Source organism: Pelodiscus sinensis, chromosome 3, assembly GCF_049634645.1.
Source record: "Pelodiscus sinensis isolate JC-2024 chromosome 3, ASM4963464v1, whole genome shotgun sequence".
NCBI lineage: Eukaryota > Metazoa > Chordata > Testudines > Trionychidae > Pelodiscus > Pelodiscus sinensis.
This window is the reverse complement of record NC_134713.1, coordinates 70,684,012-70,828,190: the sequence shown is the minus strand read 5'-3', so window position 1 is coordinate 70,828,190 and position 144,179 is coordinate 70,684,012. Positions and strand designations below refer to the sequence as shown.

Genomic DNA, 144,179 nt, shown 5'->3' with positions numbered 1-144,179 from the left:
AGCACGGGGGATTTTAATCCCCGCTTTATTAGGAATTGCGATATGTCTAATTTACATCCCTTTTCCGAAAAAGGGATGTAGTCTAGACGTAGCCAGGGAGAAATATTTGTTCTGTACAGGTAATAAATACTTTGAGTTTTAATCATCCTGCTGTTTCTTTGGTTGACTCATTCCTTTTTTTGAGTATTTGAGACATCTGCTTGTCATTTCTGCTTAAGGATTTTAAGATTTATAATGGTGCATAAAATGTACATTTAGAATGATGGCATTCACTGTGTGAGATTGCCATTGATTCAGGAGATTTTTTTAAGAGGCAGAACAGATTGCACTAATGAGAGGCAAATTATTTGTGTGATAGCATTAAAGAAAATGTAGGCATATCATCTCATTCAGACTTTAAAACAGGTAAGGATCAGGGTATTTACAGAAATCCTTATGATTTTCATTTAAACAGCATAACCACTTTAAATACTGGGTACAGTGCAGATTCTCTACCTCTTCAAATCAAGACCAAATGCCAATGCCTTCCTGGAAGACATCCTTTACTAATAATTGGGATTAATACAGGGTATCTGGATTAATTGTAATGGCCTATGTGTTGTGAAGGAGGTTAGAATTAGGGTGTGTCTACACTTCAAGCTTATTTAGGAAAAAGCTATTCTGGAAGATATCTTCTGGAATAGCTATTTTGAAATAGAGCATCCACACTACAGGAAAGCCTCAAAATTAGTCCAAGGCAGGCTCCCCTAATGTGGACACATTATCTCGATTTAGAGCCCTAGGAGGCACTGAAGAGGAATAACTTAGAATGGCCCTGGTGAGGAGCTATTTTGACATAGCAGCAGTGGAGCATCCTCACTTTTTCAGAAGAGGTATTATTCCTCATGGAATGAGGAACATCGGAAAAAGCTCTCCATTATTTTGATTTTCTTTTGAAATAATGCAATTGCTGTGTGGATATTAGTATTGTTTTTCCGGAATAACGGTGCAGTGTAGATGCATCCTTAGTGATATAATGGTCCCTTCTGGAAAATCTATGACTAAAACTGATAAATAAATTATATTGAATTAAATACAGCAAGACTTCTAAAGGAACCAGCCACCTCCAAATGAAAGGTTTTGGTTTGTTCCCGAGTTTGAGCTTTTGCTCGTCTCGGGTTGTTTCCAAAAGACTGGAAGGTCCTCAATCCAGTGTTTCTAATGATCCAATTAGTATAAGTTCACAATCCACTTAGTTTGGTTCTAGTACAAATGCCACCAACCAAGTGAAATGTAATATTTGCTTGGCAATGCACAACACCACCACACAGCAATTTAGAACAGGAAAATGAAGGAGCATACTATAAACAACTAAAACTTAAGGGGAAATTTAGGCAGAAAAAAAACAGCAGTTAATGACAAAACAAGAAAGACTACAGATTTCATTTAATTAATCAATTAATTAATTAATTAAAAAGTTTCCCCTCGCTCCCTTACATCACTGTTTGCTGGGAAATATGATGCAATAAATACATTTTAGTTGTGTTTCAGCTCTATTTTCCTGTAGTTGTATCTTTTTCTTCTGGCAATTGTTCCTCTCCTCTCTCTTTTCTGCTGCTTCTCTTCTTTTTCCCAACTCTCCAATTTTTCTTGTGTTTCTTCTACTCTTTGTTCTTGTCGCGCCATACTCTTGCATGCCATATTCATTTACGCAGTCTCCCATGTGATTTCCATGAACACAGGGTGAAAGGGTGCTGTGAGGCTGACAAAGTACCAGCTCATGTCAAAGCTCTAAGACTTTCATGAGCACTCACAAATGATAAGCTAGAAACCAGTCTGGCTCAGTTGTATAGAAATGTGTTTGCACTTTATGAAATGTTTAGGCGATGCTACATGCATTAATCTCACTTTATGTCTCCCATGTTATGGGATTTAAGAGTTTAAGAGTTTGTTCTGTAATTATAAGCATTTACAGTTTTAGAATAACCTGCCCACCATTCAGGGGAGAACCATTACCTGTGAAATATCCATTTACCACAAGAACATCAGTGGATAGAAAAGTTTGTTCATTGCTCCCATGGAGAGAAAACACTTGTCCCACCAGCTTGAACTTTGGGAAGGGAATAAAAAACTTGTCATGAAGAAAATTGTATCTATGCTGCTTGAACAAAGAAATCTACGCATAAGCAAAGGATTTCTCAGATGTTTGACCTGGATTAGTCTTCAAAAATTTATAAAGCTTGCATATGCCAGCAGCTTCTATTGCCTTTTGGAATATAAGCCAGGGGTGAGGAACCTTTTTTGGGCCAGGGGCCACTGATCCACAGAAAAATCAGTTGTGTGTTTTTTGTAACAAACAATCTGTTACTAAAGCAAGCATACCTAATTGGCAAGATAGATGGGAGTGCCCAAGGGTATAGAACTCAGTAGGTTGTGGTACTGATCTAAGGTTGATACTCACATGCATGAGCCACTCCAGACAGCCTGATAGTTACAATTAGAGGGAACACTGCTTTTTCTCTCTCTCTCTCTGTTACACAGGTAATATTTAACAAGGCCTTTAGACATCCTGGCTGTGTCTAGACTGGCAAGTTTTTCCGCAAAAGCAGCTGCTTTTGTGGAAAAACTTGCCAGCTGTCTACACTGGCCATTTGAATTTCCGCAAGAACACTGACGATCTCATGTAAGAAATCAGTGCTTCTTGCGGAAATACTATGCTGCTCCCATTCGGGCAAAAGTCCTTTTGCACAAAAGGGCCAGTGTAGACAGCTCAGATTTGTTTTGCGCAAAAAAGCCCTGATCGTGAAAATGGCGATCGGGGCTTTTTTGCGCAAAAGCGCATCTAGATTGGCCATGGATGCTTTTGCGCAAAAGTGCTTTTGTGGAAAAGCATCTGTGCCAATCTAGACACTCTTTTCCGCAAATGCTTTTAACGGAAAACTTTTCCGTTAAAAGCATTTCCGGAAAATCATGCCAGTCTAGACGTAGCCCCATTGTCTGTAGGTTGTAATTTATCCAGCTCTGTGGTAGGCGAAAGGATCTTTATCCTGAGTATACACCCATTTCATGGTGATGTTATACAATGTCTATAAATATCTTTCCAACACTTTCCTCCTTTTGTCTAGCATAAAGGGACTGGAAAGCAGGTGATGATCTCCCTCAAGCTACTTGTACACTGAAGGGCTTTTGTGCAAGAAGTCTTTTGTGGAAGAGTTCTTGCACAAAAACTTCTTGTGCAAAAGCGTGTCTATACTTCAAAGCGCATCGCTTTTGCGCAAGAGTGTCCTCGTTGCATGGACACTCTTGCCCAAGTAGAAGAATGGCCATCAGAGCATCTGTGCTTTTTCAGATAGGCTCTTTTTTCGCAAGAAACCCCTGTGGAACATCCACACATGCCTTTTTGCACAAGAGCTGTAGCACAAAAAGGAGTTATGCCTCGTAGAAGGAGGTATACCTACACCACAAAAAGCCCTCTGTTCTGTCAATTGACTGTAGATTTTCTTGCACAAAAACACACTCGAGGTGTGGATGCTTTGCGGGATTTTGCACAAAAACAGCTGTTTTTGCACAAAAACCTTGTGATTTAGATATAGCCTCAGTGTTTTCACTCAGAGACTTTGACTACACTGAAGGGATTTTGCACAAGAAGCTTTTTGCAGAAGAGATCTTGCGCAAATACTTCTTGTGCAAAAGTGCATCCACACCTCAAAAGCGCATTGCAAAAGCAATGTGCTTTTGCGCAAGAGCGTATCCATACTCCATGGACACTTTTGCGCAAGAAAATTCTGATTGCCATTTACAGAATGACCATCACAGAACCTGTGCTTTTTCTGATAAGATCTTTTTGCGCAAGAAACCCCAGTTGAGCATCCACATACACCTTTTTGTGCAAGAGCTCTTGCGCAAAAAGGAGTTATTCCTCATAGAAAGAGGTATACCTACACTGCAAAAAGCCCTCTCTTCTGCCATTTTACTGTAAATTTTCTTGCGTGAAAATGCGCTAGAGGTGTAGACACTCCGCGGGTTTTTGCACAAAAACAAATGTTTTTGCACAAAAACCCTATACTGTAGACATAGCCTTACAGTGCTATAAGGTAGGAGTAGCACCACTGAGGTCCATAGAATGAATCCTCTAATATGACCAAGCAGTGTTTGACACACAACCAGAAGAGAAGAGAAGATTGCTTTATGTCAGCTCTACACATCCTGGCTAATTGACTGGTTAAGCCAAACCATTCCCTAATTAAGCTAGATCTAGGGCTAAATTGTGTAGCATAAAGAATCTCAGCCATAAACATTTTCTGTTATTTTAAAATAATCATCTTAGAAAATATTGTGGGTTCCACCAAATTTAAGATGGGTGAACTTTTATTGTTCTATTGCTTGCTACATAGTTTAATAAAAAATCCATGTAGACAGAAAGACAATTTAACTTGAGAAGTTCTCCAATAAAGGAGATTTAGACTTCTCTCTCAGTTTATAAAATTGGAAATCCTAGTGGCTTTTTCTCATTCCTAGATGGATTCAATTGATTAAATTTAAAATTCACCAAGATAAAAAGAAATATTATATTGATCCTCAGGTGGCAAGGGAGTCACTTAAGAAAACATTCTTATTTTTTCATAATTCATTTATCTTCTATAAGAAATTGCTCCCATACCTGTTGGTAGATACAATTCAGAATATATTTGGAAACTTCTGCTTTTAAATAAATTTAAGATTTGTGTTAGGTCTGGTAAAATTAGACACTAAAATCAATGATAAATATATATGACTAAATTAAATTCTACAAATTACCTATCAGACAACATATATAAATGATATAACAGTTAATATTTGAGATTAAAGTGGAATACTGGTCCAAGTAAGGCAAAAAGAGTTTTGTCATTGATTTCTATAAAGGTAAGGATTCCACTGCAAATATTTCTGCAATTTGTGATTTTTTTAAAAAACAATTTACAATTTAGGGCTTTCAAGTGATCATAGTTAACTCATGCAATTAATTAGAAAAAATTAATCATGATTAATAATTAATTGTTTTTAGCTCACCTCATTCAAATACTTTAGTGCAATCTATTTATCATGAACGTGTAACCTACAAATGATGATTTTTTTGTTACATAATAGCAATACAAAATGCTTACAAGGTCACTCAGACCTATTTCTTGTTCAGCCAATTGTTAAGACAAACAAGTTTGTTTACATTTATGGGAGATAATGCTGACTGCTTCTTATCTACAGTGCTACCGGAATGTGAAAACAGACATTCATACGGCACATTTGTAGCTGTCATTGCAAGATATTTATGTGCCACAAACGCTAAACATTCATATGCCTCTTCATACTTCAGTCACAGTTCCAGAGGACATGCTTCCATGCCAGGCCTGGGCAAAATATGGCCCATGGTCTGGATCTGGCCCACCAAATCACCAGATACAATCCGCAAAGGCATTGGGGAGCCCCAGGCAGGCATCCCTGCTTGCCCCGCAGCCCCACATGCCACTCAGAAATGTGGCTGCTGGGCCCCATTTCTGTTTCAAAACAGGAGGGAAGGAGGAAAGCTGTCCCCACCCCCAGCACAATCCCATTAGCTGGTTTCTATCCAGAAACTGGCCAATGGAAGTTGCCCATTTGAATAATAGGCATCCAAGAAGAACCACGCTTCCTCTCCTCCACTCAGTTATTCACTCAGGCTGGCTGGCTGGCTGGGAAATGTTTTAAGCTCTGTAAGCCTTAGCTCTGCAGGCAGGCAGATGGATGTGGCTGCTGGCTGGTAAGTCCCAGCCAGAGCCTGCCTCTGGCACCCCCGTCCCTCCCTTCCCCAAACCTCTCCCCCCGCAATCAACATTCCCAAACCATCTGCCCCACTCTTGCACCCATACCTCCTCCCAGATCTGGCACCCCAATCTCCTGCCCCAGATCACAATCCCCTCCTCCCCTAAGTCACATCCCAAGCCCCTGCACTCCAGTCCCTGCCTCAGGTCACAAACACCTCCTTCATCCAAACTCCATCCCAGACTCCATTCTCCCTCTTGCACCCCAATCTCTCACCCCAAGTACCCTTCTGCACCCAACCCCCACCCCAGACCCTGCATCTCCTCCATTAATATCATGGTAGAGTGTGGCTCTCGACCATTTTCTAAAATCTTGGAATGGCCCCTCCCATCAAAAATTATTGCCCACCCTGTTCCATGCTGATGATGTGTTAATAAAATTTCTGACTGAGCTCCTTGGTGGAGATAGATAATGTGGTCTCCTCTTCTGTTTTACCCACATTCCACCATGCATTTCATGTTATAGTCTCAGATGATGTCCCAACACATTTGTTTCTGCACTTTCACAGAAGATTTGACAAAATGCAAAGAAAATACCAACGTGAGATTTCTAAGGATAGCTGTAGCATTCAACCCAAAATTTAAGCATCTGAAGTGCCATCCAATCTGACAATGACAAGGTATTCAGCATGCTTTTGAAAGTCTTAAAAGAGCAACTCTCCAATGCCAAAGCTGCAGAACCCACACATCAAAAAAGAAAATTAACCTTTTGCTGGTACCATCTGATTCAGGTGGTGAAAATTAGTATGTGTAAGTCTGCTCTGCTTTCAATTGTTATCCAACAGAATCTGTCCTTAGCATGAATGCATGTCCTCTGGAATGGTGGTTGAAGCATAAAGAGACATATAAATCTTTAGTGGTATGAAAATATCTTGCAACACTGGCTACAACAGTGCCAATCAAATGTCTGTTCTCACCTCCAGATGACATTGTAAAAAAAGAAGTGGGCAGCATTATCTCCTGCAAATTGTAATCAAACTTGTTTGTCTGAGTGATGGGCTGAACAAGAAGTGGAAACTAAATGGACCTGTAGGTGCTTACGTTTGCATAATTTTATTTTAATGTGGGCTTTTTTGTACATAATTCTACATTTGTAAGTTTGACATTCATGATAAAGATATTGCACTAGAGAACTGTATTAGGAGAATTGAAAAATGCTATTTTTATAGTGCAAATATTTTTAATAAAAAATAAAGTGAGCACTCTACACTTTGTATTTTGTGTTGTAATTTTGTAATTGAAATCAATATATTTGAAAATGTAAAAAACATCCAAAATATTTAAATAAATAGTATTCTATTATTATATAGCAGTGTGATTGATCACACAATCACGATTAATTGTTGATCAGTTGGCAGCCCTAGTACATTTTATATGGTTATATTCTGTCCCCAAATATGCACGTTCAATTCCTAGTGATGTACCAATAGGAACTGGGTGCAGGTACCAGAGGGACACGGTGATTGTTGCTTACACTCAGACTCAGATAGTTGATCAGTTGGCATGATGGCATATCTGTGTCCTAATCCTAAAATCTTTTGGACTATAAAACTAAACATTGCCTTAACTTGCTTAGCTTTAGGGATTCAAATGAGTCATGTTCACTCAGTCTAACACACCTTAATTGATTCTATTGCCTCTTTAGTCTCTTACCCCAGTTCTATACATTTATTGTACTATATTCAATTTTATTAAAAGGAAATAGAGAAAATTGATAATTTCTCATAGAAAGTACCAACAAAATCAGTATATTCCCAACAAAAATGATTTTGTCAAATCAGTATTTTTCCAGCAGGGAAAACATTACATCAGAAAAATTTCAACCAACTCTAGTCTGATCTTGACTCTCTGGCATTGATCACTATATACTATATGCTGAAAAGAGTTATCTGTCACAGTACTAGTGGAACACATTTGTTCCCACTTCATCAACTAAACAATGATTAAAGTAAAACCAGAGAACTAAAAGAGAAGACTGTCCCTGTCTAATGGTGGGAGCATGCCCAGAGGAAGAATTATCCATAAGTGAATAACTCAAGAAAACATAGGCAAGTTTTGCTGCCCACAAAAGACATACAGCACTTTTTTTATGGAAACTGAGTCAAGCCTCTGTAGCAGCTAAGTAATTCTACAGTATTTATAATGGGCCAAGCTTTATTTACCCTGTTCCATTTCAGGACTTTTTACAGTCTTTGTTCCTACTATGCTAAAGATTCACAGTATAAAAACTGTCACCTAAATTACCATTAGCATAGTGCATCAATGCTGAGCAATAATGCATCCTGTTTCCTCTGAAACAGATATTTCTATATGAGCAATCTATTCTTTTGGATTCTTTTGTGTTAGAGATATCTTAGACTTCAAATAACAAACTACTGTTACTCATCTGAATTCTGTATTCCAATGATGTATTACATAAATCTGAACCAATGTGAACTATGCAGGCTTGGAAACTATCCTTCCAGAAAACAAAATTCCATTAACCCTAGGACTAAAGCCCTTAAATTTGAACTTTGCAAGTATGTGAAATACTTTACTACCTTTGTTATCTGGCATTCATGGAGAATGGGGGTTGCTGGTTAATCAAATATACTGGTTACTCAGATTTTACCCCAATGATTCATGAATTTTTCACCATACATGCGCCAGAGTTGCAGTATGGGTTAGAGATCCAATAATAGTATTATATGCAGAAGCACAGCTCAAACAAACTTTACTGCCACAAGTTTACAAATGTAACTTCTGCAAGTCCCAGAAAATGTCAAAAAATTATGCCAGGTGGCTATCAGAATTTTTCCTGTTAATTGAAGGAAAAATTGTATTGGAATCTATAGCAGGTACTGATTAACCGAGTTTTCCAGATATTAAGTGTCAGATAATTCATATAACATATGTTGTGTACGATAGATAGATAGATAGATAGATAGATAGATAGATAGATAGATAGATAGATAGATAGATAGATAGATAGATAGATAGATAGATAGATAGATAGATGATTGTACTCTATCCACAGCTATTATTTTGGCTCCTAGGCTAGATCTACACTATCTAGCTCCTAGGCTAGATCTACATCAGCTAGATCTACATCGGGTTTTATCAGAAAAAGCTACACAAATTGTGCTCCACAATTTGCATAGCTTTTTCCGATTGTTTTTCTGGAAGAGGCTTTTCCACCATTTGGCATGAAATGATGAATACGGGGCTCCCCAAAATAGCACATTTGCTCTTCCATGAAAAAAAGTGGAAGAACAAACACGTTCCCTAGTATTCCGGAAAAACCCTGCAGTGTAGACATAGCCTTAGTCTCTAAGGCTATATCTAGACTGCAAACCTCTTTCGAAAGAGAGCGTCTAGACTGCACGTTGAACTTTCGAAAAAGCGGCTTGCTTTTTCGAAAGAAAGCATCCAGTGAGCATCTTGTCATTTCATTGATTGACTGATTTATAGCATTGACATCTGGGGAGAAAAGTGTCCTCTATGTGCAACCCTTTTTGCTGGGATGTCTGCCAAAATATAGGTTGTAAAAACAGCCATGGTAAGTCTTATTAGAAATATTTCTGACAGTTTTTGTTTGCTTGTTTGTTTGTCCCAAAAGATCTCTGAAACAGTAAGAGCTAGGAACACCAAATTTGCACATATACTACTGATTTCCTAACTTAAATAACTAGATTGGTTATATCTCGAAACTGATTCCACTAGTTCCTCCAGAGCCCCAATTGGGCCCACTGATAATTCTGAAAGATCTCCAAAATAGTAAGAGCTAGAAACACCAAATTTTGCATGGATACTACTGATTTCCTAACTTAAGTAACTAGATTGGTAATATCTCAAAATTGGTTTCCCCAGTTCTCCCAGAGCCCCAATTGGGCCCACTGATAATTCCGAAAGATCTCCGAAACGGAAGATCTCCGAAACGGTAAGAGCTAGAAACACCAAATTTTGTACAGATACTACTGATTTCCTAACTTAAATAACTGGATTGGTTATATCTCAAAATCAGTTCCCCGGGTTCCCCCAGAGCCCCAACTGGGTCCACTGGTAATTCAGAAAGATCGCCGAAATGGTAAGAGCTAGAAACACCAAAATTTGAACGGATGCTACTGATTTCCTAACTTCAATAACTGAATTGGTTATATCTCAAAATCAGTGCCCCTGGTTCCTCCAGAGCTCCAATTGGGCCCACTGATAATTAGCTTTTAGTAGCACCTGATCATAGAAACACAGCATTTTCCATGGATACTCCTGATTTCCTAACTTAAATCACTGGATTGGTTATATCTCAAAATCGGTTCCCCCAGAGCCCCAATTGGGCCCACTGTTAATTAGCTTTTAATAGCACCTGATCATAGGCATTTGCTGGACTCTTTTGTTAAGCGTGTCACATAAACTGCAACTACAAGATCCTAGAGGATATGGGCACCTGCAGCACCATCAAGGAAAAGCCCATGAGGGAGTGGCTGCAGTGGGGCAGAGAATCAGCAACCTCCCCTATACTAGGGCACCAGCAGGTCTCCAGGACAGACCCAAATGTGGCTGATGATGTCTGTGGTCTAGTCTTGCTAATTGTTGCTGGGAGAAGCCTCCAGCTATCATAGCCTCTCAACATCTTCATGTAGCTGGGCTCTGACTGAACCCCTTCTGGAAATTAAAGTAGCTTCCCTCCCCCCACATCCAAATGAGCCATCCCACCACTTGCCCTCCTTTGACTGAGTGCATTCTTCTGGCAGTGCTGTGTGTGTTATCAGCAAGTGCCACGGGCATTATGCACTTTGCAGAATTCAGCTCACAGTACAGAGTGGAGACGGGTAAGAGGACAAGGTTTTGAGCACTGTGGAGCCTGAGGAGGACATGGTACACTCAGAACAGCCTATTCTCATTAGAACAGGTACGTTCAGGTGCTGTACCTGGTCTAAAGGTCTTTCGCTTTGTCTCATCAATGCAACCAAGCCAGCTGCCGCTAGGAAGTCCATTCAGGGTGCCCCATGAAGTGTGCATTGAAGGGACTCAGAGAGTGACTATGTGGGGAGCAGTGATTTGCTGCTGCTGCAGAACCCAGGAGACATCACCTCCATTTCTCAAGGCTTCTGGCAAGGAGGCTGCAGGCATTGGTTTGCATAGAGTCTTTAGGGGAAGATGGGCCTTCCTGATTTGTGGGGATCGAGAAAAGAGACCCTATGGGATTTGTCATTTTGTAAGCACATCACTAACTATGTTAATTTCTTAAAGTAATATATCAGGGGAAAGTATTTCCAATAAAATATGCTATGTTAATGTAATTGACGTAGTTCATTCATCACAACTTTTATTATATTTTCCCTGGGCAACGCTAGGTATTTCTGCTAGTAAAGAATAATCCAAGAGAAATCTTTCCCCCATTCAGAGAAAAAAATGCAAACTGATAAGTACCACAAACTAACAAAAAACTGAAATTCCCTCTCTAACTCATGCAGTGGGTGTAAAAACAACAGATGATGCAAGTTCAAGTAGATAAAGCTATTATGTCTTTTCAAACTAAGAAAAGAAATAATACATTTTCTTCCATCCATTTTCTTAGCCTCTGCAGCAACAGGCATGCTACAAGGCCTATTCATCCATAAATGCTTAAGCAATCGCTGCACATAACTCAATATAACATCGTTTGACTTTGCATAAATCAAGTGATAAGGCTCAAGGTCAGAAAGTGAGTCCATGCGTATAGTAGTCATGAGCTAGCATTCTTGACGGATCCCAGGAACAATACCAGGAAAGTGAGATGACAGAGGGAGTGATTCAGCACAATGGACATTACACACACTGAATGGTCATAAAAGGAACCCCTTTTAGAGCAAAGAAGTCATGTGATTTTGATTTTTGCTTTCAAACATCTATGCTTTTTTACGTCCCTAAATCAGTATTAATGTTACTTTCAGGATTTTATTTTTATCTCTGCATGTTCTGTGAATTTATTTCTGCCATATCCACTATTTTGTGTCCTTTACTTGCCCTCCTCTAATTTACACTCCTTTCCCCAGAGATATCACAGGGAATGGCCAGTTATGATGCAGGCACACAGAATTTCTTCTTTAAAAGGCTGTCTTAATGTTGCTTTAAAAGCCCATGTGTCTTCCACAAAAGAACTGACTCACTCCAGCAAAATGTCAAAGTGACTCAGAGTTGTCAGGTCTGACATATAGCTGAAAGATCCACTTTCAAAGACTGAGTTATGGTTTCATTTCACAACATTTGCAGTGCTATGAATGCACAATAAAATTTCACTCTGTGAAAATAAAAAGATCTTTATTGATGGTATTCTGAGACTGAGTTAAATAATGTATTTCTGGAAATTGCAAAAGCAACAAGTGGCTCCATGGTATATGTACATCCAACAAGCTCATTAAAATATCATTGCCAAGACATTGCAGGCATGCAGTGCCTTGGGCAAAAAACATAATCTTACAGACTGTACTACTGAGTATGGTTTGAATCTTCAGTCTTTGAATCTGAGTTAAATCATTTTTCATATGTGTTACAGCACATTATGTAAGTAAAGTGCTCCATCTGCTGGATAAATCAGCTACTATTCCAGATGGCTCAGGTTAAGATGTTGATCTGAGGAAGTGGGTCTGGCCCATGAAAGCTCATCATCTAATAAACCATCTTGTTAGTCTTTAAAGTGCTACATTGTCCTGCATTTTGCTTCAGCTACCCCAGACTAACACGGCTACATTTCTATCACCAATGGTAGAGTATTTGTTATCTGGACTTGTAATGATCAGTGTTTGGAAGAGCCTGGGACATCTGGTTTGCAGAGCCAGTCAAAAAGAATAGAGGTTCATTTTTATAGGGGTGAAGGTGATGGAGCCATGAAGGAATTAGCAAACAGGAAATGTAGGAAGCTTCAGCCATCCCCACCAGAGATACTTTCTCTTAGGTTTCATACTTACTTTAAAACATGGTATTATGTGCAATGATTGCGATAAAGTGCTTATTTGCCGTGTGTTATTCAGCCATTAGATGTGGTCGCTAGTAACCACAAAATAAAGTGCACCTCAAGCTGTATGTAAGCTGTTTGTGGCAGTTAGCTGTAAAACTTTTCTAAAATAACAGCCTCTTTTTTATGGTCTCTGATTCCACACATCATGCATTGAGGATATATGCTAGACCCATCAGGAAAAGGAATGTGTGTGCTGAGTCCTTCATGTGCATTGCAAGGTACCTGAAATGGTATGACTTCATTTTTGTTTGCCTTCTGACTTTTAAGTTCTTGAGCTTAGCAATACTTCCATTTTTCACACGGGGACTAAAGCTTCAGACTGTGCTATTCTGCATCTCTTGTACTTTCCATGGCCTACCCCTCAAAGAGATTGATTTAGTCACACAAATATCCCTGATTAGCAAATTGAGCTTATTTCATGTAGGTATGCATAGTGCTTTCATGGTTATTTTTAAAAAACACTTTTGTGCTCCTTTACAAGAAGCAGTGGGCATTTTACATTTACTAAAGAAAAATATTTTTGCCCTAAACATTTTTTTATAAACTAGTATCATTACATCATCAGGCCAAAGATGCAGCACTTTTCTGAGATTCTGTTAAGGCTTTGGCAAATGTAGCTTACTTTTTGGGTTGTTTTATTAAAATCGAAACAGGCAAATGTCATTCTTCTGGTTATCCTGTTTTCCTCCAATTTCTAACATTTAGCACAATCTGATTGTTATGCAAGTGGTTAAAATCCTTGCTGGCCACGTGGAGAGCTAGGGTTGCTGTCATGCACCGCAATCCCAATCCTAGCCTTCCCGGGTGGCCAGGAAAGCTGGGCTGCCATGCCACAGCCCCAGCCTTTCCCTGCCATTGAGGAGCCAGGCTGCTGTGCCATGGTCCCTGCCTTCCTGTGCGCCTGGAGCATGTAGGCAATTTTGGAAAGGCTGTACCCTCCCTTACCTATATTACTGGCCTCCCATGAGTGATCCCCCAACAAAATTATTGTCTACCCCTGAAATACTCAGTCCATGTGCTGGAGGGAAAGCAGAAGCTGCTTCCTTTCTTTCCCAACGGTGACACAAATATCTGAAAGGGGCAGAAAGGAGAAATCTCACTATTCAGCAACAGTCTGAAGAGGTGGCTCATATTTACAGGTGGCCCATATACACTCCTTCTGCATACTAAGGAAATGGAGAGTGATTGTGCTCTCTAAACATCCATCCCAACTTGAGCAAGGAGGCTCTGCACCCCCTGCAGGCCTGTATCTATTTGGCAATGTCTAGGTAATGTCGGAAAGTTTCCCTCATACTGATAGCAATGGACTTTGTACCTGTTCCCTTTTGAAACTCTCCTTCTCATTCCCTTCTTCATGCTGTCTCCAAATTCCTAGGCATCCAAGCACACATATTTGCAACTAACAGCAAACGTGAGGACATGTTATTGTGTAAACCGGAGCTTTTCAGAAATGCAGGGTATCCTGATATATAATATACAGCTCTCATCCCAACTTCTACAGCCATCTGGAGAAGAGTTTTGAAGCTTTCTGACATACTGAAGAAGTGGACCTGATTGAGGAATGATGGTCAACAGCTGCCAAAAGGGAGGGAGGATGGGACATTAAAGTCTTCACTGATGGCTCTCACATTCCCCAATAGTGCTACTAGCAAGTGAAAAAATATGTCAAAACCTACTGCTCATGCCCAAATTGCATTTTTTAGATTAAAACATATCAGCTGTTTCTTAATGTTTTATTTCCACTCTCCTTTGGGTCATAATTTGGCCTAAGGACTACATCTGTGATGAATTCCTTATAACAGAACCTTGCCATTTGGACTGCAGTTGTCAGTGAAATATTCTAGCATGCTAGCACAAGCTCATAGGTTTTAAAAGACATTTTATCACTCAACAACTAGTGTAACAAAATCACTATAATTTAAAATTCCAGTCTATTCTGAAATCCAGTTTCTGCATCTCTCCCACTAGAATCACTTTCTGCATAATAATATATACAGTGCAGGTACAATGTTCTGAATAAAATCATTGACTATTCTTTAGATATTTCATAAATATTGGATAGATTTTAATTCAGTTGTAAGGATGACCCTCAAATTATGCTTTTAAAACATATTTTCTTGACTATGAGTTGTTTAACATTGCCAACATTAGGCATTAATATTATTTTTAAGCATCGGTATGCTAGGTGCCTCCCAAGACACAAATATGCTTTTAAAAATTGGGGAGGAGAGAGGATTTCAAAGGCACAAATGGAAGTTAAGCACCCAACGGCATAGTGTATAAAGTTAGAACAGGGACTACCTATGAGCTGATGTTTACCTAAGAAAGCTCTTGCAGCTCTTCCATTTTGCAACTTGCTGGTTAAGTGTGAATAAATGGGAGGAAAACATTGACCTCTCTCAAGATCTTATATATCTACTGAACATCAAATCAACCCAGGACAGGGCATTTCTTTACAGTGAAATATAACTAACCATCTAGTGCAGTAATATGTGCACACATATCTGCTTCCTTTTTGCAGAAGAAGCAATGCAAATGAAGCGCTCATTAGCAACTTCTCACACTTCATTTGCATATTCTCTTCCAATGCTTTTTGTGCAAGAGGTTTTTGCGCAAAAATGAACAGCGTAGAAGGATCTGTTTTGTGCAATAACCCCCTTCTGCACAAGATCCTTATGCCTCAAAAAAGGAGGTATATAGATCTTGTGCAAAAGGAGCTTTTTGCGCAAATTGGATCCGTCTACACTGCTTGTTTTTGCGCAAAAACCTCTTGCGCAAAAACCTCGGGCAGAGAATATGCAAATGAAGCATGAGACGTTGCTAATGAGCACTTCATAAGCATACTCTCTGCTGGCAAAAGAGGCAGTTTAGACATAGCTGGACTGAATGTCATATTAGAGAGACAAGGTGAGTGAGTTATATTTTATTGGACCAACTTCTGTTGGTGAAAGAGAATGTCTCTCCAGCTATACAGAGCTCTTCTTCAGGTTGGAATGTCCTAAGCTCTTCTTCGGGTTGGAATGTCCTACGGTATATTAAACTACAGCACATATCTCCAACAACTGGACACAAGATTGTGAGGGCTCTGACTTACTCTAGAAAATCTTTCCCAGATGTGTGGCTGAGGGTCTTGCCCACATGCTCAGGATCTAACTAATCACCATATTTTGAGTCAGGAAGGAATTTTCCCCAGGTCAGATTGCAGAGATATGGGGAGCGGGAGATCCTGCCTTCCTCTGGAGCAACAGGACTGGGTCATTTGCAGATTTAAACTAGCATAAATGGCAGATTGCCTGTAACTTGAAGTCTTTAACCCATGATTTGAAGCATTCAGTAGCTCGGACATAGGTTAGGCATCTATTGCAGGAGTGGGTGGGCCAGGCTCTGCGGCCTGCAATATGAAGGAAGTCAGACTAGATCAGTGGTGCCCAAACTTTTCCTGTTGCACATACCCCCTTTACTAGTAATACCAGTTCACCTTCTCCATTCAGAGTTGGCTCAGCAGCAGAACTTGGGCTGAGGGCAGAACTGGGGGTTGGGAAGGAGATGAGGCTAGAGGCTGAGCTGGCCTGGGAAGAGTGAGGGAATGATAGCAGAGCTGGGCTGGATGTGGAAAGGAAGTGTGGCTGGGCTTGGTAGTGCCTCCCCAAATGTTCTTCAAGAGGAGTTGAGCCCCACAGTTTGCGAACCACTGGACAAGATGATCATGATGGTTCTTTCTGGCCTTAACAGCTATGAGTGTTCATGAGTGCTGATAGAGATGTAGCCGTATTAGTCTGGGGTAGCTGAAGCAAAATGCAGGACAATGTAGCACTTTAAAGACTAACAAGATGGTTTATTAGATGATGAGCTTTCGTGGGCCAGACCCACTTCCTCAGATCAAATAGTGGAAGAAAGTAGTCACAACCATATATACCAAAGGATACAATTTAAAAAAATGAACAAATATGAAAAGGACAAATCACATTGCAGAACAGGAGGGCGATGCGGGGGGGGGGGAGGAAGGAAGGTAAGTGTCTGTGAATTGATGATATTAGAGGTAGGGAGAGTGGGATGTTTGTGAGTTAATGGTATTAGAGGTGATAATTGGGGAAACTATCTTGGTAATGGGTGAGATAGTTCAAATGTTTGTTGAGTCCTTTTTGGAAAGTGTCGAATTTTAACATGAATGACAGTTCAGAGGATTCCCTTTCAAGTGCAGATGTAAAAGGTCTTTGTAGCAGAATGCAGGTGGTTAAGTCATTGAGAGAGTGTCCTCTCTGGTTAAAATGGCAAGAAAATGTTTTCTCTTTGTGATCTTGTCTGATATCTGTTTTGTGGGCATTAATCCTTTGGCGAAGTGTCTGAGATGTTTGTCCAATGTACATAGCAGACGGACACTTTCGGCACATGATAGCATAGATTATATTTCTGGATGCGCAGGAATATGTGTTCTTGATCTTATAACTCACTTGGTTAGGTCCAATAATGGTATCAGCAGAATGAATATGTGGACAAAGCTGGCAACGGGGTTTGTTGCAAGGGAAGGTACCAGGGTTGGTATTAGTGTGGTATGTCCTGTGGTGGTTGGTAAGAATCATCTTGAGGTTAGGTGGTTGTCTATAGGAGACTATGGGTCTGTCTCCCAGAGCCTCTTTGAGTATGGTATCCTGTTCCAATATAGGCTGTAGTTTATTGATAATGTGTTGGACAGGTTTAAGTTGGGGGTTGTAGGTGATGACAAGTGGTGTTCTATTGTTGGTTTTCTTGGGTCTGTCTTGAAGTAGATGGTTTCTAGGTATTCGTCTGGCTCTTTCAATTTGCTTTTTTATTTCTCTGGGTGGGTAGTTGAGGTTTATAAATGCTTGGTAGAGATCCTGAAGCTTCTGGTCTCTGTCAGTGGGATTAGAGCAGATGCGGTTGTATCGAAGGGCTTGGCTATAGACAATGGATCGTGTGGTGTGTTCTGGATGGGAGCTGGAAGCATGTAGGTAACTGTATGAGTCGGTGGGTTTTCTGTAGAGAGTGGTGTCTAATTTTCCATTGTTGATTTGTACGGTGATGTCCAGGAAGTGGATCTCTCGTGTAGAATGGTCCAGGCTGAGGTTGATGGTGGGGTGTAGGTTGTTGAAATCTCTGTGGAATATCTCCAGTGTTTCTTGGCCATGCGTCCAGATCATAAAGATGTCATCGATGTACCGTAGGTAGAGGAGGGGTGAAAGGGGACGGGAGTTGAGGAAACATTGTTCTAGGTCAGCCATAAAGATGTTAGCATACTGTGGGGCCATGCGTGTACCCATGGCTGTGCCGCTGATCTGGAGGTATAAGTTGTTCTCAAACTGGAAATAATTGTGGGTGAGAACAAAGTTACATAGGTCTGCTATCAGGTTGGCAGTAGTGTCCTCTGGGATAGTGTTTCTAATTGCTTGTAATTCGTCTTCATGTAGGATGTTGGTATATATGAGTGCTGAGTAACTGAAGTCTCAAGCTTCAGTTTTCAAACTTGTGTCTCTCTAGCACACACTTTTAATGTGAAGCACGGCACTTTCAAAGTACTTGATTTTCGTTCATGTTGTATACATCACCTCACCATTGAAAGGTGCCCCTTAAGAATCTCCTCTTTTTTGACAGATCAGTGCCAACACAGCTGAGTACATTTTTGTGAGACAGTGACATCCAGTGGCCAGTCAAGCTAATCCCAGGTGTATGTTTACAATATAAATCCCAAAGAGTGTACAGTATTGTGCACCTGTTTCTTCTGCCGAAAAGTGGCAGCCAGAATAAATGATCTGCCTGTGTATGGCATGTATCTAATTTAGAACAAAGCTGAATGTTAAGCAAATGAAATGAATTATTAACCAGATAAATACATTAAGAAATCTGTTGTGCAGTTAGTTCCTTGTCATGGTATTTAATGGCATCATATTAGACTTAAGGTTCTTATTAGTGCCCCAGAGCATAGGAAATAGTTTATTTTTTTGTTTATAAATATGACAAGTATTCCCTTCTGTCACTGTGTTCTTGTGCATCTGTTAGGTTGGGAACTATTTCAGAAAACTACACTACAGGGTGAAACTGACGGTTACTAGACTATATAAACCATCTGGAGTAGCAAGCTGCTTCTCATGCCCTATGATCTGTAGGTTCCAATGTGTATAATGCATACAAAATTCACATGTTCATATAAAAAGATGGGAAGTTTCAGAACTGCAAAAGGCTCTGAGCTTATTAAAAATGTGATGATTTCTTGACAGCAACAGAAAAACATAAATATCTGACCTTTGGCTATGTTTTTTTTCCTTTTTTATGATCAGCTAGATGGATGCCTTGATGAGGCATCTACTGAACTGACTAAAACCAAAATTTGCCTTAAAAAGAAATGTATTGACAATGTAGTCCTGAATATGAACAGAAACATGGCTCCCAAGTAGGAGTTTCTCCATAAAGCACAAGAAATGGGGAATGTAGGTGGTGCTATGTGTTAAACTTGAAAGATCTTATTTGATGTGAGAAGGGATGATAATAAAGGGAATATCCCTCATGTGAAAATGAGAAATATCTGCAGCTTACCTTTTCCACTTCAGACAGTTACCTTGGGTACATATGTGTCGGGTCAGACCCAAGAGTGAATTTGCCAATGAAAATTCTGAAACTGGGGGATTTGCCAGACTATGTACAGCATCTTGGAGTAGGGCAAAACAGAAAAAAAGAATTCATTTTGCAAAACATTTGAGGGATGCAGGTGTCTTTTGGTACCAGGGCAGAAGTAGGACCTTTCAAAACTAAAGAGACATCCATCCCAGAAGAGCCAGCAGTGGGTCAAGATATGCGGGAGACTCAAGTTAAAATCTCTGTTCTGAATTAGACAGAAAATAGATTTGAACTTGGGTCTTCACAAGAACTTTTTATTTTGATGACTTATGTTCTCACCAAAAAAAGCTTTTAGTTGAAAAATTATTCATCAGCTCTAACTGGGAGCAGCATTTTAGAAATAGGAATAGTGGGACAGATCCCCTTCCTTGAAGAAGCCCAGGAAAGGAGGGAGTCAGATGTGGAAGAAAATTCCATAAGGTTTGCCATGCAGCTTCTTGTATACCATGCCCCTATATGGTGAGGATTCTGGTATAGTGTAGATTTCCCAATCCTATGGATCCTGGAATCCCCAAGGAAGGACACATACATCTCTTGCAGGTGCTATTCTGGTACTGGCTGGTTCATCTTGCAAATGCACATCTACCATCCTGTGACGGGTCGGTGGTGGCCCGCACTAGAACGGGGCGGGCAGTGGCCCCGGCCCCGGCAGAGCGCCCAAGAGGGCCTGCCTCACCGGCGCGCCGCCGGGAAGACCCGCCCGCCAAATGCCACAGGGAGCAGAGCTCTGCAGCCGCGGGGAGTCAGGACGGCCAGCGGGTCGGGCTGGGCGTGCGTGGCACCCGAAAAACGTCGGGGCGCAACTCCGCCCCCTGCGTCCCGACGCACGGACGCCAGTGGTGGCGGGGGCAGAGGGTGCCAACGTAACCTACAGCAGGAGGTTTAAAAGGACACCGCAAGCCAAGGCAGGGGAGGGACTCCCAAGAGACGATCCCTACTCCCCCGGTGGAACCAGACGGGCGGAACTCTGAAGGGACGCAGGACCAGAGACCCCAGTATGGTGGACAAGGAGGTGAGGACTGGCGGCTCGGACGCAGGGGTCGTGGCCACAGGGCCAGCTAGGAAACAGCCCGGGACAGGGCCCTTTTGGCGCCCATGGGCTGACGTGATGCGGGTTGGAACCCCGACAGCCAGGTGAGGGATCAGTACCCAAACACTTAGGGTCCCAGGCTGGGACCCGGTGGAGAGGGTGGGCCTGGGTCCCCCTAGCCCACGGCTCACTCCGTATTTCAGCCCCAACAGGCGTGGAAGGCACGTGAGGGAGATGGGGGACAGCCCCACCCCACGGCTCGGGAGGTCGGACTGAGGCCCCCGAGAGGGGGACCGGGAACACCAGGCTCTCAGGGCCGTGACCCCGAGGAAGGGGGCACGTGCTCGCACCTAGAACTCAAACCATCACACATCCTAACAGGTACCTGGGATAATTTCATACAGGCTTGAATCACTTCTTGAACTTCAGTTCAGATATTTATTTGGATATCCATGTGGTTCAGCAAAAGAGAGTGCCATAGAGAGTAACCAGTCCTCAACTTCATGACTTCCTGCACCCAACCCAACCACTAGTAAAAATGCAAAGACAAATAGGGAATAACCTGTAGATCAAAAAAATTTCTTCTGAATTTCATCAGTTAGAGTATGTCTAGACTACAGGGCTCCATCAACGGAGCCATGTAGATGAGGTTTCTAGACATAAATAACATTTCATTAAAAGTGACATTCTGCAAAATGTTTAGAATTTCCCATAGAAATCAGATTTTCCAGTGGAAAAATTTTGTCAGAAAATTTTTGATCATCTCTATTACTGTGCAGCAAAGATTAAATAAAGAAAAATAATTATCTTCTATAGAGTGAACTCAGAGCTTTCTGTTGTGGTATCTTCACAATGAATGAGCTACTTCGATTAATTTTGTTGCTTTTTATCATTTCAAGAGATATTTTCATACTTTTACGTACTTAACATTTGTTATTTACTACAAATGGCAACAGAATGCACTGGAGAGAATATGAGGCTGGAATCCAATGTCACTTATAAACAGCTTACATTATGCTTTCATGGATTATAACATTGACAGAGTCCCTCTAGTGAATTATAGTATTGTTTTCTCTCTGAAACCATCTATTATCCTCTGTGTAATAGTCTTCAGCCAACATATGGGACCTTTAAGATAAAACAACATTTAAAACCTGACAAAAGGACATTAACCAGTCAAAGCAGGCAATTAGCTGCTAAGCAGCAAATCAGCATTGTAATTTGCTGTTGTGAATGTAGAAAGAGACCAGATGAAATGAATATTTTTAGAACAAAAGGAATAATTTTATAATTTATAATTTATAATTAATAATTTTTATTTATGGCTCTGTCCCTTAAGTGATGGAAAACTAAAATGTCTTTTTACTCCCTTTATATTATCCAAAGTCCATTGTCTCTGCCTCAAGAGCCAGGCAGGCATTTTGGTGTTCAGATTCTGTTTCCCATCATGCATACTAAGTTGTCTCCTCCACTCGTTAGCTTTGTTTACCTTATATGTAAATATACTTTAATTGTCCTCTGCCTATAATCAAGCTGGTCAGACAGGTAAATCTACATTCCTTTGTCTAGGATTGGGGTATGCACTGATTCCCAAATCCATTTTAAGAACATACTTCCAGCTCACCTTTATAATGTTGTGTATAACCTGTTTATGCACCGCACAATTCATCAGTTTACCTAAGATACTTTCCATGACACTTTTCAAATACACATTATGATTACACTGTGTTGGGACAGTGAGCATGTCAGACCTGATAGGAGTTACACTATGGAACACCTCATGCTAGTGGGCATTGAGAGATGCTTAGAGTTGCAGTCCAAGAAACGCCTATTGTGTCAAAAGTGATTTATATGTATAGCTATATAATGTGTGTGTGAACCATGGAGAGGTCCTTGCTGTTGCAGGCAAAGTTCTGGCATGGGTCCTTGCAACCCGTCTTCTGCTCCTGTCAGAAGAAATTTTATGGGAAGCACAAAGTGGCTTCCGACCATATTGTGGAACTGTGGATATGATCTTCATTGCACAGCAGGTCCAAGAAAAGTATTGGGAGTAAAACCAACAACTGTACATTGCTTTTATTGATCTAACTAAAGCCTTTGACTCAATGAATTACTGTTCCCTTACTCTCCATCTATGAGCAGAGTAAGTTTTGTCTTGTGCACAAGTATTGAGGTCACGTGCATTTGTTTGGATGTGTGCCATTTTAGTACCACAGTCCCAGCCCAGCAGCTGCCACGTAGCTATGGCCCCAGCTGCTCTCAGAGAGTAGGCCACGCAATGGGCGGCTGCCCCATGTGCCGGGACTGGAGCCCGGACAAAGTGCTATTTTCAATACCGTCCCCAGGCTCCAGCTCTGGCAGTCACCATGCAGGGTGCATGGTGGCTGCCCAGCTGCTCCTCGAGTGGGCAGCCACCTGCCATGCAGTCCCAATCCCACCCCCCAGGAGCATCTGAGGCCGCAGTTGCGCATCTCTGCTGAACAGGTGGAAGGGAATGAAATTCTTGGTGCGTGCCCATGCTGGCACACACCTTACAGGGAACCTTACTTTGGACTGTACTTTTGAAGATTGGATGTCCTCATAAACACATTGGTGTCCTAAAGTTGCTTCATGACAACATGAAAGTGACTATTCTGAGCAGCACTGGTTCTCAGAGAGAACCTTTCAAAGTACAAATAGGAGTTTTACAAGTCTGTATCATCATTCCAATGATGTTTGGAGTCTTCCTAATTGTTGGGTAGCTCCCAGCTGGCAATGAAATGATCTCCAGAATGGACTAAAAGCTAAAAGTAAGAATTACACCACATCTATCATGAAACTTCAGTATGCTGATGACCAGGGCTCGACAAATCAGCCCTGGTGAGTAGATTACAAGCCAGCACAGCCGGCGCCGTGCAATCTGCACATGCGCAGCGCGATATGCGCATGAGCAGCTCGCAGAACTGTGCGGCTGGCAAACAGGGCTCGCTGCACTTGGCGAGCCCTGCTGATGACAATGCAGTTTTTGCCCATTCTGAGAAAGATCTTCAAACTATCTTGAATGTGTATGCTGATGCTTATGCATGTCTGGGTCATTCCATCAACATGAAGATCAAAGTGCTTCATCAGCCTTCTCCAAATGAGGTACCATATGCCATATCTATTAAAATCAATGGAAAGGCACTGGAGAATGTAGACCATTTTCTCTACCTTGAAAGTTATCTTTCATCCAAGGCAGACATTGATGCAGAAATTCAACATTGTCTGAGCAGTGCCAGTGCAGCCTTTGCTTGTTTACGGCACAGGGTTTTTGAAGATCACGATATTCTAACAGACACCAAGCTTCTTATCTATCAAGATGTCATTCTCCCGACACTATTGTATGGGTCTGAAACCTGGACAAGCTACAGACATCATTTGAAAGTCCAATGCTGCCTCTGCAAGATCTTGAAGATCAAATGGGAAGACAGGCACACTAAAATCAGTGTTCTAGAAGAGGTAAAGACCACCAGTATTGAGGCAATGATCATCCATCAGCAGCTTGGCTGGACTGGTCATGTCTGGGTACCAGACCATCGCTTCCCAAAACAGGTCCTGTTTTCTCAGCTAAAAGAAGGATATTGTAACACAGGATGATAACGGAAGCGTTATAAGGATTTGCTAAAAGATCATTTTAAAAAGTACAAAATTGATGCTTGGGAGACACTCACCTAGGATCACTCAAAATGGAGAGAAGTCCTTTGCAATGACCTCCTGCATTTTGCCTGCCAACAAGCTAAGGAGGATAAGAGGCAGAAGGGGAGTCTGCCTTCTAGTCATAGTCAACATGTACCTGGAAACATCTGTCCTCACTGTAATAGTCCTTGTGGTTCAAGGATTGGCTTTATCAGCCACCTGTGGATACACAATTTCCATCAAAGATGATCATACTCACTCAACAATGAGTGATCACCCCCAATCCATACTTTTTTATGTGATTTAGTGTCCACAAAGAAGGCATTCTTCTACATTGAAGAACATATGCACCATTTCTCTTTAATATCAAACTTTTTTTTGGAGAACTGTAACAAGAATTCAATTTGGTCTATGAAAATTTAATGGAAACTCCTTTGGTTTTTTACATGGTCAGTCAAGTTGAAATCAATTATATGAAAATCAATATTTTGCGTGGTCTAAGCACATTAAAAATACTCTTAATCGTAAATGGAAATTCCATCTAACTGAAGAGTTACCTACCTGACAAAAGATTCCCCTTTTCTCTTTGTCTCCTGAAGATCAAACTAAAGACATATAGCAGAGTATTATGTAAACATTTGCTCTGTTGTCCCTATTCCATGGAGAAAGTATTCCGATCTCCACTTTTATCAGGCTGATACTTCTCAAAAAACATCATGTTCACTTTTTAAACCTATATATTAAAGTAGTAAAGGCTTATCTGTTTGATGCAAGTTATATATATTATCAAATCTGAAAAGGGGCAAGCTGGTTGATCAGTAAGTGTACGTCTAAACTATGTGTGCCGACACCACCCTCTCACTAAGTCACCATTTCTGAATGTTGTTTGTGAGAGCGCACCTGCTGACAAAGCAGCGTTCACATGTGCACTTGCCACAGCAAAACTTTGTCATTCACAGTGTGTTTGAGGGGGGGAGGCTTAAGCAGCCATGAACTACAAAAGTTTTGTGGAGCAAGTGCAAGCATAGACACAGCCTCAGAGGTGAATCATATCTCTTTTGAACTCCTCTGTTCCATTCCACTATTAAAATCCAGGATACACAGATTTATTTATAAGATGCATTTACATTGATTCAAAAGTTTCAAATCTCATATGTATTTTTATTATTCTCAGCTCTTTCCTTCTAGTAAACAGTACGTATTGCCTCAATTGGTGTCATGCTAAACTGAATGAGCTCTTCCAAATAATATGTGGATGCATGAACTAGCCACCAAGCAATGAATAGTAAGAATTTATACTCTAAAGGAGGGAAATAAAAGCAAATTAAAATGATTTTAAGATGAATTTAAAAAAAAAATCTTTAAACTACTTTTTTCCATTTTTGTCTATCAGAAGATAAAAATCATATTAATGAGGTGACTACTGATAGTGTATTTTCTTTATATTTAATCTGAGTTCTTTTTTGTCTTTCTAGCTGGCTTCCACTCACAAATAATATCTACAGTTCCAGATAACATATGAATGAAAGAAAAAATATATAATCAGTGTTCCTTCAAGGCATTACTGAAAGATATAAATTATTTTGATCTTCTTGTAAAAGTTACACCAGAAATGTTGAGATAAAAAGGTCAAACCTTTTAGAGAAAAAGCAAAGAATGAGTGTTAGAAACTAGTCAATAAGACGAGAAATAGGCACCATTTCGTCTTCTTTATATTGAGTAAAGGGGCTGAAGTGGTGTAAAGGAAACCTGAAACAAATTTATTCCAATTGCCTGCATTAGAACAGCCTGTAATGTAAATAGGGCCTGCTTGCAGACATTAAACTGCCATAGTCAACGACAATTTGAAACAACCTACTTCTTGATGACTAATATAGAAATTTACTGGCGGTGAGGTTGTCAGCTCAAAGAAGCAAACACAAATATTTAAAATATCTTTTTAAAATAAACATCTGATTCATGAACTGACAACCGTCAGCTGGAATATTCATTATCATAATGCTAGTGGGTTTCTGGTCCCATAACAATGTCTTTTCCTGTAAATCTTAACAGTCAGAGTAATAAAACACAATAATGTGATGGAACTCCACATGATGTTATGCTACCTCTAAAATATAATGAACATTCTATTTGATTATATTCACTTTAATTTGTGTACTAGTCTTCAGCCAGATCTATTCTATTACAAAGCATTAAAATACTTGTCCTGTTTGCAAACTTGTGCCATACATGTATTCTAAATCTAAATCAAAATAACTCAGCAAATTTTAATCCTGTCTTTGTCATCAAAGATCATATAATACATAATAATAAGAGACCTTTCATTAAAAAGCAATGGTTCTGGAAAGTAAACTTTATAGTTGCAAAGTGCACTGAGTAGCTGACCAATTAAACTTACCACTGAGCAATTTTTCATGTGCACACAGAAAACTTTGAGTGATTTGATATCTTGAAAGAATACTTACCTGGACTTCATCTATCCAGGAGGACACAGTTTAAAGTATACACTACAATTAAAAGCTCACAGAAACTAAACCATTTGTTTAGGAGGAATGTAGAAACCAAACCTGCTGGTTATTAGGAATGGTACACTTTCTAATGAAATTCTTTCCTAATGGAAAACTGAGTTTTCAGCTGAATTACGTTTTTCATCAAAAGTGCGTTTTCTATTAAATATTTTGACTTTGTAAAAAAAAACTTTTCAATTTTTGGGTGTTCAGTTTTCTGGTTTTGACTGAAAACTAAAACAATAAAAGTCAATTCAGAAACGCCACCATAGTGCCTCATGAGAGCTGTAATTCCAGTGCTTCACACTCCTATTCTCCTCTATGTGTTGACCCAGCTAGACTATATCTCCCATGATGCACTGTGTCATACCAATGCTTTGCATTGCTGGAAAGCACTCAGATTCCATGGTGATGGCTGTAATATATGAAACAAAGTGTAAGGATTATAACTGACCCTACCACAATCTCACACATCCACTCAAGGGTTAGTGACAGTTAGGCCTTGATTTGTGCTATGATGTTTCTGAATAGGATAGATACGATGCAGAGTATTCTTCTTTATTTGGATCTTCTTTCTCATCCTCAGTTCCGTTACTCTCACAATATATTCTATTATACCAGAAGAAAAAATTGTCACTGAGCTTAACAATGTTTATATAATGTGATAAAGAATTATTGCTGACTATTGTAAATCCATCACCAATGATGGCTCTTGGCAGAAAGCTTTGTGGGTTTTTTTCTAGAGGGTGTGTCTCTTTGGTTTTGAGTTACTCATATACAATGTAAGTTGACAAGAACAATAGTGGTGAGGGGGAATGAGGAGTCTAGATTTATGAGTGGTATTTTTCTGGAAGGAAATGAGTTGGTTAGAAGTGTTCTGGGGGAAATGTCTGCATGAGGAGCTAAGATAGTGGGTAAAGGTTGGTGAAAGAGGAAGGCTGAATCCTACCTAAAGTTTACAGAGATGGAAGAATATCTCTGCCTAAAAAGACCTTCTTTTTAGTCCATCAGTACATCCCTGTGGAAGAATTTGTGTTACCGCTATGATTAATTTTGTAGATCACAAGACTATGCTAAGTGCTTCACAAAAGCCAAGAAAGTTCCTGCCTTTTGTCCCAAAGAGCTTACAATCTATGGGTCTGATCCATAGCTATGTTTTATTCAAACACAAGTTTTGAGATATTAAGCTCACAGGTCTGGCCTGTGTTATACAGGATGTCAGACAAGATGTTCTGATGGTCTTCTCTGGTCTTAAAATCTATTTATCAAAGTCCACTTAAGTCAATAGGAGAAGGACTCTCTTTGACTTCAACAAACTTTGGCTCAAGATCTAAAGCCCCCAGTCTTGCAGGTTACACCTCACAGATGAACCCTGTTGCACTTCAGAGCAGCTAGTAGGTTCAGAGACTAAATGTAAAATATAATACAAATAGAGGGGAGACAAGCATCAGCTGGGAAATAAGGAACATGAATGAGGGTTACAGAAACAATCACATGGTTCTCTGTTATGTAATTATGTCCTCATACAGCCACTATACAGGCTATCAACACTCCTGAGGGCATTGTGAAAGGTACCGTACTAATTCTAATAATACTGTGAAATTCTAAGGGCAGTAATTTGGGATTACTCATTATATTTTTGTTCACCTGTTCACTTTTTGATTTCTTTATATCTTCCAATTTATTATTTCCTCCTACAAGATAAAGACATCACAATTCCTTTTAAAAGTAAAAGCAGAAAATACTCACTTTGGAACTGAAAGCCTCATTATGAAAGAGCTGTAATTATTGCTCTTGGTTACTAATGGGGATTTGCTGAAGAGCCAAACACTATTTCTGATTATGCAACAATAACTTAGAGACCACCTAAGGGTGTGTTTACTTTTAGTTGTCTGAGCTAAGCTCTTTCTTTACTCTCCCTTGTTAGTGTTCTGTGGCACAAAAAGATTCAGGGATAGTATTGTGGAAGAGTAATAATCCCTGCTAATTTGATAACCTTGCTGGTGAGGAGGTCCAGCTGAAATGTATTACAGTGGGATAAAGCAAACTTGACACCTGTAAGAAGGGAGGGATTTGTGATCTATATTTACAACCATTGCTCCCTTCTTGTGGGAGTATCTTGGGGGAAAGAATTTAAGTAATGTTAAAAAATGTAGAGAAATGGCTTGCTAAGAAACAATAGCCCTAAGCTTAGCTAGCCAAATACTGGGCAATTTTACTTGTTAGAATCTGGGAAGGATGTGCTTTTTCTCTGTGGGTTTTAGAGGGTAAATATTGTTAAAAACCACACCAAATCTAGGATTCTGTTACAGATTTATGGCCCAGTGTAATAAACTAAGATGCTTTAGTCCTGCAAAGTCATAAGTGGGTTCTCTTAAAATGGTTTGCTAGGGATAATTAACCCTCTGTGAGGGTGATTAGGATGCTTATTCATAATTCAGATATTTTAGTTTATTTTGTGTATGGGTGCAGCAGATAAAGATAAAAGAGCTCTCTAAAAATCTGAGCTAAGATGTTCTATTTTTATCCTCTCTGGTTTTAATTCTTTTTTAAAAAAAATCTATTACTGTCTACTCGCCCAAAAAACAACCCCTCCTGGTTTAACATCCCTTATGAAAGCCTTCACATGTGAATATTCTAATCTAGCTACCCAGAGGTGCTAAAATACTACACAGAACATGTATATTCATCTTCAGTACCATGCCCTGAAATTAATGCTTCCAACATTTGTTTAATATAATATACATTCAGGATCCCAAATTGTAGAGGCTTGCACTTTATTCATGTACTTGCTCAATCTATTAAAGAGGTATAATTAAAAAATTGCAATATTTACAGATATTCAGAAAAATCTTAGTGCCATAAAGAACTACATATAGAGATAGGAAAAAAATTACCCAAGTACAGCTAAGAGTTGTTCCTGTCAGAAACATGCAGTATTTGAGGAGGAAAAGATAGATAAGAACTTAGCAAAGATTCCTCTATGCCAGTATCTAGTCTTCCAACAGAACCAATGATACCATTATTTGGGGAGGGGGGAATTATGCAAACAGTTTCTGAAAGAGGCCTATCTTGGGTGCCATGCCAGACTGTAGCCCTGGAATTTTGTAACTAATAAGTCAGTTATAATGAATGTATGTTATAGCAAACAGTTTGGATTAAACTTAATCATAAGATGTAGGTCTCAGACAGGCCAGGCAGCTTTGTTAACTTAGCTCCAGCTCTGTTTGATGTTAGCATGTTCTGATGGTAAAGCGAAGGGATGGAATATTGTAATACATAGTGATGTTAATATTAAGCAAGGCCTTGTAATAGATAGAAGTTTATTGTTGAAAGACTTCGTAACCTTGTTAAAGTGACTAGAAGTACCCTTTTGTTCCACACTGCAACTGTGTAAATGTATTGTTTCTGTGAATGAGAGAGAGAGAATGTTTTGAGAGAGAAGTGTGAAGGTCACTGCATGCTCAAATGGTCAGAGGTGGGGCCAGAGACTCAGAAGCACCAAATAATTATCAACTAAGTGAAAACACACTGAAGACACAGTCTACCAGGCAGATTGAAGAACCCTGAAGTTAGTGGCAAGCACCCCTTGATAGGGAACCAATAACAACTTTCACCAGAAGACAACATCCAGGAGGGGTTGTCAGCATACTGATATCAGATGACTGCGAGAACAACATCCAGATAACATATGTTGCAGAAAAACTGATTGTGATGCTGAATGACCGATTAAGGCCTGACAAGGCAAAATGCATAGACTTACATGTAAGGAAAATCCTATAAAGGATTTTTATAGTCTTGTATAGTTCTTTGGGTTCCTGTTCTGCTAAGATTATGGAGCATCCAACAGGACTGACAAGAACCCGGCTCCCCCCTCATATTCAACCTATCTCACCAATAGGTTCGGTCAAGCAACAGACTGATAACCAGGGCTCGACAAATAATACAATCTACTCACCCGTGGCGAGTAGATAGCAACCTGGAAGAGCCAGGTTTGGGCAATCTGCACATGCACAGAACTTTCTGCGCGTGCACAGATCACCGGACAGCGCGGCTGGCGAGCAGGGCTCGCCGCGGTTTGTCGAGCGCTGCTGATAACTATTCCATCAGCAGGCCGTATGTATAAGGCTATGTCTATACTGTAGCCTTCTTGCAGAAAAGCATATGCAAATGAAGCGTGGCATGGAATATCGCCCCACACTTCATTTGCATAAGTAATGAGCAGCTGTTTTTGCTCAAGAGGCTTTGGTGTAAAAATGAGCAGTGTAGATGGCTCCTTTTTTGTGCAAAAACCCTCTCTTGCTCAAGAACCGTTCTTCCACACAAACAGCTCTTGTGCAAGAGGGGGTTTTTGCACAAAAAGGAGCCATCCCCACAGCTCGTTTTTGTGCCAAAGCCTCTTGCGCAAAAACAGCTGCTCATTACTTATGCAAATGAAGCGTGGCGATATTCCATGCTGAGCTTCATTTGCATATGCTTTTTCGCAAGAAAGCCAAAGTATAGACATAGTCTCTGTGTGTGTGTGTGTGTGTGTAAATGCATATGCTACTTTGTTATATTATCAATAAATGTGGCATGTTGCCTTATCCCCCTGAAAAAGATCCCATGAAATTCTTTTAAGCATAACAAGACCACTAAAAATTGCAGAGCAGTTTCACCACTTGAAATGAGGAGAAAGCAAGATGAGACAAAAGATAACTGAGAATGGTTGTAGCCAGACACGAACCCCCCCCCCCCCCCCCCCCAGAGTGCAAGAGAAAGGCAGTCAGGCTTTGATGCCCTGGGAATGCAGGTGTGGTGCCTGTCCCTGACTCTACCATAAACAGAAACCAGACAGTAAATGGGCTAGCTGACGACTGGGAGGCCTCCCGTAGCCCTGATAGCTAGTATCAGTAATTGACATGCCTGCACTGTCTCAGGAGAGGAATCTTCGCCCAGAGGTGCCCAACTGCATTTTCCCAGTTGTGAATTATGCTTTGCACCCTTCGTGGGAAACTTGGCATTCAAAGCCATTTTTCCTAATTGGCCACTTGAGACCAGGAAGAAGCCCATGTGACCCAAGGGGTATAAAGAGGGGTTGAGTTGTCCACCCCATTTGAGCTCCAATCACCTACACCTGCTGGCAGGTATTGATTGTCTCCCGAGGTCCATGGGACGCCCAACCTCGCCCTACTTCTTCCCAAGGGATTGAGAGAAAGACGCTGGCCACGCCAAGTCTGGAACGCAGGGGTGAGAATTGTTACTGCACTGTGTTTCTTTATGTGTACACTTTAATTGTCACTCTGTTGTAAGTTTAGTTACTTTATTATAGTTTTCTTAAGTCAAGCTGCTTCATTTCTATTGTAAACTGCCTTTGGTAAGGTGATTTAGCTATAAACTTTGGGAATAAGTGGGGTGTTCACTTATAAATATATATATACTGAACCAAGTTTCTTTATTTCTTTTCTCTTCCTTTCTCCTATAAATAAGCCACTGAGTGTCAAGCTTCTGACTTGAACCCGTGCTGCTGTACCCGAACCGAACACAAACAAAAGAACTTCAGCTAGTCAATAGGGACAGATATAGGGAGAGCTTGGGCGTTTTGGATCGTGTCGCTTCCAGGGGACAGATCCATTGGGGCACCTCTCAGCCTCCCCAGGCTGCCCACTGCAAAGGGATTTCTGTATCCTTGCAGCTAAAATCTGAGGTGTAATAAGCTCTTCCTATAAACTCGGGGCATCTGAGAGCCTGTTGGCTGCCCTCTGCGACGGGACCCCGGTCCTAGCAGTAAAGTCACAGACGTTAAACTATTTTTTTCGGGGCGCCCTCCAGCCTCCTAGGCTGCCCACTGCAACGAGACTTTGCGTCTCAGCAGTTGAAGACTTGGGTGTAACACACACGCACACAAGGCCCTGACCATTTCGGCTGACAGTGGTAAGAAAGCTGAATAATGTTGAATGACACTAGAACAAGAAACCTTCTGAATTCTGTTAATTTTATAGAATTAAAAATAAAGGCCACATCATGCATACGCATTTGATTGGAGTCACACTGTTGACACATCTTTAGCTTGTGTTTTTTTCATGACAATCGTTTCCCATTTTGTATGTGTGAAACTTATTGGTTTTTCCCAAGTGCAGTACTTTGTATTTGTCCTTATTGAACTTCATTCTATTTACTGCAGACCATTTCTCCAGTTTGTCCAAGTTATTCTGAATTATAATCCTTTTCTCCAAGCATTTGCAACCCTTCCCAGCTTTGTATCATCTGAAAACTTTATAATCATACTCTCTATCGAAATCATTGATGAAGATATTGAACAGAACTGGTCACAAAACAGATCTCTGGAATCCCACTTGTTATGCCCTTCCAGCACCATTATGACTGTGCACCATTGATAACTACTCTCTGGGAACAGTTATTCAACTTGTTATGCAACCACCAGCAGGGATGTCCTTAGGATTTATGGGGCCCTCTTTAGTACTATTAAACTGATTCCCTCATGTCCAATGACAGTGCGGTGAGGAGATTTGGGGACAATTTTTTAGAGATGTGATTTTATAATCTTTAGACACACACACTAATGAAATATTTTAAGCAATTTTTAATGAAGGTCCTGTAGTCTAATTTTAAAAACCGACATTATATACCTTCCTGTTAAATGGCTTCATTACTATTTGAACGGTTCTTTCACAGGTTCGATATTCTAATAAAACTGTCAGGCTTTTTCTCTTTTAAGTTAACTTGATTATTTCCCTATCCACAGAACATGGATAGAAAGAGGAAGATGGGTGGACATTAAGACCAATGACGTTGCCCCAGATTTTTGGGTTCTCTATGTAGCTACACATTCTGCTTGTGGGTAAGGATAGTCTTGCCAACCTGTAGAACTCTTTGCCAGAGAAGATTGTGACCAGGACTTTAACAGGGTTCAAAAAAGAACTGGATAAATTCATGTAAGTTAAGTACATCAGTACTTATTAGTCAAAGTGGGTAGGAGTTGTGTCCCTAGCCTCTGTTTGTCAGGGGCTGGAAATGAATGACAGGAGAGGGATCACTTGATGATCACCTGTTTCTGTTCACTCCTTCTGGGGCATCTGGCATTGGACATTGTTGAAAGACCGGATACTAGGCTAGATGGACCTTTTTGGTCTGACCCACTTCGGCCGTTCTTATATTCTTATGTTAATTAGCACCTTATTATTTTCCAGATATTTGCAAATGGATTCCTTAATTATTTGCTCCACTATCTTTCCTGGCACAGAAGTTAAGCTGGCTGGTCTGTAGTTTCCTGGGTTGTCCTTTTTTTCCTTTTATATAGATGGACATTGTATTTGCCCTTTTCCAGTCTTCTGGAATCACTCCTGTCAGGGCTGCTTCACACTCTGGCACTCTGAGTGCAGAAGATGGGGGTCTGCAAAAGACCACAAATACTTTGCGTCTCTAGGCTCTGCTTACAAAAAACTTCCCAGAGTCACAGATGCACTGACTCTGGAAGATAGGCTACCATCATCAAGTGATTTTTTTTTAAAGAACCCTGAAAAAAATTCAGGAAAGAACACTTGAATTCTTTCCCCAGGAGTAATCCAAGCTTTTCTGGTACAAGTTAGCTTGAAAAAGAGAAACAAAAGAAAACACTAAAAACAAACTGTGTCTTTGGGAATGTCTACACTACAGAGGGTTTTTTTTGGAAAAATAGCAATTTTCCACACAAAAAAAGTTCACTTACATCCACACTGCAATTGCATTCTTTCAAAAAAAAATCAAAAGAACAGAGGGGGTTTTCTAACATTTGTATACCTCTTTCTATGAGGAAGAAGCCTTTCTCCAAAAGGCGCGAGTGGACGGGGAAGGGGAAAGAGGAAAAAGCACCGGTGCCCTGGTGGTCACTCCATCCATAGTAATCACAGCTTAAATGTGAGATAACATCCATTCTGTATAGACGCTATCTTTCGAAAAAGCAGATCGCTTTTTTGATGCACTTTGGAAGTGTGGACGCGCTTTTTCAGAAGAAGTTTTTTTGGAAGATCTCCTCCGACAAAGCTTCTTCCAAAAGAAGCCTGCAGTCTAGATGTAGCTTTTGATAGCTGACCTCCCAGGCTAGGCAGACACACACACGGACCTCCTGTTACCTGCCAGAACACAAGAATCAAATCATCACCTTAAAAAAGGGAATTGTATTAACAAAACAAAAGATATACTTGATAAAGCATACTTGGTTGCTATGTGTCACAGAGCAACTGAGAAAAGAGATCAAAACACACAAAACAATCTCTTTAGGCTGTAGCTTAAATATGGTGAGTGGGGAAGGAAAGGCATATGGAATTTCTATAGAGAAGTTTAGCCAAACAACCAAAACAAAGAAAAAATACCCTGATCATGACTAAAAATACATTTCCCTCTTATTTACTCATAATCCCTTCATGTTTCAGTCCATGAATTCCTTGCAGGCATAATATCAGTAGTCCTGCTTTGATTTAAATTATTCTCTTTCTCCCAGCTCCTGGCGTAAACTCACACACCAAGGCTACGTCTACACTGGCCCCTTTTCCGGAAGGGGCATGTAAATTTCACCAGTCGTCGTAGGGAAATCCGCGGGGGATTTAAATATCCCCCGCGGCATTTAAATAAAAATGTCCGCCGCTTTTTTCCGGCTTTTAAAAAAGCCGGAAAAGAGCGTCTACACTGGCCCCGATCCTCCGGAAAAAGCGCCCTTTTCCGGAGGCTCTTATTCCTACTTCAAAGTAGGCTCTTATTCCTACTTTGAAGTAGGAATAAGAGCCTCCGGAAAAGGGAGCTTTTTCCGGAGGATCGGGGCCAGTGTAGATGCTCTTTTCCGGCTTTTTTTAAAAGCCGGAAAAAAGCGGCGGACATTTTTATTTAAATGCCGCGGGGGATATTTAAATCCCCCACGGATTTCCCTACGACGACTGGTGAAATTTACATGCCCCTTCCGGAAAAGGGGCCAGTGTAGACGTAGCCCAAGGGTACATCTACACTGCATCCCTAGTTCAGACTAGGGATGCAAATGGAGATGACCAAAGTAGTTAATGAAGCAGGGATTTCAACGCATCCGGGCACGCACTTCCTGGTTCGAATCAGCTGTGATTCGAACTAGCGTGCCGGCGAGATCATGTTAATGAAGCGCGGGATATTTAAATCCCCGCTTCATTAACTACTTCGGTCGTCTCCATTTGCATCCCTAGTCCGAACTAGGGATGTAGTGTAGGTGTACCCAAAGAGATCTGGCAGGGTATCTATATACAATTCAAATTTGAGCACTGTATCCCATTGGTTCTTCTGGCCCCCTGCCAACACCCTTAGCTATCTGAGTTTAACATTTTAGTCACAGTGCTGGCCAGCACTCTTCCTTGATTCTTCACAGCTTCTCTCTTGCATGACTTTTCAAGGATGAATGGCTAATGGCTCACATATCTCCTCTATTAGCTCCTTGAGTATTCTAAGATGCATTTCAACAGGCCCCAGAAACTTGAAGACCTCTAAATTTTCTAAGTAATTTTTAACTTGTTCTTTCCCTATTTAACTTCTGAACCTACCTCATTTTCTCCAGCACTTACTATGTTAGGCATTCAATCACCACCAACCTTGTTGGTGAAGTCATTAAGCACCTCAGCCATATCCACTTTTTCTGTTATTGCTATTTCTTCTTAATTGAGTAATGGGCCTATCCTGTTCTTGGCCTTCCTCTTGCTTCTAAAATATTTGTAGAATATTTTCTTGTTATCTTTTATATATCTGGCTAACTTAAGCTTGTTTTGTGCCTTCACCTTTCTTAATTTTGCCCTACATACTTGAGTTGTTGGTTTAGAATTATCCTTTGTAGTTTCTACCTTTTGTTGGATTTTTTTATTTTTAGATCAAAAGGAGAGAACCTGAGGTATAGGAAGATAACTTCTTTACCACTTACATTTAATAATGAATAAAAGAGTAAATAATAGTATGTAAGGGTATGTCTACATGGTGTATCTATTTCGGGATACTGGAGATACCCTAAAATAGCTACCCCACATCTACTCAAGCTGCCTGTTATTTTGAAATATATTTTGAAATAACGGAAACACTATTTCAACATCCTGGTAAACCTCATTGCATGAGGGATAAGGGATGGCTCAAAATAATCTGTTATTTTGAAATTTGGCACTGTGCAGATGCACCAAATTTCAAAATAAGCTATAGAATCTTAGAACACTAGAACTGGAAGGGACCGTGAGAGGTCATCGAGTCCAACCCCCTGCCCTCATGGCAGGACCCAGTATCGTTTAGACCATCCCTGATAGATGACTGTACACATGGCCTCTATTATACAAAACAATTACAATTAATGGCACTCAGTCCTAAGGAAATATGCCAAGTAGAAGGCAAAAATAAAAAAGAAAGTTAAAATAAAAGCAACGGGAGAAAGGAGGTGAAATATTTCCATATAAATATTCATATTCCTAAATAATCAGGAGAGACATTTATGCTCAAAGACACCTGATTTCTTCAGGGTGTACTGAAATATTTCCAGTGCAAGCCTTTTCTGGTAAAACATTTTGTGTCATTCTAGGTAACCAGCAGATGGAGCCATTTGCTAGTTTTTAAACAACCTTCTCAGATTGTAGCTTGGCAGATTTGTTGAATGTCATTTTGCATTCCTTACAAGGCTGCATACTATGCATTAATAACAGTATTTTACATTTTAAGCTAAGAAGTAGAGGGGGGAAATATCTTCTCGGTACTAAAAGTTTATTACTCCCTTTATGCATTCGTGTCTTACATGGGTCCATAATAAAGTCCATAAAGGCTTGATCCAACTCTCATTGAAGCCAATGGGAGTCCTTCTCTTGACTTTCACAAGAACTGGCTCAGACCCTAATTATGACTTAAACCCTTTGCTTGAGAGCTGAGTGGATTAATAGAAATACATTTACCAAAGTTAACCGGTGTTTTAAATCATGTGACAAAGTATATTTTATCCACAATAGTGATAAATTTACACTGAAGGTAAATATGAAAGATCAAATTTCATCTGATGTGTCACTTCTATGATTTTGCATTTTAAAACAATTGCTCAAAGCATCTATATACTAATCATCTCTTGCAGATTCTATTCTAAAGTAAACTTCTTACATTACATAAGTTGATAAAGAAAGCCCTGTATCAACTTTGATTTTAGCCAATCAAATATTTTTAAAGTCTGCTGTGAATGAGAACCAAAGGAATAGTTTTCAGATTTCATGAAGTGAAAAGGAAGAGAAGAGTGCATCCTGGTTTAATTGATTGTGGCTCTTTAATATCTAATTAGGAACATCATTGATTCCATGCTCAGTTGCATAAAAGCAGCTGACTAAAGAACTATGATTGGTCATTTTACAATTAAGATAAGTTTGCACTTTGGTAAAACAGAAGATGTAAGTAGCTAGCTACTGGCACAAGTAAAGATGTGTTAATTTGTTGGAAAGCATATGGCAATATTTGTTATTATCATTACTATTATTTTGAGAATGGTAACTAGAACAATGTTCTCCTGGTATGAGTATTGTGTTCAGTGACACAGCTATTTTATTTCTACTAGTACTTATAAACAGCGATTCTAGTTTTGGTCTCTGCTTAATTTACAGATATGAATTTTAAAGATTGTTCTTCTGTACTTGACTTTAACTTCAATATTTCATGTGGACTCCCAGAACTTCCTGATGAGCCAAGAATGAAATTCCACTGAACTTAGTAAGTTTCTCTGTGATTTTTGGTAAAGGATAAATGTTCATTTAACAGAGAAGTTGTACTTGTTGCTGGTGGGTTAAGGGAGATGACTCACTATTAAATGACTTTATAAACCATCTTTCTTTTACTCCTCCAAAAAGATTTGTTGATCTGATCAAAGATTTCCAGAAGAGTCATGGGGCCTGAGACTGATGACGTTATGTGTGTCATTACATCTAATGAGAGAGTATTTGTATGAATGGAGTTTTAACTGTTTTAAGTAGTTGTAGTGCTTATGAAAGATAGCATATTAACATTCATAGAAACTGATTGTCATTTTTCTCTCTGCATGATCAGTGCTAGCACCAGCTTCATCAATATTCCTTTGGAGGGACAGTCACTAAGCATGTAAGTGACTTCTCTGCAAGTCTTCAGTTAAGATTATGAATGCCATATAAGTGAAACAACAGGATGCAGTCCTACAGAAATGTGCTTTACATTATTAATTTAAGGAGAAAACAGCATGTGAAACTGTTGTGTTGAAAACATTGTCCTTCCTCTTACCTCACAATCTAGAAACACATGCAGGCTAATCTGTTCAATCTCAGGAGGTATAAAAATGAATGGTGCTTTAGTGTAATCCCCAGTGTATACATGCTAAAGGTATTTAAAATATCTTAGCAAGCATTTTAGAGACTATTAAGTTAATCAGTCTCTCCATCTATAATTCCATTGACGGCAACACGGTTTCAGGGAGGTGAATGAGGGTACAGATATGACAATGCTTTGTAAATGTAATACTGCCCCCTAGAGTAGCCAGCCTTTCATCACCTTTCCCAGCTGCTCGTCTACATTCAATCCTAGAAAACTACTTTCTCCCATCACAGCCAATTGCTATAACAAATTTCCACAAATTCTAGTATTGAAGGGAAAATAATGTGATAAAAGGGGGTATGAAAAAGGGAAGCAGAATTAAAGTTATGCTCTATGATCTGTGTCTTATAGAGCTGGGAGGAGGGAATGGTTGGTGAATAAAAATGCTGACAAAAATGTATTTTTGGTGGTTCAAACTGTTTGTAAATTTAGGTCCACTTTGAGAAATAGTGTTGTCTGGAAAAAAATCAGCAAAAATTGAACAATTTTGACTGTTTCAGAAAGTTTTATTTTGAACTTGTTTATTCTGATCAGGTCTAAATGTTTTACTTCACATTTTGCTTTTAAAATGACATTTCATTTCCAGTGTAGTCAATTTTAAAAAAGGAGAAATGCCTGAATCTAATTTTAAAAAAATCAAAATTCCACAGAAACATTTTGGTTGACTTAAAACAAATCCAAACACTGAAAAAGCACCCTAGAAATGCACATTTGTTCTTCATTATGAAAAGACTGACTGGAAAACTTATAAAAACTTAAAAAACAACAAATAGTCTAGTAGCACTTTAAAGACTAATAAACCATATAGATGGTATCATGAACTTTTGTGGGCACAACCCACTTCTTCAGATGACTGAAGTGCTGGAAGTCCAGATCCAAGAATAAATAAGGGAAGTAGGGAAGAGGGGAGAAGGAAAAAAATTGAAGGGGAGGAAGAAAAAAAAGACAGTGAGTAGATAAGCTTCAGAGGGATAGCCGAGTCCGTCTGTAACAGGAAAAACTTAAAAAACAACAATTAGTCTAGTAGCATCTCAAAGACTAAATAGTTACAAGAAGCTAATCAGAACCATCAGTTAGCACTTGGAAAGGAAGATGACCAACACCTTGATGTCTGTGTAGAATCTGGTGTCCAGGCCGAGAAGGCCAAGTAAGGAACATGCAGCCCCTCACTGACTGCTGCCTTTCCCATGTGTGTCTAGGGGAAGTAATGCACCTCACCTGATAGGCCTTCCTCGACCTCATCTAAGCCCTGGGTGACACCCTGGGAGAGGGGTACCAGTTCCGGGGACAGACTGACCTCCTGGCTGGCAGGCCTGGTGTCTGTGCTGGCCTCCTTCTCATCACAATCATCCTTGTTCTCCTCCTCACCCCATCCTCATAGAAGCTGATGATGGGCATGTTCAGGCCAGATTTGATGACAAGGGGAGGGAAGGTACCCTGCCCCCTTCCCAGGATACCTTCTAGCTGGCCATAGAAGTAGCAGGTGGGGGTGCTGCTCTTGATCAGGAACTTCTTACCCTGGCCTCGGTGTAAGCCTGGCAGAGCTCCTTGATTTTTCATTCTTACCTGGTCAGGTGTGCAGCTGTGCCCGCTATGGCCCAGGCTGTCAGCCAGCCAGCCGTAGACATCACCATTTCACCATCTGGTGTGGAGATCCTGAAGGTTGGACTGATCTCCCCAGATGTCTAACAGGTGCAGGATCTCTGCGTCAGTCCTCTTTTGCCCTCCTCTTTTGCCCCTAGCCAGGGGCTTCTGAGGTGGCTGCTGGCTCCCTAGCAACTGAGGGGGACCCAGTGGGAGCACAGGGCTCTGCCATAGCAGCAGGGAAAGCAGGGATAGCTGCTGCTGTGTGCTGGCAGGGCCTGCGTTGTGCCACAAGCCCTTTCCCCTGTGGCTGCACCTGTAAGGGCTGCAGGGGAAGGGAAACCATAGAATTCTCATGAGTGTGGACAAAGTGGCCACCAGGGTACCTGTGGGAAGCCCTGGAGGTCACTTATGTCAAAATAACCACAGCTGTGCTGTCTACAATAGTTATTTTGAAATAGTTGTTATTCCTCATGAAATGAGAGTTACTGATTTAGAAATAAGCCTAAATTGTTGTTTCTAAATTTTTTTGAAATAACGGGCTTGTGTGTAGCTGCTCACTTTGTTAAAAACTAACATTATTTCAAAATAACACTGTTACGTAGCACCTCAGATACTAACAAATTTATTAGGGTATAAGCTTTCATGGGTAAAATTCACTTCATCAGATGAATTGGAGTGGAAATAACAGAGGCAGGGATATATAAAAGGAAGAAGCTGCTAAGTTGCTTGAGGTAATGAGGCTAATCAAGTTAGGGTGCAAGTGGCTTATTCACAGCATTTGATATGAAGATGCAAATATCCAGAGAGGGGAAATTGCCTTTGTAGTGCTTTAATCAGTTGAGATCCTTATCCTTATTGTTGAATTTGCAAATGAATCCCAGTTCAGCTGTCTCTATTTGTAACTGGTTTTTTAAATTCTTTTGTAGAAGGATGGCTACAGGTCTATGTGTTATCATTTCGGATGTCTGACTTGTGTCCGTTTATCCTTTGGCACAGAGACTGTCCAGTTTAGCCAATATACATGGCAGAGGGGCATTGCTGGCACTTGATGGCATAGATCACGTTAATGGATGTGCAGGTGGATGAGCCCCTAATGGTGTGGCTTATGGTTAGGTTCTGTCATGCTGTCACTTGTATAGATATGTGGACAGTGTTGACAATGGGGCAATTATAGTCTGGTAAGGGCAGGTAGCAGTCACATTAACAGCCATGGAGTATCAGAAAATCCTTTACAATAGCTTAGCTATTGAGGACTGAGAGAGATCCTTACTCTGAGGTTAAAGATCAGTCTCCCAAGCTCCCAGGAAAAGGTCTGGATGCAGAATCCACAAAGTGAAGGAGCCCACAGAGTGGAAAGACACAGCTGAGGAACCTGGAAGGAGCAGGTGTTTGCTGAGGCACAAGCCTCATCTGGGAAGGGCTGTAAGGAGGTGATGCTGGAGCTGTCTGAGCCCAGGGAAGAGCAACTGTGTTGTTTTTATGGCAATAAATTAAACCACAGACAGGGAGTGTTAGTTTTGAAAGTAAATGTGTGGCATTTTGAATGGGTAAAAGGAAAACTGATCTTTGATGCTGGATAGCATAAGATTCTGCTACACTCCCCTTCCACTCTCAGCTCTAATCTGCTTATGTCAGAGAAAAGCTAAGCATTCGATTTATTTCTAAATTTCCATAGAACTTTGGATGTGTACAACTATGAGGTGCTGTTTTTTATTATTAGTGTTGATACATCTTTATCATTTTACATAGCTATATAATGGGGTCTCTTACTTCAGTTCCGTAGCACCTCCTCATGGCTTATCAGGGGAATAGGCTTCCCTTTGTCTGTACCCTGTTCAGTGGTCACTGAAATGTCTCATCTTTATCTTTTAGCATTCGATTTAGTGGGTCTAATGTAGATCTGTAAATCGAATGCTAAGGGCAGCCCCTGTCAGGGTCCCGTACTCTTCGTTCTGCAAGGAGTAAGGGAAGCCAACAAGAGCGTGTGCTCCCACTGGCCTCCCATTGTGTGGATGCCACCGTGGCTCAGTTTAAGGTAAGCCAGCTCCAACTATGCATTTTGCATAACTGGAGTTGTGTACCTTAAACCAACCTGTCTGGTTGTTGTATAGACCAGGGCTTTGTGTAAAAGAATATCTTTATGTTGTAGAATTTCATAGCTTGCTCTATACCATCCATTCCAGCCCCCTACTACAGGGTCCATACTGGAGGGCACAAAAAGAGCATACTGAACTCTAGCAATTTCCAGCCAGTGTAACGACCCTTGGGGACCATTATAAGTACTTAGGTTAAAGCAGTCTCAGGACAGTTCTAACTTATTCCAAAATCCAAACTGGTTCACACACAGGATGAGGACATATGTGAATTGGCATACAGTCAGTTTTGACCACTTCCCCCTTCCAGATCCACCTTTGTGTTTGGCGTGGCTACCCAAGAGACAGCCTAAAATATGAAATGAATAAGCATAGCCATTAACATGAATTTAGTTAAAACTGTATCATTGCTTTTATTCTAGATTTGATTAATTCTAGGCTGATATGAGTTCATGACTTTAATGCACAATATATTTGCATTTTTGTCAACATCCAACAGATTGTAAAAACTAAAGCCTGGTAAATTAACATGCATAAATTAATGTGCATATCTGTATAACTAATAATACTGCTAATATGCTAGCAGTGGTTTGAAACATTTGAAATCATTAACACGGAAATGCAATATTTAAATAAAATGTGCATGCTTCATATTTTTTTTCAGTGTGTGATAGAAGTGGATATTATAATGCACTTTAGTCCCAGTTAATGGCTAGACCTGCTTTCATCTTTCTGCTTGAAGCATGGTGGTGTCTTTCTGTGCTTCACTTGTGGAAAGGAATATCAGCAGCATTTTATCTCCTTACCAGCTTAAAAGCAGTTGGTCTCATTTGCAAAGAGGATTTACTAGCACTTTAAGCAACTGTCCACTAACCTAGAAATAGCTTTGCATTAGAGATAATGAACTAGAAAAGTATTCTAACGCTTCCTCAATATCATGGCTATGTTAAATAAAATTGACACAAAGAAAAATACAAACAGATAACCAATAACTAAACATTATTTATGCTTTTATTAAATGTATTTTCACTTATAAACATTCCTATGGAGAGTTGAAAACCAGAAAGGAGAGGGAGGAGGGCAAATCAGAGTCTTGGACTACAGCAACCTAATTCTGAAGGCCAGTGATTTAGAGCAGTTACTAAGATGCTCTAAGTTTCACCACTAGACATTTAATTATCTTTAATTAATTAATGCCATTGGAAAACTGGCACAACAGTGTTTTGCCATGCTCCCTTCCAACTTCCATAGCCATACTGAAGCAGGAATTCTCTTTTAGGCCGCCTGATTGGCACAAAGAGGTTCTAACTATGTGAAGGAAGCCCTCAGTCTCACGACAACCCTGAATGGAGGGGAAAATACCTCCTTTCTAAGTGTGGAAAACTAAAGCTCAGGAAGTTGTCTGTGGTAGAGCCAGGAACCCAGATCTCCTAATTGCTGATTCTTTGTCTTGATCATATGACCACCTTCCTACCCAAATGACTGTTTGTATTTTTTCAGTAACCCTTTTTTTTAAATTATTTTATTGGATTAAACTCAACCAGAATTGGAAAATAAATAATTCAAAAGATGTAGAAAGCCAAGTCCTAATTCATGAAAAAAGTATTATGAAGATAAGTCTAAACCAAAATCTTGGATTCAAAAAATCTTCCCAGTTTGAAATCAGGTTTGAACTCTTCTGCCTGGTTTCATCTGTATTATTTATTCATTTCCGCAAACTCCTATTGTACATGGGATTGATGTATGGTAAGTATAAGTAAACTTGTAGAGAATACTGAAAAAAAGAGAATAAAAAGCATTGTTTAGTGAATATGAATTAGAACTGACTCAATTATAACCGTGTAACAACATGGATTTTTTTTTAGCAACAAAACTACAAAGTATTTATCTGTACAGTAAATAAAGTTTAATTCCTTCACTTCTGAATAATTTGATATTTCATGGAAATCATTCCTCAATCTATATAATACTTAGCCTATAAAAAATATTAAAACAAAGCTATTACATCTTGAAAGACAATGAACTTTGAGATGTGTTTCTTCAAATTTGGGGACAGTAGGAGACAACCACTGACCAGTCTAAAGATTTGATTCTTAAGTCGTTTGGTTGTTAAGTAGTCCCCAATCCTGGATGGGGATCTGCAAGCAAGTGCCCTTGATCAATGTCCCAATTACCTCTCATAGGGTATGTCTACACTACCCTCCTAGTTCGAACTAGGAGGGTAATGTAGGCATACCGCACTTGCAAATGAAGCCCGGGATTTGAATTTCCCGGGCTTCATTTGCATAAGCAGGGAGCCGCCATTTTAAAAACCCCGCTGGTTCGAACCCCGTGCAGTGCGGCTACACGGGGCTCGAACTAGGTAGTTCGAACTAGGATTCCTATTCCGAACTACCGGTACACCTCATAGAACGAGGTGTACCGGTCGTTCGGAATAGGAATCCTAGTTCGAACTACCTAGTTCGAGCCACGTGTAGCCGCGCTGCACGGGGTTCGAACCAGCGGGGTTTTAAAAATGGCGGCTCCCCGCTTATGCAAATGAAGCCCGGGAAATTCAAATCCCGGGCTTCATTTGCAAGTGCGGTATGCCTACATTACCCCGCTAGTTCGAACTAGGAGGGTAGTGTAGACATACCCATACATATTTAACAGGCAGAGTGACAACACCTACTTTTGGGGTCCTATGTACTAGATGATCCTCTGGCTAAAAGAAAAATTCCTCATAAATTCTTTTTCTCACAGAAAAATTAGTCACTCCATATTTCTTTACTAGGGTCTACAGGTTTAATAACAAAACATTATGGCCAGTGATGTTGACAGCTGCTGATAGATCTAAAAAAATCAGCATAGACCTTTTTATCCTTGTCCACTAGTATAACTCATTTAAATTTTTATTGAAGCTAATATTTTTAAAAATATATATAGCACATAAGTTGAGGAAAAGAGTTTCTGTATATCTGGGTGTCATGCTTGGATTATCTACTAACACAAGTTTTGCTGAAGTCAAACGATACACACAGGCTGTGTCTAGACTACATCCCTCTTTCGACAGAGCTGTAAATTAGACACTTTGAAAGTGCAAATGAAGCTAGGATTTAAATATCCTGTGCTTTATTTGCATAATTGCATCATGGCGCTTTTTCAAAATAGCACTATTTTGAAAGTAAAACCGCGGTCTAGACACAGTTCTTTCGAAAAAAGAAGGGTTTTTTTTTTTGAAAGATCCTGTACACTTCATCACGTGATTATGCAAATGAATGATGCGATTATGCAAATAAAGTGCAGGATATTTAAATCCCCACTTCATTTGCACTTTCAAAGTGTCTAATTTACATCCCTCTGTCGAAAGAGGGATATAGTCTAGACACAGCCATAGTCAGCAATAACCAAGATTTAGGTGTGCAAGTTTAACAATACTGTTTTGATATTAGCAATCAAATACTCGGGTACATCACTCATCAAAAGTTTTACAGTTGGTAGTAGAAAGTAAATATATCAATGAATGGAGATTGTCCTTCAAAGTCAAAATTTAGGGTAGGCTGTCCATTGAAAAATACAATCCATCAGCAAAGTATTTGAGTTACTTTCCCGGCTGTGCTTCCCATCAGTACTCCTTCTCACCCCTGCTGTTACTGCTAATGTCCAGTGAGATGTTCTTTTTAGAGGTCCCTCAAGCACCTAATGGAATCTGACACCATGAGTTGCTGCATCAACCAACCATAGCATTGACTGACGCCGCAGTCTTTCAACATTTACTCATTACTGAGATCCCATGCAACCAGGGTTCTGACAATCCGAGTTTGAGTTTGAACCTCTTAGCTCTGAGTGTTGGCCAGAAGGGCATATTTCTCCATCCTTGCTGTTTTTAGTAGCATTAGCCCTTTTAGGAAAGGTAGTTGTAGAGGCACTTGTGCAGACCCTTGCAGGGATACGGTCTTGCTTGGGAGTGTTGGGAATGATTCTGGTTTATCCATGGATGTATTCAAGTGGGGGGAAATTTGATGCAGAATGAGACTTTCTGGGGGTAAAGTTCCACTGAGTGGTCTTAGCACTGGAAATAGATTCTTCATCTATTAGGTCTCACTGGGTGGTTTTGGAGGTGTTGCTGGATTTCCTAGGGGTGAAGTCCCACTGGGTGACCTTAACACTTACCTCTTACATAGTGCTTTTCATGCATGCATCTCATAGTACTCTACAAAGGCCAATTTTTTTAGCCCTATATCACAAGTGGGGGAACAATTGAAGTTAATCAGCCAAAGCAGTCTGGAGTTTCTAACTCATGAACACAGGCCTAGAGCCTGATTGATCAGAGTTAAGGAAAACAGAGAACCAAGAAACATATATGCCTTGAAGAATTGCCTGATTCAACATTATCAGGTTTTGGGGCTCTTCACAAGTCCAAACTATAACTAGAACAGTGAATGTGATTCCCACTTTAATATGAATACTTGGGTATGTCTACACTACCCCGCTAGTTCGAACTAGCGGGGGTAATGTAGTCATCCGCAGTTGCAAATGAAGCCCGGGATTTGAATTTTCCAGGCTTCATTTGCATGAAGCCGGCCGGCGCCATTTTTAAATGCCGGCTAGTTCGAACCCCGTGCCGCGCGGCTACACGCGACACGGAGTAGCTAGTTCGGATTAGGCTTCTACTGTACTCCTCGTGAAGCCTAATCCGAACTAGCTGTACTCCTCGTGAAGCCTAATCTGAACTAGCTACTAATCCAAACTAGCTACTCCGTGCCGCGTGTAGCCGCACGGCACGGGGTTCGAACTAGCTGACATTTAAAAATGGCGCTGGCTGGCTTCATGCAAATGAAGCCCGGGAAATTCAAATCCCGGGCTTCATTTGCAACTGCGGATGACTACATTACCTCCGCTAGTTTGAACTAGCGGGGTAGTGTAGACATACCCCTTAAGTCCTAAAGAGAAGAGAACTCGGAGGGGGAGGTTCCTTTGGTTTAATAAGTATAATGGTGCAATCTCAACCCTGCAGCCTTTTCTTCCTTCTCTAGCTCTGAAATGTTGCTGCTTTGAAACCTACAGACCAAACTCTGTTCTTGATTACTCTGTTCTTTTTCATTAGCTCTGGGGAGCGCTGTGCTGTTCAAATTCTGATCTGTTTTGATCTCAAAAGTCAGTGTCAGAATTATTCCAGTGTCAGAATTATTCCAGATTTGTACCAATGTAAATAAGCAGAAATTGGTCTTCTGACTGGAATGTGCACATTTATATTGTGCATAAAGCTTCTTCATCTAGAAGAGCTTTTCAATTAAGCTAACAGCTGTGAATGACACTCAGAACTCGGATGAATGTAAATAGATTTGTTTGAGGTCCTCTCCCTCACTTTTTATGTTGGGAGTGCCCCACTTGCGCACCCCCACTGTACTCTTTTTCTTGTCTCCCTTGGACATCTAAATTAGCAGTCTCAAATAAATCGGGTGCTCTTCTGAGTTAACCCCTATATTGGCTTGTCTGTAAGGCCTTTTATTTCTCAGAGAGGGATCATCCATCTCACACCCATTTTGGAGAGAGAGTTGGAGGAAAAGCTTTTTTCTGACTATCTAATTAAACTGCTGCATTCAACAGACTAATTTTTTATTAAATGGGTCTTAGTGCATACTAATGGAAAGTTAGATTGCCTATGCAGCAAATCAATTGTAAATAATAGTTCTGCTGGTGGATAGCCTGCAGCAGGGATGCTGTCTTGCTATTTCTGAGATTGATAGTGTGGTACAATAAAGCCCATGAGATGTGTACATACATGTGGCAAATTCTGTATATAAAAAATGGTTTTAGAGCTTACTAGAGCTCACTTGTGGTTTTGATTTTGATTTGTTTTAAATATCACCACCACCATCAGCAACAGAAATTGTTCTTGGAAACCCACAAGAACTTTGTATTCTATCTTCTGTCTCGCTGGCCAATGTGTCATTCTTCCCAAAATCCCTGCTTCTTTCCAAAAATAGCTTTAAATTAGAAGTTGTACCCTGGAAAGTTTACACGTGTTTTCTCATAATTTTCAAAAACCTAATGCAAATCTATATGAAAAAAACTCACCAGGTTGTGCAGCATTGGGCAGACAGAAGGAAGTAAAAGGAAGATGGGGGCTGATTTCTATCCGTTTCAGTACAAGAACAGGACAGGGTTTGGACATTCACTTCCCTGGGCTAATTGGTTGTTTGCTCCAAAGTCCTCCCTCTATCTATCCAACTTCCAAGTTCTTCTCTTTCTTTTCCTGTCTCCTTCTTTCCTACTCTGTTCCCATTATCTCACTTCCCCTCTACGTCCCCTAACCATCCCCTAACCCTTTCTTTCTGTTTCCATGCAGCTAATTACCTCCTAACAAAACTCCACCCAAAACAATTTTTAAGACTCAGTAGAACCCCTTGCTCCCTTTGTCTCCCCTCCCCCACAAAAGTTGTAGAAATTACATTTGCAGACCATCATGTTTGTTACCCTAGAAAAGGGGGCTATATTATAGTTTGGTTCAGTGGGTTCCATTTTGAAAGAGACAGTTCCTTTTCTCCACATGATGGAGGTTTTCCCGCTCAAACTGTTAATTTGCACACGGTACTACCTTGTGCACCCCTCTCAAACAGGCTGTGCACCCGTTACTATCTGGTGCACTCAGCACCAAAACCGCTGCACACAGCCCCTAGGAAGCTGAACTCAACACCTAGGTTCATTAGCATACTTTTCCCGCCTCTGGGCCAATAAAAGCCCGGAGGTATCAAGGGCTCGGGTCCTTGGATATTCCTCAGCCTTGGATCTATTCATTTGTTGCTCCTCTGTATTGTTTGCCTGAAGCTTGGAAACCATCTATGTAATCAGAGGCCTGGACTTTTGAACTGTGCTACCCTTGGCTGTGTCCAGACTCCATGCCTCCGTCGACGGAGGCATGTAGATTAGCCAGCTCGGAAGAGGGAAATGAAGCCGCGATTAAAATAATCGCGGCTTCATTTAAATTTAAATGGCTGCCCCGATCTGCCGATCAGCTGTTTGTCGGCAGATCGGGAGAGTCTGGACGCGATGCCCCGACAAAGAAGCCTTTCTTCATCGACACAGGTAAACCTGGTTTCACGAGGCTTACCTGTGTCGATGAAGAAAGGCTTCTTTGTCGGGGCATCGTGTCCAGACTCTCCCGATCTGCCGACAAACAGCTGATCGGCAGATCGGGGCAGCCATTTAAATTTAAATGAAGCCGCGATTATTTTAATCGCGGCTTCATTTCCCTCTTCCGAGCTGGCTAATCTACATGCCTCCGTCGACGGAGGCATGGAGTCTGGACACAGCCCTTGTGTGGTAAATACCCACAAGGTTTTCCTGTTTGCATTGGTCACTGGAACCGGGACTCTCTTTTCCTATCATCTTCATTGGATTACCCGCCTACTGGAGCAGACGGTGTTGTCGAAGGACGGATCAGACTGTGTCCAGAGGGGATCCCTTTCCAGATCGAGGATCCATATCGGGGTCGTCTCTTCACAGAGGACTCACTACCGTGGGATCTCCCTGCTTGTCCTCCCCAGAGGCTTACAAATAGCCCGAGGGTTGAAGGTCGCAGGCATCGATCGCCTCAGGCTTTGTATATACCTTATGTATCTAGGGAACTGTTCTATCTCCTTTCTTCGGCTTAGGGAGGGTTGGTTTGTTGAAACTTGCCGTTAACTGTATATCTGTTCCACTATTCTACTCAAATACATGGTTTGGCCCTAAATTGTGTATGCCTGATTTGTGGCTAGAGATCCACCGGTGATTAGATACGGCTCTCAGGTCGGATCTTTCTTCTGTGTAGGGACTCCTTCTCCCCGTTATAGCCACACCATTGGCCACTTTTATTCTAAATTGCTTGTCCACGTCCCTAGGGCAACATGTTGTTCACTCTACTTATATGTTCTATTACTTTCTCCACAGTCTGTATTGTGAACTTAGACTGAAAGCTGTTCAAAGCAGGGAATGTCTATTACTCTGTATTTGTACAGTGCCTAACACAATGAGACCCTGTTCTTGGCACGACTGTAATATGAATAATAATTATACTCATAACACAAAAGCTGATTTTTAATTAAGTGGTGTAGTTCCATTGACTTTAATAGAGCTATGCAGACTCCTAGCTGAGAATCTGGCTCTCCTTCTTGACATGCTGTAAAGTGCTTGAAGGCACGCAAAAGGGGGCTATACAAATCAGTAAAAATAAATGTGGCACTTGCAGTAGTATTTTCACTGTTTACTGAACTGATGACACATCCAGTCAGACTTTTCTATTGCTCTAACTGGCTGCTAATTGATAAAGCAGCTGTTGTACTTGACTGCTAAAGTTTAGCATGAAGGAACTTTATTTGTCCCAAATTCAGTGGTAAATATGTTATGACCCTCTTCTGATCAGCACTTGTTCTCTCGGATATATAATACTGATAAACTAGTGGGAAAGGTATTCAGACCCAAAAAAGTACTGTGTGGCATGGCACAATTGACAATGTCACTGGAGATAACGCTGAGATTTAAAAAGTCTTTAAAACATACTAAGGAGATACAATTAATAAATAAGAAATGACTATTCAATTATATAAAATAAATAACAAAATATTTCTGCTGGTATGACATACATAGTCTCCTTTTCTAAAACACTTTTGTCATTAGTTAGACAACACAGAACTATGACATATTTATAATCTTATACACAAAGGCTACGTCTACACTGGCCCCAAATTCCGGAAAAGGGATGCAAATCAGGTAAGTCAGCATAGGGAAATCCGCGGGGGATTTAAATATCCCCCGCGGATTTAAATAAACATGTCCGCCGCTTTTTTTCTGGCTTGGGGAAAAGCCGGAAAAAAGCGTCTAGACTGGCCCAATCCTCCGGAATAAAGCCCTTTTCTGGAGGATCTCTTATTCCAACCTGAAGGTACTTTAATGTGGGGATACTTTAATGTGGGGTGGGAACCTTTTTTCAGTTGGGGGCCACTGACCCACAGAAAAATCAGTCAGGGGTGCACACAAGTGAGAAGTGCAAAAAAAAAACCCTCTCTTATGTGACCCCTGACTTAGAAGGAGAAAGACATTCCCCTCGTACACCAGAGCCCTGGGGGACCCGGGCTAGGAGTTTCTGAGTAGATTCTGTGTGCTCCAGCCCCATGGAGGGACTGTGTGGGGCTGGAGCACCAGTGTGGGCTCCCCAATTCTCGGGGGAGCCCCGAGCCTCATGGGCCAGATCCAGGCAAGCCAGGGGCCACATCTGGCCACCAGGCCTTAGGTTCCCCATCCCTCCTTTAATATCTTTTATTACATGATCACATACTATTTGTTCCATAGTATCCCCTCCTCATTTAGTGCACAGAGCTCACTGCATCTGCTCAGGATCTGGTTTTTTCCTTATTGTTCACTTTGAGGCCCAGAGCTTAATTACTGCACAGTATACAATACCTGCCATGAAGACAGAATTATTAATTACTTCATAGGCATTTCTATGCCACTCATCCCTACAGTATATGAGAGCTTCACAAACATTAATTTTCTTTCACTGAGTCCCTCAGAGATGAAGGGGGTATTACCCCCATTTTACAGGTGGGGACCTTAGGCATTAGGTCAGATGTATGGGCTAACAGTACTTAGCATGATATAGCACTTTCTATGTTCAGAATGGAGCTCTCATTTACTTCATTTGTAGCTGTGAGTGCTCAGTATTTCAGCAAGACATGACCCCTGAAAATGAAGACCACAAATAATGACCACATGTGAAAAGTTTGGCTTAAGTGATTTGCCTTGTATCACATCCTTGGGAGAGACACTTCTCCGGGATGCATTCAACTGCCTTAATCATGAGGCCATATTTTCTCCTCCTGCAATCCCCTGTCTCTTTCCCTACTGCAACAAACAAATCCTGACTCTGGCACAAACAAGGCGTGTTCCCACAAAGTTGTGGGACCTCCTCATCAGGCTCTTTCTGGCACTGGCCAAGATGGCCATTGATCATCCCAGGAGAATGAAACTGAATTGAGTGGTTGTGACGGACCGGGCCGTGTCTGGGCACAGCTTAGGGCGTCCGCTCAGGGCGAATTGCTCAAATCCGGGGCTCTTTACAGTCCCCCTGACTGGCGACCTCTCCAAACAGGCCACAAACCAGTCTCACAGAGCGCTTCAGCAGCCTGCCTGAAGCCTCCCGAGCAAAACCCCTCCGACACCCCAGCAATATCCGTGCCCCAGATGGCCCCGGGCCTATACACAGGTGGGGGGTCCTAGCACCCAATCCCACCTACCCCGAACAAGTTCTGTCCGGTTCCAAGAAACCAGCCACAGATCCCTGGTCAATTTACCCTCTGGACCTTACCACAAATCACGCTGGGCCAATCCTTTAGAATCTATATCTAAAGGTTTATTATTACAAGAAAGAAAAGCTTGAGAGTGAGGTTATTAAAGTACAGTACGTTACATGCACCGAATCTCCCAGTTCTCGATGCAGGCTCTAGCAGAGATGTTGCAGCTGCTGGTTACAAGTCCTTATTGCACATCCTACGATCAGGATGGGTTCCCAGGTCTTCCGGGCTCTTCAATCCCTGCAGTGCTGCCTCTGGGATGAAGTGCTGAGCTGAGAACCAAAATGGCATCGACCACATGGCCTCTTTATACTCCTTCCTGGCCTCTTCTAGTCTGCAGCAAGTCACCTGGTCAGAGGCCAATCTCTATATTTCCTGCTGGCTGCCCTCAGGGGACAAATCCCATTCTTTGGGTGTGTCCATAGCCTATTGAGAGTCATTGTTCCACAGGGCTTTGCTACTCAGCCTGTCCATAGCAATGCTTAACCACATTCACAGAAATATTCAGCTTCCACACAGATTACAGATACCTACCTACACACACAGACATTATACACTCACATAAATAGTGTACATAAGATTAACAAACAATAATCTCCCATTCAATACCCCACATGGCTCCCCCCACACCAATTTCTGGGGCCAACACCCCACCTAGGGGTGCAGCAGCGATCTGGCTGCTTCCCTCCAATTCAGTAATGTGACAGTGGTACCCTGTGAGTTTAGGGCCTATTTCCACTCCATTCTCAGTTCTCCAGTCTCAGGTTCATTCTCCAGTCTCTGGGCAAAGGCTTTTGGTTGTCTAAGGAGTCGAAGAATACACCTTTGAGGAGCAGTGGATATTGTTGAGAATTCTTTTCTCTGGTTGCCTCTTAATTGTCCTGGGGCCTTCATTCCCATCCCTATTTGTTCTTTTGTTGTCCCCCACAATTACTTGTGGCCTGGGTTGACTGGCATCTCCCGCTCAGTTGAGAGGAAAGGCCTGGAGCTATGGGAAGGCTTAGGCCTACTATTTTCCCCAGATCTACAATAGGAACTGCAACATACAAAATAGGGGTCCCAAAAACAACAGCCTCCTTAAGGTTCATCCTGTGTGCTGAATAAGGCAGGAGCCCTGTGGAAAAAATAGAAAGTATTGATTTCTGCTATAGAGGCTGAGGACAGAGGTGACATTAATGATTTTCTATTTTGTATTTTAAAGTCAATAAATCTAGGATTTCATGCATAATGTGTTCTAGGAGGCTAATTATGATCAAAGTTGTGGGACTCTGCCAGATTATCACTAAGTCAGAGACTTCACCTGACAATCAAATACAGGTTGAACCTCCCTTGTCTGGCACCCTCAGGACTTGAGTGGTCCCGAACTATGGAGTTTGCCAGACAAGGGGAGGTCAGGCTCTGCTTCTTGCTGGGGCTGCACTCTGTACCACCTGCCCTGTTGCTCCAGCATCGCTCATCACACCAGCCCCAAACAGGGGCCAGCCCCGCTGTCTCCAGCCCCAACTGGGGCTGTGCCCTCCATGGCATCAGCCAGGGCTGCGCACCCAGCTGCTGGCCCCACTGACTCTAGTCCTGGCCAGCCCCAGCCAGAACTGCACTCCTGGCAGCGGGCCCCACTTCCTCCAGCCCCATCGGGGTCTGTGCTCCTTGCCATCAGCCCTGGACAGGGCTGTGCTCCCCACCTTGCTGGCTCCATTGGGGCTGTTCTCCTTACCACCAGCCCAGCCCAGGCTGTGCATCTGAACCTGGCCAGCTGGGGCTCTTTGGTCTGGCAATATCTGTGATTCTACCCAATCACAGATGTTGCTGGACTAGAGAGTCCCAGATTTTAGAGGTTCAACCGGTACTGAAGTTTTATACAATTATTCCACAATGCAAAATTTTAGTTAACAGCTGTATGACATAATATTTCACTTAAACATAAATATATGTATTTATGCATGTATTTTATTTTCTGTATATGGTGTTTATTGTTGGTACTAAAAGGCACTGTTTTGTTAGTATGAATTTGGATTTGAAATAATTTATTTCAAATCCTATGCAATCTATTATTGTGTTTTTACAAGCACAATGTAGTAATTTGGTATTTTAATAAATATAATATAAATAATAAAATAATATTGTATTTTAATAAATTGTCAATGAGGGTAAAATAGAATTAATATAAAAAATCAGAGATTACTCTCTGGGAGAATGAAGGCTATAGCAAACATTTTTACTCAACTTTTAAGTTATTTACTACAGATGAACATAAGACTTAGCATAGCTGCAACTGCCATTTTTATAATGTTTTAATAAAACAAAATAATAAAAATAATTAATAAATCCCTTAGAGATGCTCTTTCAGAAATGGATTAAATGGTCAGTCAGATTCAATGGTTTTCTCTGCTATAGAATTGAGGGTGGCATATCTGCCAAAAGCCATTGCAACATATTCTAAAGCATGTTATTACGTTCCTGTTAGGTCTTGAGGACAGACTAGTGTTCAGCTGGTTTTATCTAGTCCATCCTTCTATTTATATTATATTAGTATCTAAAACTTCTATCTCAGTAAGTTTTGTTTTTCATCATTTGAAATAGTGGAATGAAAGTAATCCAAATCCTTTGGAGGCTCATTATTTTCCAACATTTCATGTTGATTTTTGTTAGGCCAGAAATGTTTCAAATAAATTCAAGTTTACATTTTTGCTTGGTTGAAACAAAAGTCTTAAATTGACTTATAATGTTTGGACCTCACATTGCAGACTAAAATTAAACACAAGTAGGCATAAGTCCTTGCTGGTTGGTTTTAGACTTGTCAGTAGAGGAGGATGTAATTTATTGGAATTCATGGTCTTGACTAAAAATGTATTCTTATTTGTGTCAGTTTATTATATTATAGCTATGTCACAGTTTCTGAGTTGACTGGTCTTCCTTGAGGGCATCCACTTAAGGCTTTAGTCTTCCCAGCTATCACTTGGGGTAGAGAACTGCATCTCTCTCTCTCTCTCTCTCTCATTCTCTCCTCAGAGCGGAGGTTTGAGGCTCACAGTTCCTCTACACCTCACTGTGATTTTCCAGCAGGTCTGACCAAGGGCCAGCAACTGTGGTTAACTCTCTAAAGGCCATGATAGCATGCACCAGTGAAGAGTGGCTTGCCCCTCAATAGCTATAGGGCTGGCACTAGCCAACTCTGCTTACTAAAAGATGCACAGATTTATGAGTAGCTGGTTCCCTACAAGGAGCAGAAAGTGGGAATTTGGGGGATGCTCAGGGAACATGAGTCTCAGAAGTGGTAGCTGTCCTGAAGAAGCAGTAGCAGCTGCAAAAAGCAAGAGTGGTTCTTGCAAAGACTCCGAATCATGCCCTAGGTGGGGAACAAGGGTTGAAAAGACCCCAACTAAAGGGAGGGAAAGAGAGACACTGAACTGGTGTTGGGGTCTGGAGGAAGTGTGTATCTGAGAACTGAATAAAGTGGGCCCCCAATGGATAAATGTTTTAATTTCATTTGGACTTTAAGCACTGAAGAAGGGGGACTGTAGAGTGACCTCTGGCGATGGAGTGCTTGACAGGGCAGCCAACCCTGGTATAACCAGTTATCAAGCAGTCTTCACAATTTTGGGCAGGGATGAGCAAGACGCCCTAACATTTTGATCCAGCCCACAGACTGCATCTGGCCACTTTCTATTTATATCCTGCTGCCAGTGCCACTGAATTTCCAGGAGGTGGCTTAGGCAGCAAAATCCTATTTAAATGGTTCCTGGCTCTCTGCTGTGGCATGACCTTGGCAGGAGCCAGAGCCACAAACCCTTTAAATAGCCACAGCAACCCCAGGTGGCTGCCAGGCAATACAGGAGCTGGGAGCCCTTTGTGGTGTTTTTCATTCAAAGCTTCTGGCCCCAAACAACTTTAGAGGGAAGCTAATCCCCAGCCCTACCCCTTCTGCCTCAAGCCCACCATTTCCCGGGGTGTAGCCAGCTCGTGGCTATTCCTGATTGAGGACAAAATGAAAAATAAAAGAATCTACACAAATGCCAAAGGAATGTCACCCCCATCTCCAAAATAAGGCTTCTGTAGGCGCTAGTCTTTTAAACCCACAAAGGAGTTTGCCCCCTTTGTTACAAGTCCATGTCAGTTTTCAGCTCAGTAACAAACCCACAACTAGACAATTAACCTATTTCTTTATACAGCATGGGCCTTTGATCTCCCATTTCTGGGAACAGGTTAGTGACCTTCTGAGGCTGCAGCGTCAAGAGGTTGGGTTTTTATATAATTGGGTTTGTAGAATTTGCATTAACTACTCCCCAGGAAACCCACTGAGCACTTAATGCCCCAAAAGTCCACACCTCTCACTGATATTTCAGTAAAGACTTTTGAACGCCTTACATTTCTCAGAAGTAACCTCTACTACAGGCTACTGTCCGAAGAATAGTTCATTCTTAGGTGTTTAATCAATGAATACCTTATTGATCAAGATAACTGAAGGTTTTAATCCATAATCACAGATAGCCTTGTGGATTTTTGTTTGTATGTTTTATGTTTTTATAATAATCTGTGCTCAGCATTCAACATACATTAGAGTCTTATTTGTTCTGTCTTCACATCTCACAGAGATCCCCTACAACAGACTTATCTATCAAATAGCATTTTCCTTCATAAATGACCTCTATATTTAACTGGTTCAGGAAAACTTAAATAGAGATAAGTGCATTACAAATGAATGAGATACTTTTTTAGAGTTTCCCTACATAATATGTGGAACTTGTCACCTTGTTTTCATGAGGAGGTGGAATACGTGAGATGAACAAAGCTAGCCACTCAAGGGAAAGTATTCCCTCCATTAGAATGATTCTAAGACTTATGTGAGAGGGTCATAATAGGAGCAGGATGGGGAATGTTTGGGAATGGGCCAGAGGCCAATTTTCACACAGATCAAGGGACTATAGTACCCCACCAGCACAGAATGGCTTCTGCCAATGTTCCATCCCATAAGCACATCAGCCCCATACACTCGCCCATGCTTTGGCAAGTGGATTCTGTGACGGAGTGGAGCAGAGGTTCTCAGACTTCATTGCACCATGATTCCCTTCTGACAACAACAATTACTGCAGAACTCCAGGAGAAGGGACCATAACCTGAGCCTGCCCGAGCCCCACTGCTATGGGAAGAGGGGCCAAAGCTGAACTTCACAGACAACAACCTCAGGCAGGAGTTCTGCAGCCTGAGTCCTGCCACTCAGGGCTGAAGCCCTCAGGCTTTGGCTTCAGCCTTGGCCAGTGGGGCACAGGCTTGAGCACTAATTTACAGCAAGTCTAAGCCAGCCCTGGTGATCCCATTCAAAGGGGGCCAGGACCCACTTTAGGGTCCCAACTCATGGTTTGAGAACTGCTAAACGAGAGGTATTTCAGTGTCAAACTGAACTCTATTTTATGTTCTGAGTGCCTTTTTTGTACCATCATTTTGTGTTTTAACTTATATGTTGGATTAAGTCCATGGTGTCCAACATGCTAGCCACTAGCCACATGTGGCTATTTGGCTGGTTGAGTGTGGCTAATTCACTGTAGCCTGTTTGGATACTACAGGATTAAGTCATGCAGGTTGTAGTGAAAAAAATTCTAAATATCAACAAAGCTAGTTTATACTGGACACTGCACTTCACATGCTGGGTTGTGGGATGCCCAGAGAGGGCTAACAATAAGGGGGCCATCGAGCTCCATGAACTTTGACCCTTTCCTGCTGTATCAATGGGTTTTCTACTGAAGAACCATTAATTCTGAATAATTTAGTGCACAGAGGCTGATGAGGAGAGATCAGAAGGAAGGGCCAGAGCGTGGAATAACCCCAGCTGAAGCACATGGACAAAAGGGGAACAGGGATTGTTTTAAGAGGTGGCTGTTTCTCGGAGCAAAAGCCCAATCCACTACCAAAACAAGCAGACCAGGCTCAAGAGAGAGCCCTCAGGCTCACTAAGGGTACGTCTACACTACAACGTTAATTCGAACTTAGTTCGAATTAGTTAATTCGAACTAAGCTAATTCGAACTAACGCATCTAGAACTAAAAACAGGTTCGAATTAGCATTTTGCTAATTCGAACTAGCGCGTCCACATTAAGTGGACCCTGAACCAGGCTTAAAGATGGCCGGAAGCAATGCTGGCAGGGCATCAGAGGAGGACTTAGAGCATGGAGATGCTGTCTCAGGCTAGCCGAGGGCTGTGCTTAAAGGGACCCGACCCCCACCCCGGACAGACAGTTCTCAGGGGTGCCAGCAAAGCAGTCCTGGCTTGGAGTGCCCTGAGTGCACACACTGGGCACATCACAGCACTTGGCCATCAGAGAGGCTGCACTTGCCGCAGGCTGCCATCTGGGGAGAAGGGGCAATTGGGGGGCTGCAGGAGAGCTTCCACTCCCAGAAGCCCACAGAGCCAGCCCAGTCCTCCCCATCGGGGGCTCGTGCCCCATTCCTCCCTCACCTCCTTCCACTTACCCTTCCCTAGCCCCTCTTCTTGATGTACAAAATAAAGGTAACGTGTCTTCCAAAATGGAATCTGTCTTTATTGAACAAAACTGGGGGGAGACTGGGAAAAGGAGGTGGGAGAGGGGAAGAGAGAGGCTGGGAGAGGGGAGGACAACTAAAATGATCAGGGGTTGGGAACAGGTCCCATATGAAGAGAGGCTAAAGAGACTGGGACTTTTCAGCTTAGAAAAGAGGAGACGGAGGGGGGACAGGATAGAGGTCTCTAAAAGCAGGAGTTGGGTGGAGACGGTGCATACAGAAAAGTTCTTCATTAGTTCCCATAAAGAAGGACTAGAGAACACCAAAGGAAAGGAATGGGTAGCAGGCTTCAAACTAGTAACAGAAAGTTCTTCTTCACAAAGCAAAGAGTCAACCTGTGGAACTCCTTGCTGCAAGAGGCTGTGAAGGCTAGAACTGGAACAAAGTTTAAAGGAAAGTGAGATCAAGTCATGGAGGTTGGGTCCATGGAGTGGTATTAGCCAGGGGGTAGGAGTGGTGTCCCTGCCCAAGGTTTGTGGAAGGCTGGAGAGGGATGGCACGAGACAAATGGCTTGGTCACTGTCTTCGCTCCATCCCCTCCAGGGTCCCTAGGGTTGACCGCTGTCAGCAGACAGGCTACTGGGCTAGATGGACCTTTGGTCTGACCCAGGACGGCCATTGTAAGCTCAGGGCTCAGGGTCGGGGGTCTCAGTGGACCCCCTTGATTCTCTTGCACACCTGCTCCTGGGTGGCCAGGCTGGCAGCTATCCTGCCCAAGCCGGCCACTTTCCTGTGCCTAGTGCGGAGATCGTGGACGAGGTCCACGATGTCCGCACTAGCCCAGGCGGGTGCCCGCCTCTTGCGGTCCCGGGCAAGCTCCCGGGAGCCGCCAGCCTAGTCCCGGGAAGAGGGGGGGGCATCGGGTGGGTGGCTTTATCCGTGCCAGGTGCAGGGTCTGCTGGCTGGGTGCTGGCAGGCTTGCAGCTGGCACGGGCACCGTAGCCAGCCCATGCCCCTTTAAGAGGTCCGGGGCCGGGAGGGGGGCATACGAGTTTCCCTGGTGTTGGCCAGAGTGGCCACCAGGGAAACCTGGGGAAGGCTAGCCTCCCACTAGTTCGAATTAAGGGGCTACACACCCCTTAATTCGAACTAGCTAGTTCGAACTAGGCTTAATCCTCGTGGAATGAGGATTACCTAGTTCGAACTAAGCGCTCCGTTAGTTCGAATTAAATTTGAACTAACGGAGCGCTAGTGTAGCGCCTATGAAAGTTAGTTCGAACTAACGTCCGTTAGTTCGAACTAACTTTGTAGTGTAGACATACCCAATGGGATTAGATCATAACTGGGATGGGGAAGGTGAAATGCAGTTTTGATTTTGGTTTTGTTTGTTTTTGTTTTGTTTTTCCAAAAATCTCTGATTATAGTGCTTTCAAGAGTAAAAATGACAGCCTGTGTTCTTTACAAGAGTAAATTACTAAGCCTGTGTTCTTTGTTTTTCTACCAGGTTGTCTCTGAACAGTTTGACTCAAAACAGGTAGGCTCTGAGAAAATGTATGTAATCAAGTAGGGGCTCAGGACTATTGAGACACTGTTTTTCAGTGTCTAAGGGCTTGTCTACACTATCCCCACCATCAAGCTAATCAACATCACTTCAGCTACGCAAATAGTGTAGCTGAAGTCAATGTATTTACCATGACATGATTGTGTGATAAGGTAAGTGAGAGCTGTTCTCTCATTGAAGCCAGCTACTCTTCTCATCCTGGAAGAGTACTGGCATCCAAGGGAAAACACTCAGAGACACAATAAATCGATGGCCAGTAGATTGATTGCTGCAACGTCAATCCCTAGTATAGTGCAGACAAGCCCTGAAGCAGCTGGACTGTGGAGTTCCATTGTCCCAGAAGGCTATCAGACTTTGGTCTGTACCTGAGAACCTGAGTGACCCAGAATTAGGAACATTCCAGGGGCATGGAAGCAGATGGGCCCAGGATCTTGGTCCTGTGATGGAACAGAGAACATCATCAGAGAAGGTTTTAAAGTCAGACTACGGGCCAACGTTGCCCTGTCCCACCTGCAGCCAATGCTAGACCTGTGTAGGAAAGAAAAGCTGACTACTGAAGTAGCAAGATGCAGCTGTGCCTCTCTACATAAGGGGAGAGTTAGTACATGCCTGACAGCTGGGACAGCCACTATGGGAGAAGTACTGCGTCTGGAAAATGCTTTTGAGGAAACTGGAACACCCAATAGTGAATAGATTCCACCATTTACTTTAAGGATATTGTGAGGCCCCAGCTCCACCTTACTCCCTGCCCCAAAGAGGTGAAGGTTATAGAAGCATCTAGCAAACATAGATGATAGAGATTTCTTTCTGTCCCATGCCCCACTGTGAGATACCTGCAGCTGCAACAGGGCTCCAGGAAAGTCCACAAAGAAGTGCTATGCAAGGCAAGCTGTAACAGATCCATTTTCTACAAATTAGTGACCATCCAAAAGGAACAGAGGGCCAGACTATAATAGAATCCACCTGCCTCAAATACTGCACATTACCTATCTAAAGTTCAAATGTTCTGACTTTATGTGGAGAAATTAATTTTATAAAAAAGTGGTCAAGTTTTTCAATATAGGCTAAGATTCTTGTTCCACAGAGTATGTGTGTGTATATGTCTGTTATGTGTGGAACCCAGAAGATCTAACAAAACCAGAGTTTTAGGAATTAATGTCTTATTGTTTGGGGGAGTAGGGATAATCTGGCCAAAAAATATCCAGAGAAGCACATATTTGTCAATAGTTTACTATCTTTTTACTTCTTTGAGGTGATCTACAGAGAGCCATTTTAACTAGCTTAATTACTAGGTGGTAAGAACTTTCCACAAATTAATTATGTTATTGCAAGCATCATATAAAATATTCAAGATTCCCACTTTTCACCTCAGAACATGGTTAGTTCCTAAATGAATAAGGCACCAGAACAGGTCATCACAAAACCTATGTAACCTCTTAGAAATCCTGCCTCCTACACTGAAGGCAGAATTTCATTTCTTGTGTCTCCATTTCCCTATTTATAAAAAGGGAGTTAATAATGTTACCCTACAACATGGCCCGTTGCAAGGCTAAGTTCATCAATGTATGTGAAGTGCTCAGATACTTGGTGATGAGAGTACTACAAAACCTATCAATAAATGAACATCACCACCAAAGGTTAATTACCCGCCCTCTTCTTGTCTATGTATTAATAACTGACTATAGTAGTAATAACCTAAGCTGAAAAAATGATCTGTTTTGAAAAGCATGTACTATTAATTAGCCCTTTTTTGGATTTGTGAAGCATCTACAAAAACAGAGCTCTTTTTGCATTTATTGGATATCACATGTGAAAAGCGCTTACTAGTTTGGATGTCTGAAATTTGAAAGAATCATTCTTCGTTTTAAAATAAATCACACCAATAAAGATTGAAAAACATGATGCTAGTGCTATCCTTTCTCCTTATTCTAAGCCTTTGCCACATTGATGAGGAGGATGTGTAATGATACACATATGTAACCCTGATGAATGCCAACTGAGACATGCTAGTCTATAAATGAAACATTAAGCTTTTGGACAGGTTTACCCATGTATCATATAATGTAAAAATCAAGGATCTAATTAAATCTTGTTGAAGATAAGAACATAAGAACATAAGAACGGCCGTACTGGGTCAGACCAAAGGTCCATCTAGCCCAGTATCCTGTCTACCGACAGTGGCCAGCACCAGGTGCCCCAGAGAGGGTGGACCGAAGACAATGATCGAGCGATTTGTCTCCTGCCATCCCTCTCCAGCCTCTGACAAACAGAGGCCAAGGACACCATTTTATCCCCTGGCTAATAGCCTTTTATGGACCTAACCTCCATGAATTTATCCAGTTTGTCTTTAAACTCTATTATAGTCCTAGCCTTCACAGCCTCCTCTGGCAAGGAGTTCCACAGGTTGACTACACGCTGTGTGAAGAAGAACTTTCTTTTATTAGTTTTAAACCTGCTACCCATTAATTTCATTTGGTGTCCTCTAGTTCTTCTATTATGGGAACTAATAAATAATTTTTCTTTATCAGCCCTCTCCACACCACTCATGATTTTATAGACCTCTATCATATCCCCCCTCAGTCTCCTCTTTTCTAAACTGAAAAGTCCCAGTCGCTTTAACCTATACTAAATTAAAGTAACCGGTATAAATAATTAGGGTCAACAATCAGCTGCCCTGTTTGAATATGTTAGAGGAGGAAAAGAATGTAGTAAGCCTCTTTTACCCACACTTTGGGTATGTCTACACAGAAAAGATATTTCCAAATAACAGGAGTTATTTCCCAGCCAAACCACTATTTCAAAATTATTTCGAAATAGCAGAGGGCTTCAAAATTTGTAAACCTCATTCTACGAAAAATAGCACCTATTCTGAAATAGCTATTTTGGAATAGGCACTGTGTAGACAAGGAATATGGGCTATTTCAAAATAGGGGGCCTGCAGCCCTTCCCAGGGTGCCCTGGTGGCCGATCTGACCACAAACAGGAAAACTCACTTCCTCCCCTTCCCCCCCTACTCCTGGCGCTCTTAAAGGTGTAGAGTCTGCCCAGAGCCTTTGTAGCTTGCACCAGGCCTACCAGCCCTGAACTACTGTGTTGCTGCCCCTGACCCAGTGGCACAAAATGAGCCAGCCAACTGGGACCAGCCAGCCCTCCAGCAGTCCTCGGGAGCAGTCCTCCAGCTCCCAAGAGCCTGCCAGGGGCTGGAAGAGATGAGCGCCTTCCTGGTCTTGTGCAGAGGTCATGGACCTTATTGAAGTTTGGGGGGATGCCACCAACCTCCACGATCTCCAGACGAGATGCAGGAACTATGCGTCTATGGCCGGATGGCTACCAGCATGGCTGACAGAGGCCACACCCACATTCAGGAACAGGTGCGGATGAAGATCAGAGAGTTGTGACAGGCCTATGCCAGGGCCAGAGAGGGCAGCTCCCAAGCAGACAGCTCCCGAGCAGACAGATAGCTGCCTCTTCTTTGATGCCCTGAGGGGCAGGACAGTTCGTTCCCCCCAGGTAGTCATTGACTCCAAGGCAGAGCTGGCCGATGTCATCCTTGCTCAGGGCCCTGATGACGGCACAGAGGAGGAGGAGGAGGAAGACCAGGAGTCAGAGGAGGCCAGGGTCACCACCCAGCTGAGCCAGGACCCCCGATCCATCCCTGTAGACCTGTCCCAGGTGTCGTCCGAAGCCGGGGATGGGACATCATGTGTCCCATTATGCAGGGGGGTGGGGTGAGGGACCAGGGACTGTGCGCCTGGGCTTTGCTGGCCACAGCTCACACAGCAACCTGTGCACATGCGAGCATGTGCCAGGCCACTTCTGGGCACATGGCCCCAGCTGGCTGCCACATAGGGGCCTTGGCCTGTTAGCCACAATGGTGTGTAGAGAGATATGACATGCTCCTGACCCTGGGGTGGAACACGGCAGGACGCCCTCCCTCCATAAGCCCCCCTACAAGGAGGCAGGGGACATCCCTCTCCGCCCCACACACACACTATATACAGCACAGGGGCATGGGCGCAGTCTCGGGGCAGCTCCACTCCCGGGGATAGCAGGGCCCCCTGGACATCCTGAACATGGCCTATGTTCAAGCACGTTGGCTCTGATGGCAAGAAGAACTGTCATCCTTGACTTGCAGAGCATGGCTGAACTTCAAGCACTGTGTCCTCAGGGATGACTGATCATTTGTCCTTGTTCTCCACAGCCAGACCAGCTGCAAGTGGAGGGCACACCACACTACCCAGGACATCCTCCCGCACCCGAGGGCTCTACAGGCCCATCCGTTCAATAGACGAATACCAAAGGCAGCACCTGGGGGCACTGCAAGCCCTGCACCATATCCTGGACCATTGGGTGCAGGAAGACCTGCAGCTCCAGCAGAAGAGGTGGCAGGAGCAGCTTGCCCAGGGCCATGCCATTTGTGCCTATCTCCAGACTCTGGTGCATGCTGCTCCAGGCTCTGCTGCCTCCCCAGTGATCATTCCTCCTCCCACTCCCTCTCCCCCTCCTGCTTCTCCCTCTACACCTTCCACATTCTCCACACATCCCCGGGGGAAGCCAAGGCCCCGCACCCATGGTGCTGGGATCCAGTGGCCCTGGCACCGCTCTGAGCCTGAGCTTCTCTTCCCCTTTTTCCCCCTTCCTGTATCCTCCCCCTTCTAGCTCCCTCCTCCCAAGTTTCCCCCTCCCCTCTCCCAACTTCTTTCCTCCCCTCTCCCGCTTTCTTTCCCCAGTCTCATCTGAGGGTACGTCTAGACTACATGCCTCTGTCGCCAGAGGCATATAGATTAGGCTACCAGGCATAGGAAAATTAAACAGTGATTTAAATAATTGCCGCTTCATTTAAATTTACATAGCTGCCGTGCTGAGCTGACAAACAGCTGATCAGCTGTTTGTCGGCTCAGCGCTGTAGTCTGGACGCGCGGGTGTTGACATCAAAGGCATTTGTCGACCACCCAGGTATGCCTCCTGGGATGAGGTATACCTGGGTGGTCGACAAATGCCTTTGATGTCGACACTCGAGTGTCCAGACTACAGCACTGAGCCGACAAACAGCTGATCAGCTGTTTGTCGGCTCAGCGCAGCAGCCATGTAAATTTAAATTAAGCGGTGATTATTTAAATCACCGCTTCATTTTCCTATGCCTGGTAGCCTAATCTACATGCCTCTGGCGACAGAGGCAGGTAGTCTAGATGTACCCTGAGTTTCATTTCCCACCCAGTTTGGTTCAATAAACATAGTTAAGTTTGTTCAAAAAAACCCTGTCTTTATTTTCCATGAGGAATGGGGGGAAGGGAGGGGAAAGTGGAAGGATGTGAGGAAGGAGTGAGACACAAGCTCCCACTTGGGTGGACCAGGGAGCACTGATACTGGTCTTCCAGATGGAAGCTCTCCCGCAGGGTCTCCCGGATGCGGACAGCCCCCCGATGGGCCTCCTGGAGGGCAGATGTGCGGGGCTGTACATACAGGCTGGCCAAGTGCTCAGTCTCAGCCACCCAGCCTGGCAGGAAGGCCTCCCCCTTCCACTCACACACATTGTGCAGCACACAGCAGGCTGACACCATGTGCAGAATATTCCGTTCTGAGAGGTCCAGGCGGGTGAGGAGGCATCTAAAATGGGCCTTCAGCTGCCCGAAGGCACCCTCCACCACGATGGAGGTCCTGCTGATCCTGACATTAAATGCCTGTCAGGAAGGGTTGAGGTGTCGAGTTTAGGGCTTTATCCGCCAGGGCTGTAGGGGATAGGCCTCATCCCCCCACCAGGCAGATAGGCATGTCCACATCTCCGACCGTGATGTCGTAGTCAGGGAAGAAAGTCCCGGCGTGCAGACTCTGGCACACAGAAGAGTTGCGGTAGACCTGCGCGTCGTGTGCTTTGCCTGACCAGCCAACATTAATGTCCACAAAGTGGCCCTGGGGGTCAGTCACGGCCTGCAGGATCACTGAAAAGTATCCCTTCCAGTTGATGTACATGGAGGCCTTTGTGCAGCCTGCTCTGAGATGAAGGGACACACTTTTTTTTTAAACAGGTCTTTTTGGAAAAAAAATGGCAGTTTAGATAGGGCATTTTCAACAGAAATGTCCCATTTCGAAAGATCCTGTACTCCTCAAAAAAGCCCTGTTTAAAAAAAAAGCTGCCACCATTATGTAAATGAAACATGGGATATTTAAATCCCCACTTCCTTTGCACTCTTGATATGTCTAATTTACATCCCTTTATCGAAAAACGGATGTAGTTTAGACGTACCCATAGGGTGTATTTAGACTACATCCTTTTTCTCAAAAACAGGATGTAAATTAGACACTTTGAAATTGTAAATGGAGCCGGGATTTAAATTTCCCGTGCTTCATTTGCATAATGGCGGCTGTGGGTTTTTTTCGACACTAGGTTTTTCAATAGAAAAACAGCATTTAGACTGGGATCTTTAAAAAATAAAATCCTTTTTTAAAAGATCCTGTATGGCTCAAAAAATGATGTTTACAGGATCTTTCAAAAAAGGGTTTTATTTTCAAAAGATCCCGGTCTAACCTGCCATTTTTCTATCAAAAATCCCTGTGTCAAAAAAAATGTGGCCACCATTATGCAAATGAAGCATGGGAAATTTAAATTCTGGCTTCATTTGCAATTTTGAAGCACCTAATTTACATCCCTCTTTCGAAAGAGGGATGTAGTCTAGACACACCCATAGAGTCCTTCACCACAAAGCTGTCTTAATTTGCCATTTCAGGTTTCTGGGGCTATTGTTCTGGGTTTTTCTTTCAATTTGGATTTGGTGCTCTTTCTGCACCCTGAAACACCAACCACCTAAAAACCTTTTTTTCTTTCATGTTTCTGAAGATACTCCATTTTGTATATTCACCAGCTAACCTCTTTTTTCTGGTCATACAGTTGTATGGCAAGAAGGATAATGGCACCTCTATGGAAAAGAATTTCTGTTTCGTTGAACCATTGTGTCCCTTATGTTTTGCAAATCCCTAATGAAGTTCTCTGCTGTGCCTGAAATTCTACTTTTCCTGGGGGTAAGGGTTTAACTGTTTTGTCTGAAATAGCTTGGGCCTGTTTCTCTGGTAGAATGGAGCTTTGGTTACTGTTTCCTTCCTTAATATGGTGATTTCTAATCTTATTACTTTTCTCAATAGTTTGGCCCCACAATCTTCTAAGGACTTTCCCTGAGGCCCCTGAATCAAATTTAGTCCTCGTCAGTTACATTAAAAATCACTGAAAACCATAGCCTTTATTCATGGCTGGTAGAGAAATAAAATTCAGCTCTCTACCAGTTTAATGCAAAATACACGCACACATGCACATGCACACATAGTCTTCTTTGTAGTCTCATGGATTTTTTAGGTGAGAGAAAAATCATAAACAATAAAATGCTCCTTTAGGTTTGTTTTCTTTTAGATATTTTCAAAGAATAGTTGCTGAAAGTCAATAGTTAAGTACATTTCATGGTGAGTGGTAAATGCTCAGCATCACTCAGACACAAGTGCTGGAACAATTTAAACAGTGGGGTGCTAGGAGCCATTAAACCAAACTGTAAATCCTTCATATAATGAAAACCACTTCAAGCTATGGGTGTTCTGCAGTATCCCCCAAACCTCTAGTTCCAGCACTTACGTCAAATCACATGTCTAAATATGGACTTAGGTGCCTAAATATAGGCTTCCATGTTTTAAAAAAGGGTTTTGCAAATACACTTTTACACAGTGAGCTCCCAAATTGGAACCTAAGCATGCAGTCTGAAAAAGCTAACCCTGAGGTTGCTATGTTTTTGTATTACTATTGCATGTACTTTTCCTACTCTTTTAAATCTGTTGTATACAAGTATTAATGCATGCTTGAATGTTGTGGAAATTAATATATGTATGTATGCATCCTGATATTTTTAAGATGAACATTTACCCACACTTAAACACATTGCTGTCTGAGATACAGGCAGTCCCCGGGTTACGTACAAGATAGGGACTGTAGGTTTGTTCTTAAGTTGAATCTGTATGTAGGTCGGAACTGGCGTCAGCCGCTGCTGAAACTGATCAGTTTCAACCGCGGCTGAATCTGGATGCCAGTTCTGACTTACATACAGATTCAACTTAAGAAACCCAGGCATCCCCAATTCAGCTGCTGCTGAAACTGATCAGCGGCTGATTCCAGGAAGCCTGGGGCACAGCAACTCTGCCTCGGGCTTCCTGTAGTCAGCTGCTGGTCAGTTTCAGCAGCGGCTGAGTCAGGACGCCTGGGGCAGAGCAGCTGGGGTGCTGCCCGGTTGGTCCGGAGCGGCGCTGCGGGACCAACCCGGCAGCCCCCAGCTGCTCTACCCCAGGGGTAGGCAAGAAAAGCCTGGTCTGCTGGGAGGGGGGCACTAGCTGCACCCCCCCCCCCCTCAGCAGACCAGGGCGATGGGGGTGGCGGGACTGCCCAAGTCCTCCACGGCTTTGCTCCATCTCCCTGGTCTGCTGACCAGGGAGATGGGAAGCAAAGCCTTGGAGCATGCCTGCAGTGGGACAGCCCAAGCGCGCCCGGGCTGTCCCGCTGTGGGCGTGCTCCGCGGCTTTGCTCTGCATCTCCCTGCAGACCAGGGAGACGGAGAGCAAAGAGCAAAGCCACGGAGCACGCCCGCTGCGGGCGTGCTCCGCGGCTTTGCTCCTGTCCCCCTGGTCTGCTGGGGGGGTCCAGCAAAAATGCTGGACCCCCCCCCAGCAGACCAGGGACACCCGAGCAAAGCTGCCGCCCAGGCGGCGGCTTTGCTCGGGTCCCCCTGGTCTGCTGGGGGGGTCCAGTGGCTTTGCTGGACCCCCACAGCAGACCAGGGAGACCGGGAGAAGCTTTTCTCACCCCGGAGGACAAGGGTGGCGACCCGCCGCCCGTGAGCTCCGGGGCGGGAAAAGCCCCGTTCGTAAGTGCGGATCCAACATAAGTCGGATCCGCGTAAGTCGGGGACTGCCTGTATCAGTTATTTTCTGTATTTATAATGGTGACTTCAGTCTGCTGCTATGCGGAAGTACATTCCCATTCATTCAATACTGAAAGCTAATGCTACGTCTTGACTGCAAGCCTCTTTCAAAAGAGGCTTTTTTGAAAGATACTTTCGAAAAAGCCTCTTTCGAAAAAGAGCGTCTAGACTACAACCAGTACTTTTGAAAAAGCAACCCGCTTTTTCAAAAGAGAGCACCCAGGTAGTCTGAATGTTCTCTTTTGAAAAAGCACCGTGTGCATTACATAGCACCTTTTTTAAAAGGAGCATTTTCGAAAAAAGGTGTTCTTCCTTGTAAAACGAGGTTTTCAGCAGTCAAAAAAACTGCCGTGTTCTTTCAATTTACTTTGGAAAGAACACAGCAAGCAGTCTAGATGCAGGGGAAGACCCTGTAGACCCTAGACCCTGTAGTCTAGACACACCCATTTAAGAGAGATGTCTTCAATGGTTTCATAGAGCAGCTTATACGCAGGCTGTTTGGAATTTTAAAAGCATGCTTAGAAATATGCAATATATCTGCTTATTAATAAGATGAGTTCCGTCATAACTTTGTATAATCAGATATGCCCTACTGTTGTGTTCTTCCATTTTAAATCTTAGATGCTGGAAGTTCCAATAATGCTAGCACAATCTTTTGCAGCATATTGTCAAAAATGCTATATCATAGAATGACTGCAAAATGACTACTCAGCTCTATGTATATTTCTCCTTGTTACACACAAAAATATTATCTGGCAGTTAAACATAATATTGTCCAACATATGAAATACATTATCTGAATATATGCATGCACAATACAGTAAATAATTCCTTGACCCTGAATTGATGTACATTTACACTTCAAAACTGTGAAGAATAAATCTGACAGAGCTATTTGATCTCTGCATGAAAATGGACTTCAAAGCCCACAGTGTATTTCTGTTCATTCTACAGCTACAGATTTCTAGCAGAAAGTGATTATACCTCTGATTACCTATGCCTATTGTAGTAGCAGTTTCATCTAAAGCTCTTTTAGAATTTAATCATTGTCTTTTGTTGACCAGCGCAACAGTACAGAGAGCTCTGCAGTACATGTGTAAGTGGCCAGTGTAATTGAAAAACAGACTAAATCTACTGGATTTTTGTAATGCAGTAAACTATGAATAGGAGAATAAAATGTCCTCAATGGTTGGATGCGTATTGTTACTTTGAAGCTTCTCCCGACTACAACCACCAGATCAGAGTAGAAGCTAACACCCACTACTTTAAATAATTATTGGATTAGTTTTTCTCATTATTTCTCATTCATTTTCCTTTGAGCACAACCCCACTTGATGTCCTAATTAATTCCCTGAAAAAACCTTTTTCAGAATAAATGATTCTGGCTTTGTACTGTCAGAGATATGAAAACTATATTTGTTTGACGAGGAAACAATTTGGTCTTCGTAATTTATACCAGGGACTGAATATTGATTTGAACATTAGTCAAAGATAAAGTAAATGACATTTCCTGGGCAAATTTTGCTATTAATTAAACCAGAACCAGAGAAGACATTTATACTTTTTATATTTTATAGACTATATTGTATGACCGTGGATATAGACTTTCACAAAATTATGTTCTAATTCTCTGGTTGGACTGTTTTAGATGATTTCCCAAACCAACCACCAGCTCCCAAATGTGGAGCAATGGAACTTCATCAACAAAACAGAGGGGGAAAGACTTGTACCTGGGATTTATATTGCACGCTTAAAAAAAACCCTAAGCAATTTATGGAGAGGTGGGGGGGTTCCTATCTTCACTATATCTATCTCCAAGCATTATTTAATCTTGATGATATTTTAAATGCAATATTTAAAATTTCAGAAAGGCCACAGTCACTTCATTCTTAGGGTGACCATTCATGCGTTTATACCGGGACTGGCCCGTATTTAAGCTGTCTCCCAGGCATCCCAACTTTTTTTTTTAAAAGGGCAAAATGTCCTATATCTTCACCCCCTTTGCTGGTCCCTGAGTTCCCCAGTCAGTGCAGCCGCAACAGCCTCCTATATGTGGCTGGTGGTAAAACACATGGTGTGTGGAGTCAGGCAGGGTGTCTTCCCTCCCTGTGCACCCTAAAGAATGAGAGAATTCTACAACCTTTCAGGAAAGCTGAAACCTTGACCACTGGTGCTCCTCCCCCTGCCCCAGCACTGAAACCCCTTTCTCAAGTGCTCCCTCCCACTAGCTGCAGTCCCATTCCCAGGTGGCCCTCCCTATGGGGCTGAAGCCTTTTGCCACCGTGGGGCTCAAGCCCCATTCCCCGGTGGCCTCCACCTGCCGTGGGGCTCAAGCCTTGTCCCTGGGCAGCCTCCACCCACTGCGGGGCTCAAGCCTCATTCCTACATGGGTGTCCAGTATTGGGCTTAGGAAAATATGGTCACCCTATTCATTCTAAACCTGAGACTCCCCCTCATTACTACCCTTGCCTTTTCCTTTTCTCTTTACCACCTTCTCCCCACCTTTCCTCTCCCAATTCTAATGTATACATCTTCAAAAACTGGGAGGTTTAATTCTGCTTCTAGTTTTCAGGTCTCTGATTCTGCATCAAGTCATGCCAACTTTTCCAGCTGATCATCCCAATGTGGAATGCCTATGGAATGGAATGGAAGCCTTGGGCATGCACATACCCAAAATCTAATAGCGATACCCACATGCTGTGTTGCCATGTGGTTTCTGACATCATCCAAGTCAGTCCAGACCCTTCAGAGCCAGCCAGTGCCTTTGAACGCCTCACCACCCACCCCAGCAAAGAGTCAGTACAGCAGAGGACATACCTGCATGTCCCTGAAAAAGCAAGAACTAACTTACATCAAATCTCAACATGGCCTCCAAAAATGGCAGTTCCTTCTCCCCCAATAATTCTACCCATAGAAAAGGAAGCCTCAATATTGGGAGAAAGTGCTATAAAGACATGGCTTTTGGCTCCCCACTCACTCCCATTCATTGATATGAGATGTACTGTTGGCCTTTACATTTCAAATGTTCCACCACTTGTCTGAAATGTGATGGGATATGCCAATCTCCTCTTCAAAGACATTAGCTTTCTTCTTGTTAAGTGGGAGCTAGGTTCCTGTTGAAGACAGAAAGATAAAAGTGTTCTGAGTCCAGGAAACCTGAAAAGGGGTGGACAAAAGAAAACTGACTAAAACATAGAGAAAATGGGTCTTTTCCAATGCAGTATGCAGTTTTACTCCCCTATTTTGAGTCAACATACCATAACATTGGACTTAGCTCCAAAGTTTAGCCCTGCTGTGTTTTTATATCCATTCCTCTGTTCTTTCTTTTCATCTTTCTACTGGAAAATACTTTTCATTGTGGAAAAAATTCACATTTTAATCATTTTATTTTTCTATTTTCTAGCAAATAAAAAAATTAAATAAAATCAAGTCTTTTGCACTGGATTTGTTATGATTAATTGAATAGTATAAAGCCAATATTAGTATTCTTGTCACATCCAATTATATCCCTAGCATGTATCCTCATTTGCTTTTCTATGTGTTGGTTCATCACACAATGCTAATTAGGTCACTTCAAATGGCTCATAATTGACAATGGCACTTTTGCAGGTTTATATTTTCACACACAAAATTTGAAAATAAATTAATGACCAGCAATTTTGACAATTACGGTCAATTAAATTTGTCAACATAACATTTGACATAAATAATCTATATTTAATATTGAAACCCCGAGATTAAGAATGCATTTTTAACAAGCATATCCAAAAGTACTAGATTTTTCTATTTTAAAATAATTAATGAAAAAATTAAATGTTGCTGCAAAAATATATAAACTCAATGTCATGTTTTTTCCTTTAAAATTAACATTTGCAGTTCTCACTATCACGCTGTATAATTAATAACCAGATTTTAGGATCATTTAACATGCTTACTTTTAATAAAATATACTGTATGGAATATGAACAAGTCCTCTTCTAAATCTATCACATGTCCAATTACTGAAGTAAGCATGTGGTATTGTCACTACAAATAATAATTTTGTCTTTCAAGTAAATAGTGTGCCACTTCGCAGACTGTGGTGACATAAACTGCTGTAAAGTTATTTCACTAAATGCATTACTTGTATAAATCTCTTTTAAAATACACTAGTTAATCCTACAAAACTTCCCAAAACATGAGGTAGCAAAGATTTTTTTCCTCATTTTTAGCTCCATTTGTATCTCACTGTAGGCAAACCAAGTTACATCTTAGCAAATTATTATTACAACTTTTATTAGTAGTCTTGTCTTATTCAATTCCTATACCAACACCATATAGTTTGCTTTCACTGTTGTGAAAATTACTTCTACTCACAACAAATAAAATACTAGAGGCAAATGTCATGGTAACATCAGAAACATAGATTATAATTTTATACCTTACACGCAGTTTGTTTTGCTGTTATACAAGAATCAAATACACTATAAAAGATTCCTTCCTCAGAGTCTTGACATGATATACTGTACCAAACAAACACAGGTAAAATAATTTGCAGCAGTTTCCCTTCTGCTGGACCTGGAATCGAAGTGGAGAGAAAAATAATTGTATTTCAGTGTAGAAAACCAAAACAAACTGAAAATCTATTTATTTTTGCTACAACTTGCTTGAACACATTTTGCCCAAGGGTATGCAGAGGTCAAATATTTACATTAAGGCAATTCAGACAAGTATTTTGAAATTAAGGCCCTGTACTTTGTAACACCCTGGGAGACTTGAGTGTTTTATAGTCATTTGGAAGTCATTAGTTGAGCTAAATAGCCATGAAAAGAATTGATGGGACATGATAGTAAAATGGACATCAGAAATGCGTCTTATCTAGAAAATATTAACTGGGTGTTTAATCTCTCTGATGATAGAGCTACAAAAATTGTAAAATTAGATGGCTTGACAAACATAGACATAGCTGGAATTATATTAACGAAATGAAATGCCAGGTAAGGTTGATTGCTTGCAACATTTGAGAAAGGGCCATCGTTAGGCTTTTTGGGTATGCCCTTGTGTGAGAATAACATGTTCCCATTGATTTGATCTCAGTGTTTTAACCAGTGCAAAAATGAAGTGTGCGCTACTTTAATTGCACAGTTTAATTCATTATTTTCCACAACCTACATGCTTCAAGAGAAGGGAATCAAATTTTACATTAGAGTAAAATGAGGTACAAATGCTGCATTTTATATTTGTAGTTTTTAGACTATTCACTAGTGGTCTGTAAATTATGTGGAGATGAATATATGAGAAAAATGTAATATTCTAATATTGAGTATCAATGTTTATATCTTTTTTCTTTTACAAAAATTCATCACCCATAGAAGTACCAGTATTCCTTAGGTACAAAAATTAAATTAGTAATTTAAAAAAAGAAATGGTGGGGGTCAGGTGGGAAAGGGAGATGGGAAGGAAGAGAGAGATGTGGTTACTGGCACACTTCAAAAGGTTTTGGAGATTCAGCCCCGATAAATATCCAAATACCAGATTTTCAAAATAGCTCTCCTGTAGGCATCCAAATGAAGTCACCAATATTTTAGGAGCAGAACTCTATTTTTTTTTAATTTGGTTACAAAAAGTAACCAAATGTTAGCTGAGAGTTTGTGATAATCTCACCCTAACAATGGGAGCTGAACATGTCTGAAAATCTGACAGCTCTCCTGTTTCTCTAACACTGTATCCCGAGACTGAGTTGGCTAAAATAGCACTGCATACTCAATAATGGACTTAATTCCAAAATCATGCCAAAAATTGTTATATTTACACACAGACATGACACGTGGTTGGAAACCACATACACTGTAGGTGAAACTAAGAAACAAGAATACAGTTTCTTTGGGGGATCCTCCAGCTACCCCATCTTCATGAGAACATAATGTTTTTCCCTTTTTCAATTTCCCCATAAACTCATAAACTCTCTGACAGTAACTTTGTTCCAATTTCACAGGCCAAATGATACCCCACATCCAACCACAACAGAATTGGAATACTTAATCTGCTTCTAAGACCCTTCTCTTCGCATCTAGGGACTTCTAGTGCCCTAATCTCCATAGTATCTGAACATCTACCCAGGTACTTGGTGTACTGTAAAATTGTAATAGATGGAAACAACAAGGAACACAAAACCAAACAAAATTCAATCTAAACACAAGTAAGCCCAATCCCATACCCATTCAGACATTTGCTTCTTCTATCTGACCCTAACTTTCTTTTTTCTGCCTCTCTTTTCTGTTCTTGAAGAAGCCGACATTAGCATTCTCCATATGAGAACAAAAACACCTTGGCTATGTCTACACTACAGAGTTTTTCTGGGATACCAGAGGTATCCCAGAAAAATGCTGCTGCATCCAGGGAATGCATCTGCTCTTCCAAAAAAAATTTCAGAAGAGCAGACACGCTTTTTCGGCATCCTTTTAAACCTCATTTTACAAGGAAGAAGGGATGTTCTGAAAAGGGGTTTTTTCAGACATTTGGTCCAGTGTAGATGGGCCAAATGTTGGAAAGGCCTCTTCCAAAAAAAGAAGTGGAAAAAGCTGCGCAAATTGCGGTTCACAATTTGCATAGCTTTTTCTGGAAGAACATTGCAGTGTAGACATAGCCCTTGTTAGGAACTAGGAGAAAAAGACCAAAGCTTTGCTACCAGCAATTTAAATAATTTGTAATGGTAACAGTAGCAGGATTTTTTTTTTTTTTTTTTTTTTTTTTTTTGTGCCTGTGTTGTGAGAAGTCATAGAGACAACCTTCATTGGCCCATTTTCAATCCAGTTCAAATGTCTGCTCCCACATCAACCCAAATCAGCCCTCTCAGGAAGTGCAACAGCAGCAAAAGTAAGGAAGCTTGGAGTTTCCCTTAATCTCTTCTCCATAACAGCCCAAACACTATACTCTAGCTCCTGGCCTGGGACTTTATTAGCATAGGAAGCTATGCCTTCCACTGCAGCATGTGGCTGGAGGAGCAATAAGTAGCTAGGCCTACAAGAAGGTACTAAAAGCATGGCGTTTTCTCTGAGGATGTCAAAAATTATTGTGCATGTTCCTTGTGAATTTGCTTTTCAATTATTTTGTAATCTTTAAATGATGCATGTGCTAAATGGTATATAAATGGACCTTGATTTTCAGCCTACTTCATTCGAGTCTTCCTTTTGCACCTGCAATTATGTATGTCAACAATATAGTATTGTCAGAGTGGCTTAAGGGAATGAATGCATGAATTCTTTTGGAACATATCACTTATTAACTCACAGATGATCATCTAGATCTATTTAAGAAGATATGGGCAAAATCCAGCGCATTCTGGAAGGATAGATCTAAATTCTGCAGCAAATGCTGTGGTACTTTGGTTCAACAGACTTACATTTCTGTGGCAGCTTCATTCCAATTTTGTAATGGAGGTTTTTAATTAATCAACTATGGAAATGAACAATATAATCAGCACCCTTTGTTGTTCATTTTTGTGTTAGGTTGCATTTATTTTATATATACAACTTTTGATATTTTGTGTTATCTTTTGTATTGTCAGTACATTGAACAAGTTGCCAGGGAGAAGCTGGAGATTTTGGCAGCTAGATAAGGTGGATGGCAGACCAGGATTCTAAGATAAGTACTAGACCCAATGTTTCTGCTGAAATGATTGGGATGGGAATAGTTGATAATGTTGATTTAAAATTGTTGTTAAATTAAATTAAATTAAATTAAGTTTCAAACTTAGTAACCCATTGGGATGAATGGGTCAATTCTCACCTCTCTGAGCTATCTGCAGATCCAAAGGAGGACCTCATTACAATGTTTTACAAGCAGTTCATATTTTCAGGGTTATCTTCATAACTTGGAAATGTTTTAAAAAGGAAAGCTGAGATTCTGAGCAGAGTTATTCAGAAAGGGGTGGACACAAGGAATGGCTAGGGCACTGAATAAAAAAACCCATATTTATTCTGACATTTTCAGTTGTTTTTCCAATTTGTTGTTGCTGGTTTTGAATGTACAATATAACTGGATTTGCCGTTTACATTATTTTGTTGTTTGATTTATGTAACTTAAGTATAAATAGTGGAGGAGGATGGTCATGTAGCTGAAACATGAACTTCACAATCAGGAGACCTAGCTCTCCATTCCCAGCTCCTCCCCATGCTTCAGTTTCCCCATCTGGAAAATAGGAAAGATTGTACTTATCTGACAGAGATGTTGTAGGACACAATTCATTGATGTGGTTTGATAGACTTCCAGGGACTGTGCAATACAAGGGCAATAATTATTATTACTTGATATTTATAATATAAATGTTTTATATAGCATAATCTTGTGTGGGATTTAAGAATATATATATTTTAAATTTTAATTGCTGTGACAGGGTGTGCCAGCCCTACACTGGGGAACCAAGACCTAACCAAGCTCACTTGGCTGAAGAAGTCCTGCCCCTGCAGCCCTACTGGGCATGCTTGGCCCTCAGCCCACATATAAAGGCCTGGAGAGAGGCTCAGTCTGGGTTGGCTGCTGAGGAGGAAGGAGGTGCTGCCAGAGCTCGTGGAGGTGAGCTGCCAGTGGGACCAGACCTGGAGACCAGCCAGTGAGACATCAAAGATACTGCCAAGGATCTGGAGGAAGGACCCTGCAAGAAGTCCAGAGGAGACTGGTAGGAAGTAGCCCAGGGCAGGAGATTATATCCTGAGGAGCTCAGTGTATTGTGGTAGGATTCCCTGCTGAGCAAGCAATGGACCACACCACTGCTAATAGGGCCCTGGGCTAGGACCTGGTAGAGTAGGGAGAGCCTGGGTTCCCTGACCCGCTGCCTCAATCTCCTACTCATGGGGCCTGCTTCTGCTGCTACAAACTTCAGCCTACTAGGTCACCCTGCCACTGCGAGAGGGGCATTTATTATGGACTTCACCTGAGAGGCTGCACTGCCCCAGCTGGAGGGGTGCTTGCTACAGACTCTGGGTACTAGGCTGCACTGCCCCAGTGGGATGGAGCATCTTCAGCTGCTAGGCTGCACTGCCCCAGCAGGAGAGGTGTTTGTTATTGACTTTGGCTGCTAGGCCACACTGCCCTAGTGTGGGGAGCTTGTTATTGACTCCAGCCACTGGGCCACACTTCCCAAGCAAGAGGGCCATAGGTTTAGAATCGCAGTTGAGTAACAGTACATGCAGGGTTGGGTGTGATTTCAAGAACCCCAGGGACTTAACAGCTCCCCTAGGGGAGGGACAAGTGCACCACCCCACAACAATTACTGATAGCATAAAAACTAAGGGCAGAGGTGAAATTATGACGTTGCTTTCACGCTTACACAAACAAACTCTAGCAATGCATTTGCAAAGCTTTGTATGAGACTGATTAAAAAAGTTTCTTCTGATGGAACTGAATACTTGGTAGTGTCAATGAAATGTAAATATTGAATCTTGAGTTACAGAGATCTGTATGAAGAAATTACCGGAAACAAGAGACTTTCAACAAACGGTCTAAATCCAATATTTTATATCATGGTTGATTCAATGCAGCAATTTTTTCTCCATGTATTTTTTTCTCTTTTTTTCCTTGTAAATAAAACTCATGCAGCAAATCTCTGCAGCTTACACTTTGTTGAGTTAACCAAAAATCCTGTCAGCAGACACCTATGCTCTGAACTCTTCTGTGGAAGAATTTTCAATTGATGCATTTCTACTAGGTATTGTTGGCAGTTGGCAGTAACAAGAGCTGTGTTCATATAGCTCAGAGTCCTTCTTCAAACTAACAAACACCACCAGCTACTTTAGCCCATAATACGCTGAAATGGTTAATTTGCTTTTACCCAGAAATTAATTTGATAGTTCCAAGATACCCTAGATGCAGAAAGCATGTTTAAACACAAATGAGTACAAAATTTTGGAATTAAAGGAATAATTATGAAAGGAGAAATATTGAAGAAGACAGCTTAGTGGCTCAATGGTGATTTGTTAAAATTAATTTGAAAGAAGGTACAAGTTTACATGACCTTCAGCTGGCAAAGGCTGGGTGAGTCATGCAAGAGATTTTGCTCCCACCCACACTATCTACTTCAACAGAAGTAGAATCAGGTCTTTATCCTTTTAAAAAGGAGGAAGAATGCCATAGCTTGATCTGTATACTCACCAGTCCCAGCTGTCCAGACGATAAACCATATGTTCTAGAACAAATACAAAAAATGCTTTTGCAATTCTGCAAACATACATGAATACTTGTAAGGCTAATTTATAAAACTGCTAAGGCTATCAAAATTAGTCATGTTTATCCTGACACAACAGTTTGAAATTGCAAGACAGCTGTTAAAAAAATAAGAACATCGTAAAAGAAGGTCTGATCACAATAAATATAACAGTGATGTCTGGTCAAACCAGTATAATAAAGAATCATCACCCAGACTATTAAAAGTGCCTACATGAATTAAAAGCAAAAATCCCATCTTCAGTGGGACTTGTGCTCCTAACATGTTTAGCTGATTTTGAAAATCCTACTCCATGAAAAAATATTTTATACATCTGTCACTCTGCTCTAAACCGTTGTTCTGGGCTGAAATCAGCACGCAAGGTCTGAGCCAGGGAGTGGAATTTTTTAAAGGTTTTAAGATTTAGCATCCACATGAAGATTAAACTGCTCTTTCTTCATCCCTTATTCCTCCATGTTAGAAATGGAATAAACTACAAGGGTATCATTAGAAAGCTTTCACTGTGACTGCTTATGCTATACCTTTTTGGTGGATGAAAAAAGAACCTGAATGTTATAGTCTAGTTCTTTTAATCTTTTGACCTCTAATCACTGATGTAATATCCTGAAAATAGCCTCACAAAATTTCTTTCTAACACTCTAGAACAATCAAAAAGAGGCTCTTGATAAAGGAATCCAGCCACTGCTATATAAGCCTGGGACAAACGTTTCTATCCAGTATTTTAGCTTATAAGGATTCTGAACTCTTTCCTCATCATTAAACATATTTCCCTTCAATTTGCATGTGTTACTCACATTGAAATAATGGGTGTACAGAGGAGGGAAACGATCCCCTTCCTATCCACAAGCTCTGATAGCTAATTTAGGAATTTAGCATTCCGTTTCAGTGTGGGATCTGAACATTCTTTCACTATAGCTAAGTCTGTCTGTTTTTCCTGGCCAAAAAAAGTAATAAATTGGAGTTAGGTTATACTTCATTATTACAGTGATCCCGTCTGTCCCTAGAATCTATGAATAACCAGCTCTGGAAAAAAAATATCTTGCAGGGTTCTCCTCAGTTTGATAAAAGGTCATGTCTTGTTAACCCTAGACATCATAATTTTTGTTGTGAAATTCATGGTTATGACAAACATGCAGTCTTAGTTATAATAGATGTATTCTGTGAGCAAATACAGGCCCAAAGCTCAATAAAATTGAATGCTTTTAAAACCGAATAAAATGTATTACATCACAATATATTGCAACAAAACATACGTATATAATCTTCCAAATTTTATGAAAAGCTGTACTTGCATAGTTTAGAAGAATTCAGAAATGAGGTCAGCTTCTGGCAGATCCACTGTTCTGTGATCAGCTCCGTATGTGTCATCCTTCTGCTGTGTAATTTTGTTTTCAAAGTCGAAAGATATCATGAAAAATGACATGACCTCAGTACAGTATAAAAGACTGAATACTCTAGAATGTAATAGAAAACAATTTACAAATTGGATAACCATTACAAATATACAGAACATACTGTCATTGTGATTACAGTCCAACCATCATAAACACTGTATTGATTCTTGGAGGGATGAAGTCAGTCACTAGGTTGCACTGCACTAAACCCAATCTTAATTCATAAATATATCTTAATGTACCTTAGGAGGTTCCTTGCAGATCCTTTATCTCTTTGTCATTTCCCTGCTCCTGGTTACTTACACACCACATCCATTTATTAAAAATTCATTACAAGGCAGTGTGCTGGGAGGTATGGATGATGGCTCTTTTCTAGCATCTATCCTAAGGCAACAAACAGAAGAACAATCCGTGTCACACATACAGAATGGGAAGCGACTGTCTAGGAAGGAGTACTGCAGAAAGGGATCTAGAGGTCATAGTGGACCACAAGCTAAATATGAGTCAACAGTGTGATGCTGTTGCAAAAAAAGCAAACATGATTCTGGGATTCATTAATGGGAGTATTGTGAGCAAGACATGGGAAGTCATTCTTCTGCTCTACTGTGCGCTGATTAGGCCTCAATTGGAGTATTGTGTCTAGTTCTGGGCACCACATTTCAAGAAAGATGTGGAGAAATTGAAGACGGTCCAGAGAAAGCAACAAGAATGATTAAAAGTCTAGAGAATATGACCTATGAAGGAAGATTGAAAGAATTGGGCTTGTTTAGTTTGGAAAAGAGAAGACTGAGAGAAGACATGATAGAGGTTTTCAGGTATCTAAAAGGGTGTCACAAGGAGGAAGGAGAAAAATTGTTCTCCTTGGCCTCTGAGGATAGGACAAGAAGCAATTGGGTTAAACTGCAGCAAGGGAGGTTTAGGTTAGACATTAGGAAAAACTTCCTAACTATCAGGGTAGTTAAACACTGGAATAAATTCCCTAGGTAGGTTGTGGAATCTCCATCTCTGGAGATATTTAGGAGCAGGTTAGATATACATCTATCAGGCATCATCTAGATGGTCCCGGTTCCTGCCATTAGGGCAGGGGACTGGACTTGATGCCCTCTTGATCTCCCTTCCAGTTCTAGTGTTCTATGATTCTAAGAGTAATGACCCAAAATCTGTTCTTGATGGACAACATTCTGCCTAGTTATTGCAACATAAGAAACCCTTGACCACTGAATATCAGCAATCACACTTTCATAAAAATAAGATGAGTGAAGGACATGACTGGTCATTAACTTTGAATTTCATGTAAGTTTGTCAATCCATAAGAATTATTTTATATCTTTTTCTAAGGATAAATACTGTCAGTCCAGAATTAATAAATAACTCTACTATAATGTGCCAGTGTTCAGAATTATGAAGAACATTTTTGAAAGGAAATAGATTTCAAAATCATTTCGCCAAGGGATTATTAAAAACAATTGTGAGAAATGGAAATTATTTTTACAAAAATAGACACCAAGTATAATCCCACTGATTTCAGTTATACTACTGAAAGTGTAAAGTTACTCAAATGCATAAGTGTTTAGGGCTTCAAAGATTAAAATCCCCGAATAGTGGTTTTTTAAGCCCTCCATTTCACTACAAAAACCCTCAGCCAAATACATTATAATTCTCAGATGCTCTTCTCTTCCATTCCCCCATTCCAGAAAAAGATCAATGACTTTGAACTCTAAGATGTATGCCTATCATAATACCCATCATGTCTTTAAGTTCCTTAACTTTGGGCGAAAGCCACTATGATGGCGTTTTCTGAAACCACCCTAAATCATGATAAGGCATAAAGAAGTGCTGTAGTAGAGAACTCCTTCCCTAGAGAACTCCTTTCACCCCCTTGCCCTTCCCCCTCAGCTGAGGTACTGCCTCCCATGGGAGCCAAGCCACCTCCCCACCACCACTTCCATGGGGAGGGGAGTGCAGTGGGTGAGCACATTCGTCCCAGCCTCCACAGCCCCAAAGCATGGGGACAGCGGAGGGTTCATGACTCCAGCTTCCCTAGCCCTGGAGCATGGGGAGAGCAGGCTGCACATAGCTGCAGCCTGCTTGACCCCAGAACACAGAGAGGGAGGAGGGCGCAAGGCCCCAGCCAGGTGCACTGGGATGGTGGGTGCTGGAGGCAGCAGCACTCCACCCTCAGAATCCTACAATAGGCATTCTGGGGGCGGAGTGTGGGTGGGATCAGGCCGGTGGTTTGGGAAGGCAGTGTCTTTCCCCACCTATTATATTGCATGCCCATGGCATCAAGGCATGCTCCAGGTAGAGAGATAGTTTAACAGAAATCTGGTAACGGAGGAGAGGAGTTGTAGGCTATACCAGGAAGCAAAGCTGATGCCTAAAGTCATGAGTCATGACTGGCTGCAGCATTAAGAGAATCTGGAAGCTGAGATACACATTTCCCACCCCTCCCTCTTCTCTCTGTGGCTTGGAAAATTACTGCAAGAGTGCAAAACACAGATATTGTCCCAGTGATAGATTAAGTGCATGCTCTTAAATCTATAATTATGCCCCAAACAGATGAATCTTATCAGAAGTAACCCAGGGGAACTAGCAAGTAGGACAGACTCGGGCTGTGTCCAGACTCCATGCCTCCGTCGACGGAGGCATGTAGATTAGCCAGCTCGGAAGAGGGAAATGAAGCCGCGATTAAAATAATCGCGGCTTCATTTAAATTTAAATGGCTGCCCCGATCTGCCGATCAGCTGTTTGTCGGCAGATCGGGAGAGTCTGGACGCGATGCCCCGACAAAGAAGCCTTTCTTCATCGACACAGGTAAGCCTCGTGAAACCAGGCTTACCTGTGTCGATGAAGAAAGGCTTCTTTGTCGGGGCATCGCGTCCAGACTCTCCCGATCTGCCGACAAACAGCTGATCGGCAGATCGGGGCAGCCATTTAAATTTAAATGAAGCCGCGATTATTTTAATCGCGGCTTCATTTCCCTCTTCCGAGCTGGCTAATCTACATGCCTCCGTCGACGGAGGCATGGAGTCTGGACACAGCCTCTGTTACAGCCCTCTAACATGTGAGTCAAAGGTTTTTACCACATTTGGCCCCACGTAGATGGGCCATATGTTGGAAAAGCCTCTTCCGAAAAAAAGTGGAAAATGGTACACAAATTGTGATTCGCAATTTGTGTATTTTTTTCTGGAAAGAGAACGCAGTTTAGATATAGCCTAAGTTATAAGTACAAAGGGATAGCAAAGATGTAGTAATCTGCTAGTTTTCCAAAAAAGTCTTTTCAGAATTACCCAAAATAACTTTGGGAATCTATGCCTTGCATCTTGATCATTTCCTTGTGAATGTTCAAATACTTAATAGATGAAGGATTTATCCTTGATCCATATTTTATGTTTTCTTTGCACAAAAAGCTAGCCGACAGGTTCTGTACTAATATGGACCTGTCTGTTGGTTGTGTGTGAGACATTCATATTGAGTTTGTAAATTATATGGCCCTTGATCTGAAGTTAGCAGCAATCTTCATTTACATTTCCAAAGCTCCAACTGTGTTTGATAGGTAATTGCAATTAACCAGAATATATAGTAAGTAAATTGTAATGTCAGAGCACACAACAATCCTTCATTAGTTTTCATAAACTTTACATATCAAGTAAATTCTCATCTTAATACTAACACACTATTGATCTAGGGTTCATTAAGTACTGGGATATACATAATGCAATGCAATAGTATTCAACATGATACAGATAAATGAAGATAATATCATTCTTATTTCCTTTGACTCAAATTTACATTTGAGTGAATTCATACACTTAACATTTCTTTGATATTCACACACATGTGAATTGCCTTTGACCTGGTGGCCTGCCTGCATCGCACCTCGCTACAAAGAAACAGGTATGCTGTTTCCTGGGGCTAGTGGGATTCTAGAGACAGTTTAATGGGGCTGGTTAAAGATTAATTGAAGCAGCCTCTGAGTTAAAAGAGTTTCAGAGTAAGCATTCTGTTTTGATCAGAGGAAAACCCACTTTCTCTAATTTTTGTTTTATTTTATTGGAGGAGTTAGCAAAAATGGGGTAGAGCTCAAAATGTAGAGAGAGCCGAGGTTTCATTCTGAATTTTTTGAATGAAACAAAAAATATTATTTAAAAAATGTTGACAAAATTTCAACCTGCTCTCATTTCTGGCTGTCCCGATTCCTCATCTGAGCAGGTGACTTAAGGTGGAGTTTTTTCCCCAGGCAGTTTTTCAGGATCTGAAATCCTTGCTGCAGTTCATCTCTGTTCACACATTCATGTTGGTCAAAACCTTCTGGTTCTTTCGATTCATGCTGGTTATTCTTCAGTCAATTTTGCTATTCCATTCTGCAGCTGAGAACCCAGATTTTTTTGGATACTTTCCGTCTCCTGATCCAATAGAGATTTTGTTTTCAACTGACTGGATTCAGTTATCTCTAGATTCCTTGTGAGAAGCCTAATTTTAATTATTCTTGATCTGACTTTAAAGTTTTTCAGATGGTTTTGTTTTCTGGAAGCACCATATATATTTGTGTAAAGACTTATATCAGATCACAATTTCTATAATTTGAAAATGTATCCTTAACACAAGCGTGTCTCCTTTGCCAAGAGAAATGTTCTTTTGAGTAAATGATGTTAGCTTTTTCAGGGGGAGGAGGGGAGAAAGAGTCAGTATATCACTGGAAAACACTAGATATTTCCTAATCTTATTTCTTTAGAATAAATTCATAAATCCTACTTACCTTGAATGGAGGTGACAAGTATGGCTAGTCTCAGATAATTCCACCTACACAAACACCAACCAAAACACCAGTGTCTAGCCCTATAGCCAGAAAAACCTTTCTGACCTTTCATTTCTCCCGCTCTGAGCACACTGATCCTTCCAGAGTTCTGACTGTTCACATAAGTCAGATAGCATGAATTCAGCGGATCCAGGTTTGTCAATATTGAGCATGAGCTAGTTCAGATTGACTTCGGTGTAAATTCTCCTTCTATTCAGCTGTTTTGCAACTCAAATGAATTCCATGGAATCATAGAGCTGGAAGAGATCTCAGGAGGTCATCAAGACCAGTCCCCTGCCCAAGGCAGGACCAATCCCAACTAAATCAACCCAGCCAGGGCTTTGTCAAGCCGAGACTTAAAAACTTCTAGGGATGGAGATTCCAGCATCTCACTAGATAACCCATTCCAGTGCTTCACCAGTGCAATAGTTTTTCCTAATATCCAACCTAGACCTCCCCCACTGTAACTTGAGACCATTGCTCCTTTTTCTGCCTTCCGTCACTACTGTTAACAGCCTTTCTCCATCCTCTTTGGAAACTCCCTTAGGAAGTTGAAGGCTGCTATCAAATCCCCCCTCACTCTTCTTTTCTGCAGACTAAACAAGCCCAAATCACCTCAGCCTCTCCTCATAGGTCATGCATTCCAGCCCCCTAATCATTTTGGTTGCACTCCGCTGGACCCTCTCCAATCCTTTCTATAGTGGGGGGCCCAGAACTGGACACAATACTCCAGATGTGGCCTCACCAGAGCCGAATAAAGGGGAATAATCACTTCTCTGGATCTGCTGGCAGTGCTCCTCCTAATGCACCCTAATATGCCTTTCACCTTCTTGGCTACAAGGGCACACTGTTGACTCATATCCAGCTTCTCATCCACTGTAATCCCCAGGTCCTTTTCTGCAGAACTGCTACTTAGCCATTCGGTTCCCAGCTTGTAACAATGCTTGGGATTCTTCCGTCCTAAGTGCAAGACTCTACACTTGTCCTTGTTGAACCTCATCAGATTTCTTTTGGCCCAATCCTCCAATCTGTTCAGGTCAGTCTGGACCCTATCCCTGCTCTCCAGAGTATCTACCTCTCCCCCTAGCTTAGTGTCATCTGTGAACTTGCTGAGGGTGCAATCCATCCCCTCATCCAGGTCATTAATAAAGATATTGAACAAAACCGGTCCTCGAACAGATTCTTGGGGGCACTCTGCTAGAAACCGACTACCAACCTGACATCGAGCCATTGATCACTACCTGTTGGGCCCGACAGTCTAGCCAGCTTTCTATCCATCTTACAGTCCATTTATCCAATCCACATTCCCTTAACTTGCTGGCAAGAATATCGTGGGAGACTGTATCAAAAGCTTTGCTAAAGTCAAGGTATATCACATCCTCTGACTTTCCCATATCCACACAGCCAGTTACCTCATCATAGAAGTAATCAGATTGGTTTGTCATGACTTGCCCTTCTTGAATCCATGTTGACTATTCCTGATCGCTTTCCCCTCTTCCAAGTGCTTAAAAATTGATTCCTTGAGTATCCCCTCCATGATTTTTCCAGGTACTGAGGTAAGGTTGACTGGTCTGTAGTTCCCTGGATTGTCCTTCTTCCCTTTTTTAAAGATGGGTACTACATTTGCCTTTTTCTAGTCATCCAGGATCTCTTCTGATCTCCATGAATTTTCAAAGATAATGGCCAAAGGCTCCACAATGACATTTGCCAACTTCCTCAGTACTCTTAGGCAAGTTCATCTGTAACAAGTGCGCACAGGTATTGGCTTCTCTGTGAGTCTCTAGTTAAATGAAAATGGGTGCTTAACACAAACAATTACCTTAATGCTCATTTAAGGATTGCTGAAGACAGCTCTTGTGAGGGTCTGTTAGAAAAGATTACATAATTTAAACTCTTGGGACTAGATTTTCATTTACACTAAGTCCTCTTTACATTGTTTTGGCAATGTAAAGGTACTTTAAAGGGTATATCTAAGCTGCATAGTAGATCTGTGCTCTGATTCATGTTTAAGCTCAAACTCTCTTTATCATCCATACACCACTCCCCAGATAAAGTACTTTACTTGCTAGCAAGAACAAGCCCCAAACTATGTGAGTAAATTTTACTAAATTCGTAAAAATCAAACTCCGTAACAACAGTATATAAGCTACAGTATTAACACATTTATTAAAATAAGAAATTGCAATAGCACCCAAAACTGTGGAATAAATGTGGCAGATTACTTTATTCTCCCCATCAACATCACACTATAAACCTAGTATTTTGCACCAAAGACATATTAATTTCCCTTGAACATCAAGAGCCCACCTTATTAAGTGAAAGGTGCACTTCTTGATTGTATGTACTATTCCTGTTATCCAGCAGTGTTGAGTCCACTCCTTCACAAAATGGGTGTCCTTTTGCCTTCGGGATTTTGTGCAGTTCACAGCAGGCTACAGTAATGCTGATAGTACTAGCAACATTGGCATCTAAACAGTTTGAAAAGAATGCCATCCTGCCTTCAACCTCCCCAAGTCACATTACACCACCATCCTATAGCTACTGAATTTACAATTAAACTTTTGGCTGGGCTGTTCCCTAAAACAGTTCCCTAAAACAACAGTAGGGACAGAGTTTCCATTGATTAATGTTATTTGGAGAGAATACAGTTCCGCTTGTCCATGAAGGAGATCTCCAAAACTCCCTGGCATCATTCACTTTGCCAGTACATCCTAGATCGGTGTCCAATGATGAACCTTCCTTTGTTGTCAGCCAAGGCCTGTAAAACAACGGATAGTAACCATTGCAGTTTATATACTCATTTGTTCCTTGTGGCTGATAAATTATGGGCACATGAATCCCATCAGTAGCCCCAGCACAGTTTGGAAAGCCCATTCACTCAAAAGAACAGTATTTAGGCCAACCACAGTTTTCATTGCCTCACAAACTTCTACAGCCGTGATCCCCACAACTGATATGTTAACATCAAATTGATCAGTCAATGACCTGAAGCAGTCAGGGGTAGCCAACTTCAGATGGTTTAGCAACCTGCTTTGGGGCTAGTATGGCTTCCCTTGTGTTTGTCCTGATGATGAAGGATCAGTACAAGCTGCTCACACAGGTCCAGGAACATCTGCTTCTGCATGCAAAATTTCAGGAGCTACTGCTGGGCATCCAAGGTCTGCATGACAAAGTAGTCTCATCAGTTCGTCCTTGTGGCCCTCTGAATAGGGGGAATCTGTGGCAATGTGAGCAGGCATCAGTTGCCTTAATCAGGTCATAACTGCCATGTCTGTTCACACATTTGATAGGACATCCATCAGTGTCTTGCAGATCCTCTGCCTGAAACAGCAGCAAGAGTGGTCATGGAAAAGTCTCCTACTGGTGCTGGATTCATGTGTTTGATTCCTGTTGAAGGGAAAATGCAGACCTGGCAATTTAACAGCAGTTCTAATCAAGCACCATGGGATGGACAGACAAATTCTCCCACTATACACTGTGACTCAAGCCCTAAAGCAGCTTCAGCTAGGAAGGGCTCTAAGAATCCTGGGATATTCCCCCAGAAGCCAGAGCATCTGACAAGTTAACATATCACAGTAAAGAGGTTTTAGCTTAAGTAAAGGGGAGGTATGAGGTGTTCATACCAATGCAGTGTGAACACTCATGGACAAGATTGGAAAGCATGGATCTGCATGCATGGGTACATGGGCCTGAATATAATCTGCTGTACACACACAGCCAAAGTGGGTGAAAATTACAGTTACCATGACAACACAAAGTAGCTTTAACATAAATGAGAATCAACCCCTTTCCATGCAGATTATGTTACCATATGAGTGTCTCATGTAGTAACATAATCCAATGAGCCAATAAAGTGCATTTTATTCCCACCTTTGCCATAATATATGTGTGCCATGTATTGTAAATTGTATCTGCTTCCTTGAAGTCAATGAAGTGGTGCTGATATACATTAGCTGAGGATCTATAAAACGGAAAAATAATACTACTTCTGAGGGGAATTGAGACTTAATTTGTTAATATTTCATTCAAGTTTTAAGAATTTGTTAGGTTGATAGACATTCAAGTGTAATCAGAGTTTTATTAGAATCTGTATTATGTGTTTAAAGTGTGATTTATACATTCTACTTTTTAAAAAGTTATCAGAGTTATAAAATTCAGTGTTAAAAAAGGCACTTTATTTATTGGAGGAAATCATGGTAAATCAAACAAATACATCCAAATAATGGAATTTAAGGAGGTATGGATGATGACCACCACAAAGTCCTTGATTATTTCAGTCCTGGCTACAGGAAGGTCAACCTCTTCCTGATAAAATACAGTGGCGGTTGCAATCAGGGGGTAATTAAATTAATAGAACTCTAGACTGAAAGATCAGGGGTCCATAGTAAAATTCTTCACAAGATTTGTCTAAGTTAAAAGCTTGTTTCCTCAACTTACTCCTTACTCCAATACAGCTTGAGTTTACTGACCTTCAGAGCATTCAGCATTACATAATTATTTTTTCCAGATTTTTCCAGAAAGGGCAAGTTGAATGAGTTTAGGGGCAAGTGGGATGGTTTATTTTACAGTATTAATGTTATTATCTACAAATGAGTCCGTGAGGTTCTTTTAGGCTGATTGTGCTTCCGAGGAGACACTGAGTGAGGATGGTTTATTTATGTGTTGGATATCTATCCGTGATTATTGGTATGAAATGACCAGCACAACAACATTATTTGAATGTCTAGCTGTTTATTTGCATCCCTGATCACTATTTCGATTTCTGTCTGAGCGCAGCATTTAGACAGGCAATTTAAATAAATTTAAAATATGCATTGATAAGGCTGACATTCCCAGATAGCATCAGAAGGAACATGAGAGTCAGGTCAGTTTGGTTTGTTTAAGAGCCGAAGCAATAAGTCCTTGATTTATAGATTTATTATCTAAAATATTTTAGATAAGAATAAGTCAGAGATGATCTCTCATGGAGATACTAGCAGATATTTAACTGTACCATCCTGATACACATAATGAACATATCAATTTACATATTTGGTATGTCATTAAACACTTTTTAGAGCACTTCACTTTATAACTACACATACCAATAAGGCAAATGTCCCTTGCTAATTTCTGTGGACATGATATTTATAAAGGTTTAGAATTTGTATGAGAATGTTTAAGATGTAAAAGATTATTTTTACTTAATAAATATGGAATGTGGGTGTTTTTGTCATTTGTGTCAAAACATTTAAGTAATCATCATTACTGCTGAACAAACCTATTGTACCTGTGTGATATTTTCAAACTAGTCTCTCATTTCATATATTCATGTTCCCTTTTTCTTATTAGAATATTTCTTCATCCAACAACACTAGTAGTTTATTTTTTTCTAGGAAGATTTAAAAATGCTGGGTAGACAAATGTAACATTCTTTCTAATAAGTGTTTTTCTTAATTTCTTGCTTAAAATATGTGATTTTCACAATACTCATTGTTTCAAATGGTTTTCCCACATCAGTATTTATATACATAAATTTGATGCCCTGCCTTTTATGAAAGTCTAAGCAAGTATAACTAATGCTTTCATAATTCATAGAGGTACAGTTCAAATTTCAGGGAAAATAACACAGTATATGGGAAATAATAGATCAAATGGAAGTTATGCAAATACTTATGTGCTGCTTTCCTTATCTTAAAAAATGAAAAATACTGATGAAATGTACTCCAGTACAAATATGAGAAGCAACAAAGTCAAGATCTGGTTGCACTGATACTAAGTTCAATATTTTAAACATCCTTTTCTTGGTTGTTCATACAATATCCCAGGCTTTTGTTCTCTCGGCAATTAACCTGCCATCTTGACACTGATAAACTAGCCCTGCCGCACTGAAAGTTAATTTTCAAGAAACCACATGATCAGTTGTATGAGCTTATTATAGTAATCATAACATGTAAAATATTTGCAATTAGTTTTAAGTACATTGACTGGGACAGCTTATAACTCTGACAATAATTATTTCTTCATTGAAATGTGGATCTACCTAAGAAGGTAACATTTTAATTTTATTTCTCCTTGTTAGGTTATAGCAACATAAACTTTCACGGCAAAGAATATTACATATTCATTGAGTTATCAATATAACCAAAATAACATAATAGGACTTACGTTAAAATTAGACATTTATTTTCTTGCTTCGCTAAGGATCCAGCTCAGTTAACTGTTTAGTACAACACCTACAGTTAATATTCCTGTGTTTTTAAACCACAGAGTACATGCTAGACACATGCATAAATGGGAATAAATGTGTTTGAGTAATGTGTAACTAGATTCCATATTATAAAAATGAGTTTCATTTTATGGAATTATTTACTGATAATATACTCTCATTTGTTAATATTTTTTAGAGAGGACAACTTAAAACTAATGAAACATCAGGAAAAAAATCATGCGCTGTCTATTATTGAAGGGATCTTTAATTTATAAAGTTATATTACTTTAATGTAATGACAAGCTAAGAGCTATGAAGATGGAAACTGAAAATCACATAGTGTCTTTCTTAAAAAGCTATATAGTAAATGATGTGAAAATATTATTCTAACCATCAATTCTCAAATGAAATTCTAGAAATACTACTTTTAAAATGAATAAATAGAAAAAAAAGATGCCTGAAAAGATCTTATTCTAGTAGTAATGACCCTCTTTAAGTACAGATATAACTGAATGAAAAGCTGGTTTTGAGTATAAAATCAACTACAAAATAAATTTGAGTATGTGTATTCAACTGATATTTTGAATAACTTTATTAATCTTAAATATCTCCCCTATTATAAAATGAGTACTTCTGAAATTGTACTAAGTAGTATCTATCATTATGTATATTCCTATACTACAATATATACCACCATGGCATAACTTTTCAATGGGACTTCACTTATATGATTTCACTTGATTTTATTCTTAATTTAAATTATTCAAATAACTTTCCCTTTTTAAAAGCAATAACACTCTGCCATACATGATGAAGTGTTAGTATTTAATAAATTACGTAGGAGATTTCTAAATTATCACAAATGTAAAAAATCTATTGATTATTCACTTGGGTACTGCATGGCATTTAAAATATGTGGTCAACATATTGGGCTCACCTCTAACCCATATTTATGAAAGAAAATACAGTATATGTTTTCATATGATATATGAACAGACACACAACAGTATACCCTTGGTTCTTTAAATGGAACAAACTTCAGAATTTAAAGTTATCAAGATGTAACATAGCACAACCCTGTGTTAGAATCATTATCAACCAACATTTGAGAGGTGGAATAAAAAAGGAAACTTCTCTTGAAGAAGAGAGAGAGATCTATAATACATTATATCTGACACAAAGAAATCATTTTTTAATATAAATATTTATTAATCAATATTAGCAAATTACTTTTTAAAAAAATTTCAACAATTTTCAAGTAATACATAATACATTTTAAATATGTGTTGCTTAGCCAGGAAGTAATTAATCTATTATTTTCTATTCAATCATAATTGAAAAAAGTTTCTTAGTTCTAATAAACTGTGTACTCTTACTACAAAACAGAACTTTTTATAGATCCCTTAAAATAGCTTTTTGAAATGAAGCAATGGTTTACCAATTTAGTTTTACTGAGTTCAGTTATACTTGCCTTTCTCTTACCTCTTAATGAAGTTCTCCTTGGATTCCTTTATAGAGCATTTCTGCTTAACTAAGACCAACATAAATGTTATAGCCTTAGCTGTACAGAAATATATTTATATCAAAGAACCTCATCACAACATAGAAAAACTATGGATGTTTGTTAGAATACCTTGTAGCTGAAGACGCACATAAACCATAAGTTGTGAAGTAAGCATTATCTTGAATTCTGACTTAATCTAAATAAAACTGAAAGCTTGTCATGAAGTTGAAATGATAGTCTAGCAAATTGACAAAATTAATATATTATTATAAGTCATGAATTGTTTAATCATAAAAAATACCTATACAGATATGCTGTTATTTTCTTTTTAATTAAATTAAAAGTCTCTCTGTTCCAGTCATTGATGTGTAATCATATTTCCATAAATAATTGTTTAAATAATAGGCTAGACATTAAAATATAGTTATTATTTAAAATATTCATTCATTAGTGTGCTGTTCTAATAGAAAATATAAATATAAATGCTGCCAGGGGTAATTATTAGTGACTTAGCTGTCAGTTAGTCAAATCAACTAAAAGACCAATTATTCTGATGATACACAGGTTGAAAGGCTAGTTAAAATAGAGTTCATTGTTGACATTAGGTCATGTTTGGTGAGTTCAGTTTGTACAACAATATTTTTTTTTTGTCTCAGTTATTATAATGAGGATATTTTGCATCTAGATTCATATACAATTACTCATTCTCAGCCTTTATCTTTTTAACATTGATTAAACACACAACAGATTTTAGAATGTAAGTACCACATAGGTATTGTGTTTCCACAAAGCAAATAGTTGGGGGGAAAAGATATGAATAGCAATTTAAAATACGTTCTGTAAGTTTTCTTCTTTCCATTCACATATCACTGGGGACAACATGCTAGAAATCTTACATAAAGAGGTGCATTTAAACTTCATACGCACAGTCTGTTGTTACCACCTGCACACTGAAGGAAGTATTCATAAAGATTATCTATGAGGTAATCTTCTCAGATGTGTGAAAGTATTCCATGAGCAAATATCAGTAATTGGATGAGCCTGCTATGTTCTGCTGTTGGTGATTTGTTTTCAAAGAGCAGCCACAAGAACACAGGTTACTTAAAAAGGCTAACTCTGACATCCTAAAGTGTCTGTGCTAGGAAACCATTCTCCCTGAACATTTTATTTTTAAGCAGTATCCAAAATCAATGTCATTAAATTAAAACAGTATGTCATAAATTCTAGGCCTATTAAAAGGTCTTTTATAGGGGCTGTAAGAAACATTGTGAACTTGTTCACAAACAAGCAAGCAACATATCTAAAGAAATATCTAATTTTACTCTTCAGTTAATCTGCGGTGTTCTGAAAGATATAATGCAATGATAACAAATAAGGCTATTTGGCTTCCATAGGCATCATGTAATTTCAATATGACAGATGAAAAAATATACTTGGCTGTTAAAATTATGGGAGAAAAGGAATATGAAAATTTTGTACTACAGTATGAGTACAACACATGTAATGGCTAGGTTCTTACTGTGCATATTAATCTTCTGAGCCATGACTTTCCTTACATGTATATTACACTGTGAATTAATAACAATTAAAGAATATCTTGTGATTTGGTATTGTACATCTTTTTTTAAATCAAAGATAACAAACAAGATGCCTTTAATCACATTATGATTCTGCCTCCACTTACCACAAAATTAAATTTTGCCACTGGTAAATTCTACCATAGAAAGCAATCTAGCAATTTATAGAAATTCAAATGTATAACAGAAGTTAAATTAAAGCTAATTAAAGGGCCTACTTTGGCTATGAGTACAGAAAATTGTATAGATGTTTTTCAAGACTCTTCTTAGGGTGTAACATGTATAATTAACAATGAAAACTGTTTAATGGAGTCTGTTTATTCTACAATATAATTGAAAGTCTCATAATTATCAATTATTTTAATCTTGTTTGCAAGCACTTTACATTGTTTTGCTTATACAATACTAGCTCTAGAATGAGGGACATCATTATTTTGGCCAAATTATACTCTAATTGTGATTTTTCATGAAGTAAATTATTTGTACTAGCTACTTGATATCTTACTCCAAATAGGAAATCCCTTAATTAAAATGTGATCAGTATGTAATATAAATTTACAATGAAACCTCGTCATAAATTATGGAGCATTTTTTGAAATGGTGTGATTTAGAATTCAAGTTTTGACCAACAATTATTTCCATTTGCAGCTCAGCAGAGATTTTATATAATTTGATTTGTTCCATTAGGATTACTTATATAAATCAGACAGGGAAAGTAGAAGAAGACATTAAAGTAAAGCTTCAATCTGCTTTCCTTTTGAAGAATTGAAGATGCATCCCTTCAAACTGTTTAACTCATTACTGGACTTCAGTAAGAAAAAGTGAGATCATTACTATGTCCTATTCTACATTTCTCAATATATTTCCAGACATACTTAGTTAGCAATTTATTTAAAGGGGTGGAACCTGAGCAGTTGCAACTTAATTTGTATATGCTTACCCATATGCATAATACGTATATCATCTTCAAAACTGTACAATAAAAAAGGTACAACTACACCCATCCTATACCAACTATTCTTTACTGAATGTACATGCATGGTTATTTTTAAATAAAATATGTATTGTCTATGAACCAGCCCTAGAGAACCTTTCTCACAGATCATCCAGGGGCACTTAATTCAGAATTATCAGATGCTAAATAATGTTGTAATTATTTAGACTGCAGACTATCAAGAATGTTAAACAAATAATCTCTTTATTGTTATAGGATACAGTATCTTCTGGGGAAAATTGCAGAATCTTTTTCTAGTAAAATTTTATACCAAAAAATAATGGGCAAATAGATAGAATGTAAATTCCAAAAATGAATAGTAATGAACTGATAACTAGAATATTGCTTTAAGGTCCAAATACTCAAAGATTATATTAAAACCATTATTCTGTTAAGCTATGTATACTTCACTGAAGCCAGTGGAAAGGAAAACATACCATATCACCACCATACCGCAGGCATTTTTCATACAAACTAGTGCAAATTCAAAGCTTTCTATGACTGTCTCCAATAAAACAGCCACAACTATTTTTAAATATATCAGAAGTCCATGACCCCATAAGTAGTAACTTCCCTTTCTTGATGGAGTGCGCATCTCACTTTTGTAAGTGTCAACAATTTCTGGCTGGCTGGCTAGATACCAAGGCATACTCTGTTTTCTTCCCAAAAAGGCCATGTCATTCTTATACAACTTAATCAGTGGCTACATATAGGAAAGCAACACTGCAGCCTTTCTGATCATTTTAATGAGGACCCCTGGCTATTCAGTCATTGAAATATAATTGACTTGCTCTTCTCTTATTTTCATAATAGACACTCCAACCTAGACCACATTTATTTTGCTATAAGAAATGTCAAGAAAGATTGGAAGTTTTCTGAGTGTCCCCATTAAAACTGAAAACATGCCACCCTGTCTTTTACATGAGCTGCAATCATTTTGTATAGGACTCATTATGCAGATAGGTGAAACATTTGCATCTTCTATCTCACATCTAACCAAACTGCAAGTGCCAAGAAAATAAGCACAGGAAACATAATTTTCTCATTATTATTTCGCATTTGTGGTGTTTTCAGTGTGGGTGTGGGTGTGTGACACACACAACGCAAACATAACACAGACATTATTCAAAGGCATTCATTTATTTTATGTAATGTAAATAAAGTTGATACGGGCTTTATAGTATACTTGATCATTACCAAGTAATATCATTTATCAAAATGGACATAATTTGACAAATAATAACTATTTTATTATCAAATTAATAGCAAAAACTGCCAAGATGCAATCATGATATCTTTGTATCTAATCAAAATAAAAATCCACTGGGTGTTGTTTGTTAAATACAATCAAAAGCTTTACATTTCAAATCTCTTATTTTTACATGGGTCCTACTTATATGTAACTTGTTCCCAAAATAAAATATTATTTAGTATGTAATATTTATTTCAAATTCCACATATATCTGGATGGATTGAAGCAAACATAATTTCTAGCAAAAAATACTAGAAAGTATGCAAAGTTATCAGCTTAATACCAGTAAATACACAGTCTAATATACACCTGTGCTGCAAAACTGATGGTACTTCTTCTCAACAGTTTTTTATACATATGGAAATTCATTATCCTGATGGATTAATAGCACTATCACTCTGCGCCTGTTTCAATATTTTAGAGACACATCTCCATGAGTCCATAAGCATAATTTCATAGTACATTACAGAAAGAAACAAACAATCTCCTTAATTTCATCCTGTCTTTTATGTTCCTCAAAACTTTCTTATATTGGATTAATCATGCCATAGTCTTTATAACGGAAGACCATCATTAAAATAATTACTACAAGGTCAAGTAGTTTCAAGACTACATTTGAACAGAGAAAATTAATTGTACATTATTATCTTTCCAAACAAGGTTTAAATTATTCCATAACTACTTACTATACTGGACTATGAAGAGTGGGCTAACACACCATGTATTTTACATTAAGGTTGTATAATAAAATGATGGGAAGGGACCCCCAAACAGATTTTTTTTAAATTCATGAAAGTGTGTGCTCAATTATCATAATCCTCATAGGAATCAAGAAAATTCTCTCACCCATATTTTGAGGCTAGAAAATATGAAACTGATATTCTAATGGGACTCATAGTCCTTAATATCATTCTGAAAACTGACCTTTATTCCTCCCGCTGGTGTCCTATCTTTTAACCAGTTATCAGAGATGCTTAACGACGACTTTGATTCGGTCTTCACCGAGAAGTCTGAAGGAATGCCTAACATAGTGAATGCTAGTGGGAAGTGGGGAGGTTTAGAAGATAAAATAAAAAAAGAACAAGTTAAAAATCACCTAGAAAAGTTAGATGCCTGATGAAATGCATCCTAGAATACTCAAGGAGCTGATAGAGGAGGTATCTTAGCCTCTAGCTATCATCTTTGGAAAATCATGGGAGACAGGAGAGATTCCAGAAGACTAGAAAAGGGCAAATATAGTACCCATTTATAAAAAGGGAAATAAGAACAACCCAGGAAACTACAGACCAGTTAGTTTAACTTCTATGCCAGGGAAAATAATGGAACAAGTAATTAAGAAAATCATCTGTAAATGCTTGGAAGGTGGCAAGGTGATAAGGAACAGCCAGCATGGATTTGTAAAGAATAAATCATGTCAAACCAATCTGATAGCTTTCTTTGATAGGATAACGAGTCTTGTGGATAAGGGAGAAGCGGTGGATGTGGTATACTTAGACTCTAGTAAGGTGTTTGATACAGACTCACATGATATTCTTATCAATAAACTAGGCAAATACAACTTAGATGGGGCTACTATAAGGTGGGTGCATAACTGGCTGGATAACTGTACTCAGAGAGTAGTTATTAATGGTTCACAATCCTGCTGGAAAGGCATAATAAGTGAGGTTTCGCAGGGGTCTGTTTTGGGACAGGCTCTGTTCAATATCTTCATCAACGATTTAGATATTGGCATAGAAAGTACGCTTATTAAGTTTGCAGATGATACCAAGCTGGGAGAGGTTGCGACTGCTCTGGAGGATAGGGTCATAATTCAAAATGATCTGAACAAATTGGAGAAATGGTCTGAGGTAAACAGGATGAAGTTTAATAAAGAGAAATGTAAAGTGCTTCACTTAGGAAGGAACAATCAGTTTCACACATACAGAATGGGAAGTGACTGTCTAGGAAGGAGTACGGCAGAAAGGGATCTAGGGGTTATAGTGGACCATAAGCTGAATATGAGTCAGCAGTGTGATGCTGTTGCAAAGAAAGCAAACATGATTCTGGGATGCAATAACAGGTGTGTTGTGAGCAAGACATGAGGAGTCATTCTTCTGCTCTATTCTGTGCTGGTTAGGCCTCAGTTGGAGTATTGTGTCGTTCTGGGCACCGCATTTCAAGAAAGATGTGGAGAAATTGGAGAGCGTCCAGAGAAGAGCAATGAAAATGTTTAAAGGTCTAGAGAACATGACCTATGAAGGAAGACTGAAAGAATTGGGTTTGTTTAGTTTAGAAAAGAGAAGACTGAGGGGGGACATGATAGCCATTTTCAGGTATCTAAAAGGGAGTAATAAGGAGGAGGGAGAAAACTTGTTCATCTTGGCCTCTGAGGATAGAACAAGAAGCAATGGGCTTAAACTGCAGCAAGGGAGGTTTAAGTTGGACATTAGGAAAAAGTTCCTAACTGTCAGGATAGTTAAACACTGGAATAAATTGCCCAGGGAGGTTGTGGAATTCCCATCTCTGGAGATATTTAAGAGTAGGTTAGATAAATGTCTATCAGGGATGGTCTAGACAGTATGGCTGTGTCTACACTGCACCCCTTTTCTGGAAAAGGGATGCAGATGAGACAAGTCGGAATTGCAAATGAAGCAGGGATTTAAATTATCCCCGCTTCATTTGTATAAACATGGCTGCCGCTTTTATCCAGCTCGGGGATTTGCCGGAAAAAAGCGCCAGTCTAGACAAGGATCTTTCGGAAAATAAAGCCTTTTCCAAAAGGTCCCTTATTCCTCTTAAAATCAGGAATAAGGGACCTTTTGGAAAAGGCTTTATTTTCCGAAAGATCCCTGTCTAGACTGGCGCTTTTTTCCGGCAAAGCCACGAGCCGGAAAAAAGCAGCAGCCATGTTCATGCAAATGCAGCGGGAAAATTTTAATCCCCGCTGCATTTGCAATTCCGACTTGTCTCTTCTGCATCCCTTTTCCGGAAAAGGGATGCAGTGTAGACACAGCCTATTTGGTCCTGCCTTGAGGGCAGGGGACTGGACTCGATGACCTCTCAATGTCCTGTCCAGTCCTAGTATTCTATGATTCTATGATAAGTCCATGAGAGGACCTTCCCTCTTATCTCATGACAGCTTATTCTGTCTAATAGCCTTTGATGAAGGATCTTGTCAAGGCTTTCTGGAAATATAAGTACCCTATATCCCTCTTGTTCATATGCTTGTAGACCTCCTCAAAGAATTCTAGTAGATTAGTAAGGCATGATTTCTCTTTACAAAACCAATGTTGACTCTTCCCCCAATAAATTATGTTTATCTATTTGTCTGACAATTCTGTTCTTTTCTACCATTTCATCCAATTTGCCAAGTACTAACTTACTAGCCTATAATTGCCAGGATCATTTTTAGAGCCCTTTTAAAAAGTTGGTGTCACATTAGCTATCTTCCAGTCATTTGGTACAAAAGCTTATTTAAGAATAGGTTACAAACCACGTTAGTAGCTCTGCAATTTCACATTTGAATTCTTTCAGGACTCGTGAGTGAATAGTATCTAGTGCTGTTGACTTATTCCTGTTTAGTTTATCAATTTGCTCCAAAACATTCTCTAATGACACCTCAATCTGGGACAGTTCCTCAGATTTGTCTCTTAAAAAGAATGTCTCAGGGTTGAGAATCTCCTTCACATCCTCAGACATGAAAGCTGTGTCTACATTGGCAAGATTTTGCGCAAAGCAAAATCTTGCTGCCTGTCTACACTGGCCAGGAGTATTTGCGCAAGAACACTGATGTTGTACAAAATCAGTGCTTCTTGTGCAAATACTTTGACACTCCCACTCAGGGATAAGCCCTCTTGCGCAAGTATTCTTGTACACATTAGATATTCATGTACACATTAGATATGCATGCAAATGTTCATTGTACGGATATAAATAAGCTATTTGTACCTGCCCCTGCTAGTTAGGCATGTGTAAGCATGGCAAATGTAAGCAGCAACTCTGTATAAGCCCAGCACCTCCCCTATCAAGCTGGACTCCCTCTGATCTTCTCTTAGGGTGCGTCTACACTAGCCCCCTAGATCGAGCTAGGGAGGCTAATGAGGGTGACTGAAATTGCAAATCAAGCCTGGGATTTAAATATCCCACACTTGATTTGCATGTTCCCGGACACTCGCCATTTTAGAAATTGACTAGCCCAAAGTAACTGCCCGCATCTACACGCAGAAGTGAAATGGGATTCCGATTTAAAGCCCTAACTCCTGCAATGAGGTTTACCAGCTAATTCAATTTAGGGGCTTTACATCGGAATCCCGTGTAGACGTAACCTTAGAACAGGTGTAGAGACAAACAGGAGGGAACTGGTGTGGCTCCAGATAGCAGTTCCTGGGGGCATGAGGCAGTATCTGTACCTTTTTCTACCAGCAATCTCAGATTACACTGATTTGATCTTTCTTCCTTCCCCAGAAGGGGGAAATAGTGTGATTTCCCCCATCTGTAAAATGGGGATCCATTATTTCTGCATAAAACACTTTGAATTCTGTCAGTCAAATATAAATGCTAAATATTATTACTAATTGATCATGGTCTCAATACCAGGATGTTATACATGTTCAAACCTCCTTTCAACAAGGAAAGTGTGACAGTGATAACAGGCAGATACTCCAGGGTCAAAGGATGGATTTCTTGAGTATGGAAGATCCCTGCATATTTAAGTAAAAGAGGGTGGAAGACAAAACAAATTGTCTTGAAAAATGTTCCCTTTTCATTGAAAAATTTCTAAATTCAAATTTATTGACCAACTGTTTTTTTTCTGGACCATCAAATATTCACTGACCAAGATGTTAATAAGTCCTGCCAATAATGGTACTTCGGCCATAGCATCTAGCTGGACAAAAGAGAGAGAAATGGATGATGGACCTAGAGACCTAGGAAACTATGGTTTTCTTTATTTAAAAAAAAGTCAAAACCAAAAATGAAAGGGGGGGGTAATGGGAGGGGGAAAGCCTAAAGGAATCTCACAGCTCCTGAAGTAAAACCAAAGACCCAGCAGGAAATCAGACTCAAGATGGCTTGTCAGGACAGTTTCTTCCACCATTTACTACTATTGGGACAAAACACTGGATTGAGCCCAAAAGAATTCAGCTGAATAGTTCTTCATGTTGTCAGTGTATCAGGTTACATCTCAGTTGGTCATAGCTCTTCTCTGTGCAAACACCAAGACCTTCTATAGAAGGGCAGATCCCCACAAATCCTGAAAGATATTTAGACATCTAATTCTTACTGAACTCAATGAGCGCTATATAGATCTGGGCCAAGGTGATGTCCCAGTTAACTGCTCTTCAGTCTGTAGCTCAGCTGCTTCACTTCACAGAGACCACCATTAAATAAAATTGCCAGATTTTCAATATAAAAATCTGAGACAGCTTTTCACAGCATTAGGGTTACAAAAGAGTCTACAAGAAACAAAGTTAGACTTTAAAAAAAAAGAGTGGGTTGAATTCTCTACTGCCAGATGTATTCAATAGCTACACAATGGGGGATTTTTCCAATAAATTAGTATTCTGATTAAGTTTATCAAGAATCATAGAATCATAGGACTGGAAGGGAGTTTGAGAGATCCATTAGTTCAGTGCCCTGTACTCATGGCAGGACTGCATAAGCAAAAGAACAGCTTTAATTGTGTCTAAACTCATTTGATGTTTTTCTTTTCACTTGAAACACTTCATTATACTGAAAACCTATTCCATTGGATCAGTAGTTCTCAAACTTGTTACTAAGGTGGAACACCCCAACTGTATTTTGTCTTCTTTTGCAAACCACTCAGGGTCTTCATTCGTGAAAAGAGCCCCAAAACCATCACAGGCCAGCATCTTTCTTATCCACCACTGTTACCCTGCCTCTCCCACACACTGCCAAGAAGGCACTGATTACCTGTGGCAGCACCCTTCACCTCGGTGCCTAAGTTTAGCCTGGTGCACAGGGGTGGCCTCAGGGAGGGAGTGCTTGAACCTGCTCTCATTCATTCTGTAGTGGCAGCTTCTGTCCTATGGGGCTGGGGCTGGGGCTGGCTGTCTCCTTTTCTGGGCATTGTGACCTGGCACACAGGCCTGGACATCCCTGTGTTATGTCAAAGAGGTAACTGAGCCAAACCACAGTGGTACTTTGACCAAGTCACAATGCCCAGAAGAGTCAAGCTCAGCCCTGCAGGACAGGAGCCACCTCTGCAGGGTGATTTTACTTCTGGTTAAATCCTACTGTTGATCACAGCCTATCAGACTCAAGGTGGCCCATCCAAACTGCATATCTTAAACTGCTCAGCCATGAAATTGTCCATACAATCTCGCAACTACACATCAACATTATCACAAAGTGTTATGTAACAGTGACATATAACAATAATACTCAGCTGTCATGTAGCACTTTTCATCCATAAATCTCAAAAACATCTCTAACTGGAAAATCAAGTTTTATTCTCATCTCTAGTAGAAGTGGGTGTAACAGGGTGTGACTTTCAGTATTATCCCCACTGTAAATGTACATGTTGATGTTTTACTTTTATAACATAAGAAATTCCATGTGAGCCTGGGAGAAAAGGATTGCACTTTAACTGTACCAAGGGCTCATGATTTGGCACCTAGCATAAGAATCACTTCAATTCAAGTGGTGACATATAGGGTACGTCTAGACTACATGCCTCCGTCGACAGAGGCATGTAGATTAGCCAGATCGGCAGAGGGAAATGAAGCCGCGATTAAAATAATCGCGGCTTCATTTAAATTTAAATGGCTGCCCCGCTCTGCCGATCAGCTGTTTGTCGGCAGATCGGGGCAGTCTGGACGCGACGCGCCGACAAAGAAGCCTTTCTTGATCGGCACAGGTATGCCTCATGAAACCAGGTTTACCTGTGCCGATCAAGAAAGGCTTCTTTGTCGGCGCGTCGCGTCCAGACTGCCCCGATCTGCCGACAAACAGCTGATCGGCAGAGCGGGGCAGCCATTTAAATTTTAATGAAGCCGCGATTATTTTAATCGTGGCTTCATTTCCCTCTGCCGATCTGGCTAATCTACATGCCTCCATCGACGGAGGCATGTAGTATAGACGTACCCATAGAGTCATTAATTTTCATAGCCCTGGTCTACACTAGGGAGTTATTTCAAAATGACTCCACTTATTTTAAAATAACAAGCAGAGAGTCCACACTACCAAGTCCATTATTTCAAAATAAGGGGCTGGTTATTTCAAAATATTAACACCTGCTTTCCTTGGGGAATAAGCTTATTTCAAAATAGTTATTTCAGGAGTTATTTTGAAACAAGTTATTTCAAAATAATTTCCTGGTATAGACATGTCCTTAAGGTAGAATCTATTTAAAATGTCCCAGAAAAGTCACAACAAAGAAATAGCTATCTTCTAGCGGGGGAGGGACAAAAAAACAAAAAAAACTTTAATACAATAAAGTGTCTTCAAGGACAGAAGACACTTGATATGGATTTTAACTAGTCCACCCGCAACTTTATTGTACAGCTGTCTGGAGGTACCCAGCAGAGAGAGTTTACAGAGCAGACAAATGCATGTTTATTCACATTGTTAGCTGGGGCTTCCACCCGCCCCACCCCTTCATTTCCATCCAGCTGCCCCAGACATCCCATGGCTTCGACCTTACCATCCACTCCCTCATAGGACGGTTAAAGTGGGCTGTAAGAATGGAAGAGGAGGGGACAGGTTGGCTCTCTGCCATACCAATCATAGAAGTTCCCAAAACCCTTCCCCTGTTCTGTTCGGTTATCCAGCACATCCTTTTTAGGTCCCTTACCAGGCCATTATCTGGTCACTGGTACCTTCCCTATGGAGTGGCACTAGACATCCTCCACAATGGTGTACCAGCAATTTGCTTAGCTGCCTCCCTCCCCAAATCAGGCATGTTCCCAGACATTTCCCAATGGTCTCTTGCATAACCACCCTAATAAGTGAAGCTCCCTTTCTCCCGGAAAGAACGTATTGTCCCTTGCACGATTGTCAAGAGGCATTAGCAATAGAGTTGTCCCGACCAGGTACTCCAACAACCACCCTCTGAGGTGGGTAGTACAGGTAGTATTTCAAGTTGGCTGCCTGGCTCACGGAGGAGAAAACTCATCCATTCACCTGCCTCTCCCTGCCCACCTGCCTCTGCAAGGGAAGTAATAGCCTTGTTGAGACTGCATTCCAGCTCACTCTGACTCCCTTGGTGTGGGTGGCCCATGAAGGAGAACAAAGAGGATGTCTTGAACTTCCCTGGTTCACTATGTGCTGACTCCAGAGCAGGTCACATTTCTGCCTTTTATTTGGCCACCCACAATTTACAACCGGGTAAGATATTTTTAAGAACATGGTTAAGATCCAAACTTTTGCAGAATCCTTGTATTTAACAGTATGTCATTTTCATCCTGGAGAGAATGTGTACAGCTTAGTTCTTACTCCTAGACAGGATGTTCAATTTAGAAGCACTAGCTGTTTTTGTGTGATTATACAGCGTGCAAATGGCAAATGAAGTCCCTCTCTGCCTCTGACCCAGCATTATTACATAGTACTGCTAAAAACAACACTGTAATACCACATGATATACCAATTAGGTCTGACAAGTTACTAGCAAATCTTAAATATACATTGATTTTTTATTCTCTTTTTATCGTTGCAATTTGGTCAGTCCCTCATTTTCAGCTCCTTGCATGGTAGTTCAGCCAGTCTGTACCATGATTTATACATCATATGGGTTTAAAATCATTGTTACACATAGACCTCTGTCCTTGTTGCCAAAGGCACTAAATAAAGATCAACTTTTTACAAACCAGTGTGCTAAGAGATTGCTCTTCTTACTGGTTTGGTGTCTAATGCTCTATACAAGGAGTCAGGATTGGCCGTCTCTACCAGTTCTGGTGCCCTACGCAGCCCAAGCACTCCTCCCATGGGCGGAAGCTGTGCTCAAGAGTTATGAGGGCAAAAGCTGAGTAGGGCAGGCCCAGACCTGGGAGAGGTAGGACCAGGGAAGGGAGGACAGCTGACCTGATAACGGGGAAGCACGTAGGAGGCACAGGCAGTGGCAAGCGGAGTGAAGGGGAAACAGGAAGGGAAAACAGCTGGTGAGCAGCGTCTGAGCTGAGTGCATCCCAGGGCTGTGGAAATGGGCTGCAGGCTGATGCTACGCACATAGCATTTTGTGGTGCCCTACTCAGCTGCATATTATGCATATTGGTAAGGATGGCTCTGGTCAGCAAACCTGGGCTCTGTTTTAGATATGCTGCATGACCTTGCACAAATCCGCACTGAAGAAAATTAATCCTTTCCCTGCCTGACTTAATTTAAGAATTTGCATATGAAAATGTTGACATAGGTGTCAAAAGATGGGTATCTAAAAACTGACACACACAAAAATTAGAGACCATTCTTCAAAAATGTTGTTCTGTACTGTGCTGCTATATTGTTCATTTCAAATACACAGAGCAAGATCTAAATTTTCTTCCATCCCTACTTCTCTGTTTTTGCTATTATAATAGCCATTATTTTTGTCTGAATTTGATATTTTTTCTTTTGTACAAATTTGTAAATGCCAGATTAGTAAGGGCAGACATGTGGCTATTTCTGTCTGGGAATCCTGCCCTCAGTTAGCACACTTGATGCTCATGTATAGTACGTGATCTCTTGGCTGCTTTCACTCACACCCATCTGTTAGACTGGCATCATGCCTGCTCACAAGTTGGTCAGATTGTCTGACAAGGACACAGGTGTCAGACTATGATGTACTTAGATGTGCAAAATTCATAGACTAACAATATCTCCCCCATGGCATCACAAAATACAGCTGTTCCTGTAACTTTATCTTATACTAATATCTGTCTACATTCGGGGAGATACTTTAAGAAACGAAAAAAATGGCATGTGGAGGGACAATCAGCCTATCATCCATAACATTAACCAGGAGGCTTTGGCCTGCGTCTCTCTATTTTATTGGATCGAACAGAAAAGAGATTCCCATTCTTTTCTATTTTCAAAGATAACCTACATAGTCAATGACTTTATAGTCTTTCCTTGGCAGCGTCAGCATTCCTTCATGAGAGATGCCATGTACACATTCCCCTGCATTGTGTCAGAAGAAGCCAATAAACGCAAAAAGGATTTGCTTAAAAATACATGAACAGTTTCGCTTTCCTTAGGTACAACTGAGGAATGGAACAGCTAACTGTGAAGCAGATTTTGGCTCTTAATTTGTGTGATGTTCAATGTCAGGAAATTTGTGTACACATGCTTTACTGTGTATGGTTTATATGCATGACTTTCATAGCCTTTGGTATATACTGAGCAGTGTCTGGGTTTTAGAAAAGATTAAATGACATTATAGGTTATTGGGGCTGGCCAGCACAAGGGTTGAGGACAATCTTTTATTCGACTGTTTTCTATTGGATTACAGCATAAAGATATGAGATTATGTGTTAGGGTTCGGTGGCAAGGGTGCCAACACCATTGCAAATAATGCAGACTAATATTATCTTGTTTTTTTCCTTGTACACCTCTATCAGTCTATCTATTAATATATTGTCATCCCTCTCAGTCTGTAAACTGGAGCAGAGACTGGGCTTGGTTTGGTTTTGTCTCTGTACAGGACCAAGCACAGTGGTCTCCTAGATGCAATGGTAATAGAAATAATAATAATAATATAATATTTGGTCCATTTGAGGCCTTAAACTGTATATTTATTGTTATGAGCACAGAACATAGGGTATTAGCCAAGAAATGGCTTTTGTTCGCTCTGCCCCTTTCACCTATTGCAAGGACCTTCTGTTCTTAGGACTGTCTTGTTTTATTTTATTGTAATAATGCTTCAGTCTTTCCAGACACTTCCCAAACAGTGCATTTGTGTCCATCCTTTTTATCTGTGCACTGCAAAGAAAAATATCACTAGAAGAACTGAAAAAAGATTGAGGACTTGTTGGTATTTCCTTTTGCTAAAAGGCAGGTGGCAAATGAAGATATAGGTTTATTTTGCAAACACTGGAGATAATTCAGTAGCACCTAAAAACATCTTCTAGATGATGGGGGAGGCCGGAAATGAGAAATTATGTGTCCCGTAAAAGGGATGCAAATTAGACTACATCCTTTTTTTCCGGCTCGGAGCTTTGCCGGAAAAAAGCGCCAGTATAGACGCAGATCTTTCAGAAAATAAAGCCTTTTCCGAAAGATCCCTTATTCCTTATTTTAAGAGGAATAAGGGATCTTTCGGAAAAGGCTTTATTTTCCAAAAGATCTACGTCTAGACTGGCGCTTTTTTCGGGCAAAGCTCCGAGCCGGAAAAAAGCGGCAGCCATTTTTATGCTAATGAAGCGGGGCAGATTTAAATCCCCGCTTCATTTGCAATTGCGATGTGTCTAATTTGCATCCCTTTTACGGAAAAGGGATGCAGTCTAGATACAGCCCTAATGTTATGGGCAACATGTGAATTATGTAATAGGAAAACTCTTAAGCTGACAACTTTTTTCATTAATCTTAAATGGAAACATTTCTCTCCAATATATTCCCTCCTTCCTTGCGTTTTGTTTGGGAATCAATCTTGAATACTCAGTGAGTAAGGGAAAACTTTCTGCAGAAATAATAGGCCAAATCCTGATGTGGTTGCTTCAATGCATCCTATTAATGTGAAAGACATTTTGCTGGTTAAGTGAGAGCAGAATTTGGCCTGGCATGCCTGAAAAAGTCATATAGTCTAGCAGTCCTACCGCACCAGGCCTAGGTCAAATCAGATAACATTAAACTGCTCAGTAGAGTTAGCATGCTTGGTTACAAATGGGTTTACAATTAAAGACAAAGTGTTACTGCTTATGTCAAGTTCAGGAAATCAACTGTTGGTGGGCTATAAGTAGAATTAGTCCTTTAAAAAGTAGGGCAACAATGGATAATAAAATCTACAACCAATATAACAACAAAAAATAACACTGGAAATTTAATGAAACATAGAACAGTACTACTTTTGAACAGGGTTTCTCCTATGGATTTCCAGCTGAAATTTTGATCATTTAAAAATGGGAGAAGGGAGAGAATGTATTAGTCCATTGTGATAAGCTTACAATTATTCTTGTACTCAGAAAAATAGATGTTGATATTCAAATACAGAGCATCCATTTTGCATTCATGTTGTACAGTATGCAAAATCACAGCAAATCAGTTGTAAAATTAAATTATGACTGCAGTAGACAATTGCTAACATGCCTTTGCCTAACTTATACATAGATAATAACCAAAGTGCTAAGACATATCAGATGCTTAAGACCTGCTAGACACTATAGTAGTATATGCACTAAAAACAAACTAGTATGCCTATTGATTATTGTGTGCATATGCTATTATTTTATTTGCTTAAATGTATGTGCATAATTTTGAAAATTCTGAAACTTTTATTCTTCTAATTGGGCAGAAGTTTTGAAGACACACATTAAGGGTGTTTCTAGACTATATCCCTTTTTCAAGAAAGGGATGTAAATAAGGCACGTTGATATTTCAAATGAAGCTGGGATTTGAATTTTCAGTTCTTCATTTGCATAATGGCGGCCGCTGCTTTTTTTTCGAAATGGGGCTTTTTCAAAAAAAAACAGCAGTTTAGACGGGGATTTTTCGAAAATAAAACCTTTTTTTGAAAGATCCTATAAAACTCATTTTTTGAGGAGTACAGGATCTTTCAAAAAAGGGTTTTATTTTTGAAAGATCCCCATCTAAACTGCCAGGTTTTTTCGAAAAAGCCCCATTTTGAAAAAAAGCTGCGGCTGCCATTATGCTAATGAGGCCCGGGAAATTCAAATCCCAGCTTCATTTGCAATATCGATGTGCCTAATTTACATCCCTTTCTCAAAAAAAAGGATGTATTCTAGACACACTCTAAGGTACAGAGTAGTGATGGCTCTACCACATTAAGACTACAATACTGTGATATAGCAAGAAAAGAAGGAAATGAATGATCAAGGAACAGCCTATTTATAAATATTCCTGCTTTGAGGGTATCAGTTTGAAGGCATAACATTAATTAAATCCAATATTTATATTTATCTTTTTCTTGTGTGATACATTTTCATTGATATTATGTAAGCACAATAATAATCTCTCTGAAATTAAAATGCATTGACCGTTTCAAAGGTATATGCGAGATGTTATAATATTTCAAAAACCAAAACTTCTGTTGTTGACTTCAGTGTCATTAACTATAACAACATTATAAATAGATTGGCATCTGTTATACAGGTTGAACCTGTCTGGTCCAGGACTCTGTATTTCCCAATTATCCACATGCATTATCCAATTCTTATTTACAGTCAGTTGATTGTGTGCAGCTAAATTAAGCTTTTCAAAAATTGATAGTCAAACAGGAAAATCATTTCATGGTAGTTTTTAGCTAAACAATGGGAAGTTCTAAATTGTATGCATAAAACTCTTCCTGAAACAAAGCTAGAGTTGATGTATTATAAGATGTTACACAACAACTATTGGAACAACCATTTCCAAAAAATACTGGCAAGGTAAGTGTTGGAATTTGAGCCAGTCTGTGTGGAACTTGCTTCATATATTACGGTGGGGGTCTGGCCAAAATGCTATCCTTCTTTGTGACTTCTCTTTAATAATAGTTTGTTAAAAGTTAACAATGTGCGTATACAGCTTTATTGTGCTCATAGATAGTCATACAGGTGGAACATCTATCAAAAATTCAAGATGAATACAGTGAAATAGCTGAAGTCACATATTTTAAATAAATTACAAAATAAACTAGCAGACTTGAAGAAGTGAGGAGCTCAAAAGTTTGACTCTTTCACCAACAGATGTTGGTCCAATAAAATATATTACCTTACTTCTCTTATTTGAATTCAATATAATTTTGGGAAAATTCTTGGAATTTTTTAAGCAGGATTCAAATACAGACCTTATGTGTTCATGGCAGCTTGTATCACAATGTTAAGATTAGGGTACCTTGCTTGTGCATATGACATTATTTTTGAAAATATGCAGCAGACTCAAACTCTCTGTTTTGTATTTCTAGTAGCACTAACACTGTTAATGCTGAGACTTGCATATTGTTTAAGAGTTTATTTTTGTAGGTATATATGATGAATTAATTCTGAGCAACAGAATCTAACATTTCCTTGATACAAGTTTGTATTTATGATTCTAAATTATTTCTTTTAGTTTTGTCAGTGTGTGGTTGTATCTAAAGTTTGTGTGGTTGTATCTAAAGTTTGAGTGCATTTGTAACTTAAGTCTGGAATTGCTTTTGTGCGTCTAGAATGAATAAGAGTTACATACATATACTTTTTTTCCCCCTTTCAAACACAAAATCACCAATCACATTCAGGGTGAGACTGACAGATGAATTCCCAGGATTTCCTATGTATTCCATTATGACACTTGCAAGATTGGACTCTAAAGATAGCCTTTAAAATTCTTCCTTTTTCTTTTTTTCCTTAAAAAATTTATGTTTGGATAGAGGTGATCAGAGAAGTACCTGAAATTCTCAGAAAAAATAAAGAAAAGACCCACTGTGTTCCCTATCTGGGAAAGGAAATCACATCAAGTCTGATATGCTTTGTGTTATGTTTCATCCTGATATGATTTGAAGCAGCCAGGAAATTAACCCTAAATGATGAAGCTCATAATGAAAGCATTGTGAATGGTAGAAAAATAACATAATACATAGAGATGCACACTCTCTATCTACCAAAGACTAATCTCCAGGCTCTATGTGTGTATGACCCAAGCAGAAGAAGAATGCCAGGTTTCTAGCTGTGAATAAGCAGTAAAAATTGACCAGTATACAGTAGCAGAAGGCAAAGAATAAAGCAATGTGAATGTTGCTCTAATGAGCAACCAATGCTGCATCATCTCTTTGAGGAAAATTTTTAATATAAACTTCTCTCTACTCACACATAGGGTACGTCTAGACTACCGCGTTTTGTCGACGGAAGTTTTGTCGACAGATACTGTCGACAAAACTTCCGTCGACAAAGAGCGTCCAGACACATTGAGTTCTGTTGACAAAGCAAGCTGCTTTGTCGACAGAACTCCATAGTCTGGATGCAATGTTACAGGCAATAACACCTTCTGTCGACAGAGTTCTGTCGACAGAAGGTGTTATGCCTCGTAAAATGAGGTATACCAGCGTCGACAAAACTGCTGAGTTCTGTCGACGTTATGTCGACAGAACTCAGTGGTAGTGTAGACGCTGGTATAGTTTTGTCGACAAAAGTCCACTTTTGTCGACAAAACTAGGTAGTCTAGACACATCCATACATTTCATTTCAATATATGATAAACCTTGTAGTGTATTTGTGCAATGATCGTGTCAGGGTATACATTTAGAAACTAGAGCACACTGCTGGATATGACTACTGTACTTGATATTCTGCATTCAACTTTTCCTCCAAAATCTCAAGCTTCCCTGGGCTATGTTTGACAGACCTGAGCCGTGTAAGGAGAAGAAAGATGTCAGTCATCTTAATCCTATGAACAACTAGGAATCAATTCTTCCCTCCCCCCCAGCACAATTAGGAACATCAAGAAAGTCACCTCCCTGATCCAGCATCCTTGGGGTTATGTGATCCATGAGCAATTATCTTTAAAAACTCATGGAAGTTGTGATAGATTCCAGAGGACTGTAAGAAGACAAATATAGTGCCAAGCTATAAAAAGGAGAATAAGGACAACACAGAGAATTAGAATCCAGCCAACTTAACTTCAGTACCTGAAAAGATAATGAAGCAAAAAAATCAAGCAATTTGCCAAGATAATAAGGTGATAACAATCCACATGGATTTGTCAAGAATAAATCCTGTCAAACTAACCTAATAACTTTCTTGGACACGGTAACAACTCTTGTAGATAGAGAAGTGGCAGAAGTGGGTATCTTGATTTTAGTAGAGATTTGATACTGTATCGCATGACCTTCTAATAAATAAAGTAGGGAAATAAAGTCTTAAGAGGAACTACTATAAAAATGGTGCATAACTGATTGGAAAATCATTCCCAGAGAGGAGTAGTTAGTGATTCACAGTCAGATGGAAGGGCATATCAAGTATGGTCCAATAGAGATGAGTTATTCAGTCTGCTTCTGTTCAATATCTTCAATAGTGATTTAGACAATGGTATAGGTAATACATGTATAAAAGTTGCAGATGATACCAAGCTTGGAGGGGTTGTAAGTCATTTGGAGGATAGGGTTAAAATTCAAAATAATCTGGACAAATGGAAGAAAGGGTCTGAAGTAAATAGGATGAAATTCAATATCGATAAATGTGAAATACACCATTAGGAATCAATAGCTCACATACAAAATGAGAGAGAACTGCCTAGAAACATGGCATATGAAAAGGAATATGAGGAGTCATAGTGGATCACAAGCTAAATTTGAGTCAACAGTGTAACACTGTTGCAAAAAAAAGTAAACATCATGCTGGGATGTATTAGCAGTAGTATTGTAACCAAGACATGCAAAATAATTCTTCTACTCCATTCCACGCTGGAGTACTGTATCCAGTTCTGGGCACATTTCAGGAAACATGTGGACAAATTGGAGAAAATCAAAGAGCAACAAAACTGATGGGTGTGAGGCATCGGAAGTGGGTGGTGTACAGGTCAATGCTCCCAATTTTATATTATTTGAGGATTCTTTTGCACCAAGGGAGTCTTCATATGGCTCTTTAAGCCCATTTTTTGTCACTTTTGTATGATAAGAGTGGTGGCTATCACCTAGCACTAGCCTAGTGTTTTTATCAAAATTGGGAAGTTTTGATTAAATTTAAGCCTCCTTGAAATTTTAAATTTCAAACAAAAAGAAAATTCAATAGCATGAAAAGGGCTGCAATTTTTTCTGGAAACTTTTCTAATTTTGAACCAAAAATCTCCAAACTTTTAGTACACTAATTTTTCCTTATATAATAGAAAAATAACTCTGAACATTCTATAACTATTTCCATAATTAAATGGTTTTGTTTACAGAGTCTTCTGTAAGAAATATCCTTGTTGGTCATGACAAACATAGCAGTTAATTGACTCGTCTCTTTTTCTTTAGAGTCACATGGTGTCGTACAGATGTATTTGTGAGACTTAAAACAGTGAATAATATACGAGAAAAAATGGAGTCATGCAATTATATGTCCGAAGTACAATGAAGCCACAGGATCCTTGAACTGGAAGTGTTAAATAAAATAACATTTGAAGTTTGCCAACTCCAAGGAAAACATTATTGCTCATAAAAATGTAGCAAAATCAGAGCCATGTATCTGAACCAGCCACAAATATACTCTAGAACCTTGCATAAATAGAGCTCAGGTTCCAATACAAATGATTAGGGGCAAAAACTGGAACTGTCTGTAACACCCTTACTGACACACACTGAAGATTCAGTTTTGATGAGAACTCTATGTGAACAACTAACAGCTTTTGCAACATCAAAATCAGCCCTAGGATTACCCAACACTAATTGTAAAATGCTCTTATATCAGTCTATGGATGAATTTAAGGCATAGTCCCATAGTATGTCTACACAGCAAAGTTATTTTGAAATAACAGCCATTATACTGAAATAGCTTTGTTAGCGTCTGCACAGCCAAACTGCTATTTTGAAATCAATTCAAAATAGTGGAGGACTTATTTTGAATTTGGTACACTTCATTCCATGAGGAATAAAGCCAAATTTGAAATAGCTATTTCAAAATAAGGGCTATGTAGACACTTATATCGAAATAGGGGGCCTCCAGCCTTCCCAGGGTGCCCTGGTGGCCACTCCAGCCTCAACCAAGAACACTCCTCTCCCTCCCTTCTCCCCGGAGCCCTTAAAGGGGTTGACTCTGGCCACAGTGCCTGTGCCAGCTCCAAGCCTGTCAGCCCAGAACTAGCAGTCACTGCCCCTGACCCAGTGGCTCCAAAACATGAGCCAGCAGTCTGCCAGCTCCCAGGAGCCTGCCAGGGCCCGGAGAAGGTGGGCACCTTCCTGGTCCAGAGTGGAGATCATAGACCCTATTCAGGTTTGGGGGGGGATGTCCCCAAAGTCCATGATCTCCACACTAGACGGAGGAAAGTGGCCGTCTATGGCAGGATAGCTGCCAGCTTGGCCACCAAAGGCCACATGCGAACCCAGGAACAGGTTTGCATGACAATCAAGTTGGTCTGGCGAGACACCCAACCCTAAGCCCTGAGCTTCCCCTCCCCCTTCTTCCCCTTGCTTTCCCCTTCCAGCTCCCTCCTCCCAGGTTTTCCCCTCCCCAATCCCACCATCTCTCTTCCCCTCTCCCGCCTCCTTTCCCCAGTCTCACCAGAGTTTCAATCCTCCCCCCCACACACACTCCAGTTTTGTTAAATAAAGAGTTTGTGTTCATGAAAATATGTGTATTTTATTTTACATCAGGAAGGGAGGTTAGGGAGGTGTAAGTGGAAGGAAGTGAGGGAGGAATGAGGCACAAGCCCCCAGTGGGCAGACCAGGGAGGCTCTTAATGCTCCTCAGGGTGGAAGCTCTTCCACAGGGCCTCCTGGATACTGACAGCCCCCCGATGGACCTCCCAGATGGCAGCCTGCAGAAAGTGCAGCCAGGCTCGCAGCAACGCATCCACGAGAAGCACCAGAGTGCCCAGGGGTGGGTCCTGCTCCATGTTGCAGAGTGTTGTGGTGTCCCGAGTGAAGGTAACCAGAGCCTGCAGAGACAAAATGCTTTTCTGTCCCTCATCGAGCTAGGCAAGCAACCAGGAAAACCTGAGTACTGGTTGTCCAGGGAGGGTCCCTTTAAGCCTAGGCCTCAGATAGCTTCAGGCAGCAGCCACACAAAGTAACTCCTGACCTGATGCCCTGCCGAACCTGGTTCCAGCTGGCCTTAAATGCAATTCAGCATCCTTTCAGTGTGGACGCGCTATTTTGAAATAGCAAAACGCTATTTCAAAATGCATTTTGTGTGTAGACACGTTATTTTGAAACAAGATATTTCGAAATAACGCTGTAGTGTAGACATACCCATATAGAATGAATTGCAGTAATCTAATCTAGAGGTGACAGAGACATGCACAATGGTGGCACATTTAAGAAGAAAAGTTGCAAATTTCCAACCATGAGCAGATGGAAAAAAAGTATTTGGTTGGTGTTGCACATGATTATCGAACAATAACTAAGGGACCAAAATCACCCACAAATTGCAAAACTTTGAGAAACCAATGACAGCTAAACCCTTCATTTGAAAGGGCTAATATTACCTTCACAAAGTCCATTGGCCATCTCCCTTACCTACAATCATCACTTTAGTCTTGTCTGCTTCAAGCATCTCGGTCTCATCTATGCTACATACTCTGCCAGACACCAGATGAGGCATTAACCATGTCTGTATTTCTTTCTGTCAGAATGAATCTGACAAAATCGAAATACAAAAGTTAGGTGTCCTCCATATAGAGAAATTATCATTCCCCGTATCTCCTTATTACCAGCCTCATAGACTCACTGAGCAAAAGAGTTTCCAGATTACATATAACCTGTCATTAAAATCAGAGGTGAAGAAAATAGCCAATGTTTTATTTAGCTTTGCAAAAGGAGGCAAGGACAATCCTTGAAATTGCAGACCAATGTACTTCATTTCAGAACCAGGTAAATTAATTGAAACAATAAAGAAACAAAACTGAGACACATCTAGATAAGAATGATATGATAGGAAAAAATTAGTTCCACTGAGGTAAAAGAAAATCTTACCTCTCCACTCTATTAAAATACCTTGAGGTAATCAACAAAACAATTGAAAAGGGAGGACTGATTACACAATTTATTTGGACTTCCAAAAAACCATTGGTAAATTCCAGCAAAAACTGTTAAGGAAACTAAAAACAGTTGTAGTATTGAGATTAAAGTTCTGTCATGAATTAGAAACTAAAAGGGAGAAAACAAAGAGTAGAAACAGATACATTTCAGCACAAAGATTGGTTAATAATGGTCTGATCATCCAGATTAGAACCAGTATTATTTAATATAGTGAGTGTCTGTGAAAAGGGATGAGCAATGAAGTGGAAAAATGTAGTTAGTCAAGGGGCTGGAAATGGTTGTAAACAGCTCTACAAGTACTTATCAAAGCTAGGCAAGAAGGCTATATGAAATGGCTGATTAAATTCACCAGGAACAAGGTTAAGGTGACATAAAATTGAGTAAGTAATATGAACTGTATGGGTTACAGATTATTTTATCAGAAAGACCCAGGTATCGTTGTGGACATCTCAGTGAAAACATTCATGCAATGTCAACAATGGTCAGAAAAGCAAACTGGCTGCTAGTGCATTTTTTGAAGGGATAGAGAATAATACTGAAAATGGTACAATGCCATTATACAAATCAATGGTATGCTCTAACCTTGACTATTGTGTTCAGTGTGGATCACTCTCTCACAAATAGAATAGGGAAAAAATCTGAATGGACCAGGCAAGGCCAATGCAAATGATTAGAGCCACAGAAAAATTTCTTTAGTAAGGGAGATTTAAAAGATTGCCACAATTTTCTTTAGAGAGGAGATGGAAAAGAAGTGGCATGGTCAATCGATTTAAAATAATGAATAGCATAGAAAAGTCAGTTAGGGGTTGCTGTTACCTGTTCTCATGATCAAAAAAGCAAGCAAATAAACACTTTACAAGGCAAGACTTTTAAAACCTGAAGAGAACCATATTATATGTGCTTTTATATGACACTCCTTTTGCCCTATTATCTATCTAAGTGCAATGTCTATTGTATATATCTATCCCAGAATTGCTACTACAATAATACCTACCACATTTCAGGCTTCCATTACCTTTTGTTGTGTCTTACAATTTCATGTCATGCACCTTTTTTAGTTTTAGTTTTATGCTCATTCTGGCTTTCTTAAAAGAATAAGGGTATGTCTACACTACAAAGTTAATTCAAACTAACAGCCGTAAGTTCAAATTAACTTTAATAGGGGCTACCCATGCAAACTAGTAGTTCGAATTTAAATCAAACTTAATTCGAACTAGGTAGACCTCATTCTACGAGGACTAATGCCTAGTTTGAATTAAGTAGTTCGAATTAAGGGCTGTGTAGCCACTTAATTCAAACTAGTTGGAGGCTAGCCCTTCCCAGGTTGCCCTGGTGGCCACTCTGGGCCAAACCAGGGAAACTTTTCATCCTCCACCCCTCTCCGGCCCTGGAGCCCTTAAAGGGGCATGGTCTGGCTACAGTGCTCGTGCCAGTTGCAAACCTGCCAGCTCCCAGCCAGCAGACCCTGCACCTAGCACAGCATGAGCCAGCCACCCGCTACCACCCAGCCCTCCGCCTCTTCCCGGGACCAGGCTGGCAGCTCCCAGGAGCCTGCCCGGGGCCGCAAGAGGCGGGCATGCGCCTGGTCTAGTGCAGAGATCATGGACCTCATCAAGGTTTGGGGGGAGGCCTCCAACGTCCACGACCTCCACACTAGACACAGGAATACGGCTGTCTAGGGTAGGATAGCTGCCCGCCTGGCCACCAAAGGCCACATGCAAACCCAGGAGCAGGTTTGCATGAAAATCAAGTTGGTCTAGTGAGACCCCCAACCCTGAGCCCTAAGCTTAGAACATAAGAACATAAGAATGGCCATACTGGGTCAGACCAAAGGGCCATCTAGCCCAGTAGCCTGTCTGCCAACAGCGGCCAGCACCAGATACCTTGGAGGGGGTGGACTGAAGACAATGACCAAGCAATTTGTCTCGTGCCATCCATCTTCAGCCTTCCACAAACAGAGGCCAGGGACACCATTCCTACCCCCTGGCTAATAGCACTCCATAGACCCAACCTCCATGAATTTATCTAACTTCTCTTTAAACTCTGTTATAGTTCTAGCCTTCACAGCCTCCTGTGGCAAGGAGTTCCACAGGTTGACTATGTGCTGTGTGAAGAACTTTATTTTATTAGTTTTAAACCCACTGTCCATTAATTTCATTTGGTGTCCTCTAGTCCTTATATTATGGGAACTAATGAAGAACTTTTCTTTATTCACCCTCTCCACACCACTCATGATTTTATATACCTCCATCATATCCCCCGTCAGTCTCCTCTTTTCTAAGCTGAAAAATCCCAGTCTCTTTAGACTCTCTTCATATGGGACCTGTTCCAAACCCCTAACCATTTTAGTTGCCCTTTTCTGAACTCTTTCCAAAGCCAAAATATCGTTTTTGAGGTGAGGAGACCACATCTGTACATAGTACTGAAGATATGGCGTACCATAGTTTTGTACTTCCCCTCCTCCTCCTTCCCCTGGCTTCCCCCTTCCAGCTCCCTCCTCCCAGGTTTCCACCTCCCTTCTCCCACCCTCTCTCTTCCCCTCTCCCACCTCCTTTTCCCAGTCTCCCCAGAGGTTAATCCCCCCCACACACACCCAGTTTTGTTAAATAAAGAGAGTTTCTATTTTTGAACACACGTGTCCTTTATTTTTTACATCAGGAAGGGGGGCTAGAGAGGGATAAGTGGAAGGAGGTGAGGGAGGAATGGGGCATGAGCCCCCAGTGGGGAGGACTGGGGTGGCTCTGCAGGCTCCTCAGGGTGGAAGCTCTCCTGCAGGGCCTCCTGGGTCCTGACAGCCCCCCGATTGACCCCTCCACCCGGATGGCAGCCTGCGGCAAGTGCAGCCGGGATTATGGCCGAGTGCTGTGATGTGTCGAGTGTGGGCACTCAGGGCACTCCAAGACAGGACTGCTTTGCTGTCCCTCATCGAGGTAGACAAGCAAGCGGGGAACCCTGAGAACTGTCTGTCTATGGTGGGGGTCGGGTCCCTTTAAGCACAGCCCTTGGCTAGCCTGAGACAGCAGCTCCTCGTGGAATGAGGAGTAACGGTAGTTCGAACTAGGAAGCCTAGTTCGAACTACCTAGTTCGTGCCGCGTGTAGCCGCGCGGCACGGGGTTCGAACGAGCGGGGATTTAAAAATGGCGGCGCCCCGGTTATGCAAATGAAGCCCGGGAAATTAAAATCCCAGGCTTCATTTGCAATTGCGGTATGCCTACATTACCCTCCTAGTTCGAACTAGCGGGGTAGTGTAGACATACCCAAAGAGAAAGGTTTTAAGTGAGTTCAAGTCTAACAGATAAAGTCAGCAAGGGTCACAACCAAATAAAAGTTAAAACACTTTCTTGTGACTAAGCCCTGGTCTACACTAGGGAGTTATTTCAAAATAATAAGTGGAATGTCCACACTACCAAGCCCATTATTCTGAAATAATGGGCTGGTTATTTCAAAATCTGCACTCCTGCTTTCTTCGGGGATTAATGCTTATTTCAAAATATTTATTTTGAAACAGCGGTAGTGTGGATGCTCTGGTGCTGCTAATTCAAAATAACTACTCCCCAGAGTGGTTCAAAGTAATTACTCCCCAGTGCTTACTGGGGCTATAAGTCAAGGTAGCATGTCCACAATAACAGAACCTGCCTTGGACTAATTTTGAGGCTCCCCCATAGTGGGGACGCGGTATTTTGATTTTGTTATTTTGGGAGTTATTATTTCCAATTTAGCTATTTCAAAATAATTTTGTAGTGTAGACATGCGATTTAACAAAACTACAGGCTTTTTTGGGGTACGGAGTGAGTGCCATAGATCCTGATAGAGAAGATTCCACAGAGGTTTCTTCCCGGCTGGTGCTTTCTACAATGCAAATTATTCTGTCCCTGCAGTCTCCAATATGCCAACAAATGGTCATTTGACAGTGATTGCCATTTGTCTGTGATTGCACACAGACGCAGCCATCAGCATTTTCTTTGTCTGGAAAAAACTATTTACCCACTCCCTGGAACTGTCTGGTTCAAACACATTTTAATAACATCATACAGAAGGAATGTATAACATTAACACACACCTTTTACTATGACATTTATAACCAGTGCTTTACTAGATTTCATATGACACGTCACAAGGCATATTTTGTATGGATATTTTAGCAGTAGTGTACAGGGGATGAATACAGGTGTGCCTGGGGACACAATGTGCCTTTAATCTGTGTGCTGCTTAGGTCTTAATTTATATTCTTTGTAATACAGGCCAATTCTATGATGTCGTGCCCACCTTGTAGTGCTATATAAATGACTATTAATAGCTCTTTTTCTTTCTTTGTCCTAGATTTCCTCTTCTCATAGCCATTTTTCCCACCAAAATATTCCTGAGTTCCTTGCCTCTGGTGCCTCTCTCCACCTTACAGGCACTACTTGGACCTCAAAATACATGTCCAACAACATCCTTATCCATGTGTTCTTGCATGCATCAGTTAACCCTTAATCAGGAAAGAGTAACTCTCAGGGACCAATATAGTTTGTTCTGCTGACAGAGTGAAATAAGTCAAGGTTAATCAATATTGACAGGATTGGTGGGGTCAATGCAAATCATTATTATTAAGGTGCAGTAAATGCTTTGTAAGCATATTGAATAAGATATCTTTATTCCCAAAGAATTTATAATCCAAACAAACAACACAAATACAGAAAAGAATGAAAAATGTTTGTTTTCCTGGTGAAATTCAATTTTGTCATGTTGGGTGCCCAATGAGTGAATGTTCTATAAATAAAATGTAAAAGAAAGTAGATTCCTTTTTTGTTTTCTTTCTTCTTTTCATTAGGTACTCTTCAGTTTTCTCTTTCTTTCCTTCCTAAGGAGAAAAGAAAGTATATACACCAGTCTAAAGGCTAATGTATAAGGCAATATGATAAGCTAATGTATAAGGCAATATGATAAATATGCAAAAATGTGATACAATCTATAAGATTTTTGCATGCATAATGAGTTCCAACTACTTAAACAAAATTCCCTTTTAACAAAAATCCTGATGTATATGTAAAGGGGGAAAAAATCTGTATTAGCTTTAGAAGGCTGCTGCCACCTACAGGCAAAAATTAGTCCCAGCACTAACAAACATGGATAAGATAATGCAGTGGTTTTCAAACTTTTTTTTCTCGTGACCCAATTTAAGAAAATTACTGATGCCTGTGACTCTACATAATTTGACTATAATGTAGGCTCCAGGGTGGGGCTGAGGATGAGAGATATGGGTGTAGGAGAGGGCTCCCAGTCAGAGGTACAGCAGGGGTGCAAGGACAGGCTTCCTGCCTTTCTTGGCACCACAGACCATGCTGTACCCCATAAGCAGCCAGCAGCAGATTCTCAGCCAATGGGAGTGCGGAGTAAGTGCTCAGGATAGAGGCAGTGTTCAGAGCCCTATGCATTCTCTCTCCTCCTCCCATGCCCTCTTCCCCCTGAACCTAGGAGCCGGGCCTGCTGCTGGCCATTTCTAGGACACAGCACAGTCTGCGGTGCCAGGAGAGGCAGGTAGCTTGCCTTAGCACCCCTACTGGTCACCTGATCACCCTGCAGCAATGAGACCCAATGCGTGACATTCCACTGCCCAGTACTAAGTCATGACCCATCGTTTGAAAACCACTGAGGTAGTGAAAGCGCTAGCCTCAATGCAAGGTTTAAACTAAAGGGTTATGAGACTCAAGAGCAAACTGAGCAACAGCTACCGCATCCACTAAGTAAAACAGCTCAGCCAATTGGAGTTTCTCACATTGCCAGTGAGATTGTTCTGTAACATACACCAGGCAAGCCTTTCTTAAGCACAAATGTTGCAAAGCTATGCTACAAAAGCCACAGCCACTTTAGAATATTTTCCACTGCAAATCAACATTAAAATTAACACAGAAAAATTAGTAGTCAACTAGAATGGTACAGTAGCTTCATATAAAACATTAATACTGTAGTGTGGCTGGAGTAGCTTTCTTACTCATCCACTAAGTGTCTTTATATGCTACCCTGCCTCGCCAGAACTGTTCCTTACTGACTCAAAGCTACATTATCATTGGCAAAACAAAACCAAAAAAAACCCCATAGCTTTGTTACAACACAAAATTGTTCCAATAAACAAGCATTAATCATGCACATTATGTACCATATAATACATTTGGGCTTGTCAGCAGGCAGACAGCTCAATCTGTGAATAACATCCTTTTCCAAATCAAGAGAATGAAATTATGCCACCTGACAGCTGTTTGCTGACCTATCTAAAATAATGTGGTGGTCTCAGTCCAGTTCCTAGTGGACAGGTGTCTCCCTTACAAAAACCATCACAATTGACGTTAATTAACAGCCTTCTTGGCAATCTCAGCTGTGTGGCCAAGGATTGACTGGTTATGGAAAAAGAACTGCCCTGTGGTCCCAATGGTGATCCCACCAAACCAACATATTCTACATTGTCAGAATAAATTGAGGAAGCTTGTAATGTTCATGCGGTTCTGGGGATGAAGGAAGAGCTTGCTACTTCCAGAGTCATCGGTCTAGCACTCGACTGATATAAGACCTGTTCCTTCATTATTGGCTTCAAAGGGAGGAAATGATCAGACCTGAAATGCACTAATTGAACAAAAAAAATTAAAATTAAAAATTAAAAACAGTAGGAGGAAAAGTGCTTAAGAAGTCACGGCTATATGTGGGTATGTCTACACTACCCCGCTAGTTCGAACTAGCGGGGTAATGTATGCATACCGCACTTGCTAATGAAGCCCGGGATTTGAATTTCCCAGGCTTCATTAGCATAAGCGGGGAGCCGCCATTTTTAAATCCCCGCTGCTTCGAACCCCGTGTAGCGCGGCTACACGGGGCTCGAACTAGGTAGTTCGGACTAGGGTGCCTATTCCGAACTACCGGTACTCCTCGTTTCACGAGGAGTAACGGTAGTTCGGAATAGGACCCTAGTCCGAACTACCTAGTTCGAGCCCCGTGTAGCCGTGCTACACGGGGTTCGAAGCAGCGGGGATTTAAAAATGGCGGCTCCCCGCTTATGCTAATGAAGCCCGGGAAATTCAAATCCCGGGCTTCATTAGCAAGTGCGGTATGCATACATTACCCTCCTAGTTCGAACTAGGAGGGTAGTGTAGACATACCCAGGGATATAATTGTAAAATGTAATTGTAAAATGTATTCACCAGGGCTGTGTCTAGACTACATGCCTCTGTCGGCAGAGGCATGTAGATGAGACAGATCAGCAAAGGCAAATGAAGCTGCGATTTAAATGATCGCGGCTTCATTTACATTTACATGGCTGCCGCGCTGAGCTGACAAACAGCTGATCAGTTGTTTGTCGGCTCGCTGCTAGTCTGGACGTTCCCCCTGTCAACATCAAAGCCCTTTGTCGGCAGCCCCGTTATTCCTCGTGGAATGAGGTTTACCGGGGCTGCCGACAATGGGCTTTGATGTCGACAGGAGGAACGTCCAAACTAGCGGCGAGCCGACAAACAGCTGATCAGCTGTTTGTCGGCTCAGCGCGGCAGCCATGTAAATGTAAATGAAGCCGCGATCATTTAAATCGCGGCTTCATTTACCTTTGCTGAACAAACAAATCTACATGCCTCTGCCGACAGAGGCATGTAGTTTAGACGTACCTCTAGAAATGACTTTCCCTGGACCTCAACAATAATGTGCCTGATTTTTCACACCTTACTCCCCCCAAAGCTTCCATTGCATTTAAGAAAGGTATGAGAAAGAAGTGTAGGGTCTGGATTGTTAATAATGTTTTGTTTTTCAATAGCCTCTTTTGTTTAAAGTTTTCATAGGACTTTAAAACATTAATGAATTAACCCTATCAGAACCCCTCTGTGTTAGAAAATTTTGTAGCCAGACAGGAACAGATCTCATGGCTAAGTCTACACTACAGTTTTTGCACAAAAACAGCCATTTTTGCGCAAAAGCTCATCGAGCATCAACACCTCAAGTGCATTTTTGCGCAAGTAAAACGAAAAAACCGAGAGGTTTTCCCAGTGTAGGTATTCCTCATTCAACAAGGAATAACTCCTTTTGCGAAAGAGCTCCCCCTCCCAATGGTCCTCCCGGATGGCAGAAAGTGCAGCCAGGCTCTCAGCAATGTGTCCACGAGAAGCACCAGCGTGCCCAGGGGCAATTCTGGCTTCATGTTACAGAGTGCTGTGATGTCCCGAGTGAGGGCAACCAGAGCACGCAGAGCCAAACTGCTTTTCTGTCCCTCATTGAGGTAGGCAAGCAAGCAGGGAAAGCTGATAACCAGCTGTCCGGGGTGGTCCCTTTAAGCACAGGCCTCAGATAGCCTCAGACAGCAGCCACACAAAGTAACTCCTGACCTGATGCCCTGCTGGACCTGGTAGTGTAGATGTGCTATTTCAAAATAGCAAAATGCTATTTCAAAATGAATTTTTTGTGTAGACACGTTATTTTGAAATAACTTATTTCGAATTAACTATTTCAAAATAAGATATTTCGAAATAACGCTGTGGTGTAGACATACCCCTTGAGATTTCTACCCATAGTGGAATCTTTACTAATTACTACAGCTGGTTGAAGATACTAGTAGAATCCTATTCCTCTGGAGAATGTGGTTCCATCAAAAATGAAACACTTTGTGAAATGGATTTGATTTTGCTATAATTTCATCACTGGACAAAGCAGTTTAAAATGTCCAGCAGCTGTCAAAATGTCCCATTTTCATATTTTCAAAATGAAACATTTCAAGTTTTCATTTTGAAAGGATTTTTCTTTTCAAAATATTTCAGTTTGAGACTATATTAACATTTTGTCAATCCTTAACCTTTCAATCAACTGGGAAAAAATCCTTCATGGAGAATTCCAAATTTTTCCATTTTCCCTCCAATTTGGAATGAAGTCGAGTTTCAAAATCCTTCATGAAATGGAATGTCTGAATTCCATCTAGTTCTACTAAGTACTTCACAGCTCCAGGAACAACCAGGCTAGATGAGGATATCATCCTTGATGGACCAGAATCCAGGGAAATAAGATCCCTTCTCCCAGTGCATCCCCAGAACTTGTGAACCATTCCCCTCCTGCAAGCTTTGCAAGAGCCATGCAGAGGCAAACCTCATGTGGCTTAGATTTAGAGTAATTTTCTCCTCTCAAGTTGTTTTTTCCATATGAGAGGAGCATCACAGTACACAGTTAATCCAAAATAATATTTGAGGACCAGATGTAATAACTAGAGAAGTAACTACACTGGCATTGATATACATTCAGAATAAGTTGTGTTATATTGCTGTATTCAGTTGGTGTTATCACCACCTCCTCTTGTTTCAGAAAAATTAAAATAAATTTAAGAATTGTTTGTGCCTTATGCATCTGTAAATAATTAACATCTCTTTGTTACACATAAATTGCACCTGCCACATTGGTGTACCAGTGAAATTTTCAAAACTGATGTCTCAAATGGCAAAGAGCCAATCTCTGCTCTCACTCCTTTCTGACTCCAGTGATATTTAAGGTTGCAAGTTAGAGCTAGATATGGCCTAGGATGCCAGATTCACCCAGGCTATGCCTAGACTACATGGCTCCATCGACGGAGCCATGTAAAATAGTTTATTCGGCATAGTCAAAGAAGCGGGGAGTTATATAATCCCTGCTTCATTAAAATAAAAATGGCCGCCACGCTGTGCCAATGATCAGCTGATCCGGCACAGCGCGGCAGTCTAGACGCGACGCAGTCGACAAAGGAAGCCTTTGTTGACCGCTCCGGTATGCCTCGTGAAACACTTTGTGATAGTTGCAAAGTTTCTTTCCCCCAGACTCATTTTGTAGTGCTGCTGATAGGAGCCTGACTCCTCCTTCCAGTGTACTAATGCTTTAGGTGGGGGCTCCATAGAAATGGGGTTAGCCACACTAAGGCTATGGCTCCCATGCTTGAAGTCATAAATAATTCAGACTCACTCAACAAATGAGTTAAAAACTGCATCTATAAACTTTATATAAAGGTTTGATTAAAGAAAAATATACTACCAATGAAAATGTTAAATTCAAATGATTGGGGATATTAATAATACTTGCTTTTATTACAAAGGGCTACCCTTGGGGATTGCTGGAAAGTGACTAACCATCTGTTCGCTTCTGGCCCTGGGTTGGCAGTTTTGTAGATTGGAGCTACAAGGGCAGATGTAACCAGGTCGGGTCCTTGGATCCCAAGTCAGGAATCTGGTGTGGGCTGGCTGCGGGGTGAGCAGGCTGCAGGTCATGGCAGGAGAGATGGGCTGTCTCCTCCTGTCACTGGCAGGCAGGTTGCAGGAGGAGTGGAGTGGTGTTCCTGCCTTAAGGCTTTTTGGCAGGCTGAGAGTAAAGACAGGCCAACTGCTTGGCCTGGAAATGCTGCAGTTGGGGCAGTGGAGGGGCTAAAAGGGCACCTTTGGCTGGCTGTGAAGAAACCTTCTCAGCTCCCTGCTGGTCTCTGCCACATGGAGGGATTGCAGGGCTATTTGTAGCTTCCCTTCTGCTTTCCTGGCCATCACAGGGTCCGAGATTGCTCGCAGCACTGCCTGGCTGTGCTTTACCCTGTAACTGTTTGCTGATGATGGCTGTTGTTTCCCCTCCTCCAACTGGCTGATGGAAGAGGATTGCCAAGGTGACTAGAAGGGATGCCACATCTCCCCATTTCAGCTGCCCTGAATGTCAACAGCACAGAACTAGGTCATTGATCTCACAAGGACCCACAAGAGGGTCTCTTGCTAAGGGGAAGTAGAGGCTTCATTGCAGCATCACTTTTACACAGTTCCCTTCCTTTTCTCTCTCTCTTTCTCTCTCTCTCATGTCCCACAGGGCTCTGTCCTTCCATCCTCCCATCACCTTCTTACTTTCCACCCTTTTTTTTTTAGCAATCCCATCTGCTCTCAGAGCTTCAACCACCATCTCTAACCCTGTCTTCTTCCATTCACTACCAGCTCAGCCTTGTCGCTGTGACACACTGTCTTAGGTATCTCACCACCATTCTGAACTTGAACTCTGCCTCTGATCTCAACCTTCATCCAAGCTATGTTCTCCCTTGTCAAATAGAATTACAGAAATGTGGGGCTGGAAGAGACTTCCAGAGATCATCAAATCCAGCCCCCTCAACCGAGGCAGAACCTAGACTATCTCTCTCAAGTGTTTGGCCAGCCTTTCTTTAAAACAAGCCTTTCTCCTGTAATGGGGATTCATACACACAAGTCTATACCAGATCTCCTTATAGTTAGAAATGTTTTCCTAATATATAACCTAAATCTCCCTTGTTGCAGATTAAGCCCGTTTGTGGGGGTGAGGGCTCAGCTGACACCTGATGCCCACAGTTCTGGTGCTGCTGGCCCCACAGCCTGGGTTTTGCTCCTGGCCCTGCACCTGGAGTCCCAGTGCTGCTGGAACCATGCCCCAACCCTGCACACGGGGTCCTGGCTGAATCAACCCCATGCCAGAGGTTCTTCATGTAGGGTCCTAGCTCCCAATGGCCTTTTGCCCAGGGCTCTACTTCTGTCCCCTCGCCCAGAGGCTCAGCTCCTAACTGCCATCAGCCCTGTGCCTAAGGCTCCATTCATGGACTCATGCATGGAGTTCATATGCGGGGTCCCAGCTGCTGCCAGCCCTGACCTGGCACCTGGGGTCCCATCCTTGGCCTCCTTACCCCATCCATGTCCCCACCCAGAGCCATGGCAGTTCTGGGGGTGGGGGCACCAACAAGAGTAAGGAGCTAAGGTGGTAAGTTTAGGGTGGGAAAGGTGGTAAGTTTAGGATGGGAACTAATGGCTTTCAGCACCCCCATGGGAAAAAATGTGCCAATGCTATTGCATTTCCCTAGTTTACTTATGAGAATGTCCTGTGTGACTGTGTCAAAAGCCTTACTATAATCAATATATCTCCCATCTACAACTCCTGCCAATGGAGTAGGTCAGCAATCTTGTCAAAAAAAGGATAAGAAGTTAGTTTGCCATGATTTCTTCTTCACAAATTCATGCTGGCTATTCCTTATAACTCCATTATCCTCTAGCAGGGATGGTACTATGTTGCTTACAAATTTATTGTTTGGTCATTTGTTTCAGTATCTTGCAAAGCATCAAAGTTATTCTGAGTAACCTATAATTTCCTGTGTCCTCTTTGTCCTCTTTTTTTAAAGATAGGTACCATGATTTTGCTTGTGTTCATTCCCACTTGTTGTCAATATTGGGTTGAGTTTCTGGTCATTATTAACATTTTTAGTGAAGGATGAAGCAAAATAGGCATCACACACCTTAGCCTTCTAAGGCCTGGTCTATCTTAGTCTGAAATAACCCCCACCCCCGCCCCCAACACCCGCCTCCAAGTTCAAATTTATAAGCAATGTGTCCACTCTACAAAGCCTGTCATTCCGAAAGAAGAGGCCATGGAATTTGAACGCTGTACTCCTGCTTTTCATGAGGAATAATGATAATTCTGAACTTTAAGTCCAAAATAATGTTAGTGTGGATGCTCCAGTGCTACTAATTTGAACTAATTGGCCTCCAGGAGGCTTCCTGCAGCTTCCCAGAGTGTTGCCTGTGGTAGTGCGTACACATTAATGAAGCCTAACTTGGACTAGTTTTGATGCTTCCCCATAGTGAGGACACAGAAGTTTGAATTTGTTACATCAATAGTCCATTATTTAAATTTAGTAAATTCAAAATAATTTTCTAGCGTAGATCTCCTTTGCTTCGGTCTTCACGACTGAGGATGCTAGGGAGATTCCCAAACCTGAGCCATTATTTTTAGTTGACAAATCTGAGGAATTGTCCCAGATTGAGGTGTCATTAGGGGAGGTTTTGGTACAAATTGATAAACTTAACAGTAACAAGTCACCAGGACCAGATGGCATTCATCCAAGAGTTCTGAAAGAACTCAAATGGGAAATTGCAGAACTATTAACTGGTTTGTAACCTATCCTTTAAATCAGCTTTTGTAGCTAATGACTGGAAGATAGCTAATGTGATGCCAATATTTAAAAAGAGCAACTACCGTCTGGTAACTACAGACTTGTAAGTCTAACGTCAGTACCAGGCAAATTAATTGAAACTATAGTAAAGAATAACATTATCAGACACATAATTTGACCATAATTTGTTGGGGGAAAATCAACATGTTTCTGTAAAGGGAAATCATGCCTTACTAATCTACTAGAGTTCTTTGAGGGGGTCAAAAAACATGTGGGCAAGGGGGATCCAGTAGATAGACTTAGATTTCCAGAAAGCTTTTGACACGGTCCCTCACCAAAGGCTCTAAAGTAAAATAAGCTGTCATGGGATAAGAGGGAAGATCCTTTCATGGATTGATAATTGCTTAAAAGACGTGAAATAAAGAGTAGGAATAAATGGTAAGTTTTCCGAGTGGAGAGAGGTAACTAGTGGGGTCCCCAAGGGTCCGTACTGGGACCAATCCTATTTAACCTATTTATAAATGAGCTGGAGAAAGGGGTAAACAGTGAGGTGGCAAAATTTGCAGAGGATACCAAACTGCTCAAGATAGTTAAGACCAAAGCAGACTGTGAAGAGCTTCAAAAAGATCTCACCAAACTAAGTGATTGGGCAATAATATGGCAAATGAAAATTAATGTTGGTAAATGCAAAGTAATGCACATTGGAAAAAATAATACCAACTATACATACAATGTGATGGGGAATAATTTAGCTATAACTACTCAAGAGAGAGATCTTGGAGTCATTGTGGATAGTTCTTTGAAAAAATCCACTCGATGTGCAGTGGCAGTAGAAAAAGCAAACAGAATGTTAGGAAACATTGAAAATGGAATAGAGAATAAGACAGAGAACATTTTATTGCCTCTATATAAAATCATGGTATGCCCACACCTTAAATACTAAGTACAGATGTGGTTGCCTCATCTCAAAATAGATCTATTGCCATTAGAAAAGGTTCAGAAAAGGGCAACAAAAATGATTAGGGATTTGGAACGGGTCCCATATGAAAAGAGATTAAACAACTGGGGGCGTGTCTGGACTATAGGGTTTTGTCAACAAAAGTGGCCTTTTGTCGACAAAACTATACCTGCATCTACACTACCGCCACGTTCTGTCAACAGTAAGTTGACAGAATGTGGCAATTTTGTTGACAGCAGTGAACCTCGTTTTACGAGGAAGAACGCCTTTGTCAACAGAGATCTGTAGACAAAAGATGTGTGTGGACACAGGGAGCCAGTTCTGTCCACAAAAAAGGCCTCCAGGAAGAAGCCCTGGTGGACAGTCTAGCCTTTACATGTACAGCACCTCTGTGGTTTCTGGCCACAGCCTCTTAAAGGCACAGGCACCCAGACAGGCCTTGCTGTCTAGCAGCTAGCCTGAGCACCCGTGCCAGCCGTGACAGACATGTCCCAGCCTCAAGGACCCCCAGCCCTTCTCGAGACAGAGACGAGGATGCACCCAGGAGCACCAAAAGGCAGGCACCAGCCTGGTCAGGGCCAGAAATCCAAAACCTCCTTGAGCTCTGGTCCCAGGGAGAAGCCCTGCAGGCCCTGCAAACATGCCGCAGGAATGCAGACATTTATGAGCACCTGGCCCAGGGACTGGCCACCAAAGGGCATCACCCCAGCACCATGGCACAAGTTAGGGCTAAGGTAAAGGAGCTGCAGCAGGGATATGCCAGGGCTCGGGACCAGAGTTCCCACTCCAGGGCAGCCCCCAATTCCTGCCCTTACTACTAGGAGTTGGAGCAGATCCTGGGCGGTGGGGAAGCCCAGACTCTACTGCGTGTGGTGGAGTCTGGATTACCCCACCACATCGTGGACTGACCCCTGAGGGAGGACAACCAGGCAGGAGTGGTGGGAGAGCTGCATGAGGAGGAGGAAGAGGAGGCAGCAGGGACCCAGACCCCAGAGGCCTCCCAGGGGTGCCATTTTAAAAAGGCCTGCCGGCAGAGAGGATTGGCAGTGTGGGGAGCCAGCTAGCCCCATTGTCACTGTGGGTCCCCTGTGAGGCTTTCAGGCCGCTGCCCAACTCACACACAGTGTCATGTGTAATACCCCTGAGTCTCCTGTCCAAAGGAGAGCCCCTGACAGCGACGGCATGCCCTCAGGGATAGCAGGGGTGCACACAGACAGTGATTGTCTCCTCTTCTTTTCCTCCACAGCGATACCCTCTACCCAACAGCGGAGGACCACACCCGCCGCACCACCATCCTGGACCCATTGCACCCGCAGGCAATGGTGGGTCTACACGGACCTGCTGAGGGAGCATGTAGTGGCCCTGCAGGACCTGAACATGACCCTCCAGCAGAGGACGGAGGCAGAGGACAGGTGGCGCACCAGGCTGCTGGATGAGCTGGTCCAGCAGTGCTCTGCCATCTGTGCCACAATGCAGGAGGTCTTCGGCTTGCCTCCCCCTGTCACAGGCACCGCTCCTCCTGCACACCAGGCCCCTACTCCCCCTGTTCCTCCAGCCCCCCAGTCCTTCCAGCCCCCATTTTCCCCCCATCCCCTTCAGCCCCCCCATCCTCTCAGTCCCTCCTGCTCCTGAGCCCTCACAGGCCCAACAGCTGCTCCCCCCTCCCCCGCCCAAGCCAGGACTAGGTCTCACTCCACCCGATCCAAAGGCCGTGGCGATGCCAGGACACAGGAAGGTGGCAGGACCCTGTGATCAGGGAAGCAGTGGCCTACTTGAGCTCCCCTCCACCCTCCAGGTTTTCACTCCCCCTCTCTTCTCCAGGTTTTCAGTCCCCTATTACCCCAGTTAAAGGTCATTTCAGTTATATAACAAAATCTTATTTTTGAGTGAAATATTTACCTTTTCTATAAACATTTGAACAGTAAACAGATTTTTTTTTAAACTGCACACTTTCTTTACTGATAGTGTTTCAAATAAAGAACTAATGTCTGTGTACAAAGAAAACCGGGTGTGTATGTATTCTTTATGGGAAGAGGGTGAGTGTAGTGGAAGGATAGCTAGGGGGTGTGCCAGGCCAAAGCCCCCATGGGGGAGGCCCTGGGGAGAGTTAGTGGGCTCCTTCTGAGACTCTCTTCCTCAGGGCCTCTCGGATTTGGACACCAGCCTGGTGAGCCTGGTGGATGGCAGCCGTCCAGGGCTGCTGAAATTGCCTCTCCTCGCCATCAGCACCTGTCCCCCACCCCGGCAGGAAGGCCTCCCCTTTCCTCTCCACCAGGTTAAGGAAGGCACAACATGCAGCCACCACATCCGGGATGTTGCGTTCGCCCATCTCCAGGCGTGTGAGGAGGCAATGAAACCTCCCTTTCAAACGGCTGAAGGCACATTCCACCTGGAAGCAAGCTTGGCTAAAATGCATGATGAAAAGCTCCTTGCTTGCATCCAGGTGGCCAGTGTAGAGCTTCATGAGCTACGGCATCAGGGGATTGGCCGCGTCGGTCACTATGCACACCGGCACCTGCACATCCCCCGCTGGGGGAAAAATGTTCCTGCCTGCAACGTGCGGTACAGGTATGAGTTCCAGAATATGTAGGTATCTTGTGCCCGTACCAACCACCCAACACAAATGTCCATAAAGCATCCCTGGTGGTCGACTAGGGCCTGCAGTACCATCGAATAGTAACCCTTCCGGTTTATACATTGGGCTGCTCGATGGGGCGGTGCGCAGATTGTGATGTGTGTCCCATCGAGGGCTCCTCTGCAGTTCAGGAATCCAAGGGCGGCAAAGCCGGAAATTATGTTGTCCATGTCCCCGAGACAGACGAGCCTCTTCAGCAGCTCCGCATTGATGGCCCTCACCACCTGGAGCACGAGACAAATAGACAGACATAAACCAGGGAGCTAGACAGGTTACCTAAGCATTTGGGAGGAGAACTCCCCCCCCCAACCCCAACCCACCCCTCCCCTTGTCAGGATGTCCCCCTCCCCCACATCAGTCCAGAGGTGGCCGAGGAGCGGCCTCCAAGTGCCACTCCATCCCCCACTCCCTCTTTCCCTTGCCTGGCAGTCCCCCTTTCTCAACCCCCCCTCCCCACTCAGCAGGGCCTGGACGCCGAAAGTGACTTACCTCCATCAAGAAAGCCCCGATGGTAGACTTCCCCATGCCAAACTGGTGTTCCATGGAGTGGTAGCTGTTGGGGGTGGCCAGCTTCCAAGGGCGATTGCGACCCGCTTCTGCAGCAGGATGGCGGGCCACAGGTGGGTGTCCTGGTGTTCCAGAGCAGGGCCGAGCAGGGCACACAGCTCGAGGAATGTGGCCTTCCGCATCTGGAAGTTGTGGAGCCAGTGGTCATCGTCCCAGAGCTGCATGATGAGCTGGTCCCACAAGTCCAAACTCATCTCGTGCCTCCAAATCTGCCTGTCCCCAGAAAAATTTGGGGGCAAGGGCAGAGATCCTGCATCCCGGAGGAGGGTCTCCTCGGTGCAATCCAGGTCCATATGGGACCGGAGATCATGACAGAGTCATGCAGATGCAGCAGAAGCTGCAATACGGCAGCGTGGGGCCATCACCTGCCCAGGGGAAGCTCAGGCTCCATGGCCAAATAAAAGGTGAAAAGTAGGGGAAAAAACCCAGAATATAAACTGCTGTGGTGTTCAAGGAATCAGGGCAACCAGAGCAAGCGCTGCAGCAGCTTTGCTTTCCCTCTAGGAGATAGGCAAGCCAGAAGCAGGAACAGAGCAATGGCTGTCCAGGGGGATCCCTTTAAGCATGTGTTTCTGCAAAGGGCAGGCAGCAGCACCTGGAAATAAAGGCTGACCCCATGCTCTGCCAGAAGCACTTACGGGTGCCTTCTTTTTTCGACAGAGCAACTGGCAGTCTGGACGCTCTTTTTCAAAAAAGCAGATAGATTTTTCGATCCGCATAATGTAATCTAGATGCCCTTTTTCGACAGAGGGATGCAGTCTAGACGTAGCCTGGGACTTTTCAGCTTAAAAAACAGGAGACTGAGTGAGGATATGATAGAAATCTATAAAATCATGACTGGCATGGAAAAAGTTATTTACTTGTTCCTATAACATAAGAGTCACCAAATGAAATTAATAGGTAGCAGGTTTAAAACAAACAGAAAGAAGGTTTTCTTCACACAGTGCACAGTTGGACTTAACTCCTTGCCAAAAGAGGTTGTGAAGACCAGGACTTTAACAGGGTACAAGAAAGAACTAGATAAATTCATTGTGGTTAGGTCCGTCAATGGCTATTAGCAAGGATAGGTAGGAATGGTGAATCTAGCCTCTGTCAGAGGCTGGGAATGGATGACAGGAGAGGAATTTTTTGATTATTCCATTTTGTGTTCACTCCCTCTGGAGCATCTGGTATTGGCCATTGTCAGAAGACAGGATACTGAGCTAGATGGACCTTTGGTCTGACTCAGAATGGTCATTCTTATGGCCTTAGTGTCCTAAGTTATCACCTCTCTCTCTACATTTCCCTTTGTCTTTCTTTTGCATACAAGGAATTGTAAAATGCATTTTGCATTGCCTTTCATGGCAGTTGCTAGTTGTAACTCATTTTATGCCTTAGCCTTTCTGATTTTGTCCCCACATGCTTGTGCTACATTTTTGTACTCCTCTTTAGGAATTTGTCCATCAACAAGCTGCACCCTAACCAGCCACTTCTTCCAAAATCTCCCTGAGATCTGTCTTTTTCTTTCTATCTTTAAATCTCATCCAGGCCTTCATCTTCTCCTGTCATCAGTTCTTCAAGGTCTTCCTTTCTGACACTGAGCTTGCCCCCCTTCAATCCATACAAAATGCTACCACTTGCTTTCTTCTCCAACAAATGTCTCCAACTGCTTTCTTGCATTTCCATAGAGACAGAGAAATAATGCCTTTCCTGAGCTGGCCCACTAGACTACTACCCTCTCTCCATTCAAAATTAAAGATCACTTCATTCATGACACTCATCTTCAGCTACTTATTCATTTACTTTACAGGTCACTGCTCATTTTTACAAAAAGAAGGGGTCAAATGTTAGGCAAAATGCATTTTGCAAAGATACTGAAAGATACTGAAAATAGCATGGGTCATTGACACCGTGTTGAATGGTGGACGAGGATGGATATGTCATATTTTTAAATTAAAAAAAAGAACCACAGAGCTAACCATATTGGTGCCTACTGTCATGCAGATCTTTGAGTTGAAGTATGATATAATCTTCTCCCACTCCTATCTGTCTCTGTCTTTATGTGATTTTCAGAGCAGGGATGGTACTATGCTGCCTACAAGTAACTAGCCATCTCTTAGCATGGTTGCAAGGATTGTTTGGGATAAATCATGTATATAAAAACAACACCATGTCATTAGAACCTTATATTATCATGAGGTGGCTGGTCACCACCTGGCCATTTGTATTGTTTATCCTTCCATCTCTCTGTCTGTTTAGTGTTTATAGAGTGTAAGTACTTTGGATTAGAGCCTATGTCTTTTTTTATATAGGAGCATGTATCGTGCCTGGAACAGCGTTTCTCAAAAAAGTCTGTGAAGTCACTCTGAGACACCTGCTAACTGGCCACTCCAGTGTGTTTATTTACTGACTCCACAACCACAGAGCCTCATGGCTCCCATTGGCTCCAGTTGGCTATGGATAGCCAAGGGGAGCCGTGGGAAGTGGCAGCTTGGCCCACACCACTTCCTGTGGCTCCCTTTGGCTGCCAATGGCGAACCAGAGCCAGTGGGAGCTGCAAGGCTCCATGGCTGTGAAGACGGTAAATAAACACATTGGCGCAGCCAGTTAGCAGGTTTCTCAGAGTGGATCCATGGACCACTTAAGCTGTGTCCAGACTCAGGGGTTTTTTCGGGAAAAGTAGCCTTTTTCCAAAAAAACTTCCCCTGCGTCCAGACTCAAGCCGCGTTCTTTCGAAATTAAATTGAAAGAAAGCGGCTTTTCTTTCGATGGCGGTAAACCTCATTTCACGAGGAAGAACGCCTTCTTTCGAAAGTTCCTCTTTCAAAAGAAGGCGTTCTTCAATGTAAATAGGGCTTCTTCAAAAGAGAGCATCCAGACTCACTGGATGCTTTCTTTCGAAAAAGCAAGCCGCTTTTTCGAAAGTTCAACGTGCAGTCTAGACGCTCTCTTTCGAAAGAGGCTCTTTCGAAAGTATCTTTCAAAAGAGCCTCTTTCGAAAGAGGCTTGCAGTCTAGACATAGCCTTAGAGAAACACTGGCCTAGAACATTAGAGGAACGGTAATTATGTGGATCCTGCCTTGAGGAATTAAAAATACAATTTATATTGTTAAAAACATTAACAAATAGATAGTGAAGAACAGGGTGCCAGCATGAAAGGAGGGGAGTTCACACAGGGACTTTTTATTTAAAAAGACATTTTGTTTTGTTTTGTTTGTTTTGTTTTGTTTTTTGTAATGCAGACATAGTCAAGAGTAAGAACAACAGTGCAGTATGCCTGAATAGTGATTATTGTTGGAACACCAGCCAGAAGAAAAGTTTGAGAATCTTGAAGACTTGTGCCTTTAATGGACAATTATCTATGTTTGTTGAAGCTGGAGTGATCAGCTGCTCTTTTGAACTTGGTATGAAACATGCTTGTGTCATCTGCTTCCGATATCTTATCATTCCCACAGTATTCATAAACATGAACCTCTTTGACAGATGAGTGACTCTCAACTAAAGCACAAACCTTTCTCTGACCCAGCTGCTTTCAAAGATAGCAGGCCTCTCATTTTCCATGTGCTGAAATGCCATTAAACTGTGTCCAGTCATCAAGGCAACCCAAAAACATTACCCACCACATTCTGTTTTCTAGTGAGATTCTCTGCCAGTCTCCTGTTGGATTCTCAGCATATCTAAGCAGGAATCACAGCCAGGAGCGACTCACAAATTATAGCCTGTATCCAGGTAACAGAATAAATCAGAGTACATTGTATTTCTCTCTATGATTGCAAATCAAGTCCAAAATATGGATGTTGCTAATTATTTTGCCACCTTATGCCCTCTTTCCCATTTGGCCTCCCTTTTCATTATCAGCTTCCGTTCCACTTCACCTTTTGGTAAACTCACAAGTGTGAACATATGCCTATATATAGTTATTTGTTCCTCCAAATTAATTCCTATTTTGCATGTAAAATAATTATTCCCCGGGTGATTAAGCCAAAACAGGTCTGACCATGCCCTAACACTAAGTAACCCAAAAAGCATAACTGATCACTGCGCCTGTATCATTGCTCTCAAATGTCTTTCATTTCAAGGGAAATCACTCACTTTAATCCCAAAGTTACCTCTATTTGTCAATTCCTGACTTTTATTGCCAACAATTATTTAAATCAGAAATAAAGAATCATTAAACCGATACAGAAAGAATTATTTACACTAAAGGAAAAAATCCCACCGCATTTTATGTTTTCTGCATGTGTAATTTTTGTGTCCTTCATTTTCTGTTGTCACACATTGTGCCCAGTATGGGCCTTAGCACAGGAAGAAGTATGTCTATGGTTCTTGGCTGCCCTGTATCTACCAAAACCATTCACCCCTTCAGATAACATTGAAGTAAGGTTCTTCCATCAAGTCCCACTGGGAACATAACACTTTTTCTCAAATAATCTGTAGATGGGTTTACTAAGCTATACAAGAACAAAAATTAAGTGGCCAGATAGATAAGGAAACATCTTTTATTGGACTTTCCACCATCTCAGCAAACATGGGCGGCCAGTGTCCTGGCCCCTATCCTTGTGCCCAAGGCCCCTCCCATTTGGCCCCCCTTTTTCTACTTCCCCATCCCCCGCAGGAGTCCAAAGTAGCCCCACACAGCCCCCATGCTGCACAGCTAAGGGGCGAGACCTTTGCACCAGCCAGCACAGCCCCAGTGCCATCGCCCCTTGAGCAGCATGACAGCAGCACCCCCGCCTCGGTGCTCTGGGTGGCTGGGCAGCATGGTTGCAGCATCTCCAACCTTGGGCTCGCAGCAATACAGCTGCAGCCCCTCCCCCCAACTGAGGGCTCTAGGGCTGTGTCTAGACTACATGGCTCCGACAACAGAGCCATGTAGATTAGGATTATAGGCAAAGGCAAATGAAGCCGCGATTTAAATGATCGTGGCTTCATTTACATTTACATGGCTGCCGCGCTGAGCTGACAAACAGCTGATCAGCTGTTTGTCGGCTCAGCGCGCTAGTCTGGACGCTCCCCTGCCGACATCAAAGCCCTTTGTCGGCATCCCCGTTATTCCTCGTGGGATGAGGTTTACCGGGGCTGCCGACAAAGGGCTTTGATGTCGGCAGGGGAGCATCCAGACTAGTGCGCTGAGCTGACAAACAGCTGATCAGCTGTTTGTCGGCTCAGCGCGGCAGCCATGTAAATGTAAATGAAGCCGCAATCATTTAAATCGCGGCTTCATTTGCCTTTGCCAAAACAACAAATCTACATGGCTCCGTCGACGGAGCCATGTAGTTTAGACATACCCTAGGTTACCAGCACCAGAGCACTTGGCAGGTAGTACAGTTCCACCATTAGACACCTTGAATCCCTGAAGGAAGCAGGCTGACCAGCTCCAGCCAGCCTGGGCCAGCCAGGGCTAGGATGACCAGATGTCCCATTTTCTTAAAGACGGTCCCAATATTTGGAACTTTTTCTTATATATGTGCCTATTACTCCCCACCCCCATCTAGATTTTTCACACTTGATATCTGGTCACTCTAGCCAGGGGATGCAGAACACTGGGACAGAAGAAGGGGTCCTGGCTTGAGAGCAAAACATAGATGGGACCCATGGCAGCAAACAAGCCCCTGCCATGCCACCAATGAGTGACTGGCACCCCTGGTTTTCATTATTCACAGATATGGTTGATTAAAACATAGAATAGAACCCAAAGATAACAATCTGATAAAAGATTAGAGAGACAACAGGTGAAAGATGTCGCTTTGTTTTAATGGATAAAGGTATGTTAATTTTTAGTCTTTGGTGGAATTTTCTATATACATTTATCAACTTTACAAAATCACTTTTCCCATGTGCCTCCCGGCAAAAATATCCAACCTCATACTTTAATTTCAAAAAATCATAAACCTGCTCCATAAATGGTATGGCATTATTTCACCCAAATTTGGCCATGGCCAAGATTTTCAAAAGTGATTAGTGATTTTGAATACCTTCATGATCCTTGAAGAGGTCTAATTTGCAGAAAGTGCTGAAAGGGGTCTAATTTTCAGAGAGTCCATTTCCTGGAAATCAGGCCCCTTTATGGTCTTTCAAGTAGGACATCCAAAAATTGAGGCACTCAGAATCATTAATCTCTGCTGAAAGTCTTAGGTCTTATCACTAAAATATAAACTAAAACTATTCCTAATCACACATAATGTTTTTTTATATCTCCAGTAGAAGCGCTTTACATCTGACAAAATGGCTACTCCTCCTAACAGTAACATTATTCAGCCTACAGCACAGAATTCTGGGGAAAAAAATATGGGAAGCCAATTGCTTTAGGCATTTAACACTAGACTAAGGAAAAAAAACCAAAAATGTATTCTGTGGTTAACCCTGTTAGTGAGAGAAGCTGAGCTACAGCATTAAGGGTACTATGAAATGTTTTTGCTATGAATACATCTAACCTGTAGCTGCCACTAAACTGCTGAAAGGTACAAATCAGAGGAAAGGTGTAAAATGATATAGGGGAGCCTATCCTGGTATAGTTATTAAGCCTAAGTCTACACCAGACAGGTGTAGACTTAGGCAGGTCAGCTTAAAGTACTCTGTCTAGTTACACAAAATGGATAGCTCGATTCGGCTTACCTTAAACCAAGCCACTGCAGCGTCAACACTTTGGGCGGCCAATGGGAGCACACACTCCCATCAGTTTCCCTTACCCCTCACAGAATGAAGAGTACAGGATTTCAGTGGGGGCTTCCCTCAGCATTTGATTTGGGGGTCTATACTAGACCCACTAAATTGAATGCTAGAAGGTCGACCTCCGGAGGGTCGATCTTCTACATAGTGTAGACGTATGCTATGGGGCTGAATTAGAAAGTTATAGCAGGAAAAAGCATAGAACAGGAGAATATAAGTTAAATTCTAAGAAGATGAAAATTAAAGCCGTGAAATTTACACCAATTTAGATTACCTTACATTTAGATAGAGTCCCTTTATGCCTACTGACCTCATCTAACTTACATAGTTACTGCTTTTGGAACTCAGAGTGGTCAAGTAGTCTAAGTGGTTCTAAGCAGTTAGAGCACTTTAATAACTTTAAAACATTCAAAACTAGAACTGAGGCCAAAAATGCCAATTTATGTCAACCAAGCCATTTTGTGAATTCATGCTGATTTTGGGGGCGGTTCGGTTGAAGAAAGAAAAACCACTGGAAATCTGAAAACAGTTCATTTTGACATTTTATAAATTAAATATTTTGATTGTTTAGGCTACTGTGGATGAGTCGTGGGGTGCGATCATCCCCTACCGGGCGGGCAGGGAGGCTCAGTGAACCCCTTCATCCTCTAACCTGGCCCCCGGCCGAGATTCCTGGTCGTACTTCCCGTAAGATGGGTGCGATCACCCTCTCCCAGCAGGGCAGGAGAGGGGGGTTCGGTGGACCCCATGTCTATAACCCGCCTTAGTGGGGGGAAGAGGGTTTGCGCCCTGTGTCTTGCCCCTCAGAGGGGCAATACCCTGGCCGGCCCTACCGGCCGGCCGCCGCTGTTCGCACGTCTGTATGCGTTCTGGTTCTGAAAGGGGTCAGGTGCTCAAGGGAAGTTGGGAGGGGTACCCGGGCCCACCCTCTCTCCGGGTCCCAGCCCGGAGCCCTAAGTGCAGGGGCTTGCTGTTGCCCCTGTACGGCAGATGGGGGGGTGTTTCCTCCCGTAACATGTCTGCCCATGGTCACCAGAAGGCCCCTGCCCTGGGCTGCTTCCTCCCTTCCCCCGCTCCCCAGAGCATCTCTGCCGTTCCCCAACGCCTACCGGGATTCTGGGGTCCGGGTCCGGGGTTGTTCCGCAGGAGTCCCGTCGGTCCTTCTGTTCCCGTGGATCTTGTCCCGGCCGAGTCACTCTCTCCACGGATGGCGGGGTTTGTCCTGGTCATCCTCTGATCCGGGACTGGCCGACCGCCGGCCGTGGGAGCTGTCCCGGGAGCCCCTGGGATGGGGACGAGCCACCTGCCGGTCTTGGGCACGCACCCGGTCCGTCCTGGGCTCTGGTCTGCATCTAACTCCCTGGGAGGAGGCTGTTCCCCTCTTCTCTGCTGGCAGGCCTTTTTAAAATGGCCTGCCGGGCCAGCTGCAATCCAGAGGCCCCGCCCCTCCGGTGACGTGGCAGCTTCCCCAGCCACGTCCCGGATGTCAATCCCCACAATGGCCCCTCTCTGAGTCCTCCTGGGGGAGGGACTGGTGGCCTCCCGCTGGCGCAGGTGCGGCAGCAGGTTCCGGCCCCGCCGCCATTCTCCGGAGGCTCCGCAGCGCGGGCAGGTTCTGCCTGCGGCCCTGCTCATTCCCTGGCGGCCCTGGCTGCTCGGCGTGCGCGCCGTTGGTGGCCCGTCACAGCTACATTCACAAGGGGACTTAGGTGCCATTCACAAAACCAACAAGGAAGAGTTAAAAATGGTGCCTCTGTCATAACTAGTAACACCTGGGATGTAAATAAGACACATTTTAAACTCTGCATTTCATCAGGGACTTCAGTACATATCTCAACCCCCACTTTTTGGGTGAGTGTCCTAACATACCTGGCTTTTCTGGGGCAGGGATCTCTCAGGGTATGTCTACACTACAGCGCTAATTCGAACTAACTTAGTTCGAATTACTTAATTCGAACTAAGCTAATTCGAACTAACGCATCCAGACTAAAAAACTAGTTCGAATTAGCGTTTTGCTAATTCGAACTAGCATGTCCACACAGAGTGGACCCTGAACTGGGGTTAAGGATGGCCGGAAGCAGTGTTGGCAGGGCATCAGATGAGGACTTAGAGCGTGGAGCTGCTGTCTCAGGCTAGCCGAGGGCTGTGCTTAAAGGGACCCGACCCCCACCCCGGACAGACAGTTCTCAGGGGTGCCCCGCTTGCAAAGCAGTCCTTGCTTGGATTGCCCGGAGTACCCACACTGGGCACATCACAGCACTCGGCCATCAGACCGGCTGCACTTGCCGCAGGCTGCCATCTGGGGAGAGGGGTAATTGGGGGGGCTGCAGGAGAGGTTCCACCCCCAGAAGCCCGCCAGCCCAGTCCTCCCCAATCAGGAGCTCATACCCCATTCCTCCCTCACCTCCTTCCACTTACCCCTCCCTAGCCCCCCATCCTGATGTACAAAATAAAGGACAATTGTGTTCAAAAATAGAATCTCTCTTTATTGAACAAAACTGGGGGAGACTGGGAAAAGGAGGTGGGAGAGGGGAAGAGAGAGGGTGGGAGAGGGGAGGGCAACTACAATGATGAGGGGTTTGGAACAGGTCCCATATGAAGAGAGGCTAAAGAGACTGTGACTTTTCAGCTTAGAAAAGAGGAGATGAAGGGGGGGATGTAAAAGCACGAGTGGGGTGGAGAGGGTGCATACAGAAAAGTTCTTCATTAGTTCCCATAATAGAAGGACTAGAGGACACCAAAGGAAAGGAATGGGTAGCAGGCTTCAAACTAGTAACAGATAGTTCTTCTTCACAAAGCAAATAGTCAACCTGTGGAACTCCTTGCTGCAGGAGACTGTGAAGGCTAGAACTAGAACAGAGTT

The 144,179-nt window shown here is 41.6% G+C and overlaps 1 long non-coding RNA gene across 1 annotated transcript; it reads right to left on the bottom strand.

Annotated features, from left to right (window-relative positions):
- Nucleotides 1–81,420: 81,420 nt before the first annotated feature.
- LOC142827610 (uncharacterized) lies at nucleotides 81,421–142,731 on the bottom strand. Its single transcript, XR_012902304.1, has 3 exons — nucleotides 142,426–142,731; nucleotides 81,760–81,901; nucleotides 81,421–81,577 (listed from the first exon to the last, which is right to left on the bottom strand). It is a non-coding gene; the product is annotated as an uncharacterized LOC142827610 (long non-coding RNA).
- Between the last annotated feature and the right edge of the window lie 1,448 nt (nucleotides 142,732–144,179).